This window comes from Carcharhinus amblyrhynchos, chromosome 23 (genome assembly GCF_965287045.1).
Source record: "Carcharhinus amblyrhynchos chromosome 23, sCarAmb.v2.hapA, whole genome shotgun sequence".
Classification (NCBI taxonomy): Eukaryota; Metazoa; Chordata; class Chondrichthyes; order Carcharhiniformes; family Carcharhinidae; genus Carcharhinus; species Carcharhinus amblyrhynchos.
The window spans coordinates 15,944,843-16,089,021 of NC_137346.1; the positions used below are offsets into that span (position 1 = coordinate 15,944,843).

The window sequence follows — 144,179 nt, forward strand, 5'->3', positions numbered from 1 at the left end:
ATCGGCGCCTCTGACCTAATATTTTCCAAGCTGTCATCTGGAATTAATGTTCCTTTTTCTTTGAAAGTACGGTAAGGACAATTTTGGAGACCGTGTCTCTCCTTGCAGTGAAAGCGTGCCGCCGTGTGGCCAAATCGCCACAGTGTATCCATTAGAAAGGAATGTTGCTCTTTATGTGCATCCGAGGAACAAAGTACACCCATTGACTACAACAATCTCCATCTGTTGCTGATGCACCAAGTAGTACACTTCTGTGCCGAGTCACGTACAAAGACTATTTTTCTAATTAAATTTTCAGAATGTGCTTTATTTACTTCTCTTGCCTATTTGGCGATACGTTTAAAAACTCAACAAATGTACAAGTCGGCTAAAAGGCACAAGGGAGTAAGAAAAGGCACAGTGATTAGCACTGCTGCATCACAGCACCAGGGATCGGGGTTCAATTCTGGCTTTGGGTCGCTGTCTATGCGGAGTTTGCATGTTCTCCCCATGCCTGTGTGGGTTTCCTCCAGGTGCTCCCGTTTGCTCCCACAGTCCAAAGATTTGCAGGTTAGGTGGGTTGGCCATGCTAATATGGCCTTTAGTGTCCAAAGATGATATGGAGTTGCTGGTGTACGACTGGGATAGCCACAGTAAGTAGTCTCACAAAATCAGGTGGAAGTCATAAGAACATAAGAACATAAGAAATAGGAGCAGGAGTAGGCCATCTAGCCCTTCGAGCCTGCCCCGCCATTCAATAAGATCATGGCTGATCTGTCGTGGCTCAGTTCCACTTTCCCGCCCTCTCCCCATAACCCTCAATCCCTTCTCTTATCAAAAACCCATCAACCCGCTTCTTAAAAATATTTAGCGAGGCAGCCTCCACCACTTCAACGGGCAGAGAATTCCAGAGATTCACCACCCTTTGAGTGAAGAAGTTCCTCCTCAACTCCGTTCTAAACCGCCTCCCCTTTATCTTGAGGCTGTGCCCCCTAGTCCTACTGTCTTTTTTGAGCGGGAAGAGTCTCTCCACCTCTATCCTATCCATCCCATTCATCATCTTATACGTCTCAATGAGATCTCCCCTCATTCTTCTAAACTCTAACGAGTACAAGCCTAGTTTATTCAGCCTCTCCTCATAGCTCAATCCCCTCAACTCCGGTATCAGCCTAGTAAACCTCCAACAGGTTTATTTGGTAGCACAAGCTTTTGGAGCGTTGCCCCTTCATCAGCATGGCAACATGAGGACCCAGGTCTAAACGTGCAGATTAGGTGGATTGGCCATGCTAAATTGCCCCTAGTTGTCAGGGGATTAGCAGGGTAAATACATGAGGTTATGGGGATAAGCCCTGGTTGGGATTGTTGTTGGTGCAGACACAATGGACCAAATGGCCTCTTTCTGCACTGTAGGGATTCTATGATTCTAAAACTGGAGTGAGCTAACCCGAAAAACAGGTCGGGATTAAATCTCACTGCCAAACTGCTAAATTAATTTGGAGACTATTGTCTTGATCCAGTTTGCTGACCTGGATTTCAGGCAGGCATGTTTACGAGATGCCAAGTTTTCTTCTTAAATATTAAGTAGGACTCGATGAGTCCCACATTTAGCCAGTTATTTAAACAACCACTGTCACGTCTTGGAATGTGAGTCCTCCTATTAGGGCCAATTTAAACATTGAGTGGTTTAAAAGAATTACGATCAACTTGACATCCCTTTGATTTAGAAATGTTCAAGCACTCTGTGTTGCTGACATCATCAGGGACTGGGATGAAGCAGCCTCTGAGCAGTATTAGGAGGCTTGAGATAAATTGTGCAGCTGGAGTGGAACCACACTGGGTTAATGATGGGACTTGTTAATCTGGCGATTAACAAACTAATCCTGAAAATAATAGATGTCAGTACACAGCTAGTGGATCACTGTCCATAATGGGGAAATAAACTTTGATTCATAAAGCGCTTCCCACCTCGCCTGGATTTCAAGTCTGTTCATTACTATTCAAGCATAACATGGCAGGCACCTAGATACATACATCAGACCCATAAAAAAAACAGGTAAATGTGACTGAGTTTGATTTGATTTGATTTGATTTATTATTGTCACATATATTAACATACAGTGAAAAGTATTGTTTCTTGCGTGCTATATAGACAGAGCATACCGTTCATAGAGAAGGAAATAAAAGGGTGGAGAATATAATGTTAGTCATAGCTAGGGTGTAGCAAAAGATCAACTTAATGCAAGGTAAGTCCATTCAAAAGCCTGACAGCAACAGGGAAGAAGCTGTTCTTGAGTCAGTTGATATGTGACCTCAGACTTTTGTATCTTTTTCCTGAAGGAAGAAGGTGGAAGAGAGAGTGTCCGGGGTGTGTGGGGTCCTTAATTATGCTGGCTGCTTTGTTGAGGCAGCGGGAAGTGCAGAAAGAGTCAATGGATGGGAGGCTGGTTTGTGTGATGGATTGGGCTTCATTCACGACTTTTGGCTAAGATCATGGGATTCAGCCCAAGATCAGGTGTAATGCCTCCAGATGCTCTGGTTTCCTCCCACAGTCCAAAGATGTTCAGATTAGGTGGATTGGCCATGCTAAATTGACCCTTAGTGTCCTAAGAGTGTGGGTTAAAGGGATTAGCAGGGTGAATATGTGAGGTTAGGAGAATAGGGCCGGGGTGAAATGCTCTTTTTGGAGAGTCACTGAAGACTTGATGGGCCGAATAGCCTCCTGCAGCAATTCTGAGAAAAAGATGTAGATTAGCCACGGTAAGTGAGCAGGGTTCCTAGGATAGAGGTGAGAGGGCTTGAATAAGATGCTTTTTCGGAGAGTTGGAGACTCAATGGGCTGAATGGCCTCTTTCTGCACTGTAGGAATTCTATAATTCCTGTTGCTGTCAGCTTGGGTCTAGTGTGCCCATGGGTGACCATGAATTCGATTCAATTTGAATTTGAATTGTTTTTTGGAACTGGCAAGGAGATGGATTAAGAGCTCACCCTGTCCATTCTGAACATTACATAGAATCGTAGAATCCTACAGTGCAGACGGAGGCCATTTGGCCCATCGAATCTGAACCGACTACAATCCCACCCATACCTTATCCCCATAGCCCCATGCTGACACTAAGGGGCAATTGAGCATGGCCAATCCACCTAACTGGTACACCTTTGGACTGTGGGAGGAAACCTGAGCACCCAGAAGAAATCCACGCAGACACAGGGAGAATGTGCAAACTCCGCACAGACAGTGACCTAAGGTTGGAATCGAACCCAAGTCGCTGGTGCAGTGAAGCATCAGTACTAACCACTGTGCCACATTGGTTTTGTAACTCTGAGAGCAGAATAAAAGTCCTTAGAAGAAGGTTGCACTCTTACCTATGTCAAAACGCTGCTGGTCCATGTCCCATTCCTGAGACTGCTCTAGGCTAATAAGACCATAAGACGTAGAAACAGAATTAGGCCACTCGGCCCATTGAGTCTGCTCAGCCATTCAACCATGGCTGATATTTTTCTCATCCCCATTTCTCTGCCTTTTCCCCGTAAACCCCTGATCCCCTTATTAATCAAGAACCCATTTATCTCTGTCTTAAAGTATTGTCTTAAAGTAATACTTTAATGCTGTACCTTCAGAGGCGCTATCTTTGATTTGAGACAGTAAATCACCTTTGATGGATGTAAAGCATTCTCTTGATATTATTTCAAAGAAAAGCTGTATTGACTTAAACAGATGATCTGATCATTATCTCGGTGCTGATTGTGAAACTTTAGTTACTGCATTCCCAACATTGCAACACCGACCATGCTTCAGAAAGTATTGAACAAATACCGTGGATGCTAGAAATACTCAGGTCAGCCAGCATCTGTGGAGAGAAAAATAGCTAACATCTCAAGTTGATGATCTTTGGTCAGAATTGAAAGAGGCTAGAAACTTCAAGCAGACACTGAGCTAGTGAGAGAGATGGAGGGGGAAGAAGAATAGACTGAAAGGTCTCTGATGCAATGGGTCTGATTAAAAAACAAAGTGTCAGTCGCCTGACAGTACTGAACTTGAATATTCTGAGAAGAGAGACATGTATAGCATGCAAGAAACAATACTTTTCACTGTATACTAATACATGTGGCAATAATAAATCAAATCAAGAATCAAATGTTGTCGAAACTTTTGGTCTTGCATTCATTAGGACAAAAGCAAGAAAACAAAATTTCAAATAGTCACAAGAATGTATACCATAGGAAAAAAAGGGGTGCTGGTTGGTTGGTAAGTCAACTCTGGCTGAGGTGCTGCATGGAGAAAGCAACAAGAAATTATCTAGGTCATAAACAGCATAAGATTTGAACATATTCCTTTTGTTTGCAGGCAATGGGAGGTCCCTGTGGATTTAGCTTCCAGCAAGCATAAATAAACCACATTAGAAGCTCAACTGATAATCTTAAATTGGTTGTTCATGTAGTTATTAGCACACTCTGAGCAGGCAAATCGGAGTCAACTTGCTACCCAATCACCACCCCTCTTTTCTCGTGGTAGTATAAACCCACGCTGACAGAGGGAGAATATACAAACTCCACACAATCCAAGAGAATTGAACCCTGACACTATGAGGCAGCAGTACTAACCACTATGCCATCATGCTGCTGAAGAAAATAACATAGGGAGTTTGGGAAAGAGCAGTGGAATGGGAGTAAGTGGATTACTTTTCTAAAGTGCCAGTGCATGTCCTGATGGGCTGAGTGGCCTCCTTCTGTGCTGAACTGTCCTATGATTCATAGTCAGCACATAGCATGTTATCTAAGCAGGAGGATGCGTTGTGGGCAAGGCCTTGTATCTATTATGATCATCATTCGGAGTAAACACTGGAATTTCCAAGTAGCTATAGTTCCCCATTAAGTAACCTCAGGAATGTACAAGTCCTGTGTATTGTTCATGGGAAATATGAACTGTAAATGGGCAGGTCATGCACTATACAATACTACAGGAGGGTAAATCCATATCAATCACAGAAGTTAAAGTTTATTTATTAATGTCACAAGTAGGCTTACATTAACACAGCAATGAAGTTATTGTGAAAATCCCCTAGTCGCCATACTCAGGCACTTGTTTGGATACAGCGAGGAAGAATTTAGCACGGCCAATGCACCTGACCAGCACAACATTCAGACTGTGGAGGAAACTGGAGCACCCGGAGGAAACACATGCAGATTCAGAGAGAACGTGCAAACCCCTCACAGACAGTGACAGTGACCTGAGCCAGCAATTGAACCCAAGTCCCTGGTGCTGTGAGGCAGCAGTTCTAACCACTGTGCCACCCTGGAAACGAAACTACATGGAAATAAAACTGAAGCAACATGCTTGAAATCTGAAATAAAAACTGAAAATGTTAGAAATCCTCATCAGGTCAGGTGGCATCTGTAGAGGGAGAAACAGAGATACAAGTTTCAACACATATATACATTTCATTGCAACATTTAAGTTTGACTATTTTCAAATAAAAGACACACCAATTGTGGGTTTTTTTGTGTTTGTGTGTGGAGTTTGCATATTATCTTCATGTCTGCGTGGGTTTCCTCTGGGTGCTCCGGTTTCCTCCCACACTCTAAAGATGTATGGGTCAGGTGGGTTGGGCTATGCTAAATTTGTCCTTACTGTCCCAAGATGTGTTGGGGGATTTAGTAGGCTAAATATGTGGGGTTATAGATAGTGCCTGGGTGGAATTCTACTACTGGAGTGGGTCATGGACAGACAATGGGAGGTTCCATTGACCTCAGGCAGACTTTTCCAATCTCAAGTTGAGCGAGGCTGTAAAATCCCGCAGACAGAATCCCTACAGTGCAGAAGGAGGCCATTTAGCCCATTAAGCCTGCACCAGCCACAATCCCAACCAGGCCCTATTCCAGTAAGCCCCACGTATTGACCCTATTAGTTCCCCTGATACTAAGGGGTAATTGAGCATGGCCAATTCATCTAACCCACACATCTTTGGAGTGTGGGAGGAAACGAGGGCACCGGGAGGAAACCCACGCAGACTTCCTTCTGGCAGTCCCTGATTTTCTGCATCTTGCTGCCAAAGGGACGATGCTAACACCATTGTCTAGAATCTAGCTGGCATGGTTTTCCAGAGTGTGGAGGAAAGCCGGGTAACTGGTGGCAACAGTCAATAAACACAATCAGATGATAACACCCTGAGTGCATTATCGGACGAAACTCCAGTCAGAGCCACACCCTGTGGAGTGAATGGTTGGTCAGTGACCCCTCCTCAGCCTGAAGCCATTCATATTTACATAACAGGTTCAGCCTTGTTAACTGTTCGACGCCTCTCAGTATCCAAAGAGGGGGAATTTGAAAATGCTGAACGTCTATTTCACTCCTACTGCCTTAGGCGTGACTCGTTATGCTAAAAGGCGAAGACTTTTATTTAAGCCGCTTTAAATTAAAGATATCCGGGCATCTGGGCATTCAGTTCATAAAGGGAATCTGTAAAATTATCGGGGCTTCCTTCTCTCCTGGAACCCAAGTGAAAGGCACGGTGGAAAGATGTTTAATCTCAGAATGGGATATTAATGCCACGCAGTTTCCGAGGGCTGGAAGTGCTGAGTGCAATAAATGTGAGCAAGTCACATCGCTGCCACACAGCACAGGAAGGAATCGGTTTAAAACACACACACACACTCACACACACTGCGGCTCCTTGATTCAATAAGCGGGTTACACCCTCACGGCTGTGGAAAACAGTTGCCTCTCTTGTCTATTAGACTGCGCGACCGGCTGACATACACTAACTGTGTCCTAAAAAAAAACAGCAGAGAGCAATCTGGGTCAGTGAATTCAGCTCCTCACAAAGGAATGTCTGATTATTGGAGAGAATCTTCTAACCTTCGCATGCAGTGGGGAGGGGGGTGTTGGTGTTGAAGGTTCGAGACGCAGCTGCCACTTTTAAAATTATTATTATTTGCAAAACTGTGGCAGGGTATTCACAGACAAAGGAGTGGTTTGTGCTCATCTTAACCGCTGGGCTGGCGGCTGTCCCGTTCCTTCGCCGAGCGAGTGTAATGGAAAGGCGCGCAGAACTACAGTCCCATCGCTTCCCCCATTCACAACCCCAATCTTCCAATACTCTAACCCCTCTAACATTGTTTGTGTACACGTTTCTAAATACTGTATCGGTACCCGGAGGAGAGAGGGATAGAGTGGGAGGTGGTTAGTGTGAAACTCACCATTGACACATTCTGTACTTGCTTAATGTTAAATACTGTGGATCATACTGCATCAGGGGAGGCGATGGCCTCATGGTATTATCGCTAGACTGTTAATGCAGGAACTCAGCTAATGTTCTGGAGACCAGGATTCGAATCCTGCCACGGCACTGATGGAATTTGAATTCAATAAAAAATATCTGGAATTAAGAATTTATTGGTGGCCATCAAACCATTGTCAATTGTCAGGAAAAAAACCCCATCTGGTTCACTAATGCCCTTTAGGGAAGGAAATCTGCTGTCCTTACCTGGTCTGACCTACATGTGACTCCTGAACCACAGCAACCTGGTGGACTCTCAACTCCCCAAAGGGCAACTAGAGACGGGCAATAAATGCTGGTGGCATGATGGCACTGCTGCCTCACAGCACCTGGGACCTGGGTTCAGTTCCCAGCCTGGGTCACTGTCTGTGGGGTGTTGGCATATTCTCCCCATGTCTGCTTGGGTTTCCTCCAGTTTCCTCCCACAATCTGAAAGACGTGCTGGTTAGGTACACTGGCCGTGATAAATTCTCCTTCAGTGACCCTGAACAGACGCCAGGGTGTGGCGACTTGGGGATTTTCACAGTAAATTCATTGCAGTGTTAATGTCAGCCTACTGATACTAACAAATATACTTCAAAAAATGAATTTTAAAAAAGTGGTTGACTCTCAACTGCCCCCCACCCCCAAGGGCAGCTAGGGATGGGCAATAAATGCTGACCCATGAATGAATTTTAAAAATTACTACTATCTTCCAGTCTAATCTTAAATGATTGAAACCACAATCTCGGCAGCTTTGAACTGTTCTTTCCCTCCCGGAGAGAGTCTTTTATATGAAAATTCTTGAATTTAACCCACCATCTGTTCTGGGCAGAGTCTGCGAAGTCCTGGGTTGCTAGGACCCAGCGGCAGAGTATACATTCTGAATCTCCTCCCCTCCCATAATACGTGAACCTCCTCCAGGAAAATCACCTCCAAACATCAACACTGAGCATTCTTCATTCAGAGCTAGGCTGGCTGGAGAGAGGGAGGGAGCTGGGCTGCTGCTTGTTAGACCGCCTTCTACCTTAATAACTGGAGCCCAGCCACAGAATCCTCACCCCAGAAAGGGGGAGACAGTAATCGCACCCTGTCTTATAGACACTATATATAAATATTATATATATATGTGCGCGCTGGTGGTTTTGAAGTGAAAAGCTAACTAAGCGATCGGAACACTTTCACATCCTCTCCAACATGCCTGGTTACGATTACAAGTTTCTGGAGAAGCCGAAACGCCGTTTTCAGTGTCCCCTGTGCAACAAGCCGATGCGGGAACCCGTGCAAGTCTCGACCTGTGGTCACCGCTTCTGTGATACCTGCTTGCAGGAGTTCCTCAGGTAAGAAAATAAAGCAAACCAACTCGGGAGCAACTTCACAAACCCTCACCTCCCTCCCTCCAAGCGATGACCCGGGGGGGAAGTCACCCCCTCTCTGTGTGTCACTGTGTTATTTCAGGTGTGTGTGTGTGCAAATATCACACTGGTTACAATGTAGACACACAATGCGATGGATACACAGCGGGCACACACCGGCCTTTTGCTACATATTTCAACCTGAGCTGCCCTACTGTACAGACACTGTGTTATTGGGCATGAAGTTTGGTAGCTGGCGGTTGGGGGGAGAGTTCTGTGGGCTTTTCTTTTAACTTCAATAATCCGTATTCATTTTTTAAAAATTTAGTTCGAGTGTTCTGTTTCAACTTATTGCTAAATCTGATCGGTGTGTGGCGGGGAAGCAGGCAGATCTTTGTTGAAGATTGTGTGTGCGAGGTGGGAGGGGAAGAGTCCCACAATTAACAGATGGGATTGAATTCGCAAAGAATTTTTTCCCCTATTCTATTTTTATCTTTCTATTTTAATCCTTTTGCTCTCTCTAATTTAAATTGGACATTTTTGGCACTGCAGTCTGCGGATTTCCCCCCCTCCCCTGCTTTTTTTTTTAAATCCCTGATCGGCAAGTGGATATAGTGCTGGGAATGTGAGCTAGCAATATCACTAAGCTCTCTCTCTCTGTGCTGTGTCTGGAGTGAGCTACACTAACCATTCTGCCGCTGACACAGGGCATCTTCCTGCCTCTGGTCAGCTGGCAATGGGGAGGAAATCAGGCAGTGTGCAGATTTCCGCAACTTTAAAGAGATCATCTTTAAAGGGGATCTTTTAAGATTTTGGAATAGGAAAATCGATCTTAGAATAATAATGTTCTTTTTTCCCCCCTGTCTGGTTAGTGTTTCCTGGGGGCAAGCCTGGCTGTACCTATAATAGCGAGAGGAAACGTACTGCTTGTTCTTTTGAAGTTGTTTATTGTCCAACTTGCCACTGTTGTTAGCCCTCTCCTAGATATTTCCCCCCGGGACTGTTACTGAAAGCAAGGGAGAAGGGAGCTTTCACTACTAGACCAGGTTTATGTCAATCACTGGGAAATAATTGAGGGCGACTACACAGCACTTTGTTTTTAAAATAACCTTGTACTGGAAAGTGCCCCTTTGCCTCTTTAACCGATTTGAACGCAGTCGAATGATGAATGAATTGCTCCGAGCTAAACCCGATCCATACTTACTGGTGGTGTCTGTAAACAATGATCCCATCTCCCCGTGAACCCCCGGCATCTCCATTAGATTGGAGGCTGCAGCCTGGCCCATATTTCCTAACGGCTGCAACATTGTGTGTGTGTGTGTGTGTGTGTGCTCATTTATAACTGCTGCCTTTCATAAATTATGTACAGTGCAGCTCTTTGTGGATCAAGCCTTCCCACCCCCCACTCCCTCCCTCTGTGTCAGTCCCTCTGTCTCTCCCTCTCTCCACTCTGGCTGTCTCTTTCTCCCTCTCGCTTTCTCTCTGACTGTCTCTCCCTCTCTGTAACTCTGCCTCTACCCGCCCCCCTCCCGTGATTCTGTGTCTCTTTCCCCCTCTCTGTGACTGTGTGTGTCTCCCTCTCTATGGCTCGGTGTATCTATCCGTCCCTCTCTGCGACTCTGTCTCTCTCCTACTCTGTCCCTCTCTGTGACTCTGCCCCCCTCTCTGTCTGACTCTGCCCCCTCTTTCTGCAGCCCCCTCTGACTCTGCCACCCCTCTCTCTGATTCTGCCCCCTCTCTCTGACTCTGCCACCCCTCTCTCTGACTCTGCCCCCTCTCTCTAACTCTGCCCCTTCTCTCTGACTCTTCCCCTCCCGACTCTACCCCCTCCCTCTCTGACTCTGCCCCCCCTCTCTGACTCTGCCCTCCCCTCTCTCTGACTCTGCTTCGCCCTCTGACTCTGCCCCCACCGATTCTGTCCCACATGACTCTGCCCCCTTTGTCTGCTCCCCTCTCTGTCTCCCCGCCCCCTCTGACTCTGCCCCCTGACTCTGCCCCCCCGACTCCCCCCCCCGACTCTCCCCCCCAACTTTGCCCCCCGACTCTGTGTTCCCTTCTGCCTCTCTGACTCTGTGCCCCCTCTGCCCCGTGCTCCCTCTGCCCCCTCTGACTCTGTGCCCCCCCTCTGTCTCTCTGCCGCAGATGCCACCCCCCCCCACTCTGTATCTCCCTGGCTGACTGTCCCTCTCTGTGGCCCACTCTGCCCATCCCTCTCTTTTTCTCTCTCTCTCTTCCTTTCTCACCACTGGCTGTCTCTCCACTCCTGTTTGTGTTTCTGTGAATGGTATTGCTTTTTGGCTGTTGGGGAAATAAACTGTGACGTTTGGCAAGAATAGATTTCTGTTGGTTTACCCCCACTGGAGTGATCTCCATGGAGTGATCTTAATGATCATTAAAATAGCAGCATTTCTTCTTGCTTGATTTGGAGATCTCTTTTCTGTTAATTAAATTGTGAATGAAACTATGAGGGGAGGAAATTAAATTGATAATGAGCTAGCTTTTTTTTAAAAAAAGGCCTATTGCTGCACTTTTTCAAATTTAGTGGATGAAATTTCCTTTGCTGATAATCCTCGCCCTTAGATTTCATTAGAAATCTCTGAACAGCAAACTCCGCGCTGTCTTTTCAAGTAGTGGCTTTGATGCAAATTATGTTCCATACATAAAAGCAACAGAAATGGGCTGTCAGTCCCGTCAGCCCGAGATGTGAAGTACTCAGAACAAATTAATCCTTTGAACAGTGACTTACTTCCTCTCCTATGCAGTTTTCAAAAAAAACAACTTAAATGCTCCTGAGCATTAACTCGTGTCTGTTTATCATACTCCATCCAGTTAAATGGAAGTAATGAAGCTGTCATTTGGGTTGATTAGCACCAACTTGTGAATGACCTGTGGTGGTGGTGGTGGTTGTTGTAGTGCGGGGGGGGGGGGGGGGGGGTTAGAAAGAGGCAATTCCATTTCCATTGCTGCAGAACTGGAAGGGATGTTTTATTCCATTGATGAAAATTGTATCCCCAGAAATGCTATTCTCAAAGCTGTGCATTCATACATGCGTTCAAATTTGATTTATTATCGTCACATGTATTAGCGTACTGTGAAAAATATTGTTTCCTGTGCGCTATACCAATGAAGCATACCGCTCATAGAGAAGGAAACGAGAGAGTGTAGAATGTAGTGTGACAGCCTTTGATTTGATTTATTATTGTCACATGTATTAACACAGTGAAAAGTATTGTTTTTTGTGCGCTATACAGACAAAGCATACCGTTCATAGACAAGGAAAGGAGAGAATGCAGAACGTAGTGTGACAGCCTTTGATTTGATTTATTATTGTCACATGTACTAACATACAGTGAAAAGTATTGCTTCCTGTGTGCTATACAGACAAAACATACCGTTCATAGAGACAGAAATGAGAGACTGCAGAATGGAGTGTTACAGTCATATCTAGGGTGTGGAGAAAGATCATCTTAATGCAAGTTAAAGTCCGTTCAAAAGACTGACAGCAGCAGGGAAGAAGCTGTTCTCCAGTCGGTTGGTATGTGACCTCAGACTTTTGTATCTTTTTCCCCACGGAAGAAGGCGGAAGAGAGAATGTCTGGGTGGGGTCCTTAATTATGCTGGCTGCTTTGCTGAGGCCATGGGAAATGTAGACAGAGTCAATGGATGGGAGACTGGTTTGTGTGATGGACTGGGCTACATTCACGACCTTTTGTAGTTCCTTGCGGCCATTCAATAAGAGGAAGAGCAACCACTGTTCCAATTTTGTCTGGTTGAATCTTTCTACGTTACAACATTGGTGGCCCTTTAAAAAAAAATCTTGGCTGTGGAATGCTTTGAGTGTCCGGTGATTGTAAAAAGCATGATTTTAAATGCAAGTCATTCCCCTCAGTTGGTTCCACCTTCTATAGACAACACGTTGACACAGTGGTTAGCATTGCTGCCTCACAGCGCCGGGGAAGCGAGTTCAATTCCAGTCCTGGATGACTGTGTGGAGTTTGCACGATCTTCCCACGTCTGTGTGGGTTCCCTCTGGGAGCTCTGGTTTCCTCCCACAGTCCAAAGATGTGCAGCTTGGGTGGATTGGCCATGCTAACTTGACCCTTAATGTCCCAAGATGTTTAGGTTAGATGGATTAGTGGGTTAAATGTGTGAGGTTATGGGAATAGGGCCTGGGTCAGTTGCTCTGTCAGAGAGTCAGTGCAGACTCAATTGGCCTAATGGTCTCTTCTGCACTATAGGGATTCTATGAATGGAATCCTTAATTTTGGGAAGGGGGAGCCAACATCAATTTCTGTACATGTGACTTTAGATACACTGCTGTGAGAAAGGGGCAATGAGATGAAAGAAGATGGGATGAGGCTTGTGTGAATCATAATGGGGCTAAGTGGTCTGAGTCTACACTGTAATACATGTTATTTTCCACTGAAATATTAATTGGTGCAAAAATACCCTTTACATTCAATCCAGTTTATATCCAAAACAATTGTTTTTTAAAAAAAATTATGTTCCCTGACCCATGACAAGAACTTTGGGGAATTGAGGATGGGGCTGGTGGGGCAGTCCAAAGATGTGTAGATTAGATGGATTGGCAATGCTAAATTGCCCCTTAGTGTCCAAAGATGTGTAGGTTAGGTGGAGTGGCTATGGTAAATGCATGTCGTTATGGGGAGAAGGTGGGAATGGGGATTTGGCTTGGGTATGATGCTGTTTGGAGGGAAGGTGCAGACCCAATGGGCTGAATGGCCTCCTTGTGCACAGTAGGGATTTTCTGGTGGTGCCTGAGATTCCTTAGTTTTTGCATTTGTTGACAATAACTTTGTACTTTGCACTTGTTGAAGTTTTCAACTTAATTGCTGACACAGGCTTTCCAAAGTGAGGGCATTCTCGGAGCCCAGGCATATGTCAACATTTACTGAGGATGACTCCATAGATAAGTTTGAGGACCATCCATCTACAGGACTGGCTCGATTATTAAAGGGTCTGGTTTTATATGTAGGAGTACTGCAGCCAGACAGCTTGGGGAAGCAGGGGTGAGGATGGTGTGGGGGAAGACGTGATAAAGAGTCTTGCACGCAAATGTGAGACAGGACATTGGCCACCAAGCAGAAGCAACGTGGGATGGGAGCCAACAGGGTGGGCGGCTGACGCTGCTGCTGCATAGCACCAGGGACCCGGGTTCAATTCCGGCCTTGGGTCACTGTCTATGTGGAGTTTGCGTGTTCTCCCCTGTGTCTGTGTGGGTTTCCTCCCGCAGTCTAAAGATGTGTAGATTAGGGGGTTTAGTAGGGTAATGGGGTTAGGGCTCACGCATTTGTCCAAATGGCCACCTTCTACACTGTCGGGATTCTATGATTTAGTTGAAGAAATCCGAGCAAGAGACTTCAGCCGAATCTGATTGGAATCATCTTCTCTCGTTTAACATTTCATTAGAGTGGAACCTGTGCAACTATTGGCTGCCTACTTCCCGGGGCAGCAATTAATGAATAGTTTGAAATAAAATGAAGCATGGAATAAGTTTTGTTTTGGGGGCCAGTAGCAGCTTCTGAACAGTGATGCATTTATATTTATTTATTGCTAGCTGATGGGCTAAGTGCAGACTTTCTTTTAAAAAGACTGGAAATCTCAGTTCGGGCTTTGACCTGTAAATGTCAAGTTACAAGCCACTGCTTTAGCTGAAGAAGCCTGCAGCCACAAGCGTCTGTTTGTCTGTGCTCAAAAGGATTAAAAGCTTTCCACAGTAAATGTGCGCGCCCGCTTATCTTTGCAAATAACCGATTTAAATTGATAATTTCCCCCCCCCCCACTAGTATGGTCGATGGGTACGCAAGAAATGTTTCCCAATATTGATCCACTAATGCTTCTGGGCTGATTACCCATCACCTCCCAATGATTCTCAGTAGGTCGGTGATCAGTTCAAATTCAATTAAAAAAAAGCGACATACTCTTTCTAAATGCGTAGAATTAATTGACGGGCTTGCTGTGACATACCAGCTACAATGAGGTGACATTTACAGTTCTGACAAGAAGTCAATTGGACACTTGAAGACGATTTTATTGGTTGCTTTTTAATTGAAGTCTGCCCGCGCTGAAGCAGACGTTTTACAAATCAGACATGGGTATATTACCTCTCTTTTTTCTCTCTGGTAGCTTTGTCCTCAGAAGGCAACACCCAAATGTGACCCTAAGTCTTTGATCTGGGAGCTTCCCCCTTGGGCAAATTGTAAATCATTTTGTGTTTCGAAAGCTGGTGGGCTCCCTCTGAAGATACAGCCCCTCCCTTGTGCGTTCAGTCTATGTGGTGAAAGTGTACTGGCACTCGCCAAAGACCCAATTGCTGCCTGTACAGGAATGTGCCGGGCACAATGAATTCTTGTTCAAATCTGAATACTTCAGCACAGTCTCTGGTAACATTTTTAATAAAACGTGCACGTGCGTCAGCCTGTTAATTTTATTAGTTTGATTTTTATATTGACCCAGACATCTCCTGACATCTGGCTCCCTCACACAGCTGGCTGCATCCACAAGCCTTGATTCTGAGAGACAAGCAGCTACCAAGCCCCGATATTGAAGCAAATCCCAACAACTTTATCTGTAAGCTGGAGCTGACAGCACAAGTCACTGGGAACTGATTTATTTTTTGATTTGATTTATTATTGTCACATGTATTAGTATACAGTGAAAAGTATTGTTCTTTGCATGTTATACAAAGCATACAGTTAGTAGAAAAGGAAAGGAGAGGATGCAGAATGTAGTGTTATAATCATAGCTAGGGTGCAGAGAAAGATTAATATGCTCCTTGCAAAATCTTTCTGCCGTCCTTACCTTGTCTGGCCTACATGTGACTCCAGAGTCACAGCAATGTGGTTGATTCTCAATTGCCCTCTGAACAAGGGCAACTAGGGATAGGCAACAAATACTGGCCAGCCAGCGACGCCCATGTCCCACTAATGAATTTAAAAAAAGATAAGTCCGTTAAAAAGTCTGATGCAGCAGGGAAGAAGTGGTTCTTGAATTGGTTGCTTGACCTCATACATTTATTATCTTTTTCCTGACGGAAGAAGGTGGAAGAGAGAATGTCCGGGTTACGTGGTACCCTTGATTATGCTGGCTACTTTCCAAGGCAGCGGAAAGTGTAGATGGAGTCAATGGGTGGGAGGCTGGTTTGCCTGATGGCTGGGCTTCGTTCGTGACCCTTTGTAGTTTCTTGCAGTCTTGGACAGAGCAGGAGCCACAGCACTGCCTTGGGTAATGACTCAGTATAAAAGCAGCTTTTGCTTTAAGTGAGTCAAATTCACCCCATCATGTATGCAATGACTAATAGGATCACTACTAATTTACTGGAATTTAGTTGCGGTACATGTGAACTATTGAATGGTGTCTGCTTCTGCCTGTGATCAACACCTAGCAGTATAATTATAGATCTGCGCCTTGCAAAACCTCATTAAATCTGAGCGAGTCCTTTGAGCTATGCAACATTAGAGCATAGTTCCAAGCTGTGGATGCGGGTGAGAGCAATTTGAAATAACTCGGATTATCATGGATCATTTTCACTGAAACATTGGTTTCACTAGAACTTTTTGTTCCCTGAAATCTGTTGGTGCCATTCAATATATTTGCCTAGTGACAATTTTTCTCTCCGTGCTGAATGCCATGAGGAGAATAATTATTAGGTTCCAATATTTCTAAACTGTGTGTACACGTATATATGAAGTCACTGATCTAATGAGTCATAATGTTGAGCTTACCTAGTCGTCATCAAAGAGTAATCTGCTCCAAAATTTAGACTCCGTACTGGGGGTTGCGTGAATAGAAGAGACCCTTATTAAACTAATCACCCACCTTACTGAATCTGGCACAGTTTGAGCTGTGGATGAAGAGGTGGGGAAGAGAAAGCTAAGGGAAACAATATGTTGAGAAATTCATGTTTAATAGAAGCGAGGTGACTGTTGTGTTTTGTTTATTCCGTGGTTGCTATTCCAACTGCGTCTAGTATTTAGGCTGCTGCAAATCAAGCCCCAACAAAATGTCTTGTTCTAAGACTTCCATTAGTTATTGCTGTGAATGAGCCCCGGTAAAACTGCCATGGTGTGGGTCATATGTTGCTTAATGACCTTTTAGTAGGCTCACCATTTGTGTTCTGTTCCAGAAAGCCTGTTGAAGGATAACACTGGAGCCAGTCTTCATTGGGTCATCCGTTTTATTTCGAGGGAAATGCTACATCTCAAAGCACAATTTCTCCACCCGAAATAATTAAGCACAACTGGTGTACAATTCAACGATTTGCACCCTTGAGGCATCGTGTTCTGGTTAACGTGCGCAACAGACTTCATACTTTTAAAGACTAGCCACTTACTTTTTAAAAAAATCTCCTGCCAAAGACTGGGTGAAAACAGGTAGAGGGTAAGGTGTTGGTGTATGGTTCAATCCGCTCTGCCAATGAAAACAAAATTCAAACAGTGCCTGATCTGGGAACAAGCCAAAACATGACGAGGGAGGATTTGCATTAGTGTTGCTGATGACATACAGTTTCGATTTATTCAGTTTCAGTCAACGTGAAGACAACCTTGCTCCTGCAGGAGAATCGCTGTCTGCCTTAAGTCAGCTGACCCTTGTGACTCCTGGAGCTCACTGAGGTGTAAGACTCCTTTCATCAGCAAAGGAAAACCTGGCAGCTTTTAAAAAAAACATACAAATATGCCAATCAAACAGATCATGTATTTACCTTTAGGTCTTTTGGACAGTGTCAACAGCAAATTGCATTTAAATAGGGTGGCACAGTGGTTAGCACTGCTGCCTCACAGTGCCAAGGACCTGGGTTCAATTCCCAGCTTGGGTCACTGTCTGTGCATGTTCTCCCCGTGCCTGCGTGGGGTTCCTCCGGGTACTCTGGTTTCCTCCCACAGTCCGAAAGTTATGCTGGTTAAATGCAGTGGCCATGCTAAATTCTCCCTCAGTGTATCCGAACAGGTTTCGCAGTGTGCTGACTAGGGGGTTTTCACAGTAACTTAAATATGTCACCCTTAACACCCTATGGCACTTCACAGGAACGCTATTGAGTGAAATTTGACCTGAGCTATATGAAATCTTAGGACAGATGATCAAAGGTTTGTTAGAGGTAAGTTTTAAGAAGCAGCTTAAAGGGAGAGAGATTTGTGAAATGTTTTAGGAAGGAATTTCAGAGTTTTTGGGCCCAGGCAGTTGAAAGTATGGTCTCCGATAGACAAGCAACGTAAATCAGAGATGCACAATTGCACATGCTTTACTTGAATTCATTATACTGACCAGAGTTAGGAGTTAAGCTGAGGAGTTTACTGGATAAATTGGAAAATCTCCAAAGGAAAGGCAACTAGTTTTTCTTTTCCTTCTACAATTTTATTTGCTCTTTCTAAACAGTCCAAATTGATATCCACCATACTGGGTGAATGGACCTACCTTATATTAAGCTGGTCTTTCTCTCCGCCATAGCTATGACTGTAACACTATATTCAGTGACCTCTCTTTTCCTTCTCCCCTATGTACTCTATGCATGGTATGCTTTGTCTGTATAGTGTGCAAAAAACAATACTTTTCACTCTAGACCAATACATGTGACAATAATAAATCAAATCAAGTACAGGAAAGAGATTTGAACTTATTTTCTCACTCAGGGAATGCCTTTTACAAATTGCATAGACCCACACTAAAATATGAAATATGCCATCACTAACTTTTCCATGCATATTTATAGAATCAGAGATTTCCCTTAGTGCAGAAGGAGGCCATTCAACCCATCCAGCCAGCACCGACAACAATCCCACGCAGGCCCTACCCCTGTAACCCCACACATTCACTTCACTAATCACCCTAACACTAAGGGGCAATTTAGCATGGCCAATCCACCTAACATGCACATATTTGGACACTTAAGGAGCAATTTTGCATGGCTAATTCACTTAACCTGCACATCTTTTGACTGTGAGAGCACCCGGAAGAAATCCACGCAGACACGGGGAGAACGTGCAAACTCCACACAGATAGTTACCCGAGGCTGGAATTGAACCCAGGTCCCTGTCGCTGTGAGGCAGCAGTGCTAACTACAGTGCCACCCCAAATGTTGTGATTGTCCTGTGTGGATATTTACACTAGGGATAAATTAGACCAGGGAACAATGCATTTGATATCTATATTGTTAGACAGTCTAAACTCTGCCAACCCACTAGATATTAGATTGGCCTCTGCACTAATGTATAGTTGACTGGTTGGTAGAAAAGAGAGTTCAAGAGCCTTGTTTGTGGATGGCTGTTAGTGGGTGGTAGGTGGAGTCATGTTTTTTGTTCAAAGTAATAGGTCAATCTTTATTTGCCATTTCAGATATAATTAGTCACACCAGGGTAAATGTGGAACATAATTGGCCCAGTTTCTGGTGATTGGCTCTGCTTCACCATATCCTCTGATGCTTGTTTGATGCAGCTTCCCTACACTGGTGTCCCAGTGATCCCATCACTTCAGAGCTGGGGAATTCTCACTGACCCACCTTCGCTGAATGAATTAGCATGGATGAACTGTTTTCAACTGAGCAGTCGTTTGTCCGGTTGGCAATTAAGAACAAAATGTAGCCCTAGTTTGGGACAAATCAATCCAGTACTCCCCTGCCATGATTTGGGGGAAGGAAGGTGCTTGGTGGGGAAGAGATTTGGCCATTAAAATGCCACAGGCTAATGCTGTCTTGAGTTGCACTGTTCTTTCCCCCTCTGTGATGAATGGTGAATGTGTTTCTTGTTTATGATTTAATTTGCCTGAGCTGAGACCTGCTGCACAACCAGTGCGTTGTTCTGTAACAACTTATCACAGTAGTGAGTGTGTGTGAGTTTAGCCTGCTGATCATATATTCAAATCCAGTAAAGAGAAGCACAATTCTAACTGTGAAAATGTTTCATCAGAGGAGTCTGAACCGGTTAAACATTTGATTTGATTTATTATTGTCACATGTATTAACATACAGTGAAAACTATTGTTTCTTGTGCACTATACAGACAAAGCATACCATTCATAGAAGGAAACAAGAGAGTGTAAAATGTAGTGTTACAGGAATCATAGAATCCTACAGTGCAGAAGGAGGCCATTTGGCTCATCAAGTTTGCATCAACCACAACCCTACCCTACCCCTACAATCCCATGCTTCTACCCTTACTAGTTAGTCAGGGGCAGTTTAGCATAGCCAATCCACCTAACCGGCACATCTTTAGACTAAGAGAGGAAACCGGGGCACCCAGAGGAAATCCACGCAGACATAGGAGAACGTGCAAACTCCACACAGTCATCCAAGCTGGGAATCGAACCCGGATCCCTGGTGCTGTGAGGCAGCAGTGCTAATCACTGTGCTGCCCCATAGCTAGGGTGTAGAGAAAGATCAACTTTATGCAGGGTAGGTCCATTCAAAAGCCTGATGGCAGCAGGGAAGAAGCTGTTCTTGAGTCGAATGGTACATGACCTCAGACTTTTGTATCTTTTTCCCGATGAAAGAAGGTGGAAGAGAGAATGGCCTAATATAAATGTACTGCAATCTGACTAGTGGCAGCTTTTTGCCATCACAATTGATTTAAAGCTGATCTAGCAGTGTGCTTTTGATTGAGATTCTTATTTGGCTTGTGGGAGCTGTGCAGCCAGTAGTTATTAACGACATTTAACCCACTGGCTCATTTGTCATTGGAATCACCGCCCTCGTGGATATGCATGTTTGTGAGGCATTAATTCTTCTGTGTGAAGCTGTGAGCTTTGAAGTTTGCAATCTGTTGGAGAGTGGTGCTCAGCATGTCTTGAGCGCTGTGAAGGGGGTTGGGGGTTCTTGTCTGGAGGAAATATTTGTCTCATCACTGCAGTGGCAGATCCAGAATTAAGGACAGGTTATTTGCACTAATCGGTGGTCAAAAATATCTGCTCTTTTTTTCTTAAAAATACCCTTGTGCATCTTGGTATGGTAGGCTCTAGTTTGGCATTCTATATCCAGGCCAATAGTAACTTCTGGGTAATTCAGGGATAAAGACAACATAGTGTGGATGCTGGAATCTGTGACACAAACAGAAATTGCTGGAAAATCTCAGCAGGTCTGACAGCATCTGTGGAGAGAGAACAGAGCCAACATTTTGAATGTGGATCATCTAGATTCAAAATGTTGGCTTGATTCTCCCTCCACAGATGCTATCAGACCTGCTGAGATTTCCCAGCATTTTCTATTTTTGTTCTGGGTAAGTCAACTCTGTCTCCTCTTGTCCCCCCTTCACTTTTTTTTTGTCAACACGCTACTGCCTTGTAAGCTCCCATTTTGTGTCAAGTGCATTCACAAGCGGTTGTTACCATTAAGCTTGTTCCACTGAATGTACCTTGAGATGGCTGGGGTACGTGCCAATAATTTCCACTCGCATCCCATGCACGGGATTGATAGACTGTCTGCGATACAGTAACTGGGTCGTAACAGATTTGCACCACTCTACAGCTGGAAACTCATGTTTATCTAATGCCCTTGCATCCACAAAAAGCCCCAAGGCGCTTCGCAGGAGTGTTGTAAAAATGTACAACACCGAGGGATTTGAAAAGCAGGGTGAGGATGTTGATCAGGCAGCAGCCAGTGTAGGTCACTAGACACAGATGTGATAGATGGAAGGAACTAAGTGGGAGTTAGGACATGGACAGCTGAGCTTTGAATGATCTCAAGTTCACAGATGGTAGAATATCGGAGAGCAGTCCAGAGTGCCTCGGAAAGTCAAATCTGAAGGTAATTAAATGAGAGGCATGGATAGTCAAAGTCTTTTTCCCAGGAATATTGATTATTACGGGACACAGGTTTATGATAAGAGGGGGAAAGTTTAAAGGAGATGTGAGAGGCAAGTTAAGTTCCTGGAGTGCACGGCCAGAGGAGGTGGTAGAAGCAGATAAAATAACAACATTTAAGAGGCATCTTGACAGATACACAAATAGGCAGAATCATTGAATTCTACAGTGCAGAAGGAGGCCATTTAGCCCATCGAATCTTCACTGACCAGAAGCCCACCCATGCCCTAACCCCATGCATTTATCCTAGCTCACCTGACACTAAAGGGCAATTTAGCATGCCCAATCCACCTTGTGGTGAGGTGATAAGGGGCAGCACAGTGGCACGGGGTTAGCACTGCTGCTTCACAGTGCCAGGGACCCTGGTTCGATTCCGGCCTTGGGTCTGTGCAGAGTTTGCAGGTTCTTCCTGTGTCTGCGTGGGTTTCCTCTGGGTACTCCGGCTCTGAAAGACGTGCTGGTTAGATGCATTGACCCGAACAGGCATCAGAGTGTGGTGACGAGGGGAATTTCACAGTCGCTCGTCAGTATCTGTATGTGTTGTTTCCACACTGTGTACGTGAAGGCAGCTGTTTTCCTCCTCTATCAGTTTAGTGGTGGTGACCATTTGTTCTCAGTTATTGGACTGCAACATGAACCCAGCACAAGGTGGATTGTTTCAATATAGTGAGGGATGGGCTCAGTTTATGAGCCCCTCGGGTCTGCCTTTTCAAACCAGATTGACCTTTGGAGAGCTGTCTGCCATTCAAATCAATGTCAGGATTTCATTATAGGATTAGAGGTGTTAACGGGTATCCAGTTTAAAGCGACTTTCTGCAAAAGGGCAATTCCTATGTCTCCAACACTTACTGCTGAAGGAACGGATGAAAGGAGCAGTTTTCTCCTCAGCCCGACTTATTTCGTACAATCATAAAATCCTACAATGCAGAAGGAAGCCATTTGGCCCAGCCATAAGACATAGGAGCAGAACCGGCCACTTGGCCCATCGAGTCTGCTCCACCATTCAATCATGGCTGATATTTTTCTCATCCCCATTCTCCTGTCTTTTACCCATAACCCCTGATCCCCTTATTAATCAAGAACCTATCTATCTTTCTCTTAAAGACCCTCTGACCTGGCCTCCACAGCCTTCTGCGGCAAAGAGTTCCACAAATTTACCACTCACTGGCTGAAGAAGTTCCTCTGCATTGCTTTTCTAAAGGATCATCCCTTTAACATCCAGACTGCACCGATCACAATCCCACCCAGGCACTATCACCTCAATCTGACTTATTCCTACTAATCCCCCTGACACTAGGGTCAATTTAGCATTGCCAATCAACCTAACCCCCACACCTTTGGAGTGTGGGAGAGAACTGGAGCACCCGGAGGAAACCCATGCAGACACAAGAATTGAACCCAAGTCTCTGGTTCTGTGAGGCAGCACTATGCCACCCATGAAAATCACCACAGGGCTCCTAGATTAGAGCGTGGGGGGATTCATGAAGGATTTTTGTACTTGGTTGTTGTCCTCTGACCTTGTGGGAAGAAGATGGGATGGAGGGGCAACTACATTGAGGGCCCCTGCTGTTAAAGGGCCTATCTCCTCCCGCTGAGGCCCACGTGTGAATAATGACAACTTGTGTCAGCACTTCAAGGTTTCCAGTGTACTTGGAAGGGTGGTACAGGAAGGGCTGATGCATTGAAGTGAAAACTGGCAGCAAACTAGTGACGGACAGGAAATAGAATCTGTCAGGGTGTTGGGATTAATTGTTTTATCTTTTTAAAAAACTTTTCCTGAAAGGACATGTAGGAAGTTTGAAGGGCGCTTTTACAAAGTGATTTGGGATGGTGAGCATTGTAATGTTCATAGACTTTTACTACCAAACTTTTTAGATGTTGGTTTTTGCACTAAAACCATTCAGGCCAAAAATTCAAATAAAGCTCATCGTGTGATCAACCAATAGGTTAAGTGGGATTTGATAGCCATTTGCAAGTTAATGAGTAATTAACTACATTACAGTGGAAAAAGCCCGATGCCCACATTCACGACACATGATGAATACACTTATATTGACTCCTGATTGTACCACCATGCATTTCCTATCCAGTGGCTTTACTCCGTAGAATCAAGGTCAGGAGAGGTCAGAACGCTCGCGGGCTACTGAACATCTCTCGAGTGCAGTCAACTTGTGACCGCGTAACATACTTTTTAAAACAGTGACAGAGAAATGGAAGTTCATGAATGTTGCTCCTGCATCTCATGCATTGGGTTTACCCCGGGTGCTCCAGTTTCCTCCCACAGTTCAAAGATGTGCAAATTCAGTGGGATTGGCGGTGGTAAATTGCACCTTAGTGTCCCAAAATGTGTAGGTTAAGCGGATTGGCCATGATAAATTGCACTTCAGTGTCCCAAGATGAGTAGGTTAGGTGGATAGGCCATAGTAGGTGTGTGGGGTTATAGGGATAGGGTAGGGGGAGAGGGGTCTGGGTAAGACATTCTGTCAGAGAGTCAGTGCAGACTCGATGGGCCAAATGGTCTCTTGCTACATTGCAGGGATTTTATGATATATTTGATTGGGAGCTTTGCTTTGCAATCTTTATTTAATCCCATTCCTATTTTAAGAGGAAGCGCTGGTTGCTTCTTGTAAAATGATCCAGTGCATTAGAGGACAATTTACTGTGCCGCATTTGTTGTAATTTGTTCAAGAGTCAGACCAAATAGGATGAATGATTAATAATTATCGGAGGCAATTAGGAGAGGGAAATAAATGGGCTGATGGAATGGTGTATTAAAACAAATTACAGGCTAGTGAAATAGAAGCTGAAAAGTTTTACAATCTGCTTTTATTTTGCCCTTTAAAATTACAGTGTTGATGTATGGCTTCACTTCAGCATTGGATTAACAGCTGCAATAAAAAAAATACACTCTTCTACAATTTGGTGTTCTTTATTATCGTTGACCTTGAACATAAGCCAGCCTGTAGCTAAGTGCCACAGTCTACTTCCTATAAATGTGAGCCTACATTTCATACTGAATGTTTATTGAGGTAAATGGCTTTGTGCACAATGCTACACTTGTAGGGAGAAAGATCCTGTTAAGCCGTCCAATTTCTTTTGTTAATTCAAATTTTCCCCTCTCTTTCTTGTAATGGGGACTACAATTTCTTTTTGTCTTGTCATCTTCACTGTGGTAACCTGAGCAGGGTTGCAGTTAACCTTTGCTGCCAACTAAATCACGTCTTCTGCCTCCCAAGACATCTGTCTCTCACTCCAGACCAGTCCCTCCGTTAACCTCTTTCTGTTTGTGGGTGACTCTTGAGGGAATCCTTGTCTTTGGGGAACTTACCGGATAGCGATTTGATTTCATTTAATTATTATCATGTATTAGTACATAGTGAAAAATATTGATTCTTGTATGCTATACAGACAATGCATACCATTCATTGAGAAGGAAAGGAGAGGGTGCAGATCGTAGTGTGATAGTCATAGCTAGGGTGTAGAGAAAGATCAACTTAATATACGGCCGGACTATTCAAAAATCCAATGGCAGCAGGTTCTTGAGTGTCTACAGTTGTAGCTAGGGTGTAGAGAAAGATCAATGCCAAATCTGTGTGGGATTATGAGAATAGGGCGGCGGGGAGAGGGCCTGGGTGAGACACTCTGTCAGAGAGTCAGTGCAGGCTCAAAGGACCGAATGGCCTCCTGCTGCATTGCAGGGATTCTATGATGTATCTGATTGGCAGTTTTGGGGCTTTGCAATCTTTATTTAATCCCATTCCTATTTTAAGAGGTGGTTGCTTTGGTGTTAAAATGATTGAATTAAAGCACTGTTAGAGAGTTTAAAAGAGTTAGAGTAAAGTTTTAAAAGCACGGACTGAGAGTAAAAGATAGAATTAGAGGGTATGTTCGGCACAACTCGCAAGAAGTCACCACGTTCCGGTGCCGTCTCGATTTCAGTGAGGGAAGTTTCCTGTTTCTCAAAATTCTATTGTAGAAATTGGGATAATATTTGAGACCTGGATTCCTGAGGCAGGTTGTCTGTATAATATTGAAGCTATGCTTCAGGGTTAAGGAAGCACTTCCCAGACTTTGAGATTATACGCAGTAGAAAGCTCGTTACAGAAACCGATGGATTGGGTTTTTTTTTTATTACAATTAGCTCGCTATGAGCTTGGAGAAGCCTGACCCTGTCCTGGGGCCTTGTGCCACGCTAATGTCATCAGCTTTGTGAATGATTCCTCCTTAGAACAGGGCAGTGGGCCAGCAGCTCTGTCAGAATGGGGTTACATGTTTACTCTTGGGCAAGACAGGTGGAATAGAGTTGCTTTCCGTTCGAGTGAGCAAAATAATTGGTGTGTCAGGCGCTGTGTTCGTATCAGGCTTAATCCTTGAAGAGACTGAACATAGGAAACTTTCAACTGACTTTTCTTTCCCACCAAGTTTGGCATTTTTGAATTCTATGGTCCCTCGCTCATTCCAATTCTGTGACGGACGGGGTGGTAGAATTCTGGCACAAATCTTTGACTTTTGGGTGGCACAGTGGTTTGCACAGCTGCCTCACCGCGCCAGGTTCTGGATTTGGGTGACTGCCTGTGATCCCCTACCCCCAGTGAGCATTGGTAATGTTCGGGTTTACCCTGTTAAAACCATACAGCGTAACGGCAGCCATGACGTGGACTCACCTAGGAAGGAGCAGCGCACCTATAGCTTGTGATTCTGAATAAACCTGTTGGACTTTAACCTAGTGTTGTGAGACTTCTTACTCTGCTTAACAACAGAGCACTGGACGATATTCCTAATTTAGTTTTCTAGGCCATTACCAATGAGCTTAATCGACCTGATTTTACAACATTATTTGTTGGGCCCTATGGCTCATTTCCCCTGATTTATTACCGATTCGAATTTTAATGTTATTAACAGAATTCAAACGCTCATATTGTGGCTTTTAAAATGTCGGCGACTTGTCTGTAAAAAGTCTAAACAAGTCACGGACTTTGTCTTTCACCATTTTCCAATTGGACTGAGCTGGATAATGTGGAACCAGGGCCAGTGTAAACAGAACCTCTCTCTGCTGCCTGCTCAGAAGTGGATAAGTGAGTCTGAACTACAGTCTGCTCCCTGTAATCCAAAGCTATCTTCTTTGCCAATAAAAAATCAAGCTGTCCAATGAGTAGTTCCACTGGGAACTTAATCATAGAACCCCTACAATGCAGAAGGAGGCCATTCAGCGCATCGAGCCTGCACCGACTGCAATCCCAGTCAGGCCCTATCTCCGCAAACCCACATATTTACCCTGCTAATCCCCTGTCACTAAGGGGCAATTTAGCATGGCCAATCAACCTAACCTGCATATCTTTGGACCTTGGGAGGAAACCGGAGCACCCGGAGGAAACCCACACAGACATGGGGAGAATGTGCAAACTCCACACAGGCAGTGACCTGAAGCCGGAATTGAACCCAGGTCTCTGGCGCTGTGAGGCAGCAGTGCTAACCACTGTGCCACCCAAAATGCCATTAAAAAGAAACATTCTAATGATTGGATCTGTTCTTCTTGTGCGAGTAGTTCAACCTTCCAGCTCCTTGTACTTGTTGTCTATTCAACACATCTGAGTAAGGAATGCCAGGTAATTAATGGGAGGTACTTATCAGGGTGGACACCAGATTAACAGTCGAACTCTTTAAACCCTGAGACTTGTCTCATACACACGATAAGTAGTCGAAAGTCTGCTGCAATAAAATGAGTGGAGTTGAATTTTTTTTTAAATTCAGAGTAGTTTACGATTCTTGCTCATCACCTTGGATGACTATCCTTAAGGTGGGTGGGAGAGGAGGAAGGAAGTACCATCACATAGATGATGCCCTTTATAGTAACACACCTTAGCAATAGTAGATGAGATCCAAGTTGACCCAGTTACCCAATAGCCCAGCAGGTGTATGCATCGCTCCCAAACAGCCCAAGCTATTGGGAGCTGATCACTGAAGTTTAGGATTCTTCCCATTCTACCCAGGTTAACCCTGCAAGTCAATGTCTGTATGGATAAAGTCATTCTGGTTTGGAATAGCAATAGGAATGGCGTCCAGTGCTCTGTTGTTAAGCTGCATGGTTTTAACTGGCAAAACTCGAACATTACTCAATGTTCACTGGGGATCGGGGAACAAACTCCACACAGGCAGTCACCCAAATCCAAACATGGATGCCTGCTTCTGTGAGGCAACAATACTAACCACTGCGCCACCAAAAATCAGCAGAATGTGCCGGAATTCTACTGCCCCGCTTGCAATGGAATCGGAGTGGGCAAGGGACGGGCAACAGAAATGTCTGACCTCGGGCAGTGAGGCCGTAAAATCCTGCCCATGGAGTGGAATGTTCCTGTCCTGCCTGCCACAGGGATGGACCTTGGGTGGGATTTTCCAGTCTTGGGGTGGATGCGGCCAGAAAATCTCGCCCATAGTTTCATTCCTGCATGTTCTAGACCAGTGGTTCCCAGGCTTAGTTTCCATGGACATCTTGAGGTCAGCAGAGACTTTCCGGGAGTCTGGTGGGTTACCAATATCAATACCTCGCTTCGCCCCAAGACAACCTCTTGCATTGGTGCAGAGCCATGTCAGGAGATGTGCAAAGCTGCCAAACTAGTCCCAGGTAATCATCTAATTTCCCTCTGGTTGTCCTGCAGGGCCAGTGCGTCACCAGACTTGAGAGTAAATGCTGTCCCATTTGGGTTATGTGGGATATTTACGTACAATATGGTTGTCAAATATCACATCAAGGATACACAAACCCTGCAGTGAGAAACAGCCACACCTATACACTCAGTGATCTATAAATAAATGCCTGTTCCTTAAAAGTACTATTGAAACACTCTTTAGGTGCAGCACTTCCGTATTATGGGTATTGTATGGTGCTATAATTTTGTTAATTTTCTTTAATATTTAGTTGTGGGATTGTGATTAATCAATTTTGAAAAAGGAGCACTTCCACCCAAAATGAAACACTGACCTGAATTTTACCCCCTTGCCCATCCTTCCATTGGCCTTGGGCAGCGTTTTACCAGCCTTGCCCGGGTGAGGTTGTAAAATCCTGTTAGACGTGTAGCTGATTTTTTAAATAAAGTATTGCAACTTGTATTTATTAAGGATATCTTCAGACAATCTGCCATTTTTATAGAATCACAGCTGCTTAATATCTGTTCAATCCATTACCACACAAGGGTGATGGATGTTGTGCGGAGGTCAGTATCGTTTGTGGTGTCCACCAACAGTATGGACGCTTCTTAAGTCCGCCGTGTGTTCTATGATTGAGTTCTGAACCACCTAGGATTGGGATGGGATTCTCTCGACAGAACGCGAGCGGTAGAACTTGTGTCCAGTTTGAAGTTTTTTGACAACACTCGCTCCATCATTGCAAAGTGTTATTTTGAGTGGCAGAATTTTCCAGACCAGCCCTTCAGGTCACCAGTCTGAAATCGTTCATGGTGATCTCTCTCTCTTTTTAAAATAAAAATTCCCCCCTATAACTGGACAGCAGATGAGGCTGCTGGTAATGGCTCTTGGCGATGGCAAGTCAGAAATGTGGGCAGCTGTGAAGATGCCTGAGAAATAGGTTCATCTCCTGAGAGTGGGAGTGAGCAAACGTGTGGGAATGAAAGTGGTTGTGATAGGAAAATATTGTAAATGTGATGTTCTCCATTCTGACCCATTCCACATGTTTCCCCTTCTGCATGTATAATTAAAGCTGCTTGAATTACCATGTAACAAGCAGTTGCATTTAATACACGTAGATACTCAAAGAAGTTGAGTTAAATGAATTGGACCTCATTTATGGACATCATTAGCATGTCTGCAGATGGCCCATTGGGTCTGCACCAACTCTCTGAAAGAACATCTTACCCAGCTGTACCCCCCTGGACCTGCCAATGTAACCCTGCACATTTCATGGCTGATCCCCCTAACCTATACATCTTGGGACATTAAGGGGCAATTTAGCGTAGCTAATCCATCTGACCTGCACATCAATGGACACTAAGGGGCAAAATATCATGGCCCATCCACTTAACCTGCACATCTCTGGAATAAACCAGAGCACCCGGAGGAAGGTTGGAGAAACTTGGTTTGTTCTCACTGAAATGATGGAGGTTGAGGGGTGACCTGATAGAAGTCTACAAGATTATGAGGAGCATGGATAGAGTGGATAGTCAGAAGCTTTTTTCTAGGGGGCACAGGTTTAAGGTGCAAGGGGCAAGGTTCAAAGGAGATGTATGAGGCAGATTTTTTATACAGCGGGCATTGGGTGCCTAGAACTCTTTGCTGGGGGGAGGTAGTGGAATCAGATATGGTAGTGATTTTTAAGAGGCGTCTTGACAAATACATGAATAGGATGGGAATAGAGGGATATGGTTCCCAGAAGGGTAAGGGGTTTTAGTTCAGACGGGCAGCATGGACAGTACAGGCTTGGAGGGCTAAGGGCCTGTTCCTCTGCTGTAATTTTCTTTGTTCTTTGAAACCCACCCAGACACGGGAAGAACATGCAGAGTCCACACACACAGTAACTAGAGGCCAGAATTGAACCCAGGTCCCTGGCGCTGTGAGGCAGCAGTGCTAACCATCATGCTGACAGGTTGTACTCTGAAACTAATTACCCTTCTGAAAGGCATTAGGAATGGACAAAAAGTTCTGGCATTATAAGCAATGCCCACATCCCATGAATGATTTCAAAAATAAGTACTGGGCAACATGGTGGCACAATGGTTAGCACGGCTGCCTCATGGATCTGGGTTCAATTCCGGCCTCGGGCCACTGCATGTTCTCCCCGTGTCTGTGTGGGTTTCATCCGGGTGCTCTGGTTTCCTCTCATACTCCAAAGATGTGTGGGTTAGGTTGATGGGCTTTACTAAATTGCCCCTTAATGTCAGGGGGATTAGCAGGGTAAATAAGTGGCGTTATGGGAATAGAGTCTGGGTGGGATTGTGGTCGGCGCAGACTCGATAGGCCAAATGACCTCCTTCTACACTGTAGGGATACTGTGAAATTGGCATGTAAGGAAGCTCTGTGTTCATGCACTCATTTTTGAGGAATAACTTTCCTTTTATAAAAGAAACAATTCAGTATTTCAAGTTTGTGATACGGTCCAATCAACTGGCTCCAGGGACTGAATGGTCTACTGCTCCCATGTTGATTTAACCATATTGGTCCAATAGCATATTGCTGGTGTGTCTGGGAAAGCTGATCACAGTTCATTAAGTTCTGGTTACAGCTTGATAATAAACAATATAGGGGTGTGTTGAACACCAGTCTCTCAGCAGCCGCTTTGCACCAGTGGAGAGAGTTCTGTGGCCAGACTTAATATTTGTTTGCCCAAGAAAGAGAAAGTCTATCCGACATGAACAGCGTGTACTTTGACAGTGAGTCACTAACCTCGAAATTCCAGAGTGTCGGTAGGCGAACTGCAATTAGTAAGGTTAATTGTAGGTGTGTTAGTATTGGACTAGGCAGAATCGAGAGTATGTAGGCGGAATGGAATCCTCGGTGTCTCCTACCCCCCGTCTGGAGGTGAGATTTTATTCTTCCTCTTGCAAATTAGTTATTTGAATTTTAGGACTTGTTCTTCTAGATCCACTGCCACCCCTGTGCAGAAATTGAGACCCATGATTTGCAAGTTTTAAGTTCATCATTCCAAAGTAAAAATGTATTTATTAGTGACAAGTAAGGCTTACGTTAACACTGCAATGAAGTTACTGTGAAAATCCCCTAGTTGTCACACTCCGGCACCTGCTCAAGTCAACGTACCTAACCAGCATGTCTTTCAGACTGTGGGAGGAAACTGGAGCACTCAGAGAAAACCCACACAGACACGGGGAGAATGTGCAAACTCCACACAGACAGTCACCCAAGCCGGGAATCGAACCCGGATCCCTGGCACTGTGAAGCAGCAGTGCTAACCGCTGTGCTACCGTGCTACCCATCGATGTGGGTCTCACAATGGCTCATTTGGTAACTGCGTGTGGAATTGTAGCCTTCGTAGAACCTGCACATTTTTGGATTGTGGGAGGAAACCGGAGCACCCAGAGGAAACCCATGCAGACACAGGAAGAACATGCAAACTCCACCCAGACCCGAGACTTGAATTGAACCCGGGTCTCTGACGCAGTGAGGCAGCAGCGCTAACCACTGTGCCACTGTGGGCTCCAGTATCCCACTGTGTCTCACTCAGGTGGCCATTCTCCACGCACGGTCCAGTGATGGCAGCAAGATGTTCCAAACCGGCACATCACCACTGTCGCCTCTGATTCTGTCCTCTCATGAATCTGTCCATACGCGCACGCTGTCACATTAGAAACACTGGATAGGGATTAGGCAGAGGAATCCTGGATCTGTCTGCTGTCAAACCCTCTGCTTAACCAAACTGTGGCTAACATTAGTGCTGCAACATACGAGATCTGCTAACAGGACCTATTCCACTTCCCTAATTCCCTCCTTGCATCACTATTCCCTTGATTTGAAAATAAATCTCTGGAGGAGAGAAAAAGTCTAATTGGATTCAAATGTTTGTAACTGAATGTGTTTCAGTGTGTTTTCTACACTGCTGCTGAAGCTTTTATTTATTAGTGTCACAAGTAGGCTTACATTAATTGCAATGAAGTTACTGTGAAAATCCCTTAGTCGCTACACTTTGGCGTCTGTTCGGGTACACTGAGGCAGAATTTAACAAGGCCAATGCACCTAACCAGCACGTCTTTTGGACGGTGGGAGGAAACTGGAGCATCCGGAGGAAATCCACACAGACACAGGAGAACGTGCAGACTCCGCACAGACAGTGACCCAAGCCAGGAATCGAACCTGGGTCCCTAGTGCTGTGAGGCAGCAGGACTAACCATTGTGCCACCGTGCTAGCTAGGAAAGAAAGTCGAATGGACAGAAAAGCAACTGAAGGCAGTTTTGGAGAATCTAACCTTTTTACCTTGCTTAGAAAGCAAGCCTGCAAATCTATCCTCATGACGTTAGCTGTGGGACAAAGGAACGTGAAAACCATTTAAGGTTCCAATTGTACTTGCCCATCCACGCTTCTTACACACCCATTGCCCACCTAAGCATTGCTTTGTTAACAGATGTGCGTGACATTAAAGCTTCTTAAGGTAGGTTAGTTTAATATGTTTGTTGGCGTGCTTGCTCAATGCGATAGTCATTTCTTGTTTGGCAGTTTGTGGCCTTTTTTATTTAACAGCTGAAGGGTGCCACTGACTTTCCTTGCAAGTCTCTACTAGCAGAAAGCAGCAGGTGCTCCTTGCAATTTAATCCCACCCCAGTTTCCGTGCCAAACCCTGGATATTATGACAAATCTGAAACGCATTTCTGCAGCGTCATCGTGTGCGCTTTTTGCCAAGAAGCGCACATAGAGTCATAGCATCTCTGCAGTGCAGAACGAGGATGCTCGGCCCATCAAGTCTGCTCTGACTCTATCACACAGCATCTTACATAGGCCTCTATTCCCATACCCCTCCCCCGCCCTCTGCATTTACCCTGCTAATCCCCCTGACCTTCACATCTTGGGCCACTAAAGGGCAGTTTAGCACGACTAATCTGCACATCTTTGGACTGTGGGAGGAAACCAGAGCACCCGGAGGATACCCATGCAGACACGGAGAGAAAGTGCCAACTCCACACACAGTCACCCAAGGGCGGAATTGTACCCGGCTCCCTGGCGCCGTGAGGCAGCACTGTTGACCACTCTGTCACTGTGCCGCCCTTGTCCCGGACGTATTTTGGGATACATTGACTGGCGTTATATGAATCGGTGAAATAGTGGGTGGGATTTTAAAGCCCGAAACTGTAAAATCCCTCCCATGGTCAACGGACCTTTCCGTGGTCTGCGCCGATTCCAGTGGCAGGCAGGACTGGAAAATTTGCACCCTAGTGTTTGAAGCAAGAGTGGTGGGAAAATCTAGGCTCCTGCCTTGAAGGGTTAAAGGCTTTGCAAAGCCATCAACTCATAATCTTTGACCAATACAGTAATCATCATTCCAACTATATCAGATTGGTAGGGCATTGCATCACCTCTCTTGGGTCTCACTAGTGTTGGCATTGGTGGGGGGAGGGTAAAGGAAGTAGGTAGTAAAATTACTGCTCTCGCCTTGTCAGCTTTATTGCGTATAATAATTCCGAAATTCAGAGTTATTATTTTTTAAATTCTGGCACTTGATTTTTAAGAAGAATGATCCGTCCTGCTGGGGATGAAGAGATGGAATGAGGCATGAGGATATGTTTTTAATGATGAGATTCTAGATTGTTTACAGCTTCTCGTGCATTCCCATGTGGGGTGTGTGCATACAGAACACTGCCAGGTAATGAATTTAGATTATAAAATGATTAAACCCTCAGTCTGTCTTGCCTTGCTGTGAAATTGCTGATGGTTGACAGCAGTTGCATTTCCAATTTGATTGCTTAGTCTCTCATTGATTTCGCTGAGAAATGGGAGACGGGCGAGCAGTAGGATTCCATTCTTCACTATATCATTGAGATTTACTTAAATAAAAGGGAGACTGTCTTCCATCCAAAGCCGTTCCCTCTGGCATGGCTTTCTCGCTCAGTATCCTTCAATACATTCCCCGCATCATTGCTTCAGACCCAATGAGCGAAATGAGAGGTTTTCAGTAACTGGTTGGCAATATATTTACTGGCAGGTTATCCATGGCTGTGTGGGAGAGAGGATAACAAGTTTGGTGTGATCCTGCCCTCGCCACACGTGTGGGCTAAATAAATCACGATCGGGGGTGGGAACTTTGACTGAACTCTGCATCACCTGAGATTGTTAAATCAATTGTAGCATCTCCTCTGCTGCAGCAGCTGAAGTCAGCTAAACAAGGACTTGGAGATTTAAAACTGGGCGCAGCCTAGCTGGGGTAGTGCAGTCTTGCAGTCGAAAATTACAGCACGGGAACAGGCCCTTCAGCCCTCCGAGCCTGCACCAACCATGCTGCCTGACTGAACGAGAACCCCTCCGGGGACCATATCCCTCTATACCCATCCTACTCATGTCTTTGTCCAGATGCCCCTTAAAGTCACCTATTGTATCTTCTTCCGCTACATCCTTCAGCCGCGAGTTCCAGACACCCTCTGTGTGTAAAAAAAAACTTGCCTTGTAAATCTCCTTTAAATCTTACCCCTCACACATTACCCTTCATCAATATTGGCAAACAAATTTTGAGGTGGGCAGGTGAGGTAGGGGGTAGGGGGGGTAGTGGTTGTCGGTGAGGGTAGAGATGCTACATTTGGGTGCCATGCTTTTGAGTCAGCTAGCTTCTATAGCCCAGTGACTGACAGTAGGGAAGGACAATTCCAATTAGGACAATAGCATTTATTGTCATCAACGGAAAGTGCTGGAAAGACTCTCCAAGTCTGACAGCATCTGTGGAGAGAGAAACCCAAGTTAATGTTTTGAGTCCATACGCCAGCTCTCCAGTGTTCTGAAGAAGAGTCAGGCGGATTTGAAACATTAACTCTGGGCAGGAGTCTCCCAAAAAATTTCTAAGTGTGGATCTCCCATGGGAAAGGTGGAGAAATTCCTGCCGGATGGGTCAGGCCAAACCTGATCGCAATCCACCCACACTTTTTTTTTGGAGCTTGGGTGATTTGTACCATGAATGAGATGTGCAGGTCCTAGAGTCGCTGGCAAGACTGGCTCTTCTGAGATCAGGACGCCCCTGTTTAACACTACAGACACCTTGCTTTCTCACTGGCATTAAGCCCCCCCCTCCCCAATCACTAGCATCTGAATTTCACCCCCCTCCTCCCCGCTCCCCCCCCTCCCCCCCCACCTCACCTTCCATGCCACTGTTATGAAATGGCCAAAGGCCAAAGGCCCTGTCCCTTAGAACGGAGTTGAGGAAGAACTTCTTCTCTCAGAGGGTGGTGAATCTCTGGAATTCTCTGCCCATTGAAGTGGTGGAGGCTACCTCGCTGAATATATTTAAGTCACGGGTAGATAGATTTCTGATTGATAAGGGAATTAAGGGTTATAGGGAGCAGGCGGGTAAATGGAATTGATCCATTTCAGATCAGCCATGATCTTATTGAATGGCGGGGCAGGCTCGAAGGTCTAGACGGCCTACTCCTGCTCCTATTTCTTATGTTCTTATTGACAGTGCCAAATTGGCAATTTTCCAGGGGGCAGTGCCAGGGCACCATCCAATCTTGTCTCTGACCAGCTGGGGGCTATGAGGGCCTCCAAGCCCCCCAGTGTGGTCACCACGTCTATCCAGTGAATTGAACAGTGGCTGTGAGAAGGTCCCCATTGAGGAACCCTTGGATTTTAATATCTGAGTTGGATAGTTGCTGGTTTTTATTGAAAAGTAAAGGCATGCTGCACAGGCATAAGAGGTTTTCAAAAAAAAACCCCTTAAAAAGAGAGATCAGACTGAACAGCTGCACTTCCTGAGAAGCACTTCAGAGTTAATGGGTTGTGAAGTGCTGTCCAAATAAACAATCATAATCCCTCCTTTGAAAGAGGTGCCAGCTACAACTCCAGGATTGTGAGGAAGCTAATACGATGTGAATCAGGACATAAACCAAGCACTTCAAAGCTTTTACAGCCATTAGGGAGCAGTGTAGCCCATTGATCTCCATTCCTGGGGAGAGACCCCCAATCTGAACCCCTCCAGCCCAGCCTGAGCCTCCCTATCCCCCTACAGGGACGCCCTTTTGCACTATGGCAGCAGATGCTTTTGGCCCTCGGCACCATGGAGGCAAGGGCTGAGCAGTACTTACTCTCTTGCCCTCCCCCCTAACTCTTGAGTCCGTGGCCCCTGCTCCCCAATTTTAAGGACCTGTAGTGATTGGTGCCTGTGTTACTTCCTGCTGTGGAGTGGGCAGGAAACATAACGGAGCCCACTGCTTTTGACTTTCAATCTCATTTGTGAAATTAGATGTCTGCAGGTGAGGTCAGATCCGGTTCTTGTCCTTACCAGCTGTACACACAGGGAGCGTCGGAAACGGATTCAATCCTGGCGCATACCCCATTTTAGGCCTCTCGCCAAATTCCAACGGGATTTGCACTTGGACTAATAGGGCCAGAGATCCGACCCCTCTGTTTCTCACTCCACAGATGCTGTCAGACGTGTTGGCCAGACTTTTCCCATCCCACTCGCCATGGGAAACATAGGGGCAGGGGCAGACCATGCAAAGCCCGTTGACCTCAGGTGGGATTTGCAATGAGTGCGGCTGGAAAATCCTGCCCGTTGAGTCTTTCCAGCTTTCCCTGTTCTTGTTTTGGATTTCCAGCGTCTGCAGACACTTTTTATTTTATTGTCAGCCTCGACTCTGTGGCAGTGGGTCACCATGGAGCTGGAAGATCTGATTTCACGCCCCAGTCCAGAGACTCTGCTGAGATAGGTTGACACTCTGTTGCAGTCCTTGGTGACAATTTACAGGTGAAACCCTATGGATGAAGGAGTGGCAGAGTGGTTAGCACTGCTGCCTCACAGCTCCAGGGGCATGGGTTCGATTCCTGGCTTGGGTCACTATCTGTGTGGAATTTGCACCTTCTCCCCATGTCTGCGTGGGTTTCCTCCGAGCGCTCCGGTTTTGTCCCACAGTCTGAAAGATGTGCAGGTTAGGTGAATTAGCCATGTTAAATTGATTGTTAGTGTCAGGGGGACTAGCTGGGGTAAATGTATGGGGTTATAGGGATAGGGCCTGGGTGGGATTGTGATCGGCACAGACTCGATGGGCTGAATGACCTCCCTCTGCACTGTAGGCTTCCATGATTCTAAATGTTGTGTTGAGACTACGTTCAGCCCCTCGTATGGGTGCAAAGCATCGCAGGGTATCACTTGAGGAACAGTAGGGGGATTTCTGGCCAATGTTCATTCCTCAAGCAAGATGACCAGTAACCAATAAGTTGGTCAACTCTCTCATTGCTGTTTGTGAGTCTTTGCTGTGTGAACATTGGTTTTCTGTTCCCCTGAGTTATGACTCTAACTACACTTATGAAGTAGTTTCTAGCTGTCAAGTGATCTGAGATATTCTGAGGATATAAAAGACATTACAAATGTGTTCATTTCTCAATATAAGAATTATATTCTGTTGGCTCATGGGTTTGTGAGCAATAGCTTTAGATACTTGAGATTTAACAAGCTCTGCAAATTATTTCTCCACCCAATTTTGAAAGAGAGCTACTTTAAATCGAACAGGACGGTGAATTGGATTCCTTTTCCCAAGCTAGTGACAATTTATTATCTTTGAAAATGGTAAATGCCTGAAGTACTTTGTGGAATGGCATAAGACTGAAACTAATCTGAACTTCCAGTTTACCAAAAACACAAGTGACATCTTTCAATCAATCACAGAATCCCTGCAGTGCAGAAGGAGGCCATTCAGCCCAACGAGCTTACACAGACTACAATCTCACCCAGGTTCTATCCCACTAAGGGGCCAATGCACCTTCACATCTTTGGACTGTGGGAGGAAATTGGAGCACTCGGAGGAAACCCACACAGACACGGGAAGAATGTGCAAACCTCACACAGACAAGTGACACAAGCTGGAATGGAACATGGGTCCCTAGTACTTTGCGGCAGCAGAGCTGTGCCATTGTGCTGCCCAAGGCCTGTCTATCTTATTAATTTTGCTGCAGATTGATTGAGCATTCAGTCTACTTTAGGTTCCAGCACACCGTACGCATATAGGATTAAGGTGATAGTTGATGATTTATTTAAAAATTTGTTCTGTGCTCCGAGACTCTCTTTCTTGAGTGGGACAAGTTTGAGGATTGGTTTAGTAGCCCTATAGTACTGGATTGTCTCAGTAAACCTGGTTACTCGCATACAGGAGGGACGACGTGGTGAATAAATCCCATTGTACAGTTGGCCGACAGTTTCAACATTGCACTTGATAGATATGTACAATGACGTGGGACCATCTGGCTATCTGGGGGCAAATAGCTCCTTGTCTTATGCAATTTGTCTCACCTATTAAGGTCTGATTCATCTCGTCTTCAATTTAAAAAAAACCTTCAACTAATATGGTCAGGATCCATTTAAGGAAAGAAAAGTGACAGGTTGTGCTACTGAAGGGCCTTGCTTACGTCCATTAGTGCAGATTCCACCAGATCACCCTGCAGCCATTCTTTGTGTGCACCTCAACAGAATAACAGTTTATGCCAGTCCTGTGGGCAAGAGTTCATTATGATAGCAAGGGTGACTGGATGGAAATTGGGGATGGGAGCCTTGACTGATTTTCCTTTCTTGCCCAGAGCTACTGAGGTAATTTGCGAATCCTGTGTTGTTAACCTTGCCAAGATCAGGACTGTCAAAAGATTGAACTTGGTGTCGACTTCGTCACTTCCCAACATCCCCGGGCACCTCTTTCCAATCGATTTCCCTGAGAGAGACGGTGATGTTTGCAAGGCGAGGCGTGGCTTCAAGTTATTAATGGAATGAGGCCATTATCTTTAACTGTGACTCCGTTTCTCAGTGTGAGTGTTCAGGCGTTTCTCCTCAATTGCTTTTAAACTGGAGTCCCCAGCTGAGAGGGTTTGTTTCCCCGTTTTGCCCTCTGAATTTATTTAGAAAGCAACGCTGTCCTTACCCTCAGCACGAGAATGGCGGAACAATTGCTGCAAATTCCCTTCCATCAACTAATTGAACATCTTTCCATACTCGTTGGAGAAAATGCTGATCTCTTCATATTTTAATATGATGCATTAGTTAACTAAATGACTAATGAGATGCACTTAAACTAAAGCCCAGGTGCATGAGGAGATATACTGCTGATTTTTTTCTTTAGATGTGTGATTGTAAAGATGTTGGGTCAATATGTAACTGTCTCATGAATTACAATGCCGGATAAATTTGGTTGAGCTTTCTTACAAAAAACCTTTCATTCAGGTATCAGCTTTCATAGAATCCATAAAGTGCCAAAGAGGCCATTTGGCCCATCAGGTCTGCACTGATTCTCTGAAAGAGCATCTTACCCAGGCCCTCTTCCCACGCCCTATCTCTGTAATCCCACACATTTACCATGGCTAATCCCCCTAACCTATACATTTTTGGACACTAAAGGGCAGTTTAGGATGGCCAATCCATCTAACCTGTACATCTTTGGATTTCTAAATGTATAGACTTTCATCAAAAGCAATAGGGCCCATCATAAAATCCCTGTAGTGCAGAAGTAGGCCATTTGGCCCATCGAGCCTGCACTGACTACAATCCCACCCAAGCCCAATCCCTTCAACCCCATGCTAATCTCCCTGACACTAAGGGGCAATTTAACATGGCCAATCCACCTAACCCACTCGGACACGGGGAAAATGTGCAAACTCCACACAGGCAGTGACCCGAGGCCAGAATTGAACCCGGGTCCCTGGCGCTGTGAAACAGCTGTGCTAACCACTGTGCCAACATTGATTAATATGTCAACTATAGGCTTAGCTTGTCTCATTCTCACCCTCTTGCATTATCATTCCTTTCAGTCATTTAATCATCCTAGCCTTGCACCCTATTTTCCCATTCATTCTCTGCTCGTCTTTCCTATCCCTTCAATACACAAACACACGCATGCTTAAAATTTGTTGCATCACTAACATGCCCCAGTTCTGATGAGAGATGAAATGTTAACTCTCTTTGTCACTCCACCGAACTGCTGAGGTTTTCCAGCATTTTTCTGTTTTTAGCTCATTATAACGAGCAGTTTATTTGTGTCAACATGGAGTGTTCCTCGTTAGTCCTGCTCCTTAGAATTTGAGGTTTATGGCGAGCAATGAACGGAGAACTCCTTGTGTATTAAAAAGGTGTGGATTTTCTGGCATTCTTGCATTGACTGGGGGCACAATGTGGCATTTACTCTACAGCATGCCTTCCAAATGTTTTCAGCAACACTTAATTTGTGGTGGGTTTTATTTTTATACATATTTAACCATTCAGATTGGATTGTGGTTTTTTTCTTAAGAGACATACCATTACTCTACTCCCCAACCATTTTATTTTTCAAAACTGTGAAAGATTCCTCATTCAGTGATAGATCCACAGTTCTAAATTCAACGGCATTGAGAGCATCGTGATTCCTCAAGAGAATTCCAGAACCTTCTTTATTGCACAAATTAATGTGCAGGATCCAGTCTGATGTTTTGAGAGGTGAGCAGTGTGTGAAGTTACTGTTAGCAGCTCATGGGTTTTAGAAGACTTTTAAAAAAAAAATCCCAAGAAAGCTAGTTTCTTTATTTATGATCCCCCTGAAATATAACATGAACTATTCTATTTTAAATGACTGCGGGGCTGTTGTCTGCATTCCACCACCTGAGAGACATAGAAGTCAGGGGCAGGAGGAGGCTGTTTGACCCTAGGAGTCCAGACAGCGTGGATACACTGAGGCTTTTTTCCAGGGCCGGCTACAAGAGGGCATAGGTTTAGAATGAGAGGTGGTGAATTTAGGGGAGAGGTGTGGGGTAAGTTTTTCACAGAGGATGGTGGGTGCCTGGAACGCACTGGGTGGAGGTATGGAAGCAAGCACATTAGCAACAATCAAGGTGTATCTTGATAGGCTTATGAACGGGAGGTGAACGGAGGGATAGAAACTGTGTATTGGTGCAGGCTTGGTGGGCCGAAGGGCCTGTTCCTATGCTGTATTGCTCTTCAATATTTTGCTCTTGTTAATGCACAGCGCGTTTCAGAACTTTTTCGCCTCTGGTCTAACATTTCTCTTTCACTAGCCCTTTTCTGCTTGTCTGACTGACCTTGAAGCTTTGCTATGAATTGGCCCCTTTCACCGTGCCATTGAATATCTGATACAATCGCTGACGGACACAGTCACTTCTGCTTCGAGAGTTACTGTGGCTAAGAGGCATAGAATGCTTCTGATACAATTGATAGAGCCACGGACCCATTAGAAGATAACAAATCATACAGTATAATTCAAACAGGAAAAGGTAAAGGTGACAGTCAATGAGTTTTACCAGCATTGAGACTTTCGACTTTTATCTTTTGAACTTTGCAGTGTTGACGTCCTGGTTTCGGTCAGCCCACTATCTGGATTTCACATATCCGGCTCTTTCCTATGGCAAAGTTTTGTTTGGCAATTATTGATTGAAAATGGATATTTTAAATTAAAGTTAAACTTTATATTTATTCGCTACAAGTAAGGCTTCCATTAACACTACAATGAAGTTACTGTGAAATGCCCCTAGTCACCACACTCCGGCGCCTGTTCGTGTCAATGCACCCTAACCAGCACGTCTTTCACGCATAGTGGGAGGAGAATCCGGAGGAAACCCACACCAACACGGGGAGAACGTGCAAACTCTGCACAGCAAGTGACCCAAGCTGGGAATCGAACCCAGGTCCCTGGTGCTGTGAGGCAGTAGTGCTAACCACTGTGCCACCTATTTTTTTCAATCAGTTGCAGAGTTGCTTGTTATCAAACCAGCTATCCAGTTTAGCCTGACTGCCTGTGTGTAAAGAAACAAATATTTGCCGAGCAGGAGGTCAAACTCTCGTTCTAAGCAAATGATAGCTGGGCACATTCTTAAACTTTCAAACTACTGAATGTTAACCCGCATCAAACCATGATGTGAGTCACCAGTTAAATTGCTGCCAGGACCTATGCAAATTTGGTAGCAATAGTGTCAGACTTTATCCCAAAGTCTCATGCATATTTATCCAATGTGTATTTTCAGAGACGAAACAGCAGGCTAATAAATATGGTGATTGTTAAATAGGTCAGCACAGTGGTACAGTGGTTAGCAGTGCTGCCTCACAGCACCAGGGACCGGGTTCAATTCCAGCCTCGGGTGGCTGTCTGCGTGAAGTTTGCACGTTCTCCCCATGTCTGCGTGGGTTTCCTCCGGGAGCTCCAATTTCCTCCCACCAACCAAAGATATGCAGGTTAGGTTAATTGGCCATGATAAATTGCCCCTTAGTATCAGGGAGCTTAGCAGGAGAAATGCATAGGGTTGAAGCGATTTGGGCTTGGGTGGGATTGTCAGTGCAGGTTTGATGGGCCAAATGGCCTCCTCCTGCACTATAGGGATTCTATATCTACTGTAGGGTGGGTCCCATTGCTTTTGATGAAAGTCTATCCATTTAGAAATGAATGGTCTGTGAAAGAGAATTCTGACTTCCAGATGAAGAATCTCACTCACTGTGTATTTCTTCTATAGTTGTTTAAAGCCTGCTCATGATAGAACAACACAGTCAAAATAAGGGCACTAGATAAAGATGTATCTACCTTGTTGATTTATGTGAGCTTAGCTTAAGGGCAATTAGGGATGGGCAATAAAACCTCTGGCCCAGCCAATTATACCTGCATCTTAAGAAACAATACATTTTTTAAAATGTTGCCCTTGTGGCATCTCAGCCCAGGATGTTAAGTGTGGCTGAGTGAAGAATTTGCCCACATTGAAAGTGCTTTTAAATGAGAGAGTTCAGTGCACACAACCCCAAATTTTGGTCCTTTTTTTAAAGAAAATTGGCAGTTTCCAGCACTTTGCACGGAGCTTGCTTGATTTTAATGAGACTCTTGTCTATGGTACAAATGGGAATAGTGGATCTAGGGCAAGAAACGAGTCTGCCATCGCTCCCATGAGCCTTCAGAGTTCGCAGACTGACCTCTGCTGCCAGGGTAACCATTAATCCAATAGGTGCAAGTTAACCCAGGTGACATTGGGACTTGTTTCTCCCTGTGGCTTAATAGATTAATGCCTGGATCTCACAGTGGTACTTACAGTACTGGGCTGTAGCTTAACAGAACCATCAGTCTCCCTTATAAATGTGGATTTAATCATGTGTAACATTGGATTAGGTCTGTCTTTAAGCTGGGGCTTCTCTTTCATTTGATATTCAAGGCTTGTGGATAGTCTCTCATTTTGTACGAACAAGTGAATTGAATTCAGCTCCGAATTGAGTTTGTGTCACCCCTGACATGGCCTGTGGCTATTGTTTGTGAAAATCCTGTTTACACAGAGAGGTCAAGTAAGGTCACTTATCCAAAGAGGTACTTCAGATGGATGCTTAAATGTATGTAAAGGGCTTTCAGAATGCCATTTTCTTGTAAGGCCATTTCAATACGCCGACTAGTTTTCCTCGGCATCTAATGACCCCTAACTGCTAACATTAAAAGAACTTCTGCATTCTTCTCTCCTTCCTGGTACGTTTGAAGAAATGACTCAGAAAGGCTAAATTATTAACCAGTTGCGACATTGCCTTTCTAATCAAATCTAATCGTATCTGTGCGGGCTTCCTCCAAGTGCTCTGGTTTCCTCCCGCACTCCAAAGATGTGTGGGTTAGATGGATTGACCATGCTAAATTTCACCTTAGTGTCAGGGTGGGGGGGGGGCGGGGGGGGGGCAGGGGCGGGGTGGTAGCTAGGGTAAATGCATGGGGTTATGGAGATGGGGCCTGGGTAGGATTGTGGTCAGTGCAGATTCGATGGGCCGAATGGCCTCCTTCTGCACGGTAGGGATTCTATGAAAGTTTTTTTTGCACTTTTATTCTCTTTTCAACAAGCAATAGAAATAGGCAGGCTGGATTTGGTCATGATTCTTGAAGGAAACTAGTAGAGCTGGCATTAATGGAACAAGCCGGTGGCACAGTGGTTAGCACCACCACCTCATGGCACCAGGGTCCAATTCCGGCCTCAGATTGTAAACATCTCTCATTTCGTCGCAAGATTTAAATCAGTGTGGAGTTTGCACGTTCTCTCTCTGTCTGTGTGGGTTTCCTCAGGATGCTGTGGTTTCCTTCCACAGTCTAAAGATGTGCTGGTTTCGGCAGATTGGCCATGCTAAATTGCACCTTAGTGTCAGTGGGATTGGCAGGGTAAATATGTGAGGTTATGGGGATAGGGCCTGGGTGGGATTGTTGTTGGTGCTGGTTCGATGGGCCAAATGGCCTCCTCCTTCATTGTACTGCAGTGATTCTATAGTGATACTGTAGTGAGCCTCTCGGATTCTGAATTGCTCGCTCTGTTATTAGTCCCTCATTGCTCATTGACTAAATGTAGAGAGTAGAGCAATACTGAGTCATTCACTATCGGTTAAAAGCCTAAGGCCCCGTCTCTGCTCCTGTGAAATGTCTCGACCATTATAGGAGCCCTCTGTGCCAGCACTACTCGTGGACAGCACAAAGATCCTATATGTCCGGCTGTAACACAAAAGGTATTGTCTCATGACACTACCATTTATTGAATGGACTGATTGGAAACATCCATTGGATTGTGTAGGGTGTTGCATTTACCCTGCCCACTAATACATTCTGCTTATGATGCCCGCAGCATTCTTGTTCTCTTTCATTGGCCAGTTTAGGCTAAATTGCCACCACTGAGCCATTGACTTGCAGAACCTTTGATTTATTTTTAAAAATCTAGCAAAACTGAGCCATTTGGCCATTTATATCCAGTATGTTTAAATTCCACTTTAGCTGTCTGTGGGTGAGCATTATTATTTCAATAACTAGCAGCGCTGGCACAAGTGTTGCTTGACACAATAACTCCTGCAGTCAGCTGTAAAGGAACGGTGCTTTATTGGACAAAATATAGCACAAGACTGTGGTGAACACAAACAGATCCCAACCAGGACAATACAATAATGGACCCACTCAAGGGCTTGCTTTATACAGGCCTCGGTATATGAGCTCTGCTTGGTTAGTTAATTACCAATCCCCAGAGGGCTTGTATTCAATGAGTCTCACAGGAAGGTCAATTAGTGACTCCCCATGCAAGTCATGGGGATTATTACACTTGGTGTAAAAGCAACTGTAGCAATGGAGTGGGGGGCACACTTGAGTATTGCTACACCGGGCCTCTGTGTCTCTCGGCAAGGGAAAGTTAACCAATTATTTCAGGCTCGTTGTATGTGTGTTGGGATTGGGGAAAGGGAGTGAAGGCAAGAGGAAAAAAGGATCAGCCTTCATTTTGGATTGTTAAGGAAGCCTACTTGTGCTTATTGCTCTGGCTCGTTTTGCTTTGTGAGGCAAAGTTAATTGGAATGGGCACTTGGAGTCTGCGACTGTACTCAGACTAAGCAAAAATGTGCAGGTTAGGTGGATTGGCCATGGTAAATTGCCCCTTAGTATCTGAAGGATTAGTAGGGTGAATATGTGGGGTTGGGTCTGGATGGGACAGTTGTCAGTGCAGGCTCGATGGACTGAATGGCCTCCTTCTGTACTGGGATTCTATGACACTAAGCTGCCTTGTTGGATAATCAGAAGATGCATTCCTTTTGTTTTATAAGATACCTCAGGTCAGAGGTACCATTTGAACAAATTATAAATATGCTTTCTCAGTTTGAGGGTTTTGCGGGGTGGAGGTAGTTGGGGGGGAGTGCTGGAGGAAGGAATTAATAAGTGGCAACTTATCTTCACCTTGCCTGTCTTAAGCCTTCTGATGTGTTTTGCGCACACTGTATTCTACTGCTTAAAGCTTCATGTTAGTAAAACCTGCAGAGCATTCAAATATAAATTGTGTGACACTTCTCTGCAACAGCCTGGTGGGGTTATGTTGGTTATATCCAATTCCCTTCCGAGGACTGTCGGGATTATGCCGCTAATACCCAGTCGATTGCTCAAATCGTCAATAAAGCCACCTGCTTTGGACAGAATTGCCAAGAGACGGCTTAGACCCGAGGGGGTTGGAATGGAGTCTGGATGAGAATAGAAATCTGCCTCCTTGGTGCATGAGAGCGGTTTCCTGTACATCTGAAATTCTAGCAATCAAAGGTGGCGATGTCAGTTATGGCTACGCTTTCTCTTTTAGGTTTTGAGTGAAAGCAAAATGGGCTGATTCCTGGGATGGACAGGACTGTCATGTGAGGACAGATGAAGTCAGTTAGGATTATATTCACTGGCGTTTAGAAGAGTGAGAGGGGATCTCATAGAAACTTATAAAATTCTAACAGGATTAGACAGGGTAGATTCAGAGAGAATATTCCAGATGGTGGGAGAGTCCAAAACTAGGGGTTTCTTCCCACAGTCCAAAGTGTGCAGGTTAGGCTGATTGGCCATGGTAAATAGTTTGAGGATAAGAGGAAAACCATTTAGAACTGAGGTGAGGAGAAATTTCTTCACCCAGAAGATGGTGGATGTGAGGAATTCACTACCACAGGAAGTAATTGAGGCCAAAACATTGTCTGATTTCAAGAAGAAATTAGATATAGCTCTTGGGGCTAAAGGGATCCGGGGTGAATGCAGGATCAGGATATTGAATTTGATGAGCAGCCGCGATCATAATGAAAGGCAGAACAAGCTTGAAGGGCCGAACGGCCCCCTCCTATTTTCAGTGATTCTATTATCTTTTATACTTGATTGCAAGGGTTGGCGCAGGCCTGGTGGGTCCAGAGCAAATTCAGATTCTCTCTCTAGTATGGCCACTCCCTCCACCAACTAAGTGTTGAGAAGCGACTTGGTGTTTACCTGATGAAAGATGTAACTTGTAACTGTGGATTCAGAGCAATGACTGAATTTTAAAAATAGATTCTGAGCGTAGAAGAGAAAAGTGCTTTATTTTTGCTGAAATAATTTGCAGGCACTGTTTAGCAATGCCTGATTTCCACAGGGGAAAGAAAGCTCACTTAAATTTAGCATAATGGAACAGTACAGTATTACTTGCCATGTTGTTTTAGATTTACGCACACTAAAATTGTGAAAAGAATTTAGTGCTTAGCAGTAGAATGCAGAGGTACTTTATTGTGATGATTGCCTTTATTTAGAGATTTGGAGAACATTTTGAGTATTTTTTAACAATTGGTTTTGGAAGGGCAACTTGCTTTTCGCTGCATTTTCTCCCCTGCCTTTTTAATTTGATTTATTATTGTCACATGTATTGGGATACAATGAAAAATACCATTTCTTGCTCACAAAACAGACAAAGAATACCATTCATAGAGAAGGAAATGAGAGAGTAGGGCAGCACGGTGGCACCGTGATTAGCACTGCTGCTTCATAGTGCCAGGGATCCAGGTTCAATTCTGGCCTCAGGTCACTGTCTGTGTAGAGTTTGCAGATTCTCCCCGTGTCTGCATGTGTTTCCTCCATGTGCTCCGGTTTCTTCCCACCGTCCAAAGTGTGCAGGTTAGGCTGATTGGCCATGGTAAATAGTGTCAGGGGCATTAGCAGGGATAAATATGAAGGGTTATGGGAATAGGGCCTGGGTGGGATTGTGGTCGGTGCAGACTCAATGGGCCAAATGGCCTCCTTCTGCACTGTAAGGATCCTATAACTGATCCTGGTGCAGAATGTAGTGTTACAGTCATAGCTAGGGTGTAAAGAAAGATCAACTTAATGTAAGTTAAGTCCATTCAAAATCAGATGGCTGCAGGGAAGAAGCTGTTCTTGAGTAGGTTGGTACGTGACCTCACACTTTTGTATCTTTCTCCCGACGGAAGAAGGTGGAAGAGAGAATGTCCGGGATGTGTGGGGTTCTTGATTATGCTGGCTGCTTTTCTGAGGCAGTGGGAAGTGTAGACGGAGTCAATGGATGGGAGGCTGCTTTTGTGTGATGGACTGGGCTACATTCACAACGCAACTGGTGCACAAGTGAGGCGATGGCCTAATGGTATTACCATGAGATCGTTAATCCAGTAATTCAGCTAACGGTCTGGGGACCCGAGTTCGAATCCCACCACGGCAGATGGTGGAATTTGAACTTAATAAAAAAAATCTGGAATTAAGAATCTACTGACGATCATGAAGTCATTGTCACTTGTCGGAAAAACCCATCTGGTTCACTAACGCCCATTAGGGAAGGAAATCTGCCCTTCCCTAAAGGGCATTAGGTCCTTACCTGATCTGGCCTACATTCTCCCTGTGTCTCCGTGGGTTTTCTCTGATACTCTGGTTTCCTCTCGCAGTCCAAAGGTGTGCGGGTTAAGTAGATTGGCCATGCTAAATTCCCCCTTAGTGTCAGGGGATGAGCTAGGGTAAATGTTTGAGGATAGGGACTGTGGTCTGTGTAGACTTGATGGGCCATATGGCCCCCTTCTGCATTATGGGGCTTCAATGAAATCTTCATAACGTGTGACTCCAGACCCACAGCAATGTGGTTCACTCTTAACTGCTCTTGGGCAAATAGGGATGGGGAATAAATGCTGGCCAGCCAATAACACATGTCCCATGAATGAATAAAAACCCTATGCACCTGTGATGGGAGCAGGCAGCAGATAGAAACATTATCCCTTCCCTGGAAATGTTCCCTGGTATTATTTATGGAGGTATAAATATCACTATCATTATATTTACAGTAAAGAAGATTTCCGTTTGGGGAAGGTTTTGATGACCATGAGATATTTGTTTGGGTTTATTTTTCCATTAAGTGTTGTGGGCAAACACATTTCACTCGCAACAGCGATGCAGCAAAACACTAGTGAAGATTTACCGCTCTGGCACCCTGCTTGTGTTTTTTTAACCGATGCATTGTCGTTTGGCTTTGCAGAGTTTTGGGGGTCTCCATCCAATTGCACCAAATTGTCCCCTTCTTCTGTCCAAAATCAGGATTATTGGTCTCTCTTACCAGACCTTGGATGGCTAGTGTGGGGGAAATTGGGGTGAGGATGGCTACTTTGATGCAACAATAAGTGCTTGAAGTTGAGACACCTGGTGTCGAGGCGAATGCCAACCCTGCCTCGGTTGGTTGCATTCTTGCCCCCGAGTCAGTAGGTTGTAAGCACGAGCTGAGGTATTGGAGGAACTGCAGCATTGTCGAAGATGCCACCTTTTAGATGAGACTGAGGACCTGCCTGGCCTCTTGCATGGATATGAAAGATCCCAAAGCATTACCTAGCCAAAGGACAGGGGAACTAGCTTTGGATTCTTGGCCAGAATTTATCCCTAAATAGACATCACTAACAGAGACACTGTTTCTGGGAGCTTGCTGTGCCTGAATTGGGCTGCTGAGTTTCCTACATTACAACACGTATGTACTTCAGTGGCTGCACAGCACTTGGAGTTATCCTGTGGGTTAGGAAAGGTGCTATATAAATGTAAGTATTCCTGGAGCAGAAGGGAGTTTTGTTCTCTGTCTAGCTTTGCATCCCTGACCTGGAAATCATAGAATACCAACAGTGCAGAATGAGGCCATTCGGCCCATTGAATCTGCACAGAAATGTGCCCATGCTTAACACAAAGCACCACATGTTTACCTCACTAATCCCCCTAACCTATACATCTTGGGACATTAAGGAGCAATTTGGCAACCTGCACATCTTTGGACTGTGGGAGGAAACTGGAGCATCCAGAGGAAACTCACGCAGACACGAGGAGAATTTATAGACTCCACAAGCTGGAATTGAACCCGGGTCTCTGGCACTGAGGCAGCAGTTCTATGCACTGTGCCACCCACCTTTATATGAGGTCATTTCAATGTTTGATGCCAACCTTTAGAGCAACGAGAGTGGTGCTATCACTACGGTTCGCTGATAAAAATCCACACGAGCGCCCCTGGTTAGGATGCTGTCAAATAATAATCACAATCTCCAAATGAACTTTTAAAAACCTTCTCAACACAAGCAGAATTGCCCCAGCAGAAACACAAAGGGAATCTTCACAGCTAAATTAGAATGAAGCTTCTGTTGTGTTGGTGTCAGACTAATATCCATAAGCTGCCAACATTTATGTGGACAGCAGTAGCTAAACTAGGCATGACCTGCTGAGATAGTAGATGATGGAACTATGTATAAATGGAAATGATCTAAAGATGTGGCTTGAATATTTCATAGAAACCTTACAGTGTAGAAGGAGACCATTCGGCCCATTGAGTCTGCACTGACAAAAATCCCACTCAGGCTCTATCCCATAACCCCACATATTAACCCTGTTAATCCCCCTGACACGAAAGGAAATTTATCATGCCCAATCCACCTAACCCAAACATCTTTGGACTGTGGAGGGGGAGGGAATTGGAGCACCCAGAGGAAACTCATATAGACGTGGGGAGAATGTGCAAACTCCACACAGACAGTGATCCGAGGCCGGAATTGAATCTGGGTCCCTGGCAGCAGTGCTAACCACTGTGCCACCGTGCCGCCTCATTTGAAGTGATGGGTGTGTGATTATTTCCACTGGCAGCCTGTTCCGTTCTGGAAATTACTTTGAAGACAGGTTGTCGATACACTGTCTTGGACACAAGTGGATTTTGTGTGGCTCTTGTGTTTTGTCATTGCAGTCCAGAAGACATTGTGCTGTTCACCAATTGGGGAAAGCCTTTAGTGTACTAATGGACACTGCATGCCCCTTCTCCATGGTCACAGAGAACAAACAGGGAGCCACCCCAAGCTTTACTGTGCTTCTAACATCTCTTAAAATTCACACCACAAAAACCTCAAGTCCTAGCTTGACGTTTCCAAGTTTCTTGCCAATTCCTGTTATCCAGACTGTCTTATAAAATTGTACAGTGGCACTGCTGCCTCACAGCGCCAGGGACCTGGGTTCAATTCCCAGCTTGATCTCCCCATGTCTGCTTGGGTTTACTCCGGGCACTCCAGTTTCCTCCCACGGTCCAAAAGACATGCTGGTTAGGTGCATTGACCAAGCTAAATTTTCCCTCAATGTAACCCGAATAGGCGCCAGAATGTGGCGACTAGGGGAAATTTCACAGTAACTTCATTGCAGTGTTAACGTAAACCTACTTGTGACATTAATAAAAAAAACTTTAAACTTGAAAGCTTTGGTGTTCGACTGTAGCCACAATATGGTGGGGGGCTGGAACTGGTTTCTGGTCTTATACATTTCCAATCTATTTAAGGTTTTGAATCCAAAGGGAAGATTCCCTGTCAGGCTGCTGTGCTTTCATAGAAATGGCCCCAGGTTGTGAATCTTTGACATTCTCAGGTTGCGGATGGTTCGAGTCGATTCAAGCCTTTCTGTGAAGGGGGAGGTAGATTTTTGGACACTAACTGAATGGGAAAGTGGAGTGGATGTGAAAGATCAGCCACGATCTTTCTGAATGGTGGAGCGCAGTCTCGAGGGGCCGGGTAGTTCACTGCTGCTCTTATTTCTCATCACGTTGGGTTCCTTTGTTGAAACGACCTTGTGTAAAGGTGAGTGGCAGGGATAATCTCCTGGGTCAGTCAGTCCGTGTTGTAAATGATGGGAGACTTGTGGAGATCAGACAAGGGAGGGTAAGCTTTGAGATACTGCTGCCATTTCAGAGGAAATTAATTTACCAAAAATGGAAGTCAGGCTTTATCTGTGAAACAACTGTGGATTTGTTGGGATTTAATTTCGTCTAATTGCTTCACCTTCAGTCTTTCATGTTCTCTTTCTGCAATAATCATAGAATCCCTCCAGCGCAGAAGGAGGCCATTTGGCCCATCGAGCCCACACCAGCACTGGACCACGTTGTGTGATGTCCTCCCACAGCACCATTTGTAGATGTTGGCTTTTACTCAGGTTCCACAATCACCTGTTTTGCGGGACAGTGGTCAGCACTGCTGCCTCACAGCGCCAGGGACCCGGATTGGATTCCAGCTTGGGTCTGTGCGGAGTCTGCACATTATCCCTGTGTCTGCGTAGGTTTCCTCCGGGTGCTCAGGTTTCCTCCCACAGTCTGAAAGATGTGCTGGCTAGGTGCATTGTCCATGTTAACTTCTCCTTCAGTGCACCCGAACAGGCTAAATTCTCCCTCAGTGTACCTGAACAGGCTAATTTCTCCCTCAATGTACCCAAACAGGCTAAGTTCTCCCTCAGTGTACTCAAACAGGCTAAATTCTCCCTCAGTGTACTCAAACAGGCTAAATTCTCCCTCAGTGTACCCGAACAGGCTAAATTCTCCCTCAGTGTACCCAAACAGGCTAAATTCTCCCTCAGTGTACCCAAACAGGCTAAATTCTCCCTTAGTGTACCTGAACAGGCTAATTTCTCCCTCAATGTACCCAAACAGGCTAAGTTCTCCCTCAGTGTACTCAAACAGGCTAAATTCTCCCTCAGTGTACTCAAACAGGCTAAATTCTCCCTCAGTGTACCCAAACAGGTGCTGGAGTGTGGCGACTAGGGGAATTTCACAGTAACTTAATTGCAGTGTCAATGTAAGACTACCTTTGACAAATTAAAAAAAAGTCTTTATTAAAGAGTATTCGATTGTAAACTTAGGCATGAGCGTTAGGTTACCTGACCATGGGAGGCATTGTAACGGAGCCTGATCCCAACATCCCCACCAACCTGTGCTTTCCCCCCCCAAAGTAGCCACAGGGCAATAATCAGGAGTTGGTTCCTTTTCACTTTACTTATGGATTAACCAGCTGATTCAGTAGCCAGATACCATTCAGCTCATAAACTTCCAAGGGTCACCTTGCTTTCAGAGTTGGCTGCGGTATTTGCAAGACTGGTGTGGATAGGCTGGCCTTTATGTGTTAGTAATGTTAATCAATAACAAATGACTGACTGCACACAACAGGTGAAACATCACCACCCCCCCGCCCTGCCCCGCCCACCCCCCAGTTACTGGGGGCAGAGAGTAAAGTCCTTGCTGCTGTCAATATCCCGCAGTGTGCAGACTTTGGAAACTGGAAGTTTGCTGTAGTCCTTGATCTTTGCTGCCGGTACAAGTGCCTCTGTCAGGTTTATGTAAGCAAACCCGAGGCCGTGGAAAAGAAGCACAATCTGAAGCTGTGTATCTTTGAACAGTGTGACTTTCCAAGTGTACACAGTTGGTCGTTCACCCAGGTCAACAGAACAGAGTGCAGCTGTTTTTCTTTCTAATCGATAAAACCTACCACCAACCTGTTGGCAAAATTGGATTATGGGCAAACCTGCAAAAGAAAAAAACCACAAGATAGTATGGATCCCTTTGGAACCACCACCCTTCGATTGGTACCCACAAGGGAGTGGCACGTGATGGCACCCACGTCTAAGTTCACAAAAAAAGGGTGCGATTCATTTTCCAATTCGAAGAATATGTTTGTTTTTATCCCCCAGTGACTGGACATATGGTTCTCACAAAAATGTTCAAGTGCCTTCTTTTTCGTTGGGAGGGAAAAGTGACCAGGAAGCCTAAAGTTAAGGTTTCTGCCATTGAAGTATTTTTTCCGCTTGTAAGTTGTTGCTTCTGAAGTTCATGTGCCTTGTTAGCTCCAACGTGCCAAGAATGGGGCTGCCTGCCTGCCTAAAAAGATTGAGATTAGAGATGTCGTCAATCTTAGACTACGCTGGAAACCCTCAAGTAATATCCTTTACAGCTCAGTCACTCATTTTCTCTCTCTCTCTCGGTCCCTCTCTCTACCCAGCACCCTCTCCCTCTGCTGTCTATCAGAAAACTTCTTCCACGGCTGGAGGCCGCTCTGTACGTGGGCTAGTATAATCCTGTTTCTGCTCGGCTACACATTGCCCAGTAAGTGCAATGGGATAGCGTTCCAAGAGCTCTCTATCTCCTTTCCACTCTTTCCCCATGCAGAGCCCCCCAGGGAGGTCAGTTAACTTCTAAAACAGCCATCAGCAGACCCATGACCTTCCTGCTAAGTCCACCATTGGCTGGTTCACTTGTTCCCATCAAAATGCTCAAGTTCCCAGTGTGATTGGAAATAAGTGAGTTGAAATGCATTGTTTAAGGGTTGGAAATCTTCCAGGCCCTTTGATAGTCTGCAGGACCCTGCTTTTGGAAAAGCAAGGTTTTTCATTGTAAACGAACATTGTTCAGCGCCAAGAGGCCTCATCACTGTTTCGTTGGAAATAGACGCACTCAAATTTGCATTTATCTTTGTAACTTGGAATGCTGAATGTTACACAAGAAGTAGAACCAGAGATTCTTCAGAGATTCAGGGCAGAATTTTCCCACCCTGCCGGCCACAGGAATCATAGTGGGTGGGACAGGGCATGCAAAGGTCCACTGACCTTGGGTGGGACTTTCCAGTCTTGGGGTGAGCAGCTGGAAAAATCCCACCCTTAGACTCTACAAGTTTGTAAAATATATATAAATATATTTGTCTTAATGTTGGAAAAGTGCTGGAAAGCTTGGAGGACTGGATTCGGGACCCAGGTGGAGAAGTGGGTTTGTCACCACCAATCTTAGTTATTGAAGTGATGAGAAAGGGGAAGCACGTATTGAAATAATTCCTGGTGCTTCCTGCAGGTAATGTATTTAGCTAGGATCGCGCCCAAGACCAGGTGTAATGCCTGTTCTTTCTTGTCAGCTAGGATCCAGTATGTTTCATTCTGTGAGGACCAAAAATTGGATTCAATTTGAATGGTTTTTGGAGCTAGCAAGGAGATGGATTGGGGGGTGGGGGGGGGGGTATATCTGCTCTGCTCTGGCTTTGTAACTCTGAGAAAGGAATAATTTTTTTCATAAAAAGAAAGTAATGTACGTTTACTCATTCAACTGCTAAAGAATCTCTGATTATTGTTCTTGAAGCTTCATCATTATCCTGCTTGAGCTTTCATAGAATCATAGAATCGCTACAGGGCAGAAAAAGGCCATTCAGACCATTGACCATCCAGGCCCTATCCCTGTAACCCCACATGTTTACTCTTCTAACTCCCTGATACTAGGGTCAATTTAGCTTGGCCAATCAATCTAACCCATACATCTTTGGGCTGTGGTTAGAAACTGGAGCACCTGGAGGAAACCCATGCAGACATGGGGAGAATGTGCAAACTCCACACAGCCAGTGACCCAAGGCTGGGATTGAAACCAGGTCCCTGGCACTGTGAGGCAGCAGTGTGAACCCCCACTGTGCCACCATGCTGATTTACGTTGGAGTCTTTTTATTTATTCACATGATATACACATCCGGTCATTTTCGCTACCATGTTCCTATTTGGCATCTCCTGTACTAAACAAATGGTGTTCGTCAGGGATCAATGCTGAGATCTTTGCTGTTTATAATATATATAAATGATTTGGAGGAAAATGTAACTAGATTGAATAGTAAGTTTGCGGATGACACAAAGGTTGGTGGATTTGCGGATAGCGATGAGGACCATCAGAGGATATAGCAGGATTTAGATCAGCTGGAGACCTGGATGGAGAGATGGCAGATGGAGTTTAATCCGGACAAATGTAAGGTAATGTATTTTGGAAGGTCTCATGCAGATAGGAAATATACAGTAAATTGCAGAACACTTAAGAGTATTGATAGGCAAAGGGATCTGGGTGTACAGGTACACAGGTCACTGAAAGTGGGAATGCAGATGGAGAAGGTAGTCAAGAAGACATACAGCATGCTTGCTTTCATCAGCCAGGGCATTGAGTTTAAAAATTGGTAAGTCATATTGCAGCTTTATAGAACCTTAGTTCGGCCGCGCTTGAAATATAGTGTTCAATTCTGGTCGCCACACTACCAGAAGGGTGTGGAGGTTTTGGGGAAGGTACAGAAAAGATTTACCAGGATGTTGCCTGGTATGGAGGGCATTAGCTATAAGGAGAGGTTGGAGAAACTTGGTTTGTTCTCACTGGAGCGAGGAAGGTTGCGGCAGGGGTGGTGACCTTGTAGAAGTCTACGAGATTATGAGGGACATGGACAGAGTCGATAGTCAGAAGCTTTCTCGCAGGGTGGAAGAGTCAATTACTCGGGGACATAGGTTTAAGGTGCGAGGGGCAAGTATTAAAGGAAATGTACAAGGCAGATTTTTTACACAGTGAGTGGCTGGAACTCGTTGCCAGGGGAGGTAGTGGAAGCGGACACGGTTGTGACTTTTAAGGGGCGTCTTGACAAGTACATGAATGAGATGGGAACAGACGGATATGGTCCCTGGAAAGTTCAGTCTGGCAGCGTAGTCAGTGCAGTCTTGGAGGGCCGAAGGTCCTGTTCCTCTGCTGTAATTTTCTTTGTTCTTTGTAAACAGCTACCCTGCTTACTTATGTGCGATGGTTCCTTTTTTTTCCTAGCTCTTGGTGGAGGTGGGATGGGCGAAGACTTGTGTTGAAGCAACACTGCAGCATGTGTTGATGCATCAAATCCTTCTGGCGTGGGGAAAGGAAGGACTGCTCCTGGTCTCCACAAACCATGTGGGTGGCACAGTGGTTAGCACTTCTGCCTCACAGAGCCAGGGTTCGATTCCGGCCTCGGGTGAGTGTGTGTGGAGTTTGCACGTTCTCCCCGTGCTTGTGAGTGCCTCCTCTGGGTGCTCCAGTTTACTCCCACACGGATCGGCCATTCTAAATTGATCCTCAGATTTGTAGGTTAGGGATATTAGCAGGGTAAATGCGTGAAGTTATGGGGATAGGACCTCGGTAAGATGCTCCTTTGGAGAGTTGGTGCAGACAGACACAATGGGCCTCTTTCTGTACTGTAGGGATTCTATGATCTATGCAACCATTTCATTTGTTCCGATGGACATAAACTGTTGGCAGTGTATGTCTTTTCTTTTCAAATGTACAGAGATGAGTGAGTTGAAGAGTGGCACTTCCACTGCTTAGAACAAACTTGCTTAGACACTTAATGCATTTTCCAATGTTTGCTTAATCGCAATAATTGGATAAATGGAACACTTTTCTCATTATGTGGGTGTTGCCAGTTACTGTCTGAAAGCTTTACAGTGCATTTAAGTTGCTGCTGATGGCAACTCTCTGGTTGGCATTGTAAGAGGGTGACCCCTTTGCTTCTTGAAGCACCAAAAGTAGTGGCTTCATCTCTCACTCTAAGCAGCAGCAGCATGACATCTGACCAGTCAAATGTTGAGCAGCTTACCCCTGGAGGAAGCTGCACTAGAGTATAGAGGGGAACATGTGTCTTGTCTTGCTGCTGAGGATGAGTTCTACCAATCTCCTGGTCACTAAGGCCATTGGGTTCAAGTAACTGGCCTCTCATTTAAGGCCCATTTGCTATCTGTCTGCAAACAAACAATTTCTCTGCCTCTGAGCAAATGCGACACAAAACTGTCAGGATGCCCTGCTTTTAATAGCTGGAGGATAGGTTCAATACCATTTTAAACAACATGAGAAATAGGAGCAGAATTAGGCCATTCAGCCCATCTGTCATTCAATCATGGCATTCTCACCCCCATTCTCCTGCTTTCTCCCCATAACCCTTGGTCTCTTTATTGACCTACCTATCTCTGTCTTAAAGACAAGAATGAACTGTAACTTGTCACGCAAGTATTTGCAAAGCATCTGAGGTTGCCTGGGAACCTGGTGTAAGCATGGGTCTGAACTTAGTCTGATTTGAATGCAGTGAATGCTACGCCTTCCCTTGCATCGATAGAGCTGTGGTCACTCTCTTGACTGGGGATAAAGCAGGATATGAGGGGAGACCAAAAACTGGAAGGGGAGAAAATAGAGTTTTGGGGTTGGGAGAGAGTTGTGGTGGATGAGGGGGAGGGCAAGAGGTTTTTTTAAGCTGAAAGGGGAACTTTTTTTTATATTGTGTTAATTACAGAATCCCTACAGTGCAGAAAGAGGCCATTTGGCCCATCGAGTTTGCACCGACAACAATCCCACTTAGGCCTTATCCCCATAACCCTACATATTTACCCCACTAATCCATTCAACCTACACATCCCAGGACACTAAGGGGCAATTTAGCATGGCCAATGCACCTAACCCACACGCATTTTGGATTATGGGAGGAAACCGGTGCACTTGGAGGAAACTCATACAGAGAATGTGCAAACTCCACACAGACAGTGACCCAAGCTGGGAAACGAACCCAGGTACCTGGAGCTGTGAGGCAGCCCCTGTGCCACCGTGCTGATGAAGTACCCCCACATTTATAAAAATGAAATGAAAATTGAGTGAAAATATAAAATTTTGTAGTTTGGCAGCCAGTGTTGGCAGAAATTAAAGAGCCCCCCCTCCTCCGCCAGCCCAAACACTCGTTGTTTCAATCGATCCAGTGTCTCTTCCACTCAGCTGGATATTTCTATTGGTGTCTTTTAACTCTGGGATGTCTGGGGGTAAAAAGAATACCTTCTGTGAAGGTCTTTGTGGGTGAGCTTGGAGGGGGGGCAATTTGCTACAAGCATGCCTCGTTCTCAAGCAGGCCCTGAAGAGAATAAAACAAAACGAAACCTCCATTTTTTGGTCGCATGCAAACGAATGCAGCCATAAGGAAAAAACACAGTCGGTGGAAGATTTGCAACGGGGTCATTCTGAATTAGATGCTTGTTGCCAAATTTGCATTCCCCTCCTGTAGGGTCTGTTCTTCTCTTAGAATAGATGCATGCAACACTGATCTTCTTTTATTAAGCATCATTTAAAATTAACATATCAGAAAGCGAAAGACTGAGTCACTGGAGAGAGAGGCTGGCAGAAGCTGGTCCTAATATAGACTTGATCCAAACCTTGCCCAGGACAGAACCGAACAGATAAATGTTACTACACTATATGAATTCTTATTTGTGTTATTGAAAAAGCTGAGCACGCACAGTCTCCAATACATAAATAATTGGCAGCTGTGTGGCTGTACTAAACTTTGTTTAGCATCATTTCTGCTGACGTTGTATTTTTAAAAAATGCAGTCGATTCCTAAGCTCATCCCGGAATTCCCAGCTGAGTTTTAAAATGTGGCCAAGTTAGCTTTAAAGCTTAGCAATAGTTAATTACACTATCAGAAATACTTTAAAATGAAGTATTTTAACTAAAGCAATCTATACAAAGGATACCATAACCTCCTTACTCCACTGCGGAATCTTAAAATGAGCATCAAATAGTGCTTTCTGTGAATAACTTAATGCTGTAATTTTTTTATTCTACTTTCCTTTGCTTTGTGCATGTGCTTTGTTGAACTTTAATGGGTAATGAGATTTTGAATCTTGAGGAATTGTACATGTCACAAGCATATATGAAGGAGCTTAATTCACTGTACATGCAGAAGAATATTAATTTATTGGATTTTTGGTTTGATAGTACAATTATACAAAGATCGTGCTAGGGTTTGACAAAACCTCAGCATGATCTTTCAATTTTTGCAACTCAAATTATTTATCACTCATTCTCTGTCTGCCGTGTTGAGGAACCACCTTGTCATGTTGGCTTCATTTTAAAGCTACTTCTGGGCCCTCTCCATGTTGTACAGTGATTTGATTCGATTTATTATTGTCATGTGTATTGATATTATTTCTTGCGCGCTGTACAGACAAAGCATATCGTCCATAGAGTACATGGGGGAGAAGGAAAGGAGAGTGCGCAGAATATGGTATTACAGTCATAGCTACGATGCAGAGAAAGGTCAGCTTAATATAAGGTTGGTCCATTCAAAGGTCTGATGGCAGAAGGACTGAGAGATTGAGCTAACCGCATCAGCCACCTGATTTCCCCTATCACCACCCTCCCATTTTGAGTCTTGACTTTCCACCGCAGGTAATAGTACCTAGTAATCCAGAGACCCCAGGTAATGCTCAAATTGGAAGTTCAAATCTCACCACAGCAGATGGTGAAATTTGAATTCAACATCAATCTGGAATTAAAAGTCTAATGATGACCATGAAACTATTGACGATTGTTGTAAAACCCCATCTGGTTTACTAATGTCCTTTAGGGAAGGACACTAGTAAACCTAGAAGGAACTCTTCCTGTTAGACAATAGAGATATAGAATCATAGAATCCCTACAGAACAGACAGAGGCCATTCGGCCCATCGAGACTGTACCAACCTCAATCCCACCCAGGCCCTATCACCATAACCCCATACATTTACCCTGCTAATCCCAGGTCAAATTAACACAGCCAATCAACCTAAACCACACATCTTTGGATGGTGAGAGGAAACCGGAGCTCCTGGAGGAAACCCACACAGACACGCGGAGAAAGTGCAAACTCTACACAGACAGTGACCAAGGCCGGGATTGAACATGGATCTGTAGCTCTGTGAGGCAGCAGTGCTAACCACTGTGTCACAATGCCGCCCCAAATATAACAAAATATACTCCAACTTATTAAACCATTTCTTTGATTTACAAAGAATCTTCATTATTCCAAAATTGAGGCCTCACCCTGGGCCAGTCCAAACTAATTTAACAATTCCCAACAGGTTCTTATTTATACTGAGTCAGCTGATCATCACATCATTCTGTCATTGGTTGCATGGTTTACTGGGTTAGCTGACCTTTACAGCTTGTTACCATTGGTCACATTACAACAGATCCAATCTTATCACCGGTTACATTCTAACAATCCTGCTGTCCTTACCTGGTCTAACCTACATGTGACTCAATGTGGTTGAATCTTAATTGTGCTCTGAAATAGTCTAGCAAGCCACTGAGTTCAATGGAAATTGGGGATGGGCAACAGACGCTGGCTTTGTCACATCCCAGGATTTAATATTAGATGCTGCTGAGGCAGATTATTTGAGAATTTTCATCAACCAAGCATTGATTTTAACTTTATTTTTAAAGTTGCTTGAATTTTAGCAATGAGTTCCAATAATTCTTGCCCGCTAGCTTCTGCATTGATTCTGCTTGCCGTGGAAGTACGTCAGCACATGCCTGCTGGCTTTTTGCTTGTGCTGTTCTAGCTGGGCAGCAAACTTTGCTGCTCTAATTTAACTGTGAGACAACCCGCAGGAGAAGGAAGCTGGAATTAGTAATGCCTGTGCTGGGAGCTGGGATCCATCGCGGGTGCAGCTAGCTCTACCTGAATCCACAGTGAAAGCCCCTTCCTTCACCAGGACCAAATGGCCCAACAGTAACCCGACCCAAGCCCGTCTGCTGGCCACGTGCTGGCTTCCCAGGTGCTGAGCCCTTTGTTGATGCCGGGTTGGTGTTTGCTGATCGCTCGGCTGGATAAACTCTTGGCTCCCTTGGCTTTTCACACGGCCTCTTCAAATGTCTGAAGCAGACACTTGGATTGACACTTGCCGATCAAATGGCCTGTGTGTTACGGCTGGGAATAGCAGGCTGTGCAAACTTGCTGCCTTTTGTTCATTAGTGTCGTGGTTCACGCCTACCATTCCCCCCTCCGGCCCCCCACCGCCCACCCTCTACCCTCACTGGTTTTGTTAAATTAATGAAACCTTTTCAGATGACAGTTGGCGATTACATTTTGAATAAGAGTCGCAAATGCTTGATGTACTTGGAACGTTTTGAGCCCAGTTTGGACAATGCAACGATAGCTCCAATTTCGTCTCTGCCTGATACCAAAGATCTTCAGTGGTTGTCGTGGAAAATTAATCATTAGGAGCAGTGGGTGGGTGGGCGATTGGACATAGTTGAGTCATTGGGTCATAGAGGTTTACAGTACATGAGAAAAGGCCCATCATGTGTGTGTGCTGGTCGGCTGAGCCCCTGAACGTAGCACAACAGTCATTCATAGAATCCCTACAGTGCAGAAGGAGGGCATTCGGCCCATCAAATCTGCATTGGCTCAGCATCTTATCCAGGCCCACTCACTGCCTGTAATCCAGCTTACCTATACAGGCTTGGAACACTAAGGAGCAATTTAGCACGGCCAGTCCACCTAACCTGCACATCTTTGGACTGTGGGAGGAAAGCCTGGAGGAAACCCACGCAGGCTTGGGGAGAACGTGCAGACTCCACATGGACATTGAGTTTGAATCTTGGTGAAGTTTATTAATTATTTTGTTTTGAGGTGGTGAAGAAGCCACGGTGCTGAGCAGTGCTGAGCGGACTGGTGTTTTTTCCTGACTGCCTGGCAATAAGGAAAGGGCATCAGCATGGCATCCAATGCCATTCCATGTGTAATGACAATGACCTCTATTTGTCTCCTAAATTGAGAATGCTAACAGGAGTGTGCTCTCCGGCCCCTCGAGCCTGCTCTGACATTTAGTTAGATTGTAGCTGATCTCCTGCATCGATTCCACTTTCCTCCTCTATGTCTACATTTTTATTCCATTAGTGTCCAAAAATCTCTCTGTCGTTGTCTTGGGTATTCTCTGACTCAGCATCCACAGCTCTTGGGAGTCTCAAAAACTCTTCCGAAGACATTTCTTTATCTCCTCCGCGCTAAGTGGCTGACTCCATATCCTGAGAATGTGATGCTTGTAATAATTTTTATTTTCTCCAACCGCATCCTGAAAATATATATATTTTTTCTTTGTTCCCTGTCCTCACTCTAATCCCTTTTGTCTCTTCAGTACAGTGCAATAGTCCAGATCACCCTTTACAATTGCTACAAGCCATCTGGAGTTTGCACTGGTATAACATCGTTCACACCCCCCCAAATGGTTTACTTTAGAAGTTAACTTGTGTTTAGGCAGTGGCTAGTTTACACATGGGATGTTTCTGCCAAGGCGAATGGCTAGTTAATTGTGGTGGTTGAGGGGTAAATATTGGCCAGTGCTTTGTGGGGGGGGGAAGTGTGTCAACATCCCATCTAAAAAGAAGAGGCACTTTCAACAATGTAGCGCTTCCCTCTCTTTTTGATACTGAGCCGAGATGCGGATTATGTGTCCAGTTCCAGAAGTGGGGCTCTTAACCACGATTCTCTGATCCTGCAAGAGAGACTAAGAACACTTTGCCAAAGCCATAGATTTAAAAGTTAAAGTTTATTTCTTAGTCTTATAAGTAGGTTTACATTAACACTGCAATTAAGTTACTGTGAAAATCCCCTCTGGCGCCTGTTCGGATACACTGAGGGAGAATTTAGCATGGCCAATGCACTTAACTGCACATCTTTCAGATTGTGGAGCACCCGGCAGAAACCCATGCAGACATTGGGGCATAGAGATAGAGAATCTGGTGAACTGATGTGACGACAATAATCTCTACCTCAATGTCAACAAAACGAAGGAGATTGTCATCGACTTCAGGAAGCGTAGAGGAGAACATGCCCTGCCTACATCAATGGGGATGAAATAGAAATGGTCAAGAGCTTCAAGTTTTTAGGTGTCCAGATCAACAACAATCTGTCCTGGTCCCCCCATGCCAACACCATAGTTAAGAAAGCCCATCAACATCTCTACTTTCTCAGAAGACTAAGGAAACTTGGCATGTCAGCTACGACTTTCACCAACTTTTACAGATGCACCATTCTTTCTGGTTGTATCACAGCTTGGTCTGGCTCCTGCTCTGCCCAAGATCTTAAGGAACTACACATGGTGGTAAACAAAGCCCAGTCCATCATGCAAACCAGCCTCCCATCCATTAACTCTGTCCGCACTTCCTGCTGCCTCGGAAAAGCAGCCAGCATAATTAAGGACCCCACGCACCCTGGACATATATCTTTGCCTTCTTCTGGTGGGAAAAAGATACAAAAGTCTGAGGACGCGTACCAACTGACTCAGGAACAGTTTTGTCTGTATAACACGCAAGAAACAATACTTTTCACTGTATACTAATACATGTGACAATAATAAATCAAATCAGCCTCCACACAGGCAGTGACTCAAGCTGGGACTGAAACCTGGGCCCCTGTGAGGCAGCAATGCTAACCACTGTGCCACTGTGCTGCCCACAAACCTGCCACCATCGAGCTTGCAAACCCAGGCTGAGACTGGCAATGTGGTTGTGGGTCCTCATTCTCTCACTGTGATCTATTGTGACAGGGCAGAGAGTGTGTCTAACACAGTCTGCATGCCAGCACATATTGCAAAGTAAAAATTAGGATGACACTCTTTCTTTTATCCAAGCTTCTCCCTCCCTCTCGCCAGTGTAATTCTCAAAGCTTAGTTTGGAGATGACTTTGGAGCAACTTGGTGACTCAGCTCCTGGCTCCCATGTGGAAAATATCGTGCAGGTTTAGCACTTTTCAGCCACTTGTAGATATTCTGTCTCTTTTTAGTGTTGTGGGAATGCAGCCAAATCATATGAGTGATCCTTCTTCAGCTGGCAAGGCTCCTTGTAAGAAAGCAGATGACACTGTAGCCCCATCAATCTGCCGTTATGGCCACCCCCATCACTTTGCCAACCCTTGCCTCGGCCATTTCATGTCAATTGATCAACCGGACCTGAACGCAATGAAATGAAGCCCAACAATATTATGGGCACACTAGTGGTTAGCACTGCTGCCTCACAGCGCCAGAGACCCAGGTTCAATTATGGCCTTGGGTCACTATCTGTATGCATGCTCTCCCCGTGTCGGTGTGGGCTTCGTCTGGGTACTCCGTTACTAAAAAATTCATCCATGGGACATGGGATTCGCTGGCTGGCCAGCATTTATTGCCCATCTCTACTTGCTCTTGGAACTCAGTTCAGAGTCAACCACATTGCTGTGGCTCTGGAGTCAGATGTAGGCTAAACCAGGTAAAGGACAGCAGATTTCCTTCCCAAAAGGACATTAGTGATCATTAGGGTTTTTCCAACAATCGACGATGGTTTCATGGTCATCAGTAGATTCTTAATTCCAGATTTTTTTACTGAATTGAAATTCCACCAGCTGCCATGGTAGGATTCGAACCCGCGACTCCAGAATGTTAGCTGAGTTTCTGAATTAATAGTCTAGCAATAATACCACTAGGCCATCGCTTCCCCTTCCGCTCCAAAGATGTGTGGGCTAGATTGTTTGGTCATGATAAATTGCCCCTTAGTGTCAAGGGGGGGGGTTAGTAGGGAAAATAAGTGGGGTTACAGGAATAAGGCCTGGCTGGGATTGTTTTTGGCGTAGACTTGATGGGCTGAATGGCCACCTTCTGCACTGTAGGAATTCTATGAATACAAAGGAAATGGGCATCAAGTCAAACGGGCAGGAGGGAGCACTGATACAAGCCCGTTCCCAGGGGAACCATTTTAGTTGGTGAGTGTAGAGAGGTGTTCTGGTTCCACAGTTTTGAATGAGAGATTCATTCATTGAAGCAAGTTCTGATGATGATATCCCGCAATAGCCGCAGTAATCTGCTTATTTTGTCCTAACCAAGTTCAATTGGTACAGTTAGAATAGAGTTTTCCTCCACTTGTAAGATGTAGGTGACTTTGCTAACGAGATGTAACTAGGTTAATTACAAAACCTGATCTGGAGATTTAAAATATATTCAATTAAAATCAATTAATTTGCCCTGATTTTTTTTGTTGTGTGAGAAACGTGATCTAATAGCAGAGTTGGTAGTGACAGAGGGATTGTGGGACCACGTTCTGTCCCAGAGTTGGAGTTATTTTTATCCTCCCCCCTCAAGTTGTGACTTTTTTTCATTTTCTATTTGTGAAGGATAAAGGGACCCAAGCTTAAAATCAGTGCTGGAAGCACTCTTTTTGCGCTGAGTCAAAATCTGGACTCCTGTTCTCCAAAAGAAAGTGGATGTGGGGTCCATTGGAGCTAAGAACTAGGAGCAGGAGTGGGCCATTGGCCCCTTGAACCTGCTCCGCCATTCAATAAGACCATGGCTGATCTTTTCGTGGACTCAGTTCTGTTTACCCGCCCACTCACCATAACCCTTAATTTCTTTACTGTTTAAAATTTATTTATCCTTGCATTAAAAACATTCAATGAGGTAACCTCAACTGCTTCACTGAGCAGGGAATTCCACAGATTCACAACCCTTTGGGTGAAGAAGTTCCTCCTCAACTCAGTCCTAAACCTGCTTCTCCTTATTTTGAGGTCATGTCCCCTAGTTCTAGTTTCACCCACCAGTGGAAACAACTTCCCTGCTCCTAGCTTATTTATTCCCTCCATAACCTTATATGTTTCTGTAAGATCTCCCCTCGTTTTTCTGAATTCCAAAGAGTGTAGCCCCAGTCTACTCAGTCTCTCCTCATAAGCCAACCCTCTCAACTCCAGAATCAACCTAGTGAATCTCCTCCGCACCCCCTCCAGTGCCAGTCTGTCCTTTCTCAAGTAAGGAGAGCAAAACTGTACACAGTACTCCCGGTGTAGCCACACCGGCACCTTTTATAGCTGCAACATAACTTCCCTGTTTTTAAACTCCATCTCTTAAGCAATGAAGGACAAAATTCCATTTGTCTTCTTAATTACCTACGGCATCTGCAAACTTTTGTGACTTCTGCACAAGGACACCCAGGTCCCTCTGCACAGCAGCATGCTGCAATTTTTTACCATTTAAGTAATAGTCTATTTTGCTGTTATTCCTGCCAAAATGGATGACCTCACATTTAACCAACATTGTACTCCATCTACCAGACCCTTGCCCACTCACTTAGACTATCTAGATCCCTTTTGCAGACTTTCAGTGTCCTCTGCACTGCTTTCGAGGCTGAGATGGACAGCTTTTATTCGGATATGCAGCTAAGGCAGGTAGATGAAGCTGAGGCACAGATCAGCTATGAATAATACAGTCGCAGTGCAGGGAGGGACTGAATGGCCTCCTTGTATTCATTCACTTCCTTTTCACACAGACTGAAAGCTCGGCACGTGAAGATCCCCTGTCCCACCATGTGTCAGTTTGTGCTTGTTAAAATAGCGGCTTCTATCTTTAGTGTTGAAAGAAATAAGACAATCGCTTTGTGCAATGCGGCGCCTGTCACAACCAGGCCCTGATTGAAACGCAAAATGAAGGCCCATTAGTTGCGAAGTGCAGTGGTTTAACATTTGCTCTGTTGTCACTTAACTTGTGAAGTGGGGTTAGGTTGCAGGGGGACATGGAAATGAAACAGATACCAGGGCACTGACAGCTTTGGCACTTTGCCCAGTCCAGGCAGCTTCGACTGATCTCCTGTAAATGTGCCTGAGGATTACACACTGGAGGGAATGTACAAAACATGCTCTTTAGCAGAATCGAGATGAGGCAGTAAACTGCGGAGAAAGAAAAGGAACCTTTGTATTTGATTTAACAGTCAAGAATCTAAGCCACTTCTTTTTAATTGGTGCTATTTTAATCCGGTTTCTAGGAGACAGGTCCCTGAGCCAGCTCCCTGTAGGTTGCACTGTTAGATTGACTGGCCGCATCCAGCTACTCCAAGGCCGATCTCTCAAAAAAATCAAGACAAATGCTACGGCCAGAATAAGTGGGTCTGGTTTTAGCCATAAATCATAGAGAAGGGGGGGAGCTGGTACATGAGTGCCAGTCAAAAAAACTCCAAACCAGGAGAGCACTCCAATCCTCCACCAATAAATCGTTGCAAGTGTTCAGTTTGGGGTTGACTTCAGTCATAGTTGCTCTTGCGGTAACTCTTCATTTACTGACGGGGTTTACTGACTGTGCGTGTGTCTTTAAAGAATTGGCTCCAACAGTTACAATTGTGTTGCTTTTGTTTAATCTATCTGCTGCTCTGTTTATCTGAACGTGTAGGGGAGGCACAGTGGCGCAGTGATTAGCACTGCAGCCTCACAGTGCCAGAGACTTGGGTTCGATTCCCAGCTTGGGGTCACTGTCTGTGCAGAGTCTGCACGTTCTCCTCGTGTCTGCATGGGTTTCCTTTGGTTTCCTCCCACAGTCTGGAAAATGTGCTGGTTAGCCTTCTCCTTCAGTGTACCCAAACAGATGCCAGGTATGGCTACTAGGAGATTTTCACAGCAACTTCATCGCAGTGTGAAGGTCAGCCTACTTGTGACACTAACAAATAAACTTTACTTTTGCTGATGGCCAGCTCAAGTCGTTTGGTTTTTCCGACGGTGTCGCATCCTTCTGATGTCTAAAACACACCATGTTTGGATCTTAACTTCTCCGTGGGAAGATTTAACCACCCCTCCTTTAGCAATACCCCATAAAAAAAACCATAGCAATGCTGTAATAGCCAAAAATCTTCTGCATTGGGGCACCCATTTTCCTCAAGGTCATTAGTCTGGTAGAGATGCTGAAATGCAGGGTTTGACTGCAAGAGATATCACCGCAGCTTGATTCGCACGCTTGTGTTTCTCAGTGTTTGGGGGGGAGGGCAGGTTTACTGGCTGACAAAAAGCTATAACTGTTCCTGGAAATCTGAAACTTTAAAGAGTGGAAAGCCCGGAAACACTCAGCAGGTCAGGGAACATCTGGTAATATGTTCAGGACGTGGGCCCTTAATCAAGATTCAGATGTTACAGATTAAACCAAACAAGGGCAAGTCGGGGGTGGGGGGAGGAGGTGATGGGATGAAGCCTAACAGATTTTTAAAAATAAACAATACTGACCTGTAAATGTGTTTAACGGAGATGGTTAAATGGCAGAAGGAAAATATATTTTTCAGATACAGATTAGAATCCCTACAGTGCAGAAGGAGGCCATTCAGCCCATCGAGCCTGCACCAACAGTAATCCCATCCAGGCCTTATCCCCCCCACATTTTTACCCTGCTACTCCCCCTGTCAATTTATCATGGCCGATCTACTTAACCTGCACATCTTTGGAGTGTGGGCAGAAACTGGTGATTAGCACCATGCAGACACTGGGGGAACGTGCAGACTCTGCACAGGCAGAGTGATCCAAGGCAGGAATCGTACCCGGGTCCTTGGTGCTGTGAGGCAGCAGTGCTAACCACTGTGCGACCGTGCTGCCCTTGGCTGAAGGGCTGGGGAAACAGGCCGGTAGAAAGGCAAGTAGGAATACCTGGTGAAGAGGAACAGGCTCCTGGGGCCTAGTAGGGAAAAAAAGCTGACGTGGAGGGTGAAGACCACTTGGTCAAAGATGGGCATAAAAGAGTTGGAAACCAATTGCAACTGGTGCCAAGCCCATGCCTCGCATTTGATCAGAATAGCAGTACAATCACTGCCTGCTGGCACTTGCCTGGATGCCTTACCCAGGACTGGGAGTAGCCCCATTGCATAACCACCTCTTTGGAAATGGCCCATAGCCCTGCTGATAATGAAAGCCATGATGTGGGTATGCCGGCGTTGGACTGGCGTAAACACAGTAAAAAGTCTGACAACACCAGGTTTTAGTCCAACCTATTTATTTGATAATATTCTCACTAGCTTTCGAGGGGACAGCCTCTTCGTCAGGTGAATGGCCATTCACCTGACGAAGAGGCTGTCCCCTCGAAAGCTAGTGAGAATATTATCAAATAAATAGGTTGGACTAAAACCTGGTGTTGTCAGACTTTTTACTGTGATAATGAAAGCCACCATGCCGTTAAACGGGGTGGGGCAAAAAAGCCAGTTTTCTGGGTCAGATGCCAAGAATAATTCCCGGGGAAGCTCCCACTGCCACTCAAAAAGCTGCCACGTAAACAACTTTGGTGGCAATTATCCCTCCGTGGAATTGCATTTGGGTGTTAGACCCACGAGTTAAAGTTTTCCTCCGCAAGTTTACCCATGGTTCCCACTAAAACAATGAAATCAATAGAATCCTCCCTGCATATAATTGCGTCTGCTCCCTGTCGGTCCTCACTGACTGTTTAGTAGCTATCATTTTTTAATGTCATTGTTCTAAAACCAATCTCTAAGTCAGCACAATAGCACGTGCACAGCCTTGGTCTGCCCACCTGCTTTTCAGATGCAATTCGTTGACAATTAGGCCGGGCTGAAAAATGGCCCGTTTTTGAATTGCGGACGTATTTATAGCTTTACATCCTGGCTTGCTGTACTGCGCGCTGCACCATTAGATGGTTTCTTCATTCACTCTTAACTGGATTGTAACACCCTCCGCCACTTAACCCCAATCCCCCAGTGCTCAGGTTTGGTATGCTGAACACAGCAGGACAAAGGGCTCCTCGGGGTCCCCCTATTCACCATTCCTTATTGCTGTAATAACCATACCCTGCACCCACCCCCCCGCCACCGCTGTCTGTTTTGACATGTTTATATGCAGATCTTCCATCCTCATGCCTTTTGTGATTATGCTGTTGGATCCATGGTTTGAAGCTGCCATTAATCTTGCGGGAACTTTTTCTAATGCACTGTTGCCATAAATCATTCCCTGACAACTGAGCCCCGTGCAGGTCCTGGTAGGCATGGGGGCGTTTCGCAGGATCCACAAGCGTAGGCTCCGCATTGAAGCTGACACAGCCTGGGCCTGAGTAATGGGCCATCGAAAGCTGGGCTCCTCGGGCTGTCGATAGTTCTAATGCTTCACTTTATTTTGATGTAGTAGTTGCCAGTTTAACAAGCTTTCATTGATCGCGCTGGTTTCTCGATACTTTTCAACTTCAAAGCTTATTTTAAGATGTGGCTTTGGAACAGAGTGAAGCCAGTTAGTACCAGTGCCCTCCTCGGTTCAGATGGTCGTTCTCTTGCCTCTTGAGCTGGAAGGATGCAAGTTCAGATTAATGTGTGGCCATGAGTCTGCCACTCAATGAATATGCGCAGTATTGAGGGAGTGCTGCATTGTCGGGGCTCACAATTGCAAAGTATTCTTTTAGTTGCTACTTAGAGAGATGGCGAGCTGGGAATTGTCGAGCCGTCTTGGTCGGTGAACCCTTTGATATTAAATCAGAGTGGAGTATGTCTGTGACATTCTTTTTGCATGTGGTTTTAAGTTTATTCATTGGCGTCACGAGTAGGCTTACATTAACACTGCAATAAAGTTACTGTGAAAACCCCTGAGTCGTCACACTCTGGGGCCTGTTCGGGTACACTGAGGGAGAATTTAGCATGGCCAGTGCACCTAACCAGCACATCTTTTGGACTGTGGGAGGAAACCTGTGCAGACCCAGGGAGAACATGCAGACTCTGCGCAGACAGTGACCCAAGCCGAGAATCAAACCTGGGTCCCTGGCGCTGTGAGGCAGCTGAGCTAACTACTGTGCCACCGAGCTGCTCCGTGTAAAACAAATTAAAATTGAATTTTGTGTTGAATTTCCCAACAAAACTTCTTCCTTCAGCGTGTGATGTTTAGAGCCACAGACCTAATTTGAATTGGGTTCATCTGGATTGAATGATAGGTTTTTGCTATTTGTAAAGTGTTTTGATGGTGGAGTCCTGTCACTTCCTCCCAACATTTTGTCATCATTTAGCTTGTACAAGTGTGCCATGATTCCTGAGTTCAGATAGGTTTTACCCATCCCCACTGCGTGATGATGATTTTAAGCAAATTTGCCCAGTGTGAGAGATGAGGATGGGGTATGGGGGGGTACAGCGACGTTCTTCACTGACTGTCAGACCCTCATCATTGTTGTTGCCGATCGCCCTGATTCGAGATGTCACCCACTCCAGGTTATGAGATTCTCCCGAGTCTTTGCGTGGTGACCCAAGCCCCGTACCCAGTCCAGCAAAGTTGATTTTGCAGTTTAGCCTGAATGCTTGTGGAGTTGATTTTTAAGAAGGACACATGGATGATACAGTTGTTAGCACTGCCACTGTCAGGTGATGGAGGGGCAAACCCCGAAAGCTAATGGCGTTTACTACCAAATAAATCTGTTGGACTTTAACCTGGTGTTGCGAGACTTCTTACGCTGTCTCATAGCGCAAGAGACCCGGGTTCAATTGCAGCCTGAAGTCATTGTGTGTGGAGTTGATTTGAAGGAGGGCACTGGCATTTGTTTCACAGTCCGCCTGTCTTCCCTCTGTTCTACAGCTCAAACCACCACCCCCACCCCTCCCACAACTCCACTGAATCTGGAGGGTGCAGCCAGAGGCATTGCAGAAGAAATTTCTTTAGCGTCTGAACCATCCCCTGGGCCAATGACCCTGCATTGACAAGTTGGCAAGCCTTGCCTAACACTGAGACAACAGGTAGACCTCGAAAGGTAAAACCTCACTAGCGGTGACTTGTTCAGCTTCTGCTTTGTTTTTGTAGCTCGCTTCAGAGTGCGGGCAAGAGAGAAAGCATCCCAATGGCAGGAAGATCTGCCTAGTCTGGCCAACAATACAGTGTTGTGAGTAAACAGAATAATGTAGTGCTAAACTTCTGGCCCGTTTCACAGAAACAAGAACCAACAGACTTCTTTTTTAAATGATGAAGTGTTGACATTTGTGAGCAAGCGTTTGCGTTTTTTTTTAAACATTTGTTCAACGTGGTTTAACTTGTGTTTCCTGGTCTCTCTCAAATGTCAAAACAGCGGGAGGAAATACTCTTGGAAACTTTACAGGTCGAGCAGTCAGTCATCCAAAGACTGAGCTACAATGTGTTTTGTCTCCACTCCAGTGAGGAAGAAGTGTTCCATCAGTTGTTAATGGAAATGCGACAAATTTGTAAGGATGCAGGCAACTCTCTGACCTAATTAACCCTTTCAAAGTCTGTTTGCAAGTGATGTACTTTTGTGTTAAGGCAGAGTTCAGGGCACAAAGTGAATTATAAATGCTTTTGGAGACAGGTTTGTAGCAGAGTTACAGTTACTAGTGAATCAGAGACCTCAAAGCAGACCACAAGTTCTACCCAGATTATCTGACCCACCAGGTTGGAACACATTGAATCAGAAGAGTGACCAGCACAGGTTTAAACAGGTCTTGTAAATGATAGTTATGGTGGCACAGTGGTTAACACTGCTGCCTCACAGTGCCAGGGACCTGGGTTTGATTCCTGGCTTGGGTCACTGCCTGTGCAGAGTCTGCATGTTCTTCACACTTGTTTGCATGGATTTCCTCCGGGTGCTCCGGTTTCCTCCCATAGTCCGAAAGATGTGCTGATTAGGTGCATTGGCTATGCTAAGTTCTCTCTGTGTACCCAAAAAGGTGCCACAGTGTGGCGACTAGGGGATTTTCCACAGTAATTTAATTGCAGTGTTAATATAGGCCTACTTGTGACGATAATAAATAAATAACAGTCATATATTCATTACAACCAAGAAGGAAGCCCTTTGGCCCATTGAATCTATGTCAGCTCTTTCGAACAATGTAGTCAATCCCTTCCCCTAGCTTTATGCTTTGTATTTCCACAAGTTTATTTCTCTCGAGTGACTGTGAAAGTTCAGAAAATGAATTAGAATACCTGACAAAGTATCCAACTCTTTTATTTAAAAAAATGTTACATGTAAATTTAAAATAAAACACACTGTGTTTAATCACCCAGCACTCATTCCTGATATTAAACTGCAGTAAGGACACTAAAAGATCATTTATTGTAAACCCCTAATCTAGGTAGCATCAGGAAATGTCTATGTCAGTATCATCTTCATTTTAGTTCATCATAAGAATAGTTGTCCATTTTCTTAAAACTTCAAATCATTACTTCAGTTCTCTCAATTGCAAGTCATTTTTCAGTGTGCTTAGAATATTGGTCAATTGGGGATACAAAATTTCTACCTTCTTTGGACTTTTTCTCCGTTTCTTGCTCTCCTGAAGATGTTAATTCCTTGCCGGTGTACTGCTATATATGTTTGGGTAACTATTAATAGCTTCCCCCACATGCGAGTCCAAAGATGTGTGGGTTAGGCAGATTGGCCAGGCTGAATTGCCCCTCAGTGTCCCAAAGGCGACCCGGTGACATAGTGGTTAGCACTGCTGCCTTACAGCAGCAGGGACCTGGGTTCGATTCTGGTTTGGGTCCCTATCTGTGTGGAGTCTGCACTTTCTCCCCATGTGTGCATGGATTTCCTCTGGGTGTTCTAGTTTCCTCCCACACTCCAAAGATGAGCGGCTTAGGTTGTTTGGCCATGGTAAATTGCTCTTTAGTGTCAGGGGGTTAGTAAGGTAAATAATTAGAGTTTGGGTGGGATTGTGGTCGGTGCAGATTCAATGGGCCAAATGGCCTCCTTCTGCACTGGAGGGATTCTATGATTCTAAGATCTGCAGGTTAGGTGGATTAGCCATGGTAAGCGTGTGGTAATGGGGATAAAGTTACAGTTTATTTATTAGTCACAAGTAAGGCTTACATTAACACTGCAATGAATTTACTGTGAAATTCCCCTAGGGAATGGGGATAGGGTGGGGGAGAGGGCCTGGGTAAGACATTCTGTCAGAAAGATGGTGCAGACTCAATGGGCCGAATGGCCTCTTTTGCACTACAGGTATTCTGTAGTTCAATCTTCACCCACAAGAATGGGCAGAGAAAGTCCAAAGACAGTTTGAATGCAGAGGGCATTTGCCAAATCTGTAAGTCATGGATATTAAACGCACCTATCGTCCAAACAATCGGATTAGAGTTCAGCTGAATTTCAGGCTGTGGGATTAGGCTTCAACAAGGATTAAATAGTAATTACTGAAAAAAGTCCAGGAAACTGCAGCTATGCCCAGTTAAGTACCAAAACAGATAATATTTGCTTTTCTCAAAGAGGATCCAAAATGAAGGATAGACTGCGGTGAATTTAACGTTTAGGCACTTAGACTGAGAGAGAAAGTGGATTCCGTGCATCTGCACAGCTATAGAATAAGTATGTTATATGGTAGGACTGTGTTTTGCATAGTTTCTCCATTCTCAAAACATTTAAACAACGAACTTTACGTTGTTTTGTGCAGGGATCAGCAATGGATTTTGGTGCCAAAATTGCATTGCGAATTCACAAATCAGATTCACCGAACCAGGTGGCTGCTCTGGGACTTGTTTTTCATAGGTTCCCTGCAGTGCAGAAGTGGCCATTCGGCCTATTGAGATCACACCTCTCTGACAGCCTGTCTTATCGACGCTCTCTTCCCCCACCCTAACCTGACACATTTGCCATGGCTAATCCCCTAACCTGTACATCTTGGGATACCAAGAGGCAACTTAGCATGGCCAATCCACCTAACCCAGACATTGGAGGAAACTGGAGCACCTGAAGGAAACCCATGCAGACACAGAGAGAATGTGCAGACTCCATAGAGACAGTAACCTAAGGCTGGAATTAAACCCAGGTCCCTGGCACCATGAGGCAGCAGTGCGAACCACCGTGCCACCATCGGTTGATGTTTGCAGATACCTTTTCTAATGGCTTGATGACACGCTTGTGCTCCAAAAGAGGTACTCCCTTTGCGTTTCTGAGGCATAGATTGTAAGACATCTTTAAAATTGGAATAAAGCTTGCAGCGTGCGTGGTGAAGTGGGGAATCTGTCGTTTCTGCGCAGAGCTATTCCTTAAGCTCCAAGTTGCTGATCAAATGAATTTTCAGTCACCGTTTAGATACTTGAGGGCCTCCGAGCAGGTTCTGTAGTGGAATATCACTTTAGTCTTTGAATGTAAAGCACATTGATAGCCTAATAATGTAATATGAGCGTGTGGAGAAACCTCTGCAATGTAGATGATCCCACTGAATTTGTCTCCAATTGAGCTCATCTGCCAGAACCACGTCAAAAAGGTGTACAGGTGAGGAAATTGGTACCAATATATCGAAACAGGACCTGATGAAATATACAATGTTAGCCAAGCTATTGGCACAAATCCAGCCCTCTCAGGCTGTGGGAGGTAATTAGGTGGATTTTGTGTGATTGGGAGCAGTGGGTTGCACTACTTGCTGCTTCTGAAACATAGGAGCAGGGGGAGGCCATTTGGCCCTTCGAGCCTCCTTCATCACGATCATGGCTGACCGTCCAACTCAATAGCCTAATCCTGCTTTCTCCCAATAACTTTTAACCCTGTTCACCCCAAGTGGTCCATCTAGCCGCCTCTTGAATACATTCAATGTTTTGCCATCAAATAATTCCTGTGATAATGAATTCCAAAGGCTCACCACTCTTTGGGTGAAGAAATTTGTCCTTATCTCCATCCTAAATAGTCTACCCCGAATCCTCAGACTGTGACCTTTGGTTCTTGACTCCCCCCACCATCAGGAACATCCTCCCTGCTTCTACCCTATCTAGTCTTGTTAGAATTTGAATTAGAAGTGTTGGGAAGACACTTTTGTACACAGAGACACCCAAGTATGCTGTTCTGGTGTTCCAAGATTTATGGGGACACTGAAATAAGTGCAACAAATTCTGCATGTTCTCCCTGTGTCTGCATGGGTTTCCTCCCACAGTCCAAAAGACGTGCTGGTTAGAGGCATTGGCCATGTTAAATTCTTCCTCAGTGTACCTAAACAGGCACCAGAGTGTGGCAACTAGGGTAATTCCACAGTAACTTCATTGCAGTGTTAATGTAAGCCTACTTGTGACACTAATAAATAAACTTAAAGGTAAGTGGTGAAAGGCAGGATTAAAACTTTACCTTGAGGCCTTTGTTAAAGATTTTAAGAATATTCCATATCCACTGGGCTAGTTTTTAAAATATAATCTATTTCAAACCTTCAGGATATTGGATTCTGTCTAGATCCTTGTAAAAAGTCTGACGACACCAGGTTTTAGTCCAACCTATTTATTTGATAATATACTCACAAGCTTTCGGGTTAGCCCCTTCGTGAAGGGGCTAACCCGAAAGCTTGTGAGTATATTATCAAATAAATAGGTTGGACTAAAACCTGGTGTTGTCAGACTTTTTACTGTGTTTACGCCAGTCCAACGCCGGCATACCCACATCATAGATCCTTGTATCCAGCTTTAACTTATTTCTTAAATTTTTAAAAAAATTAAGGATGACATTGCTTTAACTTTATTAAAAAGTTTGGAGTGTTGATTGAAGCTCAGGAATGGGGCATTAGGGATGAGGAAGACTATCTAATTTAACAAGTGACAATCTATTATGTATTACAATGGTTATTAAACTCCCTGTCTGTGCGTGCTCATCACTGTCATTTATCAATGACCGTTCTCTGTCCGCAAGCTATTATTTTGCTCCAACAGCTTTATTATTTTCCAATTGCACTGTCTGACTTCACACACTGATGAAAGGTGATCTGTCCATTTTGATAGATTTTATCATTGCAGCTTTAAAGGGGCCTGCATCGTTCTTTTCAGATTTTTCTTTCAAAAGAATGAAAGTCATTTGCATTGCTGCAGGCTCCCCTAACATGGGTGGGAATTACCCGGGTGGAGTGGTGCACGTAAGTGGGGCACCCATGTGTATGGGGGGGTGGGTGTCGCCACCCATGTGTATGGGGAATGGGGTGCCATCCATGTGTTGGGGGGGGGGGATCGCCATCCACATGTCTAGAGGGAGAGTGGGGGCACCACCCAGATATCTGGGGGGAGGTTGGGGGCGCCACCCATGCTTTTGGGGGACGCCAGCCATGTGTCTGGGGAGGGGCGCCCCCCACGCGTCTATGTGGCTTATCTATTTAACCAGCATCCTTTAAAACTATCCTGTTAAGTTGCCAAGTCTAATGGAAGAAATCCAATGCTGGGCACTCACAGTTAATTTGTACACTCCCAGACCCACGATTATGCAAAGCTTACATATTGTCAGATGTTTGTAGTGACGGTATTATACATAGTGTCTCAAAATGCATCCAGACTTCAAAACATCAGAAGGCCGCTGAGAAACTCCAGCAACCATGCCTCATATTCCTCTTGAGTTTTTATTTTCTTGCCTGTTCCTCCTAATACTGAAACTTTGAGGTACTGTTCTCCGGGTGACACTCGCTTTCCAGCACTTTGCCCAAGTGCTCACTTTTCTTTTGTGTTGGCACTGTGTTTTGGCCAGAAGCTGGCGCGTGAACACACCGTGGCATGAAGCAGCTGTCCCCACCAAATGTCATATTCTCTGGTGGGAAAGCACGTTTGGAAGACCATGGTGTGTAGGTGTCGAGACTCCCCTCAGCCTGGTGCTGCCCCCAGAGTTCAGGATGGAGGCTGACAGCAACCCTGGAACTTCACAGCAGTGGACTGGGGAAGGGGGGGGATGCAAATGCACCTTCTTGCTTCCTATCTTGGAGGGGGATGCCATCTTCCGGATTCAGAATGTTCCCGGAGATCTGTCTTCAGGAGGTGCACCTCCTCTTTCTTCAGTAGTGGGTCTGTGATGTTGGGCACGTTTACAATACAATGGCAGACTGCGCACCATCCAGGCCTGCCCCGCCACGTGACTACGGTGTTAATTAATGAGGTGGAGTTGGAAGATTTTCCCACCAGCCTCTGCAGTGGGAAACACTCCATGTTTCCGCCCTCACCATAGCACTTAATCCCAAAGTGGGAGAATTCCGCCCACCATTTTTGACCGGAGTACCATCTATCTGAAGTCTAATCCAACAACATTTGTTACATAATGTAAAGTGTAAGTGCCAGAGACAAAGCTGGAAAGCTTTTGGTACCAGTGTAATTCCGACATCTACTCCTAAACAACAGAGTAATGAATTGGGGTGGAGTAGTGTGTTGAACTTTCCATCCACAAACCAGACGATCGAGTTGTATAGAAATGTACAAAGCTGGGTCATTCCATCCTAAAGTTCATCTGTCCGCCTCCAGTTATGTTGTGTATCTACAGTGATGACTTTAATAAATAACTTCTAGTGGTTTGCAATGTTTTGAAGCAGCTGTACTGAAAATTGCAGCAGTGTCCTTTTCACAAAGAAAATTACAGCATAGGAACAATCCCTTTGGAGCTCCAGGTCTGCACCGACCAGGCTGCCTGACTTAACTAAAACCCCCACCCTTCCTGGGACCATATCCCTCTATTCCCATCAAAGAAAATTACAGTACAGGAACAGGAGGTGGTGGCCTAGTGGTATTATTGCTAGACTATTAATCCAGAAACTCAGTTAATATAATGGGGACCTGGATTCGAATCCTGCCATGGCATGTGATAGAATTTGAATTCTACAAAAAATATCTGGATTTAAGAATCTACTGATGATCATGAAACCATTGTCTATTGTTGGAAAAACCCATCCGGTTCACTGATGCCTTTAGGAAAGGAAATCTGCTACCCAGTCTGGCCCACATGTGACTCCTGAGCAACGTGGGGGATTCTCAATTGTCCTTGGGCAATTAGGGATGGGCAATAAATGCTGGCCAGTCAGAGAAGCCTGTGTCTCTTGAATACACTTTTTAAAAAAGGCCTTTTAGTTTTTGTGGCTAGATCTGTTCATGCCAAAAGACTATTTTGAGAGCATCAGCCGTACTGCAGTTCATTAAAGGGGCAAAAGTAGTTTTCTAGACACTGCTACTCCGTTAATGTGGCTGCTTGATGCAGATTTATTCAAAGATGCGATGTCTCTTAAGAGATTAAAGAAACCGTCTGTTGCATGGATGTGGGAATTTTCAGGGTGCGTGAGGATACATAGAGCAGGTCCCTGAGAAACATTTTAGTCATTTTAATCTCACCCTTTCGGGTGGATGACGGGCCTGAATTGTGGCTTTTTGATTCTCTTTTCTTGCTTTGTTCAGTGATTTGGAACAAATGCCTTGATGAGTTTCAAAGGCTGGAACAGGATCTAAGTGGGGCTGCTTGGCAAATGTTTCATCTTTACAGCATTCAACTTCATTTTCTCAATAGGAAACTGTGCTGTCTTAATTAACTGCATAATGTGCCAAAAGCACATTGTAAGAATCTCTGGCTCCCTCCAATGGTTCTGCTTTTTATTGAGCGAGGTTCTCACTCCCGATTCGCTGGTCATTCCATAGTTTGCCTGTGTCGGAGCAGGACTTTACTTCTAAGTGCATTTTGTTGCAATGACAGCACTTTGGGATGCAGAGACGGAGGGAGAGAGAGTAGGTGGTGCAGTGTTCCTTTACTCATTCATTGTACATTGATGTCGCTGGCCGTCCAGCATTTATTGCCCATCCTTAGTTGCCCAACGGCAATTGAGAGTCAACCACTTTGCTGTGGCTCTGTCACATGTAGGGTAAGGATAGCAGATTTCCTTCCCTATAGGACATTAGTGAACCAACTGGTTTTTCCGACAATTGACAATGGTTTCATGGTCATCAGTAGATTCTTCATTCCAGATATTTTTTATTGAATTCAAATTCCACTATCTGCTATGGCAGGATTCGAACTTGGGGTCTCAGAACATTAGTTGAATTTCTGGATTACTAGTCTGGTGATAATACCACTAGGCCACTGCCTCTCCAATTGTGAATTTATACATTTACCCTTCCCTAATCATTGTGCAACAGCGTAGGTGCCAAGTGAAGACTGGATTAGAGCAAGGATACAGTTTCTATTCAAATACAAGCTCGCTAACTGTCAGGACTCCTATTGGAATATGACCTCATGGGCAATGGATTGGAAAATGTTCTGCTCACTGATGGGAAGGGGTGAATCCTAGCAAGGACTTGGCAGTTTCTTGATTTGATTTGGTTTATTATTCTATCATGTATTGGGATACAGTCAAAAGTATTGTTTCTTGCACGCTATACAAAGCGTACCATTCATAGAGAAGGAAAGGAGAGGGTGCAGAATATAGTATTACAGTCATAACTAGTGTGTAGAGAAAGATCGATTTACTATGAGGTAGGTCCATTCAAAAGTCTGACGGCAGCAGGGAAGAAGCTGTTCTTGAGTCGGTTGGCACATGACCTCAGATTTTTGTACCTTTTTCCCAGCGGAAAAAAGCGGAAGTGAGGATGTCCGGGATTGTGGGGTCCATGATAGTGTGAACACCGATTCGCACGTTTTGAAGATCGCCAGAAGCGGACGTTTCGGAGACGTTTGCCTGTGGATTTGGTTAGTGCAGTCATATGACCATTTAGGACAACACTTGACATTCTGACCGGTTGACTGTCAACAGCTAATCAATGAAATTACACTAACCCGACTGTGTTGTTTAAAAAACAAAGGTAATTATAGGCCAGGGGCATCAATCAGCTGCGCAAGTGTGAAGTGCTATTGTGGGGTGCAATTGAATAGAAAGTGCTGTTATTAGTATGCACTTAATAGAGTGGGCTTCAATAGAAATTCAGCTGAAGGGCCTGTGAGGGGGAGCGGGGGTGGGGTGGTGGATTGTGACGTTAAATAATAAAGCGTTTAACAGCTATATAGAAAAGCTTAAATTGGTGCGAGAGTGTGGAATTGGATTTAATTGTCTATCCACACACTTGTCACATTGTTTGCAGTGCCACGCTGGATACAGTCATTGACAATTTAGCAGCGTTCAGCTTCCAATTTGGATTTTAAACGGTGGCAAAGTTTGCAGAGATATGGGAATCGCCTCCCATCGTCCACCTAAACCCCAACTACATAAATATTGAACGTGGGAGAATTTAGTCAATAGCTGCAGGTTATTGCTCAGTAAACCTCAGTGATTGCACTGAAGGAGTAGTGACCAGGATTTAGACGCTATTAAGACAGCAACAAACCAGACTAGCGTGACTTAAAAAAGATGGAAACTATATAGGATGAACACACATATGCCGGGACCTTACCGTCTCACCTGCCATGGTATTCAGAGCGGGCGAGGGGGTGGACCATAGTAAGGTCCATTGACCTCGGGTGGGATTTTACAGTTTCGGGACGAGCGAGGCTTAATATCCTGCCACCCCCCACCCCCACCCCCACATAGTCTTTTTCCCAGGGAAGGGGAATTGAAAACTAGAGCACACAGGTTTAAGGTGAGAGGGGAAAGATTTAAAAGAGACCTGAGGGGCAATTTCTTCACACAGACGGTGGCCCACATATGGAATGAGCTGCCAGAGAAAGTGCTTGAGGCCAGTATAATAGCAGCATTTAAAAAACTGTACGTGGAGGGGAAAGAATTCGAGGGATATGGGCCAAATGCGGGCAACTGAGACTAGCTGGGAGGGCACCGTGGTTAGTATGGGCCAGCTGGGCTGAAGGGCCTGTTTCCGTATTGTTCTATGAAAATCAAATCCTCTGTGTGTACATCACATGTGTTTACATCGTAGAATAATCTTTTCCAAATGTAATACACATATTTATAGAATGAATTATTGCAAGGCAATGGGGAAAAAGCATGGGGGTGGGATTAATTGGATAGGTCTTTCCGAGTCGCCACTCACTTGATGAGCTGAATAGCCATCTCTGGAATGGTGCTGCTATCTGGGCACTTGTGCCATCTTCGAGATTGGCCAGCTGTTGGGATCTACAGCAATGAATTGGGCTTATATTGAACCGTTAATATAAAACATCCCAAAGTGTTTCCCAGGAGCATTATAGAACAAATTATGCTATTGGGCCACATAAGACATTGGCTCTGATGATCAAATGCTTGGCTTCGTGTGTGCTTGCTTGGCGAGCAATGCATTCTGGGTGTTGGCTGTGGAACAGACATAATGGAAATCAATCGCAAGATAGTCCCCCCCCAGGATGGACCACACTGTCTGATCACTTCCCTCCAATTTCCTTCTCGCCAGTCCTGAAGGCGCTGACTTGCTGTGTGTGTGTTTTAGTTGGGAACACAATCTTGTTAGTGCCTTCTTCCTTCTTGAAGTTTTCTGCACTTCTTTTACCTTGAAGGCGCTAATCCACTGTGCATCTCCCATGCCCTAGAGGGTTTCTACTACCGACGCTGTGTCAAACTCTGGGTAAACTGACAAGGCAAGAGATGGTGTGGGGGGTTGGAAGGCATGACGAAAGAAAGAGAGGGCTAATTTTACAGCAGGCCTGATCAACCGTGCCATCCATAGCGAGCATTACCCTGGGTCTCTGGATAACTAGTCCGGTGACAATACCCCACACCATTGCCTCTCCTTAGCTGTTGTGGGTATTTTGTCACTATACCAATATAACACGTGGGATGGCATGGTGGCACTGCAGCCTCACAAGGACCTGGGTTCGATTCCCGGCTTGGGTCACTACCTGTGTAGAGTGTGTGCATTCTCCCCATGTCTGCGTGGGTTTTCTCCAGGTGCTCCGGTTTCCTTCCATAGTCCAAAGATGTGCAGATTAGGTTGATTAGCCAGGCTAATTTGCTCCTTAGTGTCAAGGGGATTGGTAGGGTAACTATGTAAGGTTACGGGGATAGGGCCTGGGTGGGATCGTTGGCTGAATGACCTCCTTCTGCACTGTAGGGATTTTGTGATATAATTAACTGCTTTCACAAAATGAAGCCACACGGAAAACTGGAACTCTGGGCACTGTTCATTGACAGTTAAAGCAACCCCCTATTTCCCCTCTCTCTCCATGTGTTTCGGTTTCCTCAGGGTCTTCTCCACCCAGGGCACCAATCCAAGCAAGTTACCTGAATGTCACCAAAAAGGACTGTTAGAATCATAGAACTTTACAGTGCAGAAAGAGGCCCTTTGGCCCATCGAGTCTGCACCAACCACAATCCCACCCAGGCCCTACCCCCATATCCCTACATATTTTACCCACTAATCCCTCTAACATAAGCATCTAAGGGGTAATTTTTTTAGCATGGCCAATTAACCTAACCCACACATCTTTGGATCTGTTGTCCAAGTTGATTTCTGACACTCGGGAAATTAAGGGTCAATAGTTATTTTTCTAATGGCTTTTTAAGAATCAGAGAACCCCTACAGTGCAGAAGGTGGCCATTTGGCCCATCGAGCCTGTACTGATGATAATCCTACCCACACCCTATCCCCTTAACCGCATGATTTTACCCTACTAATCTCCCTGACAGTAAGGGACAATTTAGCATGGCCAATCCATCTAATCTGCACATCTTTGGACTGGTGGGAGAAAACCGGAGCACCCTGGAGGAAACCCACACAGATACTGGGAGACTCTACACAGATAGTGACCTGAGGCTGGAATCGATCCTGGGTTCCTGGTGCTGTGAGGCAGCAGTGCTAACTACTGTGCCAACCCTATTCTTAATCTCCTGTTGCATCACACGGGTTTCCCTGCCAGGCTGAGACCGTTCCCCCCAACCCCCCCACCCCCCCTCCGCTCGCATACGATTTACACTGTGTTCAGTAAGGACCAGTTGAGTGCATGAAAAATGCCTCCTGCTAGGAGTTCCCCATCCTTTCCAGTTGACCTGACTGATTCCACACTGTAATCAATAAACTCAGCACAGATTGGAGACTAGATAAGCTACAGCCTTTGGGTGAAGGAATACATTGTTGAGGATTCCTCGAATGGCGGGATTGTTGTATGAGGGGAGAGTTGCTTAACCAGGAATTTAGAAGAATGAGAGGAGAATCTGACCGAAACGTATAAAATTCTGACAGGGGCTGGACAGAGTGGGTGCAGGAACGCTGCTTTCTTTGGCTGGAGGGTCTGGAACGGGGGGGGGTTCACAGTCTCAGGATACGGGGTAAGCCATTCAGGACTGAGATAAGGAGAAACTTCTCCACTCAGAGGATGGTGAACCTGTGGAATTCTCCACCACAGAAAGCTGTGGAGGTTGGATCACTGAATATATTAAAGAAGGAAATAGATAGATTTCCAGACTCTGGTGTAATGGGATGTGGGGGTAGCTTGGGAATATGGCGTTGAAACAGAGAATCAGCCACGATTATATTGATTGGCAGAGCAGGCTTGAAGGGCCAAATGGCCTACTCCTGTTCCTGTTTTCTGTGTTTCTGTAAGGGAAGGTGAAGGGAAAGAGAGAAACTGCTTCTCTGTTTTTCCACCCCTTTATTCCTTCAAGCTGTACGTGTTCACAAAGTTTACAAAGAAGGTTTTTGCAGTTATTACATTCAGGTGCGTGACAGATTCAATGTTTTTCACCAACCCAGTCGCAGAGAAGGGGCTGTTAAATGGATCTTTCCATTAATGTAAAACATGTTGATCCATGTGCAGACATAAAAAATTAATGATTCTTTTAATCTACGTTTATTGAAATAGAATAAACAAAACTTTTAAGAGGAAAAAAAGCAGTGAAGTCTGTACCAGCCCTGCTGACATTTCAAGGGGTTTGCCTGGGGGAAGGAGTGATTACATTTGGAGTTTGCGTGATAAGGAAGAGTCAGCTGTTGTTTTCTTCCACGGCACAGTGGTTAGCACTGCTGTGTCACAGCACCAGGGACCCAGGTTCAATTCCTGGGTTGGGTCACTGTCTGTACAGAGCCTGCACGTTCTGTCCATGTCTATGTGGGTTTCTGCCGGGTTCTTTGGTTTCCTCCCGCAGTCCAATGGTGTGCGGGTTAGGTGGATTGGCCATGCTAAATTGTCTCTTAGTATCTCCCAAGATGTGTAGGTTTTGGGGATTAGTGGGGTAAATATGTGGAGTTACCAGGATAGGGCCTGGGTAAGAGGCAGTGATGGAGAGTTGGTGCAGACTCAATGGCCTCCTGCACTGTAGCGATTCCATGCTAAAATTCTCCCTCAGTGTACCCGAACAGACGCTGGAGTCTGGCGAGGAGGGGATTTTCGTAATAACTTCATTGCAGTGTTAATGTAAGCTGCCTTGTTGATTTTGATTTGATTTATTATTGTCACATGTTGGGATACAGTGAAAAGTATTGTTTCTTGCGTGCTGCACAGACAAAGCTTGTGGTTAATAGAGAGGGTGCAAAATATAGTGTTACAGTCATAATTAGGGTGGAGAGTAAGATGATATACTTGTGAAACGAGTAAATAAACTTTCTATGATTTTGAATTGGTCTGATTACTAAGCAATTATAAAAGTGAGTGTTTCTTCTCCTTCCCGGACCCCGTGGTGTGCAGAATTAGAAGTTAGGTTTGTGTACACTTCAGCAACATGAGTGTAGCTGAGTTTCTGGATTAATAGTCCAGCGAGGGTGTGTATAAATGCAGCATTATGTTAAAACAGAGAACCTGCCTCTAAATGTCTCATTAGTGCTAATGGTAAAATTGCCAAGGAAACGCTTGGAGGGACCAGAGATTCCCCCTCCCTCCCGTATTGGTTACATATTAAATTATTAGTATTGCACACTGCCTGTGCATTTACCGGTTCTTCTTCTCTCTTTTGTTTCAGCGAGGGCGTGTTCAAATGTCCTGAAGACCAGCTTCCACTCGACTACGCAAAGGTAAGTGACCATCACAAATGCAAATTGCCCTTTTTTTCCTCGCTGCAACTTTTACTTTTAGTTGCGCTAATTAGGCCGTCTGAATCACTGAGTGTAATTTGCTGCAATTCATCTGCGCCTTCAGCGCAGCTCCCTGGTCGGCGAGGGCTGTTGTGTTACCTTGGGGGTCCTTTGCCTTTGTCATCCAGCTCTCTGCAGCATTCAGCTGCTGCTCGGGTAATTGTTGTAATGAGCATGCCTTCGGGCCTCGCAATCATCTTCACCCTTTATTGTGCTGCACACAAAGGACACTTTTTTTTTACAGTCCTCTTCCTGGTTGTTTTGCTTTGTTGAATGAATTAAGCCTTCATGGTTTTTCTCTCATCTCTTCCCCACTCGAGTTTTGTCTGGTTCACCTTGTCTAAGTCCCTTTCGTGTGCTGCCAGAGGATGAGTAAAGCTTTTGCCGTGTGGCTGAATAAGCTTTTCTATTTATCAGTGTCACAAGTCAGCTTTTAATTTGTAATATGCTTTGAAAATTACAGATCCAGCATGAATATTTAAAATGTAAGCTATTTTCATGTTTTAAACACTGCAATGAAGTTACTGTGAAAATCCCCTAGTCACCACACTCCGGCACCTATTTGGGTACACTGAGGGGGCATTCAGCATGGCCAACCTTAGGGGCAGATGATGGCCTAGTTGTATTATCGCTGGACTATTAATCCAGAAACTCAGCTAATTCTCTGGGGACCTGGGTTTGAATCTCACCACAGCAGATGGTGGAATTTGAATTCAATAAAAATAAAACAAAATCTGGAATTAAGGATCTACCGATGACCATGGAACCATGGAGGTGGTCAGAATATTGCCACTCTTCCAAGCTCCTCCAGGAACTGTTCAAGGTGTAACCGAGAGCGGATCACCACAAAGTGCATGCCAGTTTAAGATATTTATCTAATAGCCATCATTTTTCCAAATTTTTGTGGAAGCAATAATAAATCGAAATGGAGGAATTTTAACCAGAGATTTGGCCAATTTGACTAGAGATTGAGAGGGGCTAAAGAGCAATTTACTTGAAAAGAATAGATTTTTTTCTCCACGTAATGTGACACATTTTTGTGTAGTTCCAAGCGATCTCGAAAAATTCTATTAACTAGTGCGCAGTCGCAACACTTATTCAGGGTTTTACGCGTTGCACCATAAATCCAGCTTGTTTACGAAATTTAAACAGTTGTTGTGAACAGGCTTTCAAACAATAATGTCTTTGATAATGGTCTCCCCCCATTCCCCCCACCCCTTTTTTTTGTTTAATCAGCTGAGAGCTCACTAAATAGCATTTGACTTTTCAGCGAAAGAGCCAGGCACAATGTCTCTCTGAACGATTTGTTCGTGAAGAGAAATGGGCATCTGTCTTGGCGGTTTTGCAAAGGATTGCAAGCACTATTTATTCTGAACTCACCACTTGCTCTCGCCCAGTGTTACGGTGCCAAAAGAAACCTCAGTTGAAATCACTTCTTCATTCATTCAGTCAGTAGCTTGAAAAAGTAGCGCAGTAAATGTGGCTATTTGTCAGTAAGCGCTCGGATGCACTTTGTGATATTGCTTCCCTTCATCCATCTGAAATCCCAAAGCCGGGAGTGGTGTGGGGGATGCATCTTGTTATTTTTTTGCACAGTTTTATTGATACAGATGGTTTTAATGGCTTCTTCCACCTCATCAATCTCTTGACATCAGAAGAAGTTTCGTTTCCGAAAACATTTGTTCCAGGAATAATTCTTTTTGAAAATTATTTTTAGATTGTAATCCTTGCCTGTGCAATTTTTAAAACTCTTGTCCTTCCCCTCACAACTACTGTCCCAAGCTGTAAATCTCTTGGTTTGCTCTCTCTGGTTTTAACTTTTCTGTTGGCTTTGAAGTAACGAGGGCACAGGGGTTAGCACTGCTGCCTCACAGTGCCAGGGACTCAGGTTCAATTCCAGTGTGAGGTCATGGCCTGTGTGGAGTTTGCATGTTCCTGAGACCTGGAGTGTCTGTGTGGATTTCCTCTGGGTTCCTCCTATAGTCTGAAAGATATTGGTTAGATCATTGGCCATGCTAAATTCTCCCTCAGTGTGCCAGAGTGTGGCAACTAAAGGATTTTCCACAGTAACTTCACTGCAGTGTTAATATAAGCCTACTTGTGACACTGATCAGTAAACTTAAATCTATGAAGAGAGAAACAGAGTTAATGTTCTGGATCTAAATGATTGTTCTGGGCATCACAACTGGACTTAGTGGTCCTGGAGTAAGGAGTGGGGGTTACAAAGGAATATAGCAACAAGAATTGGCAATTTAGTCACTCAAGCCCTGCACTGCCATTTATAATGAGATCCTGACCTCCATTTACCTGCCTTCATTCCATTTCACTTCATGCTCTTGCCAACAAGGTCTTTTCAATCTTCATTATGAAATTTTTAATTTGATCACTAACATCAGTCGCCTTCCATCAGATTTCCACTACCCAGAAACAGAAACCACGACTGTTACTTTCTCTCATTGATGGGCAACCTCAGCGAGTGAGTGGACTACACCAGTGGCCCTCCTTCATCCCAATGGGTCATAAGATTGAAATCGGGCTTGTTCACCAACCATAATCCCCCAAATAAGATTAAATACATTTAACACACACTCAATATTTCATAACGAGTTATAGAAAATGTTAATTTATTAATAGAACGATCAACTTCACATGGTAAAACCAAAATAAATATTTATCTTTTGACTGGATACAGAGGAAGTGCACGGCTCATGCACTCAATGTTAGCAATCAGCGCACACCTCACCTCACGTGTCCTTGTTTTATCTCTTTAGTCAGGCGGTCCATCCAGCAACTAAATTGCCAACTCTTCTTTCTCCCTCACTCCTTACTCCCAAGAATATCAAGGCCAATTGTGATGTCCAGTCCTGATAACTGCTCAGAAGGATCATGGAGGGAAAAGGGAATAGTAGGGAGGAAAATCCTGCGCAGACAGGAAACCAGCAGAATCTGGATGCCCTGCACATGGACAACAGTCAACAAAATGTCTTGTGAGCAACACTCAGAAATCTGATGGGCCACACACGTATCTCCCAGGCTGCAGGTTGTCTACCACTGTGCAACCAATCTTTTCACCCAGTTGCGATCATCCAGCATGTTTCTTGGCACAAATCGGATGCCACCTTCCCACCTCCATGACAAACTGTTCCATCTTCAATTTTTCTCCCTAATGCTGAGAGATCGCCAGGATTCTTCCGCCCTGCCTGCCACAGAATCAGAGCTGGGGAGGGGCGGACAATGGAAATGTCTATTGACCTCGAGTGGGATTTTCCGGCCTTGCTCAAGTGAGGCTGTAAAATCCCACCCGCTGTTGGGGAGGCGATGGTCTAGTGGTATTATCGCTGCACTATTAATCCAGAAACACAGCTAATGTTCTGGGCACCCGGGTTTGAATCCCACCATGGCAGATGGTGGAATTTGAATTCAATAAAAAGAAATCTGGAATTAAGAATCTACTCATGACCAGGAAACCATTGGCGATTGACAGATAAACCCATCTGGTTTACTAATGTCCTTTAGGGAAGGAAATCTGCCGTCCTTACCCAGCCTGGCCTACATGTTACTCCAGAGCCATAGCAATGTGGCTGACTCGCAACTGTCCTCCAAGGTCAACTAGGGATGGGCAATAAATGCTGGCCAACTGGCAATGCCCGTGTCCCACAGATGAATAAAATAAACTGTAACTGCATCACCTGAAAGTGGTTCAATTCTGAGACCATCACCGCTGCTGTAGTAATCCTCTGCTGGTTTTAGAGAGGATAACGTTAAAGTTTATTTATTAGTATCACAAGTAGGCTTACGTTAACACTGCAATGAAGTTACTGTGAAAATCCCCTAGTTACCACACTCCAGCACCTGTTCGGCTACACTGAGGGAGAATTTAGCGTGGCCAATGCGCCTAACCAGCACGTCTTTGGACTGTGGGAGGAAACCGGAGCACCCAGAGGAAACCCACGCAGACACGGGGAGAATGTGCAAACTCCACATAGGTAGTGACCCAAGCCGGGAAATAAGTCCGGCGTCCCTAGCTCTGTGAGGCAGCAGTGCTAACCACTGTGCCACCAAGAGCGATTAGCAGGGTGCCCTAGTCCACAGAGGGTACTGCTAAGGTATGTGGCAAGGGCAGGGGTGCATCCAGCTGTGCTGCCCTCTCTAAGTCGTCACAGCTCTGCTGAGAGCTGGTGCCTGACTTGCAATGAGTGGGTTTCGGGTTTGGTCCCTGCGGGCTGGAGTTACTCACGACACAGGCTAGGAGAACATGAGCTGCTGCCTAATGAAGCGCTGGAGGTGGGAGTGTGGCGGGGAGAGTAACCAGGAACCGCCTTAATGCGCCTGACTGGCTGGCCTCTTGGGTACACACAGTTACCTTCGAAACCTCCCACTGTGTCACTTTGCTCCCCCTTGCTAGTGCGTGTGCACTCTGTAACTCTGCACGATGAATAGGACGGCTTGTCATCCTGCTTTGTTTTTGCATCAAACGCATCCTTTTCCTCCGCACTCCCTTTCTGGCCCGGGATACATTTGTTGTTCCGTCCCTGGGGAGCAATAAGGTTTCTGTTTGGTTGGGGGGGGGGGGGGGGGGGGGGGCTGCGGTTTTGTTCCAATGTTGTTCAGCAGGGAAAAGCTGCAGCCAGTTTCAGTAAATGCTTTCGTGTTGCTTGGCTGAAGAAAGTGCTGCAACAGCAAACCTCCACCGAGGCCACAAATTGCGAGGAAATGAGGTAAAGGCGAACAGACTGAGCATGAGTGATGGGACTGTTCTTTCACATTCAGATCTCTTGTGGGGGGGGTGCGGAAAGGCTGCCTTTTGGTGCTTTTCTTTCCCCCCACTATCCTCTGGCACTAAGTCTTGACTCGCGTGAAACGGAAATTTGTCCGCTTATCCCCCCCGCCCACCCTCAGTAGATGAGCTGCAAAATTGCTGGGTTTTTTTCTCTCTCTTTTTGTTATTACTGTCCCGTGCTGTTGGTATGTACCTTAATTGGAAACCATGCTGGGGCGAGATAATGATGAAAGGCTTCCAAGATGAAAAATGGCTTTGATCTCCGTTTCCCGAGCTTGGTCTGCTGGGTATGGGGGCAGATCACTGCGGCAGCCCACCCCCCCCCAAAGGCTGTCTCATGGACCTCAACAGTGCTGCTCCAATTTTGTACCTTTTTCCAAGAAAAAAAATTGCATCTTTAGCAACGTCAGAACATTGCAACCAATTAAATATTTTTGATGTGATTTATTATTGTCACGTGTACTAATGTACAATGAAAAGTATTGTTTCTTGCACACTGTACAGACTTTGTAGCAGGGTCATGTTTGTAATGTGTGGAAAAGGGTCACCCGCAAATGTAGGCACTTTAGTCCCTCCAATCTCATTGGGGGGTGATGGCCGAGTGGTATTATCGCTAGACTATTAATCCAGAAGCTCAGCTAATGTTCTGGGGACCTGGGTTCCAATCCCACCACGGCAGATGGTGGAATTTGAATTTGATTTCAAAAATCTGGAATTTAGAATCTACGGATGAAACCCATTGTCAATTGTCGGAAAAACCCATCTCGTTCACAAATGCCCTTTAGGGAAGGAAATCTGCCATCCTTACTTGGTCTGACGTACATGGAACTCCGGAGTCAAGGCAATGTAGTTGACTCTCAACTGCCCTCGGGCCCCTAGGAATGGGCAATAGATATTGGCCCAGCCAGCGATGCCCACATCCTGTGAACAGATTAAAAAAAAACTTGTTTTGCCAATCACTATCTGCAACCTTGCTCCAGACACCAACCATCGATTTCCTTTGTTACGTCTGGTTGACACAAACCTATCGATCTCCAGTCAATTGTTAATTTTGAATCTCGGATCACTGCCAGTTTGTGGGAATGAATTCCAAACTTGTGCCACTCTTTCAATGATGAAGTGTTTCGGAATGCCACTCGTTTGAAAGCTCTGGCTCTAACTTGACCATATCCCCAAGTTCTAGTCCTCCCAGTCGACAGAAATCTTTCCCCTAATCGGCACAGTGGTTAGTGCTGCTGCCTCTCAGTGCCGGGGACCCGAATTCAATTCCGGCCTCGGGGTGACTGTCTGTGTGGAGTTTGCACATTCTCCCCGTGTCTGCATGGGTTTCCTCCGGATGCTCCAGTCTCCTCCCACACTCCAAAAGATGTACTGATTGGGTGCATTGACCTTGCTAAATTGCCCCTTAGGGGATATGCAGGATAAATATGTGGAGTTACGGGGATATGGTCTGTATAGGATTGCTGTCAGGACAGACTCAATAGGCTGAATGGCCTCCTGTGGTGATTCTATCCATTCATCTTGATATCTTGAAAACTGATTAAATCATCTCCTAACAAAGAGCAAAATCAGCCCGGGAAACAGGCCCTTCGGCCCAACGAGCCCGCGCCGCCATCTCAACACCACCAGTCCCCCCTCCACCCATGACCCTTGTCTAATGTTTTATGGCCATCCACATTGAGGGAAACTAATTTAGGGACAATTTAGGGACTTCCTTTTGCTTCCCTCAGGTGAAAATCAGTTCCACTTATACAGCTAAGAATAATGCCCTTTTCTTGTCAGCTACTCACACTTATTTATTGGTAGGATCTGTATATTGAACTGACCATCTGACAGTCAGTCACATTGCTGTGGGGCTGGTGTCACACGTAGGCCAGATCAGATAGGAATGGCAGATTTCCTTCCCTAAAACACAGCAGCGAAACAGATTTATTTTTAAAGAAATGATCATGAGATTCATAGAATCGTAGAATCCCGACAGAGCAGAAGGGGGCCATTCAGCTCATCGAGTCTGCACCAACTCTCCAACAGACCAAACATCTTGCTCAAGCCCCTATCCCTTTGCAATTACCCTACTAATCTGCCTAACCTCCACATCTTGGGACACGACGGGACAATTTATCATGGCCAGTGAACCTAATCTGCACATCTTTTGGACAGTGGGAGGAAACAGGAGCACCCAGAGGAAGCCCATGCAGACACAGGGAGAACTCCATACACACGATGACCCAAGGTCGGAATTGAACCCAGGTCCCTGGTGCTGTCAGGCAGCAGTGCTAACCACTATGCACCCCTTATTAATCTTTATTCAAATTAATTATCATTAATTTGAATGTTATCACCTACCACGGGGTGAGATTCAAACCCAGGTCCCTGGAGAATTATCCTGGGTCGCTGGATTACTAGTCCCGTGACAACACCACTACACCATAGCCTCCCTTTACAATTAGAGCCATGGTTCCCAAACTTTTCTATGTCACGACCCACCTCTATACTCCAAAAATATTTTTGAGGCACATGTCCTATTTTCTCTGAACTGCCCTCGAGCAAAGTACGTTTTTTGGGCGATTTTCAGCCTGAGTTCACCAGAGAAAAGTGAAGCTGGCGTAAAATCCAGAGAGAATAGGCCTTCTAACTTCAAGGAAAAGCTACCTACTTTGTTTAATCCGCTATTGTGGCTTACTTCCTGGAGTCCAGGAATGGGAACTGGTATTCTCTCTCGATCTTTTTCACTCACTGTCAGGAGGACAGCCCTCCTCTGTTCATGCATTGCCCCCTCTGAACTATGCACTTAATCTGGTTTTAATAATTGACTGGGGGGAGAACCGACCATATTGCCTTGGGAACACCCATTTAGTCCAGCAGCTGGGGTTCATGGCTCAGCCCAAATGGTGCAGCATCTTCAACAATGCAGCATTCCGTCAATAAGTCACTGATGTTGATATAACTTTATATCCCAAAAGCCTATCTGGGCCTTAAACCTGCAACCTTCTGACTTGGTTTGACAGCAGGAGTTTGAGCAGAGTTCACACGTTCCTTAGACAAGCTGAGTAAATCCCAACAACTCCTTTCCTAGAGAAACAGGTGAAGGCCATTCAGCCCATTAAGTCTGTTCTACCATCCCAGTGAGATCTATCTTATCTCAGCTGTTTTATTCATTCATGGGATATGCATGTGGCTTGGCTGGGTCAGTATTCGTTGCCCATTCCTAATTGCTGTTAGATTGAGTGGCTTTCCAGGCCATTTCAGAGGGCATTTGAAGAGTCAATGACATTGCTGAGGATCTGGAGTCAAATATAGGCCAGACCAGGTCAGGGTGGAGATTTCCTTCCCTAGAGGACATCAGTGAACCAGATGGGCTTTGATGGCAATCAACAATGGTTTCATGATCATTTTTAGATTCTTAATTCCAGATATTTTTGATTTGAATTCAAATTTCACAAATCTGCTGTGGCGGGATTTGAACCCGGGTCCACAGAGCATTGCCCCTGGTCCCTGGACTTTGCAGTGCCGCTAGGCCACTACCTCCCTGAACCATTTTCCATGATTTTCTTACCAAATCTAAGAAACTGTGTCTCCATTGGCATTTTGAGGGTAAGCATTTTATGTTTTTGCTCTAATTTGTTTGAAAGACCAGAGGAGAACATTTTTTTTCTCCTCAGTAGAGACTGGGACCTATGCTCGTTGCTGCAGCTTCTTTTGCCATCTTGATGCCATCGCACCCTCCAAACTCCCTCTGGCTTCTTTTGTGAATGTTCTGTTTTACACTCTTCCCATTTCCACGGTGAAATGTTGATCCCGACCAAAGCATTCAAATCGCTGGACTAAAGGTGCATTGTGAGTCAGAGTTGAACTGTGGACAATGTGGTGGCTTTCATCAGCAGCCAAGTTAGGAAACACAGACACACACAACGCTGGAACCTACTACAACCAGTATAAATAAAACCATCGCAGCACCCTTTAGAACTGAGCACAAATAGCATAAATAAATCCTTTTCCGCTGCCAACACTTCCTTTCAATTTTCTAATTCATTCCGAGGGGATTTTTCACCGATTGTACCCAACCCCTCTACTTGACTCTTAAATAACAGGCAGTTCTATTCAAAAAGGATTCCAGGTTCTGAATCTCCCTTGCTCTCCGTAACCACTGCTTTGCCTTTTTGGAGTGAGCGAGGTGGGTTTTGATGCTGCCCTGGGCTGTGCTTCACACTGGAAATGAAATGTATCATCACGGGATAGGGGGGATCAGTACCCCTCCCTTTCACAGCCAGTCCAGTTCTGTGTGTGGCGAGTATTGTAACTTTTTGGGGTTCTGAGGGGCCTCCTGAACAGATGCCAGGGGTGGGGAGGCAACTGAGGCATACGAGAGCTTTTATTCTCATTCTGAAACTTTGGCACAATCACGTTTCCGCAGCTTAGTTGAAAGCTCTCCTTTCTAATTCCCTTTACGCCTGCCTTTCCCCCCAGCCTGAGGGATCATCCATCTAAGAATCAGACGGGGATTGCATTGTATCAATTGAATTGTGGTAAAGGTGACTGGTTTTTGTTTAAAGTGAGTATGGTTGTGAGGGCCTGAGGTGGATCTTCTTAATCCACCACCCCATGTACAAAATAATAATGCAGCAAATATCCTGGACACTGACCGATTTGATTTATTATTGTCACATAGAACTGTAGACTCAGTAGAGTGCAGAAGGAGGCCATTTGGCCCATCGAGTCTGCACCGACCATTCACCCAGTAATCCCGCTAGCCTAAGGGGCAATTTATCATGGCCAATCTTTGGAGTGTGAGTGGAAACCAGAACACCCGGCGAAAGTCTATGCAGATACGTGCAAACTCTACACAGAGAATCACCCAAGGCCGTAATTAAACCCGGGTCCCTGGCGCGGTGAGGCAGCAGTGCTAACCTGTTGGGATGCAGTGAAAAGTATTGTTTCTTGCGCCAAACAGAAATAACATACCATTCATAGAGTCTGTAGGGGAGAAGGAAAAGGGTGGGTGTAGAACATAATTCGAGTTTAAGAGAGTTAAGAGGACAGTTTTAAGAGCGTAGAATGAGAGTAATGGCACAGTGGCTAGCACTGCTGACTCACACTGCCAGGGACCCAGGTTCTGCTTGGGTCACTGTTTGTGAGGAGCCTGCACCTTCTCCCCATGTCTTCGTGGGTTTCCTCCGGGTGCTCCTGTTTCCTCCCACACCCCAAAGGTGTGCGGATTGGGTAGACTGGCCATGCTAAATTGACTCTGGTGTCAGGGGAATTAGCAGGATAAATACGTGGGGTTATGGGGATAGGGCCTGGGTGGGATTGTGGTCGGTGCAGACTCAATGGGCTGAATAGCCTCCTTCAGCACTTAAGGGATGCTTTGATAGAACAGGGGAGTGGGCGGAAAACAGCTAATATCCTGGGAACTATCGGGGTGAGGGAGGGGGAGGGGCTGAGGGCGTTGTGGTGGGAATTATCTTCCTTACTGCCTGGGCTGGTATACTGAACAGATTGAACTCTTGCACAGTGCAGCGTATCAGCAAGGCTTGCAGTGGGTTAATAAAGTTTACCTTACAACTTGAGCTGCTGCATGTAGGATGGGCGCAAGCCAGGGTGGAGCATTAGCCAATATCTTGAGCCAAGTTGCTTGTTCCTGTGTTGTACGCTCCATACGCTGTTAACAGCCCCGGGGCTTTTGGGCTTGGTTGCAAGAACGCAGCTGTGGTATATTGTTGGTGCTGCAAATACTGTCCACTGCCCTCATCGCACAGCATACAGTGTGTCCCCACACTCCCCGGATAGTCAGCGCTGCAATAACTTTTTAAAAATGTTCTTTTGTTCCTCATTAATGAATTCACAACTGGTAGACAAATGTATTCCACTCTGCGGCACTGTGTGGCTGCAGTCCAGAGAGTGGATGAATGTCGCTCTCAGAGAGCTCCTACCACCTGCCTTGGGAACCAGTGACTGGTCAACATTCTTTACGGGGGGAGGGGGATCGGAACCCACATGACCTGTGGCCAAACACAACAGATTCATTGGAGCGTAGCTGCCAATGATGTCTTTCTAGAATTGTGCAGCTTTGAATTTATGTCTGGCTGTTATTTTAGTTTCATCTCCAGATATTTTATGCCAAGCAATGGCACAATGGTTAGCACTGCTACCTCATAGTGCCAGGGACCTGGGTTCAATTCCAGCCTTGGGTCACTGTCTGCGCTGAGTTTGCAAGTTCTACCCATGTCTGCGTAGGTTTCTTCCGGGTGCGCTGGTTTCCTCCTGCACTCCAAATATATGCAGGTTAGGTTGATTGGCCATATTAAATTGACCTGAGTATCCGGAGGATTTGCAGGCTACATGTGGGATTATGGCAATAGGGCTTGGGTGGGATTGTGGTGGATCCAGACTCAATGGGCCAAATGGTCTCCTTCTGCACTGCAGAGATTCTATTCAAGATATCAGTGGTTCCTATTGTATGATGAAGATAAAGTTTGTTTATTCATGTCGCAAGTAGGCTTACATTAACACTGCAATGAAGTTACTGTGAAAATCCCCTTGTTGCCACATTATGGCTGTTGGACTGGAGACATATATGGGACAGTCAGAGTAAGGATGGTGGATTTCCTTCCCTAAAGGGCATTAATGAACCAGAATGGTTTTTAATGACTATTAGGGAGTTTCCTCTAATTGAATATAAATTAACTTCCGAATCAAGGGTGGCACAGTGGTTAGTGCTGCTGTCTCACAGCACCAGGGACCTGGCTTCAATTCCGGCTTTAGGTGACATGTCCGTGTGGGTTTCCTCTGGCGGCCCTGGCTACCTCCCACAGTCCAAAGATGTGCAGGTTAGGTGGATTGGCCATGCTAAGTTGACTCTTGGTGTCCAAAGATGTGCAGGTTAGGTGGGTTGACCATGCCAAGTGTCAAGGGGATTAGTGGTGTAGATGCACAGGGTTAGGGCCTGGGTGGGATCGTTATCAGTGTAGGTACGATGGGCCGAATGGCCTTCTTCTGCAATGAAGAGATTCTATGATTCTAATTGCCGTTAATATTGAAGTTGCTTTGTTGACTAGCTGGGTGTATTGGAACGAGGTGAGAAAGCTCCTGCTTGGTGAGTGAAGCTGTTCTTTGGCATGACCCTCAAGATCTAATAGCTTTGAATTATTTCCCTTCAGTCTCAGTCATGGTAATTCAGACCAACTGTTCTGGCCTTGTTACAACTTCAGGGACCGTGCACTGACTTTACAAATTTACATCATGCATTATATCAGTAGAAAGTTTTAACTGGCACCAGGTTCAAATCTACTGTGGATTTGATTCAGTCAGGGTCCTGTCCGCTCCCTGAACCGAACTGTGATTAATCAGCAGGAACTGAATTTCAACGATTTTCCAAGTGTTTGTATTCCAAAAGTACAACATGAATTTGGGATTGAGTTTGGATTTCCAAGCACGCACCATGATTTTTACTTGTTGATCTTTTTCTCCTAACGCCAGCTGATGCATCATTTATCAGGGCAGATTTGTTGGAGCAGAACATTTAGTCTTTTGAATATTGCTCTGCACTGCAGAATTCGATTGATTTTTAAATACAAGATTTCTGGTGTATTAAAGAAACAAGTGCAATGGTACATGTTCTAGGGTTGTCCCTCTTACCTCGCTTTTTCATCGTAGTTACAGACGGTACTCTAGACACAAAATTAGTTATGAATATTTTAAGAGCAATAAATCTACTCTTCAGGTTGACCTTGGCATTTTCCTCAGCTGATTAGTAAGCTATTAAAATAAAGAGATGCCCCAACAAATGTCCCTCGCGTAGATTTTAACCTGGTGTTGTGAGACTTGGTAAGAAGTCTGACAACACCAGATTTAAGTCCAACCGATTTATTTGATAGTAAACTCGCAAGTGAGACTTCCTACTGTCCTCACGTTTCTGACAGCTTTGCCAACATTTTAATTGTCTGCGTCTCTCCTTGTGTCGCTGGGAGTAAAGGGGACTTGTGTTGCAGTACCAGCTCTCCGGCAATGTCAACCCGTTGTCTTACGCATTTGACTGGCGAGGCCACAGAGTGGTGCGAAAGCATGACCGGATGCATTGCTGCACAGTTTTAGAATGGGTGCATTGCTGCACCATTTTAGACCAGGTGCGTTGCTGTGCCAGTTTGGGCTGGGTGCGTCATGGCGCCGATTTGGACTGGGTTCAATCCCCAGCCTATGCTGCACATATAGCCCCACTTTACCAAATTGTCGCTGCGGTCCTAGCCGATCTTTACTGGATGATTCTTGCTGGAACAGTGGTGGGCTTCTGATGAGCACAACATCTAGCTCAGCAGATCTAACACATCTTGATCAATTGGACCAGTGGGCCGATGAATGGCAGATGGAATTTAGTTTAGATAAATGTGATGTGATGCATTTTGGTAAATCAAATCGGGGAAGGACCTACTCAGTTAATGATAGAGCACTGGGGAGTGTTACAGAAGAAAGAGATCGAGGAGGACAGGTTCATAGCTCCTTGAAAGTGGAGTCACAGGTGGATAGAGTGATGAAGAAGGCATTTAGCTTGCTTGGTTTCATTGGTCAGAACAGTGAATATAGGATTTGGGACGTCCTGTTGAAGTTGTAAGTAAGGCAAGGTCACACTTGGAATACTGGGTACAGTTCTGATCACCCTGTTATAGAAAGAAAATTATTAAACTAGCAAGATTGCAGAAGAGATTTATTCGATGCTATTGGGACTTGATGGTTTGAGTTATAAGGAGAGGCTGGATAGACTGGGACTCTTTTCCCTGGAGTGTAGGTGGCTGAGGGGTGATCTTACAGAGGTCTATAAAATAATGAGGGGGCATAGATAAGTTAGATAGTCAGTATCTTTTCCCAAAGGTAGGGGAGTCTAAAACTAAAGGACATAGGTTTGAGAGGAGCGATATTAAAGAGTTCAAAGGGGCAATTTTTTTCACAGAGGGTGGTGAGTGTCTAGAACAAGCTGCCAGAGGCATTCAGGACATTCCAGAGGTGGGTACAATTTGTCTTTTAAAAAGCAGTTAGACAAATGGGTAAGGTTGGTATAGAGGAATATGGGCCAAACACGGGCAATTGGGGCTAGTTTTGTGGTTAAAAACTGGGTGGCATGGACAAGTTGGGCCAAAGGGCCTGTTTCCATGCTGTAAGGGTCTGTTTCCTCTACTGGTGGGCCAGTGTCAAAGAGACAAAAGAAGGTTGTGACTGAGGAGAGATGCATTGTTCGCATTCTTAAAGGGCCTCTCTGTGTTGGGCTGTATTTCTATAAACATTGGTCAGCACTGTAACCTCTCCAGTATTTTAACAAATCGTTGAGAATTTGACCGTTCCACCCATCAGTGGGGGCGACTTAAAATTGACATTGCTACACGCACTCTCACTCACACCGCATCGCACACTCTCTGAGACAGCATTTAACAATTCAGTGGTGAAGAAAAGAGTGGAGACAAAGGATCTTGAAGGGGTTAAAAAGGATACATTCTACATTGCAGTTGCCATAAATGAGGGTTATTCACTGTCTGCTCATTATTCGGAGCTGTTGCGTGCTTGTGGGTTGCCCTCAGCAATGCACTAACCTTTTGCACTGTGTAGTGACAATGCTGCTCTAATCCTGTAATTCCTCGCCACCATCACACTGAGCTATTGACTTGTAATGAAGGGTAACCAAGTGGGCCTCCCACTTGTCCTTGGCACAAGAGTTGCCAGCCCACCACGATTGAACTGGAGTCTCCAGTAATTGAAGATTAATCTTCAGGACATTGCTGCAAGCAAAGTAGGAGGAGAATCAGTGGAGAATTAAAAATGACTTTGTTCTTTTTTTTCCTTTGAACTCTGCTGTTTTGGGCCGTTATCAAAATATTGGGAGTTGTGAAATACTGTTTGGTCATTTAACTTGGGTCATTGAAGGACTTCTTACTTTTCATTTGGTATGGGATGATGGTGAGCATGAACATTTTAAACTACTAATCCAGCTTGTAAGGACGGACAAGTTCATAGAAACTCTACAATACAGAAGAGGCCTTTCCATCCATCAGGTCTGCACCCACTGTCCGATAGAACACCTTACCTAGGCCCTATTCCTGCAGCCGAACAGATTTACCCCACTAATTCCCCTGATTTCTACATGTTGGGACACAAAAAGACAATTTAGCATGTCCAATACACCTAACTTGCACATCTTTGGAATATGGGAAGAAACTGGAGCACTTGGAGGAAACCCACGCAGACACGGGGAGAATGTGCAAACTCCACACAGTCACCCAAGGCGGGAATTGAACCGGGGTCCCTGGCGCTGTGATGAAACCTCTAGAAATATGTTCAGCCGCAATTGTCAGCCTTGTCGCTGCATGCTGGGATAACCCCATCTCTTGACAACAATTCTCGTCTTCTGTCACTGTGGAGAAAAGAGGGAGAGAGAAATATTTTGAGTGGAAAATCTATTCTGTGATAAGAAAACCATGACATTGGTAAAAACAAAACACAACGAAAAGACGACCACTTCCTGCTATTGTCTGGGTCATGTCGGGAAGACAAATCCCAAAATATTCATGTTGAACATTGTGAAGTGGTATAGTGACCTCGCTGATCTTCAATATCTCGTGATTATTTTAGAGCCACTAAGCATTGGGTTAGTCTTGACAGATCTTTGATGTTCTAAATTCAGCCGGTTAAAGCTCTGTAGGAAAGGGAGAGGCTATTCGGCCCATTGTGCTTTCAGCTGTCCCAATCGTCTGTCTTTTGCTCTCACTCTCTTTCTAACTTGCTCCTTTGTTCGAGTTGTTGCCTTTTCTGAAAAGCTGCTCGAATCTGAATGCAGCACGTTAATCTGGCAAGACATTTCAATTTCCCGACAATCCTCTGTGTCTCCAAAGTGGTATTTTTGTGAACTCTCCCCTTTGCTATTTTTGTGATCCTCACGTATGCGCTCCATCTGTTCCATTTGCCCCAAGGGGAAATCCACAAATCCTACTCTGGTATAATGCAGTAGTCTTGTGTTTAAACATTAAATTTAAGCTAGCCTGAATTTGATTTTTCAATTCACCAGGTGTAAAGCCCAGTAAACCTTCATATTTCTGTTGAACTTAAAGCCCACCCGGTTGTGTCTGAAATTCTTTGCATCATTTTTCAGTGCCTATTGTTGCTGGTAAATGATTCCAGAGCCCTTGTACCTTGTTTTTGTGTTAGAAACTGTTCCTCTGCCTTGCTTCCAGCAGCCTTGCTGTTAACCTGATTGCACTGACATTTAATACCTATCTCGTTTGGAATTTGTAATTCAAAATAGCAGCTCAGACCCGCATACAATAAACTACAGTTCATCATAATGGCAAGATTGCCAAATCATCGCAGCTAAATTTTCAAATGACTTTTTTTTTAATAACATGGGGAGCACCAGTGGAAATGTCAAGTTGAAGGACATCATTGGCAGCAAGTAGGGGTGATCCCCAGAAATACAGCAGGGTGTCTCAATCCTATTGCCACAGCTTCTGACACGCGGTCCTGGGCACTCCAGTAGATTCAAGGTGTGTTGGCGCTTGGGGTTTCCCCTGCACAGTAATCATAGCAACGCACGTCACAGGCAAAACAGGAGTTGGATGGATCTCAGCTGCCAGGAACACACAGCCAGGCAGGCGGGCTTGGCGGAATGTGACTCATCAGACTGAGGGGCAAGTCCAACTTCCATGTAACAGCTGATCTGCACATTTACTACACGTGGCAGAGGGTTTAAAAACACTGGCATTGCAACACGACATAACTGTTTCATTTAATCTGTGTGTGCATCCGTGCATGTGTGTGTGTGTGTGTGTGGCGGGGGACATGATTACCTATTGACTGGGCAGGCAGCATGCAGTGAGATGGCCCTGTAATTTATATGACATCTGTAACACGGTGACTGGCTTTCAGCCGAAATAAAATATGTCCGAGATAAAAGCAGAATCGTGCGGATGCTGGAATCTGAAGCAAAAACAGAAAATGCTGGAAAATCTCGGCAGGTCTGGCAGCATCTGTGGGGAGAGAATAGAGCTAATGTTCCGAATTTGGGTGACCCTTCCTCAGAGCCCAGCTATAACCTAGACTCGAAACGTTAGAACTCATCACTCACCTGATGAAGGGGCAGAGCCCTGAAAGCTATGGTGTTTGCTACCAAATAAACCTGTTGGACTTTAACCTGGTGTTGTGAGACTTCTTTCTGTGTCTATTCTCTTCCCACAGATGCTGTCAGGCTTGCTGAGATTTTCCAGCATTTCTTATTTTTGAATAAAATTTGTCCACTCCTCAAATCTCTCGTATCAAAACACTTCTTTTTAAAATAAAGTCTGCAAAAAAAACCATAGTTGTTCCACTCTGAAGGTCTCTTATCTGTTTGGTAGTCAGAACATAACATGAACCTGCATTTGTATAGCACCTGTAATGTGATAAAACATTCTAAGGTGCTTCGCAGTGTTATTTTAATTTCCAGATTCATATTTTTAAAAGATTATATTCTGAAGCATAAAGAAATATCTTGTGTTTCCATTTGACAGTCCAATTGTGCAGGGCACAGTTGCACAGTGATTGGCACTGCTGCCACACAATGCTAGGGACCCGGGTTCAAGTTCAATTCCCATCTTGGGTCTCTGCCTGTGCTGTGTCTGCACATTCTCACCATGTCTGCATGGGTTTCCTCCTGGTGCCCCGGTTTCCTCCCACACTCCAAAGATGTGCAGGTTAGGTGGATTGGCCATGCTAAATTGCCCCTTAGTGTCAGGGACTAGTTATGGTAAATGCATAGGGTCATGGGGGTAGGGCCTTGGTGGGATTGTGGTCGATGCAGACTTGATGGGCTGAATGGCCTCCTTCTGCGCTGTAGGATTCTGTGATTTCTATGAGGCTATTTAGCCCATTGAGTCACCACAGCAATCCCATCCATTTACCCTGCGAATCCTTCCAGTTTATGCATCCCGGGATACTAAGAGGCAATGCACCTAACCTGCACATCTTTGGACTGTGGGAGGAAACTGGAGCACCCAAAAGAAACCCACGCAGACATGGGGTGAATGTGCAGACTTCATACAGACAGTGACCCAAGCCCGAAATTGAACCCAGGTTCCTGGAGCCATGAGACAGCAGTGCTAACTAATGTGCCATCGTGCCGCCCCAGGTTACAGGGATAGAGTGGGATTGTTGTCAGTGCAGTCTTGATGGGCTGAATGGTTTCCTTCTGCACTGTAGGGATTCTATAAATCTATGAGTCTATGAAATGGCATAAGCATTAAATGGTTTGATATGGGCTCTTTCTCCCAGAACAGGGTAGATTCATTAATTTCCAAATACCACCTAGGAATCTTTCAGAAGTAGCGAAATAGATCGGGTTTCTGCCTATGCAGCACTCTGTTAGTGCATCACTGCCACCTCTTTAATTTGGTTACCAGTGATCCAAAGTGATGAGTGATGTTTTGGTTGTGTTCTGGTCTTGTGATCTAAAATGAGGAATTTTGTTTTAAATACATGTGTTATTTCTGCCCCTTGAGCATTGCAGGACAGAGAGAACCCAGACTCGATGGCTGGTTTATGGGGAGTTAGTTCATCTTGGTCTGAGAAGTGATGGATCTGTGTCCCTGGGCTAAAAGTTCTGCCAACAGAGAAATAAAAAAAAAGGTTTTAATATAGCCTCGCTCAATTGCTTATAATTTCTCTCCCTGAAACTTCTGTTGCTGGTTGAATTTATTATTAATAATCAATCTTGTGTTACTGAGTTGCATGAACATATTTTATTCATTGAGTTTAAGCGTTGTGTTCTTGCTTTTTCAGATCTATCCTGATCCCGAGTTGGAGGGCCAGATTCTGGCCTTGACCATTCGATGTATTCACAGTGAGGAGGGCTGCAGGTGGACAGGACAGGTTAAACAGCTACAGGTAAATCATCTTCCAGCATCTCACTGTAGAGCCATAGTAAAGTTGTAGTGCCGAAAGAGACCCTTCGGCCTCATATGAGGAGAGACTAAATCAATTAGGATTATATTCATCGGAGTTTACAACAGTGAGAGGGGATTTCATAGAAACTTATAAAATTCTGACAGCGTAGATTCAGAAAGAATGTTCCCAACGGTGGGGGAATCCAGAACTAGGAGTCCTAGTTTGAGGGTAAGGGGTAAACCTTTTAGAACTGAGGTGAGGAGAAATTTCTTCCCCCAGAGAGTGGTGAATGTGTGGAATTCACTACCACAGAAAGTAGTTGAGGCCAAAATGTTGTCTGATTTCAAGAATAGATATAGCTCTTGGCGCTAAAGTATCCAAGGGATATGGGAGGAAGGAGGAGTCGGGATATTGAATTCAATGATCAGCTATGATCAGAATGAATGGCGGAGCAGACTTGAAGGGCCGAGTGGCCTACTCCTTCTATTTTCTATGGCCCATTTTGTCCATGTCAGCCCCAGGACACCCATTCTAATCCCACCATTCTACCCTGACTCATAGGCCTGTAAATGGACAGTGATGTCTACAAGATAGGCTATTGAATCCCTCTTGAATTGAAGTAAGTTCCAGTGGATCTCGCGTATTATCGATGCAATTCAACAGGAATCCTATTTGGACAGTCAGTTTCTTGCTTGCTAAACGCAGAGCTTAGCGGCAATGAAACCTCTGAGCCCTCTGCCTCAACAATGTATCTTAACTCTTCAACTTACCCAGCGCCTACACCTCACTTACCATCTCCGACACCAAATTGACCTTGAATTATTGCTAAACCTGACATTGAGCCAAGCAGCCATGAGGAAGTGGGCAGAGACTGCCTTAAACCCAATTTGCCCTGTGACTCCCGTAACTATTGGAGATCTTCACCCCATCGATCTATCCTCCTTTATCATAAATATGGCAGGCTTGTTTTGGTATTTCTCAGAAAGCTGTTCACAAGTCCGTGCCGCTAATCCAACCATTGGAGAGACTCTTTTTGAGGACCTGTTGGTGCCAATGGGGCCTGGGATGGCTCAGTGGCACAGTGGTTAGCACTGCTGCCTCACATCACTGGGAACCTGGGTTCGATTCCCAGCTTGGGTCACAGTCTGTGTGGAATTTGCACATTCTCCCCGTGTCTGCGTGTGTTTCCTTCAGGTGCTCCAGTTTCCTCCCACAGTCCAAAGATGTGTGGGTTAGATGGATTGGCATGCTAAATTGCCTCAGTGTCAGGGGGACTAGCTAAGGTAAATGCATGGGGATATGGGGATAGGGCTTTGATGGGATTGTGCAGACTCAATAGTCCAAATGGCCTGTTTCTGCACTTTAGGATTCTATGCATTATTTTCTCCTCTGCTCGCCTCCCTCTCTGCGAGGGTACAGCGGGCAGTGATGCTGGGTGCCTTGTGGGTACGTCAACCAAAGGTGCCATTACGGCGCAGCTGCTAACTGGGTCAACCCACAGCACTGTTTGGGATTCCGTGCTTTCGTTGAGTGACATGTTTCCAATGTTGTTTGTTTTTCCCATTTGAATTTTACAGCTCCATCTCTCCACGTGCCCGTTCAATGTGATCCCGTGTCCTAACCGCTGCACAGTCAAGCTGAGCAGGAGGGACCTGGCTGATCACCTCCAGCACGATTGTCCGAAGCGTCGAGTCAAGTGTGAATACTGTGGCAGCGACTTCACCGGAGAGGGTTATGAGGTGAGGATTCTAGGCTGGTGTTGTGTGGCCCAGAGGAGAAGTGCTGACAGCTACAGGCAACACTGTTTTAACTGATTTAAGCAGCAAATCATAGAACCCCTACAGACCATGAAACCATTGTCAGAAAGACCCATCTGGTTCACTAATGTCCTTTAAGGAAAGAAATTATAGAATCCCTACAGTGCAGAAGGAGGCCATTCAGCCCATTGAGTCTGCACCGGCAACAATCCCATCCAGGCCCTATTCTCATAACCCCACATATTTACTCTGACACTAAGGGGCAATTTATCATGGCCAATCAACCTAATCCGCACTTCTTTAGACTGTGGGAGGAAACAGGAGCATCCGGACATGGGGAGAATGCGCAAACTCCAAACAGATAGTGACCCGAGGCCAGAATTGAACCCGGGTCCCTGGTGCTGTGAGGCAGCAATGCTAACCTCTGTGCCACCGTGCCGTCCAATTTAATCTGCCATCCTTACCTGTTCTGGCCAAATGTGACTCCAGACCCACAGCAATGTTGTTGACTCTCAATTGCCCTCTAAACAAGGGCAATTAGGGGTGGCAATAAATGCCAGTGATGCCCATGTCCTATGCATGAATTTAATAAAAGTGCAAAAAGAGGCCAGTTGGCCCATTGAGCCTGCACTGACAGCAATCACAGCCAGACCCTGTTCCCTTAACTCCACATCCCCGAACACTAAGGGGCAATTTAGCTTGGTCAATCAACCTAACCCTTTGGACTATGGGAGGAAACCAGAGCACCCGGAGGAAACCCATGCAGACACGGGGAGAATGTGCAAATTCCACACAGTGACCCAAGCTGGGAACCCTGGCACTATGAGGCAACAGTACGAACTGTTGTGCCACTGTGATACCTTGCGTACTTGGTTAATACAGATAAACGTGCTTCTTGTGTGCATATTCACTGAGTATCCACCACCATTCATGAACCAATTATCAAAAAACATTTCTCACACAGTGGTATGGTGGTACAGTGGTTAGCACTGCTGCCTCACAGCAACAGAGACCCAGGTTCAATTCCTGGCTTGGTTCACTGTCTGTGTGGATTTTGCACATTCTCCCCGTGTCTGTGTGGGTTTTGCTCCGGAAGCACCAATTTCCTCCCACACACTAAAGATGTGCGGGTTAGATGGATTGGCCATGCTAAATTGGCGCTTAGTGTCAGGGGGGCTGGCTAGGGTAAATGCATTGGGTTATGGGGACAGGCTTGGGTGGGATTCTGATTGGTGCAGGTTCCACAGACTGGCCTCTTTCTGCAATGTAGGATTCTATGATTCTGCTCCTTGAGTGTTCTGCCTTTTTTTTTTGAAAGCAACAGATATACAAGAAGGTTAAATCTTGGTACACCATGTGAATGATGATTGACATTACATACCCAATATCTCAGCCCACTTGTTTCCTCATCAGAAATGCAACTGGCCACATCTGGATTCCAAATTGTGGATAGCAGCACTGTACTGCGGCAAGAAGAATTTGTGCGCATTGAGATTCATTTTGCGTACGTGATATAGCCGTTGACTCAGATAGGATCTAGCCTGATGGAAGAGAGTTACATAAATCCAGTAGAACTGATGAATCAACAATAGACCCTGTGGGGTTTTAGTCTCAACAAGGCAATTGAAGACCAAATGTTTCGGTAATTCTCGAGACACCTTCACAAACTCAAGCTGTTTTTCTCATGTTTCTTGCTTGAATGTGCGAGTGTGTTTGTTTTAAAACAGCATTGCTTCTTCCCATAGTTTAATTTGTAATGAGGTATTTGTCTTTGTTTGACTTGAAAATGATCTGTAACTACTTGAATGCAGCGCAACTGGAGCTTTTGTAAACACTTGATCCAAGTGTGTCCCTTTCGTGCTTTGTGTAATCCCATGTTTTTAAACGTGTGTTAAAGATGCAGTTGCTTTGCAAACTTGAGTCAGGGCACGAGAGAGAGTAAGGGAGCTAAATGGAACAAATGGATCTGTACCTCTGCAGCATGATGGTGCACAACGTAAACCTGCTTTCTGAATCAATTAACAACTGGGCAGCAAGGTGGCACAGTGGTTAGCACTGCTGCCTTGCACTGCCAGGGACCTGGGTTCAATTCCCAACTCGGCTCACTGTCTGTGTGGAGTTTGCACATTCTCCTTGTGTCTGTGTGGGTTCCCTCCGGGTGCTCTGGTTTCCTCCAACAGTCCAAAGATATGCGGGTTAGGTACATTTGCCATGTTAGATTGCTCCTTAGTGTCCCGGGATGCATACGTTAGTGGGGTAAATATGTGGGGTTGTGGGGATCGGATGGGATTGTTGTCAGTGCAAGCTTGATGGGCCGAATGGCCTCCTCCTTCACTGCAGGGACTCTATGATTCTATGAACTCCCTATTAAGCGGTTTTCTTTTTAAAAAAGGGATTTGTCACTTCACTAGTTGGTGTGTGGTTGGCTATAAAGGCTGCCATTGGTGTTTCTTACCCTGCCAGACGTGGCAAAGCGTTAAAGTAAATGAGGTAACATTAGTCTGTGTGGTCGGGCGTGATGTTAATCTCTTTGGTCTCTGACCAGAGATGGTTATTCCAATTTGCTGGGCTAGAACCTTTCTGCCATGAGTGATGATTTTAAGACAACCCAATTTGTCTGTGCCCGCTTGCCCCCACATGCTGCTCTGCCAGTTGCCCACTGGGTGAGGCTGCCCTATCTGGCCCCTGTGTGCCTCACTGCAGCTGCTGGATAGAGATGGCTCACCTTCTATTAATTTAGGCTGGATTCCTGAAGGCAAAAGGCCAGTGTCTAACCCACTGGAGCATGGAGTCCTTCCCGATTTTTATCTCTCGCACATGCCTTCTCGTCCCTTTCTTGTTTAATTGCTTGAAATGGAATATGGGTGATTCATGGTTCAGGCGGTTTTGGGGGAGGGGAAGGGGGCAGTGGCTGGCGCTGCATCAGGTTGGAGTTCATGGCACTCTCATTTCTTTTCACAGCCCGTGAGCCATCCCACAGGTTATTTGTTATTTAATAGTTGGGGGAGGGGGGGCGGGGGTGGCACAGTGGTTAGCACTGCTGCCTCACAGCTCCAGGGAACCAGGTTCAATTCTGGCTTCGGGTGACTGCCTGTCTGTGTGGAGTCTGCACATTCTCCCCGTGTCTGCGTGGGTTTCCTCGGGTGCTCTGTTTTCCCCCTACAGTCCAAAGATGTGTGGATTGGCCATGCTAAATCTGCCCCTTAGCATCAGAGGGATTAGCAGGGTAAATATGTGGGGTTACGAGGATAGGGTGAGAGTGGGATTGTGGTCGGTGCAGGCTCGATGGGCTGAGTGGCCTCCTCCTGTGCTGTAGGGATTGTATGAAAGAGGTTGTGGATCAGCACCTTTTGCTTCTGCCCCGTCTCTGGAACGGTTTGGCTCTCTGCTTTCTCCAGACAGAAATGGAATTGCACTCACGTGGTTAATCTTTCCCACAGAATCACCAGGGGATTTGCCCTCAGGAGAGCGTCTACTGTGAAAACAAATGCGGGGCTAGGATGATGCGACGCCTACTATCACAACATTGCCTTACAGACTGTCCAAAGCGCACTCAGCCCTGCAAATTCTGCGGCAAGGAGTTTGTTTTCGATACGATACAGGTTCGTCCTCGTTTTGGGAGACACGGGAGAAAACGAAATCAGTGCTTGGGTTCTCAGGGCTGACATTTGAAACCAGCCAAAGGATTTTCGGAATCACTTAATGTCATTTTATCCGGTACACGGTTGCTGATGTGAGCTACATATGGCTCTTCAGGAATGTTAGAGTCTGACGTAGCACTGAATTAAATAAGATAAATGTGAACCTAGACAGCCAAAACTGGGATTAAGAATCTACTGATGACCATGAAACCATTGTCAATTGTTGGAAAAACCCACCCGATTCACTAATGTCCTTTAGGGAAGGAAATCTGCCGTCCTCAACTGGTCTGGCCTACACGTGACTCCAGAGCCACAGCAATGTGGTTTACTCTCAAACTGCCCTTGGGCAACAAACGATGGACAATAAATACTGGCCAGCCGGCAATGCCCATGTCCCATGATTGAATGAGTAAAAGAATAGCAGACCAATGTGCTGTATGGTCTATCTGCTCCTCCCTGTTTTATATTCTTTGCAATCTAGTGTCAGGGGTTTAACAAGGTAAATGTGAGGGGTTACAGGGATAGGGCCTGGGTGGGATTGTGGTTGGTACAGGCTCGATGGGCTGAATGGCCTTCTTCTATACTGGAAGGATTCTATGAATAGTAGAGTGGGCCCAATGTGATGTACGGTCTATGTAATTCGATTTATAATCTTTGTAAAATCAGCATCAGGTCTTGGTTTGTTGCTGGGCTGAAGCAGGTGGGGGCGGGAGAGAGGAATATCCAGGGTCCCCTCTCCTGACCACTATTGATTGGTTCTTGCTGAAAGACATGTGCGTGGATGTCAGATGAAGGGAGTTTGTGATGGCCTCCAAGGTGAAATAGGCTGTCAGTTGTGGTTTAGACCCCCTGTTTGTGAAATAGTTCCTTGGGTGTGCCACTGGGGAGCTTTCTACAGAGGAAGAGAGAAAATTATTGGCAAGAAGAGTAGAAATTTCTCGGGGGTCTTTGTGATCCTTGTAGGCAGTGTGAGGTGGACTGGGTGGACATGGAGATGTCAGATTGTCTCCACTGAGTCTCCAGTTACAGAAAGAGCAGCAGGGGCCATAGTCAAGGACGACACTTCCCTGGCAAGGGGATGAACATTGAGGAATGAGGACTGGTCACTTGCTGTGGTAGTGCCCGATGCGCAGTGTAGATCATTAGCTGGATTGAAAGGCAAAGTGAATTTCTAACTGATCTGCATCCTCCATCTGTTTTGAACAGAATCACCAATATCAGTGCCCACGATACCCGGTCGTCTGCCCCAACCAGTGCGGAGTGTCAAACATTGCCAGAGAAGATCTTGCCAATCACCTGAGAGACAACTGCAACACCGCCATGGTACTCTGCCCCTTCAAGGATGCTGGCTGCAAACACCGGGTAAGAATGAGACTGAACCCTTGCCTTCAGGCCCTACTCGCTTTGGATTTGACTAGACTTGGCAGGAGCGTTCCTCTCCAGGAGGATGGTGAATCTGATTGTTATTGCTGCTGGAACAACTACCCTCACTATATCTGTTAGCAAACACGGCTCAGCTTTTACTTCCATTGATCTGAGCAGAAGCTATTTTTAGATTGGTGGAATTTTTATGCCAGCAATGGCTATAATTAAACCCAGCTCAACAATTTCTGCTTGAAGCCAGATAACTCCAACCCTCAATTATCCAAAATACATCAAACTGATCCAGTTGCTGCTGCTTTATTTTTATATATAATATACGCACGCTTTACACACACATGTATATTGTATATACACATATATTGTGTGTGCGTGCGCACGCACGTATGTGCTGTGTGTGTGCATGTTGTGTGCACATGGGCACATGCCGTGTGTGCATACACACACGCGCTGTGTGCATACGCACGTGTGTGTGCTCGTGTTATGTGCGTGTGTATGCATGCATGCCTGTGTGCTGTGTGTGAGTGCGCTGTAACGCTCAATAACGTTAAAAGGAATAGGCTGCTCCATTAATGAGCCTCAATCACTGACTGGGCCCAGTCTGGAAAAACTGCAGCGTTGCTTCTGAAACCCGGATTATTTTGGGTGTTCCTCTGGCTCAGTGGATTCTCACCAGAGTGGTGCCCGCTCTCTGATGCCATTCCTTGCCCTGCCTGTTTTGGATGGAACCATGTAATTGACGGAACGTGGCCCCCTTCACCTTCCTGGACCTTCAAGCTGGGGAAGGGCTGTACGGCTGTGAAGAAAAGTTCCATTTGCCTCCATGCTTGGATGGAGTGCGCCCCTACCCCAACGCCCAGCTGCGTCCGGCTGGCATTGCTACAGACGTCCCATTTGGAAATCACCCCTTTCCCACGCGCTTCCTCCCAAGGACCTTTGCACCTTCACTATGTTCACAACCTCAGATGCTGTTCAACCCTGGGCTGTGACATCGTCAAGGTTACACGCTCTGAAACTGTTCATTTTATTTGGTGGGAATTTTATTCTAAGCGCCGCTCAAGTGAACACGACCAGCAGTCAGTCGTGTGTGTAATGGGGTTGTCAAAGTTCACAGCTGACTGTGTGGAAGGAGAAGTCTCTGATAACATGTCTCGATAAGCTAAGGATGGGGGTGGGGAGGGAGGTACGTGGGCGGCTGCGCGATCGTATACATCTTTTTTTAAGTTTGTCGATAATCCTCGTGCTTGCTGAGCAGAGACCAGCAAGGTCCTCAAGTCAGTGTTCAAATGAACAGAGTGAAGGAAGATGTGTATCCTGTGTCAGTGACACAGCGTTCGTGTTTTATCTGTGCTTGCAGTATTGGAAAAAAAACCCACCCGGATTAATATTGATTTCTCAGACCAAGTTATTATCCCAAGGATTGGACACGACCCACACGTCTCGGTGCTGTGACCAAAAGAAGAATTATATTGAAGACTTTGTTGATGTGATTTGTACCCTTCCATACTAACTTCATTACATAAGCCCACTAGGGACACTAATTAATTGATAAACAAAGAAATAGATAAATTGTCAATGAATTTCTGTACTACCGACAAAAGACCTATCCTCATAGCAAACCCACAAACCATCTGAATAAACAGGAATGCCCCTACATGGGGGTGGCATGGTGGCACAGTGGTTAGCACAGTTGCTTCACAGTGCCAGGGACCCGGGTTCGATTCCCGGCATGGGTTACTGTCTGTGTGGAGTTTGCATGTTCTCCCCGTGTCTGTGTGGGTTTCTTCTGGATGCTCCAGTTTCCCCCCACATCCTGGTTAGGTGCATTGACCCGGACTGTGGCGATGAGGGGAATTTCACAGTAACTTTTATTCTTTTTAAATGCTGGCAGGAAAGTGGTACCTGATTTGCGTTAAGTGTCCTGTCTTTCTAGATGCTGCAAAGAGGCATCCAACTTGGATGAATTCACCGCTTATAAAACAGCTTTAAATCAGGGATTCCCTTAATGATTCATTCAGCAAGTGTCATACTCAGTGCCAAACTGAATCCAAAATATTAGGCCTGATTCCCGAACCCAAGGCAACGGCAGATGCAGTGCCCCTGCAGTTGAGCTATGGTTATCATCCATAGCTGGGGAATTTTCACAGTAACTTCATTGCAGGGTTAATGTAAGCCTACTTAGAATCATAGAACCCTACAGTGCAGAAAGAGGCCCTTCGACCCACCAAGCCTGCACCGAACACAATCCCACCAGGCCCTACCCCCATATCCCTACATATTTTACCCACTAATCCCTCTAACCTACACACCTCAGGACACTAAGGGGCAATTTTAGCATGGCCAATCAACCTAACCCGCACATCTTTGGACAGTGGGAGGAAACCGGAGCACCCGGAGGAAACCCACGCAGATAGTGACCCGAGCTGGGAATCGAACCGAGGTCCCTGGAGCTGTGAAGCAGCAGTGCTAACCACTGTGCTACCATGCTGCCGTGATACAAATAAACTTCAACTTACTCATCCAAGAACTCTTACTGTTATTGTAGACTTGTTTGAATTTAGCTGGGGGAGGGGGAAAGCCAGTGGGGGGGGGGGTCTCCCTATGGAAAGTACACTCACTGGGCAGAGACTAAATTCCCTAGCTGGATTCCATAGCTCCAATTCCAGGCGGGTGAGGCTTGCAGAACAGAAATCTCCATTGGCCTTGCTCGAGCAAGGTCATAAAATCCCACCCAACATATCTAGAATGTGTTATGAAAGCTCTTCCTCATGGTGATACACTCTTGGGCCTCTACATGTACCACAACATAATGAATAGGACTAGGGGTCATAGACTGAGAATAAGTAGCTAGTCTTTTAAAAAAGAGGTGAAGAGAACTTTCTTCACCCATTGGTGGTAGATATATAGCAGATACTATCACAGAAAGTCATTGAGGCCAAAACAGTGTCTGACTTCAATAATAAATTAGGTATAGGTCTAGCGAGTAAAGGGATATGGGAATGGGGAAAGGGGGGTTGGTAATCATGATATTGAATTCAATGATCAGCCATGATCACAGTGAATGGCAGAACATGCTGGATGGGCCAAATGGCCTACCCATGCTTCTAGTTTCTGTGTTTCTAATAGGAACAGGAGGAGGCCATTCAGCCTGCTCTGCCAATCAATAAGACCTTGCTGAACTGTGATCGGATTGTGGTCCACATTCCCCCACCTCCCTCTCCCTCGGCCTCCTTTGCAGATTGAGATTCTGTTTAGCTCAGCATTGAGTATATTCAATGGCCCAGCCTCCACTGCTGTCTGGGGAACAGAATTCCAAAGACCACCGACCCCAACCCAAAGAAGAAAATTCTCCTCATCTCCACCGTAAATTGGTGACTCCTTATTTCTGATCAATGTTTCCTGGTTCTAGCTCTAGACTCCACTGTGTGAGGAAACATCCTCTCAGCATCTACCCTGACAAGACCCCTCAGAATCTTGCATCTTAAGATCCATTTTAAATTCCAATGAGTATAGGCCCAAACTGTTCAATCTTTCTCCGTAAGACAACCCCTTTGGTCCAGGAAGCCTCTGAGTGATTCTACTGAGCTTGTTCTGAATGCAGATTGCAGATACCTGCGCTCCCACCAAGGAAATCTGCTGCAAGATACTTTTTTCATCACAATTGGGCTCTTATACCACCTCATGGTGTTATAAGAGCCCAATTGAGAATCATGAAAAAACATAAGAATCATGAAAAATCACTCCAGTGCGGAACAAGTCATTCAGCCCATTGAATCTGACAGAGTATCTTACCCAGGCACTGTCCCCCACCCTATCCCTGTACACATTTATTCATGGCTAATGTCCTAAACTTCACACCTTGGGGCAATTCAGCACGGCCAATCCGTCTAACCGAGATATCTTTGGGAGGAAACTGAAGCACCCAGAGGAAATCCACACAGACACGGGGAGAACATGCAAACTCCCCACAGACAGTCACCTGAGGCTGGAATCGAATCCAGATCCCTGAAGCTGAGAGGAAGCAGTGCTGACCACTGTGTCACCGTGCCACCCTCAACATCCTGATGAGACTTTCCGTCTGAGTGGCCACCTAGTTTAAATGAGCAGGAGAAGCAGATCCTAGCAACAGGCAGGCTCTGGAAATGGGGAGAAAATCGAAGGGGTCAGCAATGTAGCAAGTCTTTGGAAGCAGAAGTCCTTTCACCAAAATCCCTTTAGTTATAAACTCTAACAGCAGTACACGGAGTGCTAGCAGTCTCACTCCAGGAGTGCCAGAGGAACTGACACTACCAGTTAAATACAAGGCAAAGACTCCCTGATTGGCCCATTAATTGGATCCTTAATCAGTGAGTTCATTCTCCAATAGGCCAACCTCAAAGGCCTGATTGAACTCATTACAAATAAGTTAAAAGCAAAATACTGCGGGTGCTGGAATCTGAAACAGTAACAGAGAATGCTGGAAAATCTCAGCAGGTCTGACAGTATCTGTGGAGAGAGAATAGAGCCAACATTTCGGGTCTGGATGGTCTCGCTGTGACGAAGGATCATCCAGACGCGAAACGTTGGCTCCATTCTGTCTCGATGTGGAGATGCCGGCGTTGGACTGGGGTAAACACAGTCAGAAGTCTCACAACACCAGGTTAAAGTCCAACAGGTTTATTTGGTAGTAAACACCTCTAGCTTTCAGAGCGTTTCTCCTTCGTCAGGTTAGTGGGGAGTTCTGATCACAAACAGGGCATATAAAGGCACACAGTGTACAAAATACTGATTAGAATGCAAGTCTTTATCTCTTTTTAAAGACTCGCATTCTAATCAGTATTCTGTAAACTGTGTGTGCCTTTATATGCCCTGCTTGTGATCAGAACTCCCCACTAACCTGACGAAGGAGCAGCGCTCTGAAAGCTAGTGGCGTTTACTACCAAATAAACCTGTTGGACTTTAACCTGGTGTTGTTAGACTTATTACTCCATTCTGTCTCCACAGACTGCTGAGGTGTTCCAGCATTTTCTGTTATTGTTGAAAGGACAAATGGTTGCCTTTGATTTTGATTAGTTTATGTATGAAGAGAGTTCTGTAACGTCAAACTCAGTGAGTGAGGGTCTCGCTAATGAATCTTTTGTGTCTTCCGCTGCAGTGCCACAAGATTGCGATGAGCAGACACATTGATGAAAGTATGAAGATGCACCTGAGCATCATGTGTAGTCTGGTGAACCGGCAACGCCAGGACATCTTGGAGCTAAGGCGGGAAGTGGAGGAGCTCTCGGTCGGCAGTGACGGCGTCCTGATCTGGAAGATAACCGACTATTCGCGCAAGATGCAGGAAGCCAAATTGCGCAATAACTACGAGTTTTTCAGCCCCCCGTTCTACACCCACCGCTACGGTTACAAGCTGCAAGTGTCGGCGTTCCTCAACGGCAACGGGAGCGGGGAGGGGACCCACTTGTCGGTCTACATCCGCGTCCTGCCGGGCGAGTACGACAACCTGCTGGAGTGGCCCTTCTCCTACAAGGTGACCTTCTCCATTATGGACCAGAGCGACCCGTCGCTCTCCAAGCCGCAGCACATCACCGAGACCTTCACCCCTGACCCCAACTGGAAGAACTTCCAGAAGCCTCTGAACTCCAGGAACTCCATGGATGAAAGCACACTTGGCTTTGGATATCCCAAGTTCATTTCTCACGAGGAGATCAAGAAGAGGAACTACATCAGGGACAATTCCATCTTCATCAGGGCTTCTGTGGAGATCCCTCAGAAAATTATAGCATGAACATCGACTGGACGGAAAGATTGCCCCTGCTTTATCATCAAAAGCTTTTTTTTATACACATGCATATATATATATATATATATTGTGATACAAACAAGTTGCTCGAGAACCAAAATTTCTGAGGTACTTTTGAGATTTCTCCACTGTGCACTATTGAACATTGCCTACTGTGCATGTGTAAATTGGCATGATATTTAGATACTGGGTCTACCCACTTCAGGGAGACAAAGAATACCTCTACAATGTTGTCTTTTTTTTTAAAAGAAACTATGTGTCTATGATTTGCCATAGCTTCAGTATCTATGGTCACAAGAGCCATCTGATTCTCTCCTTGGAAGGGGGGGGGAACATTGCAAGCTGTGTGTCACCACGTTGTTTAGTCTGATGAACAGTCCCACGTTGTAGGATTGGTTTGAGAAGTTGAGACAGGTGGGAGGGTGAGTCTGTTGAAGTCTGAAGGTCTGTTTGGGTTTAGTAGACGACATTTTCGTTAATTTAGCTTATGATGTTGACCAAGGCGCCGATTCAAAGGGACTGAGCACTTGTCAAAAGTGTCCATCCGAGGGACTGGTCCCAACTTCTTTCTCAATAAGTAACGGTCAACTAGGTGGAAGACTGATTCCAGTGCTGCCAGAAGCGGTTGTATGTCTTTGTCTATGTACTGTCATTTAAGCTGGTCAAAGTTGGCTTCTCAGGTGATCAAACATATAAAACCCAGTCTTCAGTATTAGTTACAGAGAACTGATTTTGGAGGGAAAGTGCAAGCTTTCTACAAATTCTTAAAAAAAAACAAGAGTGCTCGTAGCCAGTTTTCAGTCAGCCTTTCAAAAACAGCGGGAGAGAAACGTTTTGAGGGAGAGGGTAAGAGACACTTTCTTATTTCCATCCCGGTTTTTATCTCTTTCCGAGGAAAATGACATTGTGGCTGGAATTTTACCGCCCCGCCCGCCACGGGAATCGGAGGGGCCGAGGGGCGGACAACGGGAAGGTCCGTTGACCTCGGGCGGGATTTTACGGTTTCAGGGCGAGCAAGGCCGTAAAGTCCCATCCTGTATGTCTCGACTTTGGCTGTATTTGACTGTTGAGAATCACCCGTTTAAAATGTTCGTAACCATCTAAGGCATGTGCAATAAGTAAATGCCAAGACTCAAAGATGTGACTGGTCAAAGTCGGTAATCTACAATGGTATTACCAGGAAATCTTATTCTTTTCATTTTTTTCTCTCTCCTCCTCTCTTTCCCTTCTCTCTCCCTGCGGCGCTCTCACAGAAGTTGGAATCTTTTGCTACATTTGAACTTTACCGGTGCAAGCTGTTTCTATGTCTATATCTGTGTTTGCTGATTTTTTTGAAAATGGAAGAATTTTCTAAAGCTGTATATTTTAAATAAAACTACATCTAGGACTTTAACTGTTTTGTAGTAGAGTAGAGTTTTTTTGTATTAAATATCAATGAAAAGCTGGAAAAATCTCAATGGCATGTTTAATGTAATTCCATTTTGTGGGTCAGTTAAAATCCATTTGGAATTTTAGGACGTAGTCTTCTGCATTACTTGATTCCCGTGTATAATTTCCCTTCTAAAGCTATTTATTTTTTAGCTCTGTTGTTTGATCATTGAGGTAGATGTGTTTGAAAGCCAGAACAAGAGATGATTGTCTGTATGTTTGTCTTTTTCAAAATAAAATGTGTATTCATACAAAGCTTTGTTCTGGTTTTTGTATTTGTCAGAAGAATCAGTAATGTTCTGTATATTAAAGTGTTGGGGAAACAAGGAAATGGACACCAGAAATTCAACTCAAGTCCCTGGTGCTGTGAAGCAGCAGTGCTCACCACTGTGCTGCCCATCAAAGACATTAAGAAGTCTGACAACAATGTTGTCAGACTTCTTACTGTATTTACCCCAGTCCAACGCCAGCATCTCCACATCATCAAAGACATCACATCAGATTGTGCTGGGGGTCAGCGCCAGGGACCTGGGTTCAATTCCAGCTTTGGGTGATTGTCTATGTGGAGTTTGCATGTTCTCCCCGTGTCTGCATAGGTTTCCTTGGGGTACTCTGGTTTCCTCCTACACGCCAAAGATTTGTGGGTTGATATCCATGCATAATTGCACCTTAGTGTCAGGGGGACTAGCAGGTTAAATACTTTAGGGTTACGGGGAGGGGGCCTGGGTGGGATTGTTGTCGGTGCAGACTTGATGGGCTGAATGACCTCCTCCTGCACTGTAAGAACTCTGTGAACACACCCTCAATATTGTACTCAGTGTCGATTCCAGACTGTGAACTCTGGTTTCTTTGAGTGGAACTTGAATCAGGACCCTTGAACCCATTAGTTTGCGAATCCAAGTGGCCATGCTTCACGTACCTGCCTGGACTGCTGGTGTTAGCAACTGAGCACCATTAATCCCTGGTCTGCCTTCACATGACACACACTTTGCAGCAACAATCCCCCAGGCAGCAGTCAGCCCTGGCAGTTGCTTTATATCCCAATTTATCTTTTTATATAGCAGCAAATAAGCTGCCGGATTGATTGCGTTTCACATTTTCAATCGCCAGATTGGAACCCGTGATGTCTGGTGATAAGTTGCCTCTAATGCACAGAAGATGGAAAATAGCATCGCTGGACTGAAAATCCAGCTGGAATCATGCCTAGTACAAAAGGATTAAATGTGGCAAGCTGCTGGTGTGGGGAGGGCTCTCGGGCCAGAGGGAATGTGATTATTGACAGTGTGTTTCCCCCTGTCAATAACTCCTGAAATGCAGATGCTGTTCAGCATCTTGAAACAGCCTGGAGATTTCAATATTGCACCGGCCTCGATTGGGAACTAATTCTGATATGACCGATGAGTCTAAAAATGAGCCACTGTGATCTCCTAAGCGCAGCCACCAGCTCCCCTCTCAATCACTTCACTTGGTCAGCTCGCCACTTTCATCCATCACGATCTCATTTGCACAGATTAGAAAGGTACTTAATTCCAACGCACGTGATTGTCTTCATCACTGGTTCAAAGGTAAAAGAGGCTTTCTTCCTGCTGGCTGAGGTTTAAACAGGAAGGATGAAGCTTTTCAGTCATTGTGGGTAAACCTATGACATTGCGATGAGAAAAGTGAGGTATTTACGAAGAACAAAGAAAATTACAGCACAGGAACAGGCCCTTCGGCCCTCTAAGCTTGCACCAACCATGCTGCCCGACTGAAGTAAAACCCCCTAACCTCCCATACCCCTCCATTCCCATTCTATTCATGTATTTGTCCGGACGCCCCTTAAAACTTACTTTTGTATCTGCTTCCACTACCTCCCTTGACAGCGAGTTCCAGGCACCTAACACCCTCTGTGTAAAAAAAACTTGCCACCTATATCTCCTTTAAACGTTGCCCCTCGCACCTTAAAACTATTTTCCCTACTAATTGACTCATTCACCCTCGGAAAAAGCTTCTGTCTATCCACTCTGTCCATGCCCCTCATAATCTTGTAAACTTCTATCAGGTTACCCCTCAACCTCTGTCATTCCAGTGAGAACAAACCAATTTTCTTCAACCTCCCCTCATAGTTAATGTTCTCCATGCCAGGCAACACACTTGTAAATCTCTTCTGTACCCTCTCCAAAGCCTCCACATCCTTCTGGCAGTGTGGTGACCAGAATTGAATACTATAATCCAAGTGCGGCCTAACTAAGGTTCTATAAAGCTACAATATGGCTTGCCAATTTTTAAACTCAATGCCCTGGCCGATGAAGGCAAGCGTGCCATATGCCTTCTTGCCTACCTTCTCCACCTGCATTGCCACTTTCAGTAACCTGTGTACCTGTACACCCAGATTCCTCTGCCTAGCAATACTCTTAAGGATCCTGCCATTTACCGTATATATCTATCTTTATTAGACCTTTCAAAGTGCATTACCTCACATTTGTCCGGGTTAAACTCCATTTAGTTATCAATATTCATGTTAGAATGCTGGGTCATATTAATTGGAGCCTCTCTGTCACACCATGCACCTGCCCTCCTGCCTATTTGGCCTCTCTTGTATGAGACAAACTCTTAATATAGCAGAGAATCCCTGCAGTGCAGAAAGAGGCCATTCGGCCCATCGAGCCTGCACTGACAACAATCCCACCCAACCCTATAACCCTATGTATTTACCCTGCTAATCTCCCTGAAATAAAGGGGAAATTTAGCATGGCCCATCAACGTAACCCGCAATCTTCATCAATGACATTGGGGGATGTGAAGAAAATCTTTTTTACCCAGAAAGTGGTGACCGTCTGGAATGCGCTGCCTGGGAGGGTGGTGGCGGTGGGTTGCCTCACATCTTTTTAAAAGTACCTGGATGAGCACTTGGCACGCCATAACATTCAAGGCTCTGGGGCAAGTGCTAGCAGATGGCATTAGATGGGAGGCCGGGTGTTTCTCCCATGTTGATACGGACCCCATTGCCAAAGGGCCTCTTCAGTGCTGTATGATTCTATGAACATTTCCCAAGTTAGTTCAGTGTAGTATTATGTTAAAAATTAAAAAACGTGGGGGTTGGTTTAGCTCAGTTGGCTGGTCGGTAGTGCCTGATGTAGAATGATGCCAACAGCATGGGTTCTATTCCAGTACCAGCTGAGATTTTTCATGTCCTGCCTCAACCTTGTCCCTCCCCTGAGGGTGGTGATCCTCAGGTTAAATCACCACCAGTCAGATCTACTCTTTGAGGCCTGTGGTTATCAGGGACTATGGTAATTTCATCTTTTTTTTATATTAAAGAATGACATTGAGCAATGGAGGAGATAGTATGACTGTCTAAAGTTTTAAGGGGTGCATCAAAGGTGGAAAATGAGGTTGAGATGTGTGGGGAGGGAATTCCAGGTCTTTGGGCCTAGGCCACTGATGGCATGGCCACCAATGGACCGCCAAAGAGACTGGGATTGGAGGAGTACAGATATCTCGGAATGTGATGGGTTTGGAGGAGATTACAGTGATAGGAGATCATTGACCAGCAGAGTTCAATGAAGAAGTCAAACTCTGTCATGGCCCAAACCACCAGAACCAGATGAGCTGATCTCTCACTGATGGCTGTTGCGTTTATCTTTGTGTAAAATGGCTGCCACCACTCCGGATGAAAGTTTTCCTTCAAAGTAACCACACAAATACCTCTTTTGTGTTGTTACTGGGAGGTGTGCCAATTCTAATATTAATGCCAGCCAACACCTGGCCTGCCAGCACTCTGTTTGAGCTCAGACATGAAGAATTGGCCACATGTCCCATTCCAGGGCTTGTGCACAAATATCAAGGCTGACATTCTGGTGCAGTACTGAGGGAGTGCTGCACTGTCAGAGGTGTCGTGTTTCTGATGCAACACTGAACCGAAACATCGTCTGCTCTCTCTCAAGTGATTGCAAAAGCTGGGCTGCTTTTCCAAGGCAATGGTGATAGCTGGCAAGGACAGGTATCCCTCTTCCCCTGGACAATACTTATCACTCAATCACTAAAATAGGCAATCTAGGTCATTATCAGATTGTAATCTGTGGGAGCTTGCTGTGCAGAAATTGGTTGCTGGGTTTCCCAGGTTACAACAGTGACTATACTTCAAAAAGTGTTTCACTGGCTGTAAAGTGCTTTGGGGTGCCCTGTGGCCATGCAAGATGCCACACAAACGCAAGTCCACTTTCCTCCTTCCTTTTCCTTTTTGTGTCACCTACTTCGTTCAAACTATCATGCTGGAATAAACTTCACCTTTAAAACACAACTTGATCTGTTCCCTACTGCTCTGGTAACCTCTCATTTTTTGAGAATTTTTGCATATTTTGTATGTCAGATCTAGGCAGAGATTACACTAGATTAAGTGTGTGTAGGAATTTTATTTTAAAAGAATTGCATACAATGCTTTAAAAGATTTACCCCTTGCTACTAGCTCTAGCTTCCAGCTCTATCTACAGCTTGTTTGTTTTCCTCTGAGTCTACATCCAATCTTAATCAATCCAGCACAGTGAGCACCAATAGTAAACAGACTCACATAATAAAACACGAAACAATTGAACATAACCTTTCTCACCTCTCACATCTCTCTTTTAAAACCTTCATTCTGTACAATCCATTCAGATATCACACCGAGTTTCTGACAGAAATATCTTTCTGGCTTTCTTCCATTTGCGTTGAGTGATGTCATATCCTCAGGGAGTTCAATCTCAACTCAAATCTTCTTCTAAGTTTACTGTCCTCCTTTCTGTCCTCAATCTCTCCCTCCAGATAAACCCTGCTATCCATAGTCACAGTCACCATCTTGCTGTTTGCTCTCCATCGTAACTATCACTGTTGCCCATATTTTAACTTGTACCAGTTCCCATTTACCGATCCCCCCCTTTGCTCAATGACTTACAGCAGCTCCAGGTTAAGCGATACCTCAATTTAAAAACTCTCATCCTTGCTTTCAAATTACTCCATGCCCTCGCGACCTCCAAATTTCCATAATTTCCACTAACATAACAGCTTCTGCATGCTTCCAGTTTTGACTTCTTGATGTTAATGTCTTGCCAATTACAATTTTAAGGCTCGTTAATGTCATGTCAATTACATTGTTAAGGCTTGTTAATGTCATGTCAATTACATTGGTAAGGTTATGAGAAACAGGTGATAGGTATTAATTGTCCTTGTGTGCATCTAAATCAGGAATCATGAAAAACCATTTGATTTGATCTTATAAGTTTCCTTTGATTTTTTAGTGTTTGGTTGCAGTGCCCACTCCCCCAGTGTCATCCCGTCTATGATTATTTTGTTTCATTGAATCATTTGTTTTTGCTTACTGTTTTCTAAAAAGAACATATAAAGAGGGGACAGCTGGGACACTGGGTTGAGTGGGATGAGAGACTGAGCAAGCCAATAAACTCTTTCAATAAAGAAAAGTTAAATATCTTAGTTTTGAATTCACCAACTGGCTTGATCCTATGAACACATAGAATCCCTACCGCGCAGAAGGAGGCCATTCAGCCCATCGAGCCTGCACCGGCAACAATCCCACCCAGGCCTATCCCCGTAGCCCTACACATTTACCCTGCTAATCCCTCTGACACTAAGGGGTACTTGATCTTAGCCAATCCACCTTAACCCGCACATCTTTGGAGTGTGGGAGGAAACTGGAGCACCTGCAGGAAACCCACACAGACACGGGGAGAATGTGCAAACTCCATACGGACAGTCACCCGAGGCTGGAATCAAACCTGGGTCCCTGGCGTTGTGAGGCAGCAGTGCCACCCTGCTGCCCACTTGAGACTTCTCGATTTTAATTACTCTACAATTGGCAGCAATGCCATCAGCTGCCTAAGCCCTAAAGTTAAGCTCTGGAATTTCATCCCATAACCCTTCGGTTTATAAAGTACCTTGGGGCATTTATTACATTGAAGGGGGCACGAAACTACAAGGTGTTGTTGTTGAAATGTTTTTGAAGACAATGGTTGAGTTAGGGAATAAAAATGCAAATGGGGGCATAGGTTTAAGGTGTGAGGGGCAAGGTTTATAGGAGGTGTCTTTTTTTTAAACAGAGAGTGGTGGGTGCCTGGAACTCGCTGCTGGGTGAAGGAGTGAAAGCAGATACGATAGTAGCTTTTAAGGGGCGCCTTGACAAGTACATGAATAGGATGGGAATGGAGGGATATCGTCTCCGGAAGGCTAGGGGGTTTTAGTTCAATCGGGCAGCATGATTGGTGCAGGCCTGATGGGCCAAAGGGCCTATTCCTGTGCTGTAATTTTCTTCATTCTTGTTCTTTGTTCTACTTTCCATCACCTGCATGTGATCCAACCACATTTCCAAGATGTGGATCCCTTTTGGATGTGTTTGCAAAGCATTTTATGTTTTTTCTGCAGAGGGAGAGAGGTCAGAAATAAGCCTACAAACTGCAGGAAAGAAGAACATCATTCGTCAAGACAAAAACCAGTTACGCTGATCTGAAAGCAAGACCTTCACCACATCAAAAAGGCGAAAAACTTCCCATTTTCTTTCTGTCCGAGCATATTCTCCAATATCGGTGGCACAGTGGTTAGCACTGCCATCTCACAGCGCCAGGGACCCTGGTTCAATTCCAGTGTTGGGTAACTGTTCTCCCTTGTGTTTGCCTGGATTTCCTCTGGATGCTCCGGTTTCCTCCCACACTCCAAAGCATTACGGGTTCGGTGCATTGGCCATGCCAAATTGCCTCTTAATGTCAGCGGGATTAGCAGGGTAAATGTGTGGGATTACTGGGACAGGACCTTGGTGGGATTGTTGTCGATGCAGGCTTGATGGGCTGAATGGCCTCCTACTGCACTGTAGGGGTTCTATGATACAAAACTTTGTTGTGGGGGATAGGGCCTGAGTGGGATGCTTTGTCAGATGGTCGGTGCAGACTCGATGGGCTGAATGGCCTCCTTCGGCACTGTAGGGATTCTGTGGTTCTATGATAATATGTTGAATAACTGTCTCTATTGGAAGTTCATGTAAAACATCAGGACAGAACTGTAGAGCACAGAATTAATTCATTTAAATTGCAAATAGATTCCATTAGTTCTCTGCCCAAGAAAGGTAAATCCTTTGTTTCTCAATTTCCCATTTGAATGTTCTGTTTATCCAACAAAAGGTAATTGTTATAAACATAGAGAGGATCATTTGAATAAATTAGGCAAATATTGGAATGGGAGTTGTATTCGTACAGAAAGCAAATGCCCTCTCTGTGTGTGCTGTCTTCGGAAAATGCTTTCCAAACTAAAGTTTATTTGTTAGTGTCACAAGTAAGGTTTCCATTAACACTGCAATGAAATCACTGTGAAAATGCCCTAGTCACCACACTCCAGCGCCTGTTTGGGTAAATAGCCCTAGTAAAAAGTCTGACAACACCAGGTTTTAGTCCAACCGATTTATTTGATAATATACTCACTAGCTTTCGGGGTTACCCCCTTCGTCAGGTGAATGGAGAGTTCTGGCCTCAGACAGAGCATATAAAGCACAGACAGTTTAGAGATTACTGATTATTATCAAATAAATAGGTTGGACTAAAACCTGGTGTTGTCAGACTTTTTACTGTGTTTACGCCAGTCCAACGCCGGCATACCCACATCATAAATAGCCCTAACCAGCATGTCTTTCAGACTGTGGGAGGAAACCCCCATATACACGGGGCGAATGTGCAAACTCCACACACAGACAGCGACCCAAGCCAGGAATCAAACCCAGGTCTCACTGACAAGATTCCTGATTTCTGACTGTCAGAGGATTTTGCACCCACGTCGCAGTTCTGCAGGCACAGAATGCTAACCAATGTGTCATTGTCCAGTGGACAGTCACACAAGACCTGATCCGATGTATCAGGACCAACCAGACTTACTACAGGGTTTCACACAGTACAAAGGCAGCTTTGGCACTTTGCTAGGTTAATGCAGAGCGGCGACTCACCTGATAATGAATTCAACAGCGTGCGACACTTTGCATAACAAGACAACACCAGCACAATGAGGTAAAGGAGGAAGGCAACTCAAACAGATGATTTTAAAATGGACCCACATTCCCAAACTGCTCTTATCCAATTTACATGTCAGTGTAATCAGATACTTTAACACCTCATTACAATTGATCATCTTTGTAATGTGCAGTGTGGGATCATCATCTCGCCACAGTAATAGACAGATAATGTGTTCAGGTGCCGTAGATCCTTCACACAGTGAGGAAGACTGATTGCTGATTGCAACAGATCTTTTGGCATGTTGCCTAAGGGTAATGCGAGGCATTGCAGATGTGGCTGTGGCCATTTTCAAGTCCTCTGATTACAAAATATACATCAGCTTACATCTCAATTGCCCCCAAACCACCCCTGCTAAAAGGAGCCACTTGGGCTACGACAAAAACAGATTATAATCGGTAGCAAAAACCCCACTGGTACCTGACCTATTCTCATGTGCAAGTTCACACAGGTGGCATGGCGGCACAGTGGTTAGCACTGCTGTCTCACACGGGGACCTGGGTTCGATTCCTGGCTTATCTCACTGTCTGCGTGGAGTCTAAACATTTGCCCCATGTCTGTGCGGGTTTCCTTTGGGTGCTCTGGTCTCCTTCCAGAGTCTGAAAGACGTGCTGGTTAGCTGCATTGGCCACACTAAATTCTCCCTCATGTACCTATAACAGGCGCTGGAGTGTGGCGACAAGGGGCATTTTCACAGTAACTTCATTGCAGTGTTAATGTAAGCCTTTTTGTGACACTAATAAATAAACTTTAAATATGGTCATAGAGTTTTACATCACAAAAAAAGACCCTTCACCCCATCATGTTTGTGCCAGCCATCAAACCCCTATCTATTTTCATCCCATTTTCCAATACTTGGCTTGTAGCTTTGCATTCTATGACATTTCAAATGCTCATCTAAATGCTTCTTAAATATTTTGAGAATTCCTGCCTCTGGATTTATTTACATTTCCTCAAATCCTCTCTAATTCTCCTCCTCCTTACTTTAATCAATGCCCCAAGGCCTTTACTAAGGGTATATAGGAAGAAAATTATCCTTTATCTATGTCCCTCATAGTTTTGTACACCTCAATCAGGTCCCTCCCTTAGCCTTCTCTGCTCTAAGGAGAATAATCTCAGCCTATCCAGCCTCTCTTCACAGCTGAAACGCTTCATTCCAGGAAACATCCTGGTGAATCACCTCATCCGCACTCTCTCTATTACAATTACATCCTGCTTACGATTTGGCGACTGGAACTGCACACAATACTCTAGTTGTTTTACACAACTCCATTAGAACCTCTGATTTGATTTCTGATTTGATTTGATCTATTATTATCACGTATTAACATACAGTGAAAAGTATTGTTTCTTGCGTGTTCTACAGACAAAACATACCATTCATAGAGAAGGAAATGAGAGAATGCAGAATGTAGTGTTTCAATCATAGTTAGGGTGTAGCAAAAGATCAACTTAATGCAAGATAGATCCATTCACAAGCAGCAGGGAAGAAGCGGTTCTTGAGTCAGTTGATACATGACCTCAGACTTTTGTATCTTTTTCTGAAGGAAGAAGGTGGAAGAGAGAATTTCTGAGGTGCATGGGGTCCTTAATTATGTTGGCTGCTTTGCCGAGGCAGCAGGAAGTGTAAATGGAGTCAATGGATGGAATGCTGGTTTGCATGATGGATTGGGTATATTCATGACCTTTTGTAGTTCCTTGCGGCCTTGGGCAGAGCAGGAGCCATATCAAGCTGTGATACAACCAGAAAGAATGCTTTCTATGGTGCATCTGTAAAAGTTGATGAGAGTCGTAGCTGACATCCAAACTTCCTTAGTCATCTGAGAAAGTAGAGGTGTTGATGGACTTTCTTAACTATAGTGTCGGCATGGGGGTACTAGGACAGGTTGTTGGTGCTCTGACAAAGGGTTATCCAGACTCAAAACGTTGGCTCTATTCTCTCCCCACAGATGCTGTCAGACCTGCTGCGATTTTCCAGCATTTTCTGTTTTTGTTCCATCAGAACCTCTTCGCTCATATATTCTATGCCCTAGGCACCAGCCTATCTCTGGGGATCAGCACAGATGAGGCACCAACAGGAAATACTTGATGCCCATAACAGGTTAGTTGCTATCTGTGCATTGAAGAGATTGTTTGGCAGTGCGGGTGTAGACACTTGGTTAAAAATCTTGATATTTGGCCACCAGCTGAAACATTGGTCTACCTACTCCCATGTTTAAATTTTCACAACCTTGCTGTCTGGTTATTGTTTTGTTTCATTTTGGCAGCACTTGTAGGGCAGCATGGACAAGTTGGGCCAAAGGGCCTGTTTCCATGCCGTAAACCGCTATGACTATTAGTTCTCCCTACGTTTCAATGGCGAGTTCCCCTTCTTTCATCAGATTATTCCTGATTTATGGATGGAGGCTTGTCCAAAATTGGCACAGGGCTGAGATAACCCCTCGGCAGCTCCCGGCAATCGGTATAAGTTCACGTATGCAAATCCCATTTTAAATGTGCTCACTGGAATTTCTAACGGGGAATGGGTTTTACAATCAAAATTCCAGTAGTGTGAACATGAAATCTGCACAGACAGAACATCCTTAGTATGTCAAGATCCCAGTTGGATGCTAATTAGCCCAAATATCTAGTTCGTGGTGAAATAAAACTCTCATCTTCTAAAAGCAGTCACTCAGATAATCGCTGTTTCCTATCCAGAGCCTGTTTATTGGTGAACTTGTTAAAGGCCAAATGGTGTTCTGAGTGACAGGTCATTAGAATGAAGGCGATTGAGAACACAACTAGATCAATGTGAGAGAAAAAGGTTCATTCTTTCCGTCACTTAAATCTTCTGGCTAGGTGATTTACTAAAGTGAAAAAGATATTTTGTAGATTCGGTCATATGAAATAAGGTGAATGTTATGGGAGTAAACTCTAGGCCATTGATTAAGATAAAGTTTACGTTCTTCATTCTCAAAACAGGCTTTTCCAACCATTTCACACGTGGGGGAGATGGGGTGCACGTTTCAAAATGCTCCTCAGTCAAGGGACTGATGAACCATCTTCAGAAGGATGACAACATTAAACGTGAATTTAAACAAAAAAACTGAGAGAATGTAATGACTTACTGAGCAAAATAGGTATCAGTAATAAATGAATAGTGTAGTAGGGTGAGAATGTGTGTTTCTGGCTCAATTATAGAGGTTTACAGCATGGAAACAGACCCTTCAGCCCAACTTGTCCATGCTGCCCAGTTTTTACCACTAAGCTAGCCTAATTGCCTGCTTTTGGCCCACATCGCTCTACATCCATCTTACCCATGTAACTGTCTAAATGCTTTTTAAAAGACAAAATTGTAGGGGGGCTAGCTAGGGTAAATGCATGGCATTACGGAGATAGGGCCTGCGTGGGATTGTTGTCGGTGCAGACTCAGTGGGCTGAATGGCCTCCTTCTGCACTGTAGGGATTCTATGATTCTATGTACTCGCCTCTGCTGCTGCCTCTGGCAGCTTGTCCCAGATACCCACTACCCTCTGAGTGAAAAAATTGCCTCCTGGACCCTTCTGTATCTTTCCCCTCCCCTTAAACCTATGCCCTCTAGTTTTAGACTCCCCCACTTCTGGGGAGCAATATTGACTATCTAACTGAGCTATGCCCCTCATTATTTTAGAGATGTTTATAAGATCACCCCTAAGCGCCCAATGCTCCAGGCTCAAGGTCCACACTCAAGGTGTCCGAATGGGCGCCAGATTGTGGCGACCTGGGGATTTTTACACTAATTTCATTGCAGTGTTAATGTAAGCCTACATGTGACACTAATAAATAAACTTAAACTTTCGTGAGTTAGAATGTTGATAGTTACTATTCTGGCATTCTGGTCAAACTGGTGATTAAGTAGAACCTGTAGCTTTTTACTGACCTGGGAAAGACATCTCAGTTGGAAGATAAAGTTTTAATCCTACAACAGTTGGTCTAAATTAAGTATGATTCTTATTTATTAAATTGGAATTCATTGCGTAAAGTGCTGGAAGTGGGAGACCAACAGAGAAGATACTGGAAAAAGCAAGTCCAGAACTGACAAGAACATGGTTAAGAGTTTTGGCGGTTGTAGTGTTAAGGTATGATGGTGTTACAGAGTGTTACTTTGACTGCAGAGTGTTCTCCTATGTAATTGTTTTTACTGGTGTCTGTTGAGGATTCTGAGCATGTGTGAGTTTTGGAGGGACTTTCAGTCTACGGGAAAGTGTTCTGCAAATAAAACCTGTTTTACTAGTGCTCCTGTTTTCGTAGTTATTACTGTTAGTGCTGTTCTGCTGAGTTACTGTTATTGTTAAACTTCATTGTGTATTGACATAAAGAAGCTCCTTCTTTTAAACAAAATGTTCAACTACCTTATTCGTGGTCTCAAATCACAACAGGCAAAAACATTACACTTTATGAAATAAATTGGCACTGTGGTTAGCACTGCAACCTCATGGCCCCAGGGATTGGGTTCGATTCCTGTCTTGGGTGATTGTCCATGGGGAGTTTTCACATTCTTCCCGTGTCTGCATGGGTTTCCTCTGGGTGCTCCTGCTTCCTCCCATAGTCCTAAAATACGTAAGCTATGTGGATTGGCTATGCTAAATTACCCCTTTGTTTCCCAAGATGTGTAGGTTCAGGGATTAGCGGGGTAAATATATGGAGTTGCGGGGATAGGGCGCGGGTAAGATGCTCTGACAGAGAGTTGGTGCAGACTCTATGGATCAAATGGCCTCCTTCTGCACTGTAGCTTTTCTATGATTCAAAATAGAAGTGAAGTGTTACAGAGATACTGCACTGAATGTGTTCAAAAAGTGGCTGGATATAGCACTTGGGGCGAATGGGATCAAAAATTAGGGGGAAAAAGCAGAATTGAGTTGGATGATCAGCCATGATTGTGATGAATGGCGGAGCAGGCTCAAAGGGCCAAATGGCCTCCTGCTGCTCCTATCTTCTATGTTTCACTGATATAGGGAATACTCTTGCGCTCCCGCTCACTGCCCGTGTGAATGCTGGCAGGGCTGAAGATCCAGAATCGCAGATCTTGCTGGCAGGTTTGCGATTTTGGATTGTCCTTGCCCTGTCACTGACGATGTCATTAGGTTCATGCCCATAACGGATTGTTACATGCATTTGGATAGATTTTAGTATCATTAACCTGCCCTTGTGCCAGATATTGACCCCCGCTATATATTGACGCCACGTCAACCTGACGTCATGTTGGTGAGGCGCACAACAGGTTCACCTAGACGGAGCCTCCTAGTGTCTATACTCGTGCAAAGGGGATGATTAGAGTCTTTCTTGTTGGAGGTGATCATTGCCTATCACTTGTGTGACATGAACATATTGGCTTAAGCCAGGGTATTGTGCAGGTCTTGGTACATTTGGACATGAACTGCTTCAGTACCTGAAGCATCGCAAATGCTGCTGAATATTGTGCATCGGCTAACAGCCCCACCCTGACTTTACAATGGAGGGAAGGTCATTGATGAAGCAGCTGAAGATGGTTGGGCCTTGGACACAGCCCTGCGCAACTCCTTCACTGACACTCTGAGGCTGAGATTGACCTGCAACCATCAGAGCCAAGAACCTTTGTGCTCCTTATGACTTCAAGCAGTTGAGAGTTTTCCCCTTAATTCCCGTTAACTTCCGCTTTGCTAGGACTCTTTGATGTCATACTCTGTTGAATTCGGCCTTGATATCGAGGGCAGACACACTCCCGTCACTTCTGGAGTTCAGCTCTTTTGTCCACATTTAGGAAAAGCTTGTCAGGGCTGAATGACCCTCGCGGAATCCAAGCTAAGTAACCGTGAGCAGGTTATTGCTGAGTAGGTGCTGCTTGATAGCAGTGTTGATGACCCCTTCCATCACTAGACTGACGATTGAGAGTTGACTGATGGGGCTGTAATTGGCCAGGTTGGTTTTGTCCTGCTTTCTTGACTTGATTTCTTATTGTCACATGTATTGGGATAAAGTGAAAAGTATTGTTTCTTGCACTGTATACAGACAAAGCATACCATTATTAGAGAAGGAAATGGGAGAGTGCAGAATGTAGTGTTATAGTCAAAGGGTGTAGAGAAAGATCAACTTAATATGTGGTAGGTAAAAGTCTGATGGCAGCTGGGAAGAAGCTGTCCTTGACTTGATTGGTATGTGACCTCAGATTTTTGATTTTTTCCTGAAGAAAGGAGGTGGATGAGAGAATGTCCGGGGTGCGTGGGATCTGTTATTATGCGTTTCCGAGGCAGCGGGGAGTGTAGATGGAATCTGTGGATGGGAGGCTGGTTTGCATGATGGTCTGGGCTACGTTCACAAACCTTTGTAGTTTCTTGCGGTCTTGGTCAGAGCAGGAGCCATACCAAGCTGTGATAGAACCATTGTGGATAGGTCAGTCATCGTTATGTAAGTAAGAGGGTGTAAGAGGCGCAGCAAACAAACAGCTACTGAAAATCAAAACTCTTAAGGTTTCTTTCAGTTTGAACATTTTGTAGACACTTTTACAGTGTGTGTGCTGTTGGTGTTCACAAAATACCCAAGCTGAACAAAGCCAAAATTTTGACCTTCAATAGTTTCTGTTTCTTTGAGGGGCCTCGGCTGTTTGCCAACCTGCTTCTTTTTACTCCTTTTGTCCATCGTGTAAATGGTTGCAGAGGACGTGCTGCTGTAACCAGTGTTTGCAAGCACAATACGTCAGCCTTCCGATGGATTTTAATAGGGGTGGCATGGTAGCACAGTGGTTAGCACTGCTGCCTCCTAGCGCCAGGGACCTGGGTTCAGTTCCCGGCTCAGGTCACTGTCTGCGTGGAGTCTGCATGTTCTCCCTGTGTCTGTGCGGTTTCCTCTGGGTGCTCTGGTTTCCTCCCATGTCCTGAAAGACGTGCTGATTAGTTGCATTGACCTGAACAGGCGCCGGATTGTGGTGGCTGGGGAATTTCACAGTAACTTCATTGCATTGTTAATGTAAGCCTTACTTGTGACTAATAAATAAACTTTACAAAAACTCTGGTTAACTGCACCACGTGATTAGTACTAGGTAATTCAATATCAGTCTTACTGGAACGATGGAGGTTGAGGGGCAATTTGATACAAGTTTACAAGATTATGAGGGGCACGGATAGAGTGGGTAGTCAGAAGCTTTTCCCAGGGTGGAAGAGTCAATTACTCGGGGGCACAGGTTTAAGGTGCGAAGGACAAGATTTAAAGGAGATGTACAAGGCAAGTTTTTACACAGAGGATGTGGGTGCTTGGAACTCACTGCCGGGGAAGTCGTGGAAGCAGATATAATAGTGCCTTTTAAGGAGTATCTTGACAAATACATGAGCAGAATGGGAATAGAGGGATATGGTACCTGGAGGGGTAGGGGGCTTTAGTTCAGATGGGCAGAATGGTCGGTGCAGCTTGGAGGGCCGAAGGGCCTGTTCCTGTGCTGTAATTTTCTTTGTTCTCGATCTAGTACGTGTGCCGCAATGCATTTTGGTTTAAAAATTAACATCAGCCGTATTCTGAAAGGCGACTGTGATTTTGGAAATACAGGCTCGGAGTTTGTGAAAAGTCAATTTGGTAAGGGGGAGGTGCAGGGGTGGGAGGGCAGTTTATAGCCCATGTTCACCATCAGAGAGAACAGCAATGCGGGCTAAAAATACCGGGAAAATCGGGAAAGGCAATTCTCTCCGGAGAGACAGTGTTCTGTGGTTTTCCCTACCCCTCACCAGTGACATTGAGCGGTTCACACCCACAAAGAGAATCTCATTTAAATGTATTTTAATCAATTTAAATACAATTTAAATATAATTATCAGCCCCCTACCATATTTTCTCCCCTTGTCACCATCACACTAGCCAGGTTTACAACAGACTCACCCAGATCTCTGTGGAGCCAGGCTTTGCCAGTGTGTTTAGGCCCTGCACATTCTCCCCATGTCTGCGTGGTTTCCGATAGGTGCCCTGGTATCCTCCCACAGTCCAAAAGATGTGCTGGTTAGTTCAGTGGCCATGCTAAATTCTCTGTCCTTGTACCTGAACAGGCGCCGGAGTGTGGCGGCTTGGGGATTTTCAAGTAACTTCATTGCAGTGTGAATGTAAGCCTATTTCTGACATTAATAAATAAACTTTAACATTTTAAACTGTTGCCAGAAGCTTACAGCTTGAGGGGTGCCACTGCACAGCAAACAAGACAGACCAAGAGTCTCTACACTCTTGCCGCCTGTCATTGGCATGCTTGGAAGGATTTGTATGTTGACACACAACCTGTTTGATCGCGTTCTGAATGCATTTTCCTTGGCCTTCAAGTCCTGGGATGGGACTTGAACACAGTAATAACTCTCACAACACCAGGTGAAAGTCCAACAGGTTTATTTGGTCGCAAAATCCACTGCCCCTTCATCAGGTGAATGGGATTTCAGTTCACAAATCGGGCATATAAAGACACAAACTCAATTTACAAAATAATTGTTCAAATGCAAGTCTTTACAGCTAATCAAGTCTTAAAGGTACAGACAATGTGAGTGGAGAGAGGGTTAAACACAGATTAAAGAGATGTGTATTGTCTCCAGCCAGGACAGTTAGTGAGATTTTGCAAGCCCAGGCAAGTCATGGGGATTACAGATAGTGTGACATGAACCCAAGATCCTGGTTGAGGCCATCCTCATGTGTGTGGAACTTGGTTATCAGTCCCTGCTTAGCGACTCTGCGCTGTCGTGTGTCATGGAGGCCGCCTTGGAGAATGCTTACCCGAAGATCAGAGGCCGAATGCCTGTGACCACTGAAGTGTTTGCCAACAGGAAGGGAACAGTCTTGCCTGATGATTGTCGAGCGGTGTTCATTCATTCATTGTTGTAGCGTCAGCGTGGTCTCCCCAGTGTACCATGCCTCGCGACATCCTTTCCTGCAGCGTCTCAATATGTACTATACGTTGCAGGAAAGAATGTCCCGAGGAATGGTACACTGGGGATACCATGCAGACGCTACGACAATGGATGAACGAACACTGTTTGATAATCACTAGGCAAGAGTGTTCTCTTCCTGTTGGGGAACACTTTTTACTGTCTTTATCCCAGTCCAACGCCGGCATCTCCGCATCATGGGACTTGAACCCAGAGCTTCTGGCTCAGAAACAGGGATGCTACATACTGCACCACAGGACCTCTTTGGTCAGAAAATAAAACATTGCCTTTTCACTTACCCATCCTGGCATGAAGACATGAACTAGGGATTCAAGAAGATATGAATGGGTATATAGTCAGAAGCAGGACTGCCAGTCGACCTGACACTCCCATTTTTATACATTGAATTCCGACGGTACAGAAGGAGGCCATTCAGCCCATCTAGTCTGTGCTGACCACAATCCCACCCAGGCCCTATTCCCGTAACCCCACACATTTACCCTGTTAATTCCCCCTGACACTGGGGTCAATTTAACATGGCCAACCCACCTAAGCCACACATCTTTGGAGTGTGGGAGGGAACCGGAGCACCCGGAGGAAACCCACGCAGACACAGAGAGAACAATGCTAGGCATTGTATCTTTCTGAAGCTTTCTTTTTGCACACTTCCAGAAAATAATAAGCAGCTACGCGGATCCACAAAGAGAACAAAGTTTCCCTGACTGTAAGGTTAGGAAACATGGCAACAGGACTTTATATTAAAAGAAAAGCCCGCGAATGCTTTCTGAATGTAAATGTTGTCCAGCAAAAAGTCTTCGCTTTTTGCAGCAAGACTTTCTAATCTGTCAGCTACATGTACAATTACTTTGGCTCAGAAGTTTGACATTTCTGGCTGACACCAAACATCTTACGTGTGGAAATCATTCTGATTCTTCCTTTTGAAGTATAGCACAATGAAAGCTTCTTAATGGAAAGTGACGTGAGCGTAATGTTAATGCAGGGGGATCCTATTAACTATGGACTGGGCTGTTCTCTGGAATGGAGCATCTCACGAAGACTTGTGAGTAAGAGTCCACTCCTGCGGCTTTAAGGAGCACGGGTTAAAACGCTTATTTCTCCCTGGGTGCCGTGGACTCAAACTCTTGATGCTTGCAACAATGAATCCGAATCTTGACCCTGAAACTATATTAAATGTTCGTCCCTATCCAATTCACTGGAGCAAGCTATTACATGTTGCATTTATGTCTTGGGGAAAAGTACTCATCTGGCAAAACGCTGGAGGCTAAAGTCATAGAATCATAGAATCCAACAGTGCAGAAGGAGGCCATTCAGCCCACCAGGTCTGCACTGACCACAATCCCACACAGGCCCTATCCCCATAATCCCATGTATTTACCATAGCTAGTTCCCCTGACACTAAGGGGAAATTTAGCATGGCCCGACACTCCCATTTTTATATACATAGAATCCCTACAGTACAGAAAGAGGCCAGTCAGTCCATCTAGCCTATACCAACCACAATCCCACCCAGGCCATGTTCCCATAACCCCACACATTTACCCTTCTAATGCCTGTGACACTTGAGTCAATTTACCATGGCCAATCCACCTAACCAGCATGTCTTTCGGGCTGTGGAAGGAAACCGGATAATCCGGAGGAAACCCATGCAGACATGGGGAGAACATGCAGACTCTGTGGATCATGATGTAATTCAATTGTTTCCAGTAGAAATTCATCCCTCTCTGATCATGTGAATAGAAACTTTACGATTGCTAAAGAGTCTTGCAATAAACACAAAACAAACTGAGGCTCAATTCAGACTTCAACAAGGCACACTAGGGTTGACCTCTTAGACTTTGAGCTTCCTGACTGAGGTCATGATTTCCTGCCCAATCAGGGAGCCTCACCTTTATGGGGCGGCATGGTGGCACAATGGTTAACACTGTTGTTCACAGCGCCAGCGACCCGGGTTCAAGTCCGGCCTCCGGTCACTGCCCTTGTGGAGCCTGCACATTCTCCCCATGTCTGCGTAGGTTTCCTCCAGCTGCTCCAGTTTCCTCCTATGTGCTGGTTAGCTGGATTGGCCATGCTAAATTGACCCAAGGGTCAGAAGCATTAACAGCATAAATGTGTGGGGTTACAGGAATAGGGCCTGGGTGGGATTGTGGTTGGTGCAGACTCGATGGGCCAAATGGCCTCCTTCTGTACTGTAGGATTCTATGCATATGAAAATGGGAATATCAAGTCCACTGGCCTTCCTGATTCTGACTGTGTACCTTGGGAAGGTGATGGCCTAATGGTATTATCACTAGACTATTAATCTAGAAATTCAGCTAATGTTCTGGGGACCTGGGTTCGAATCCCGTCACGGCAGATGGTGGAATTTGAATTTAATAGAAAAAATTTGGAATTAAGAATTTAATGATGACCATGAAACCATTGTCGATTGTTGGAAAAACCCATCTGGTTCACTAACGTCCTTTAGAGAATGAAATCTGCCGTCTTTACCTGGTTTGGCCGACATGTGACTCCATTTCTTATGTTCTTACGACTCTCAACTGCCCTCAGGCAACTAGGGCTGGCCAATAAATGCGACACCCATGTCCCATGAATGTATATAAAAAAAAGCACTGCAGTAGTGAAATAGAGTTTGTAAATAAAAGAAATCTGACGAGGGTAACCAGTCTCTGAGGAGTTATATCAGTGGCAACAAGGGTGGGATTGAACAGAAACTTTGATTCAGTTCAGTATGGTATTGGTTCCCTATGGAGGTATGACCACCAACTTCTTTGAAGGAGGTCTAATGTCCATGGGTATGGCAAGTCAGAATTTTTAACCAGCTAAAAGATATGGGCAATGAGACTGCACCATCTCCTGGAGCTTTTGCTGGGGCTTTTGTCATGTCCAGGGTATGATCTAATCCCTGCCCCTATAGAAAAGAACAGCTGGGAGTTTGCTGCCTTTGAGGATTGGGCAGTATGTAGTGCAAAGGTATCCCTGAAATATTAAAGTAGTGGCTAAGAACGGTTTGGTTTTCAGTCTGATTTGACTGAGATGCATCAAATGCATCTTTCATGGTCTTTTTCATGGTCTGTGAACCTGTACCTCCACTTCCCTTCCCTCCTTTAGGCTGCAGCACAGTGGCACAGTGTTTAGCACTGCTGCCTCACAGTGCTAAGGACCCGGGTTCAATTCCCGGCTCGGATCACTGTCTGAGTGGAGTCTGCACGCTCTCCTCATGTCTGTGTGGGTTTCCTCTGGGAGCTCTGGTTTCCTCCCAAAATTCAAATCACGTGCAGATTAGGTGCATTGGCCATGCTAAATTGGCCCAAGATGTGTAGGTCAGGGGTATTAAATATGTGGGGTAATGGGGTGGGCCTGGGTATGATGCTCTGTCAGAGAGTCGGCAGAAACCCAATGGGCCGAATGGCCGCTTCCTGCACTGTTGGGATTCTATGAAATTGTATTGGCATATTGTGAATGGGCCTCAGTGGCAGCCATTTTGGAAAATTTGCTGGCCTGCAGATTCCCAAATGCTTCACCTGCTTTGTCTAAACATTAACACCCTTTAATCTGAAACTATGTGACCGCAATCTACTTCTGAATAGCTGGAAAGGAATGTCATTGATTTGTACCCTCGTGTGAAGTTATTGTTCTGCCCTGCCTTTGAGTTTGTTATGTAATAGTGCATATTTTCAAGAAGTGGAACAGTGACACATTAGCCGATACTGCCTGGCACGAACTGCTCCAAGCTACCAGCTGGACAGGAAGCGAGAAGTGAAGAAAAGGGGATCATTCATTAAAATTGCTATCAACCAAATCTACCATGGGGAGCGTAACTTGTCCTATCTTGAAATATGGGCTCCACCTGCCCTCCGTGGGACACCCACCGTCAAGTTTTATAACCACAATCTCACCGTATCGTTAACATTCCAGGAAAAGAGTGGTGACATTGTATGTGGATTGCGTAAACCACCTTGAGTAGAAAGTTATGTAGAACAACAAGATACTTTCAAAAAAGATTTATCTACATCCTGGTATCATAAATAAATTTCTCTGAATTGTCAACAATGATATTGTTTTTGGCTTGCATTGCAGTTTTTACATCGGTTTTTACGTGGAATTGTTTCTAACCCCTGGAACAGGGAAATTGTCAAAAAGGGCAAGTTGAGTTTTACTAGGCCCTGTATATTTCATCACCAAGTCTCTACCATGGACAATTCTTACAAAAGTATTTCACTTCCATGTGGAGGTGGAACCTGAGGGGTGGATTTTTACTCTCCCGCCCACCCCGGGAATCGGAGCGAGCAAAGGGCGGTCCATTGACCCCGGGTGAGATTTTCCGGTTTGTTAGGCAAACGAGGCTGGGGAAAGCTGCCCTGAGAGATGAAATTGCAAAATGATTTCCCCTTTATCAGCAAACGATGCACAAAATAACCAACCACACAATTTCATAAAATCAATCACTTTCCTAAGTGCCTGGAAAGCACAGAATCTAGCCTGAATTGGAACTACAAAAGATCATGAATGTAGCCCAATCCATCACGCCAATCAGCCTCCTATCCATTGACTCTGTCTACACTTCCCATTGCCTCGGCAAATTAAGCATAATGGAGGACCCCACGCACTCTGGACATTCTCTCTTCCGCCGGGAAAGAGATACAAAAGTCTGAGGTCACGTACTAACTGACTCAAGAACAGCTTCTTCCCTGTTGCCGTCAAATTTTTGAATGGACTTACCTTGAATTAAGTTGATCTTTCTCTACACCCTAGCTGTGACCGTAATACTACATTCTGCATTGTCTCCTCTTCTTCTCTATGAATGGTATGCTTTGTCTGTGATAATACATGTGACAATAATAGATCAAATCAAAATCAATTGCTGAGCTCCCGTTACTCAATCTCGGACGGGTATATGGTTGGGTTACCAATGTGTGGGGGACAGGGGTAGGAGAGATGGGCAGACAAAGTGATGGTGATGCACGGAGGGCAGCCAGTTGAGCTCAGTTTCTGACAAGGGTCATTGATTGTCCACATCCCAAGTTAATCTACTGTGCCCCCAAAATGTGAAGCTTGCTTCTGATAAAGGAGGAACAGAATACAGAGCCAAAAGCAAACTGGCTTCTGGATGGCAGAGTTGATATGCATGATGTGGAGATGCCGGCATTGAACTGGGGTAAGCACAGTAAGAAGTCTCACAGTACCAGGTTAAAGTCTGTCGGACTTTAATCTGGTATTGCGAGACTTCTTATAGAGTTGATATGGTCAGTATGTAAATCTATAGATGTATGTGTTCTCCAGCTGGGTTAGTGTTGTCCATGGTAGTATGAATCATAAATATGTCAGTAATGTAGCCTGTCTTTCAACTCACAGGGTGGGATTTTCCAGCCGCACTCAATCCAAGACCAGAAAATCCTGCCTGAGGTCAAGAGACTGTTGCATGGCCTGCCCCTGCTCGCTGCGATTCCCATTTCGGGTGGGACTGGAAAATTTTGCCCCTTGTTCCGTACTAATTCCACATCACAGCTGGTCAATTGTAACTTCCATTCAAATAGCACCGTCACTGCAGTTAAACATCCCAAGATAGGAGCATTATCAAACAAATCTCATAAAGCGATATTAAGACAGTTGACCAAAAGGTTGCTCAGAGAGTTAGGTTTTAATAGAATCCTCACAGTGAAGAAGAAGCCAGTTAGCCCATTGAGTCTGTGCTGACTCTCTGATGGAGTAACTTACCCAGGCACTCTCTCCCACCCTACCCCTGTAACCCTACACATCTCACATGTCTAATCTGTCTAACCTGCACATCTCGGGACAGTAATGGGTAAGCGAGCATGGGAGGATGTGCTAACTCCACACGAGCAGTCACCTGAGGTCGGAATTGAACCCGAGTCTCTGGCGCTGTGAGGCAGCAATGTTAACCACTGTGCCACAGTGTTGCCAATGTTGGGGTTCAGTGAACTTCCTCAAAAAATGCCTAATTCTAAACCCTGCTTGACGCGGACATGAAATTACATTTGCTTCCAACAACTTTTGTTATGAATGCAAATTTTACGATGCAGCAATCCACAGTTACCGCGGGACCCACTTGTTGTTACAAGCTCATTTTGTGTCTTTTTTTTTAATGGGTGGCATGGTGGCACAGGGTTCAATTCTGGCCTCAGGTCACTGTCTGTGTGGAGTTTGCACATTCTCCCCGTGTCTGCATGGGCTTCGTCTGGGTGCACCGGTTTCTTCCCACAGTCCGAAGATATGCGTGTTGGGTGAATTGGCATGCTAAATTGACCATTTAGCGGGGTGGGCGTGTGGAATGGTAAGATCCCGCCCTTGGGAAGGGTCAGAAAATCCTGTGCATACAATGGTCATAGTGCAGAAGGCTCATCAGCCCTACAAGAGGAATGAACCAATCCCACTCCCCTACCTTATCCCCGTACGGCTGCAAATTCCTCCGCTTCGGACAGTGGCTCAATGCGCTATTGAAATTAACAAATACAACGGAGTGGTTTTATCTTTGCAAATGAGCCAGTCAATGGCTGACGATGTTTTATTTTTATGCAGCCGCATGTTTAGGTCAGATTTGCCCTATCTTGTGGTTCCCCCATTCTGTTTTCGAGATAAGTGAGCTGGAATTAATTGTAGGAACACTTGAACCCAGACGTGGACTCCAGTTTCCCAAAATCCAGCCTAAACAAGCAGCTGTAATGAAATAAATGATGCGCGTCATTGAGAAACGGCCGGTGTTTCAGTAATTGGGTATTGGGCTAAGCTGTTCAAATGATCAATTAAAAGATGTGCATTCAGAGAAATGGAAGCCATTAATCAGTGGCCAGAATTTGAATTGTCAGCGCAAGCTAAAACAGTAATGAATGCAAATGACCATCCTTATCATCCCCTCAAAGGGGAATGACTTATTCTACAGAGCCAAAGTTAATACACGGTAACATCAAACTCGGCACAATTTATCTTAAATCGTTTCTTCTAAGCAGCAGAAACTGGGTTTCCCATTTACTGAGAGCAGCTTTGGTGGAGATTCAGGGGTATCTTTAATCACCAGTTAGTGCCACACTGCTTTCTTTGCTGCTGGCCACCTCCAGATGGAAGTTTTTACAAAATCTATGTTCAGGGATTCACTAATGGCTCAAACTGGGAAGTACCAGTAAAAGAATACAAAGGTGAGATTGGTTCCCCTCCTCCCCTGGCTACTCTCCAAAGCTGGAGCTCAATTCCAATGATGCCAGCCGCCCTCCATGCCAACTGCCCAAGTTGCTATTGCCCATATGAGCTTTTGCAATGAGTGTTAGGTAGCCACAGGAAGATTGAGTCTGCCCCTCTATCACCATGCTGGCTGATTTTTGTCTCCCTAGCACAGTGACACCAAGTCCAATAGTGGTACCTTGTTTGCGGGGCGGCACGATGGCACAATGATTAGCACTGTTGCCTCACAGCACCAGGGACCCGGGTTCGATTCCTGGTTGGGTCACTGTCTGTGAGGAGTTTACACATTCTACCTGTGTCGATGTGGGTTTCCTCCGGGTGCTCCAGTTTCCTCCCACAGTCCAAACATGTGCAGGTTAGGTGGATTGGCTGTACTAAATTGCTCCTTAGTGCTCAAAGATGTGCAGGTTGGATGGATTGGCCGTGCTAAATTGCTCCTTAGTGCTCAAAGATGTGCAGGTTGGATGGATTGGCCATGCTAAATTGCCCCTTAGTGTTCAAAGGTGTGCAGGTTAGATCTTTTTGGCCATGGTAAATGTGCGGGATTATGGGGATAGGCTGGAGGGGAGGGCCTCGGTGAGAAGCTCTTTCAAAGAGTTAGTATAGATTCAATTGGCAAATGGCCTCTTTCTGCATTGTCGGGATTCTATGGTTCTAACTCGATGATGTTTCACGGGAAAGCTTTGTTTCCTGGATGTTTGGTAATTGAATAGAATGTGCAGGATTTAACTTGTAGCACATGCCGTATCATTTGCTTAAGCAGTGAACCATTGCATTGGAGGTTGAATTACTTATTATCATGGGGGCAGAAGATATAAATAAAGGAAACTGGCATCTAATTTGTTGTGGAAACATCCAAGGTGATCTTTGCTGGGTTGAGGAACTGATTCAAAGGTCATAGACCTGTAATGTCTCTGTTTCTCTCCCCACAGAGGGAGAGTCAAAATTCCTGCCTGAGAATGACTGAAATCACATTAAATGTTGTATCCAGTGGGAATTCCTTCTTCCTGAAAATATAATTCAACCATAGATACTGAACGATATAGAACATAGAAGAGTACAGCACAGGAGCAGGCCATTTGGCCCACGATGTTGTGCTGAAAATGATGCCAAATTGAACTAATCCTTTCTGCCTGACCTGGTCCTTATCCCTCTACTCCTTGCATATTCATGTGCGAACCTAAAAGCCCCTTAAACACCCCTTTGTAACTGCCTCCACCACCACCCTTGGAAGCGGGTTCCAGACACCTACCACTCAAAAAACTTACCCCTCACATCTCCTTTGAGCTTTCCCCATGGGCAGCACAGTGGCACAGTGGTTAGCACTGCTGCCTCACAGCGCCAGGGTTCGACACCCAGTTTGGGTCCTTGCCTGTGTGGAGTTTGCATGTTCTCCCCATGTCTGCATGGGTTTCCTCCGGGTGCTCCTGTTTCCTCCCACAGTCTGAAAGACGTGCTGGTTAGGTGTATTGACCTGAACAGGCGCTGGAGTCTGGCGGCTAGGGGAACTTCACAGTAACTTCATTGCAGTGTTAACGTAAGCTTTAGTTGTGACTAATAAATTAACTTTACTTCTGCCCCCTCTCACCTTAAGTGTATGTCCCGCCCTAGTATTAGGCATTTGAACTCTGGGAAAACGATTCTGACCACCAACCCTATCTATGCCTCACATCATTTGATACACTTCGATAGAAAATGCCAAAATAAACATGCGTTCAGGAGTCATGAGTTTCTCAGGGAGTTGTTTACCGAGTGTGGCAGGTGACTGAACATGACTTTACCCCATGCAGAGCCCAGCGACAGCTGAAATTCACTCTGGTCGCTAATACCAACTTT

General features: G+C 45.2%; 1 protein-coding gene across 1 annotated transcript; it reads left to right on the plus strand.

The window, feature by feature from the left end:
• Nucleotides 1-8,218: 8,218 nt before the first annotated feature.
• LOC145357420 (TNF receptor-associated factor 4-like) lies at nt 8,219-118,474 on the plus strand. Its single transcript, XM_080210748.1, has 7 exons — nt 8,219-8,575; nt 85,457-85,508; nt 104,137-104,241; nt 105,819-105,980; nt 109,439-109,600; nt 110,846-111,001; nt 116,154-118,474. The coding sequence occupies exons 1-7, from the start codon at nt 8,433-8,435 to the stop codon at nt 116,784-116,786; spliced, it is 1,413 nt and encodes a 470-aa protein (XP_080066874.1). The 5' UTR covers nt 8,219-8,432; the 3' UTR covers nt 116,787-118,474.
• The last annotated feature ends 25,705 nt before the right edge of the window (nt 118,475-144,179 follow it).

Excerpts from the sequence above, each read along its gene's own strand:
- LOC145357420 (XM_080210748.1), top strand. The coding sequence starts at position 8,433 with ATGCCTGGTTACGATTACAAGTTTCTGGAGAAGCCGAAACGCCGTTTT. Across the intron at positions 8,576-85,456 it reads TGCTTGCAGGAGTTCCTCAG|CGAGGGCGTGTTCAAATGTC; the intron begins GTAAGAAAATAA and ends CTTTTGTTTCAG. Across the intron at positions 111,002-116,153 it reads ATGCTGGCTGCAAACACCGG|TGCCACAAGATTGCGATGAG; the intron begins GTAAGAATGAGA and ends CTTCCGCTGCAG.